We start from the raw sequence: 124993 nt of genomic DNA, 5'->3' as shown, positions 1-124993 counted from the left end.
AGCAATAGCAAAAATCTCCCTGAATTATCAATACTGTTCACAGCAGAAATCCAAAAACACAGCCCCATACCAGGTACCATGAAGAAAATTTACTGTACCCCAACCAAGAGCAGCAGAACATTTAATTTCTTTTTTTAACATTTTAGCTACTTCTAACCATTGTTTTAAAACAGAAAATAGCAGCTAAAGTTTTAAATCAACAATAGAAACTCAAGTAGTTACTGCAGTTCATTATTAGCTTGGAAGAAAACAGAGCAGCGACTATTTCCCTAATTGTCCTTAAAGTCATTATTACATATGCAAGTACAATTTGGTACTCTCCAGAGCCTTTCCCTCATTACACTCTGTGATTCACTAAATTACACGATTGTGATTAGTGCGGCAATGGTGTCCAAGTGGTATCAGGCAACTACAGGGCTCCTTTTGCGGAGGTCAATTTAATTACATTGTGCATGACAGAAACCAGGCCAACTGAGTACTGCCTTTGCCATCAGCAATTGACACCTGAGTGTTAATGAGCTGGTAATTAAGAGTTGGCACAGACAGACACATTTTAGTGTTTGGGACTGGGATTACCATATGCTTCAATGTCTCCGTGCTAAAAACCTGAAGTTATTTATTTTTTTAAAATGTACAGGGTTCTAAAATAAAGGGAAATGATGGCATTTGCAAATGACAAGCAAGAAAACACTTTTAATCAGGACTGAATACTTCCTGTCATAATCTTCTGAGAAATCCCATCCTCCTACTTGTAATCATTTTACCAGAATTTTATTTTTTGTAATGCATGTTGTGTTGGGTTAGTGTGGCTTCGGTAGTGGGGTAGGGGGAGGAGGGGAGGCTGCAGGTGTGGCTTTCTGTGAGAAGCTGCTGGAAGCTTCCTCCATGACCAGCAGAGCCAATGCTACCTGGCCAAAGCTGGGCCAATTAGAAATGGTGGTAACATCTCTGTGATAACAGATTTAAGAAGAAAGGAAAAAAAAAAAAGCTATTGTGCAGCTGTAATTGTGGCCAGGGAAGAGCAGGATGAGAAGATGTGAGAGGAACAGCTCTGCAGACATCAAGGTCAGTGGAGGAGGAGGTGCAGGGACCAGAGCTGGCATTCCTGTGGTGCAGACCATGGTGAGGCAGCTGTGCCCCTGCAGCCCATGGAGATGCACAGGGATGCAGATGCAGACCTGCAGCTTCTGGAGACCCCTGATAACCCATGCTGGAGCAGGCTCCTGGCAAGGACCTGCAGACCCCTGGAGAGATGAGCCCATGCTAGAGCAGGTTTTTTGTCAGACTTGTGACCCTAAGGTGGATCCACACTGGAGAAGGCCATGCCTGAAGGACTGCACCCTGTGGAGGAGTCACTCATATTGCAGCAGTTTGCGGGGATCTATTGCTTGTGGGATGGAATCACACAGGAGAAGTTTGTGGAGAATTGTCTCCTGTGGGAGAGACTCCATTCGGGAGCAGGGGAAGGATTCCTCTCCTTGAGCAGCAGCAGAAACAACATGTGATTAGTTGACCTTAAACTCCCTCCCTGTTCCCTCTGCTCAATTGCAGAGGAGGAAGTAGAGCAGGGAAGGAGGGAGTGGTAGTGGGAAGGTGGTTTTAAGATTTTACTTTTCCTTATGAGGCTCTGATTTTGTTTTTAATAAGTGCAATTAGCATTCTCAATTTGCATCTGTTTTGCCTGGGACAGTATTTGGTGTGTGATCTCCCCCAGTCCTTGTCTCAAACCATGAACCCTTGGTGCACCTCTTCTCCCCTGTCCAGCTGCAGAGAGGAGTGATAGACTGGCTCTGGTGGGCGCCTGGCATTGAGCCAGGGTTAGCCCACTGCACATATTTACCAACACATGCTCACACTGGAACTGCCTACAATCATGTTTTAAAGTTTGTTTATAAGTAAAGCAGCATTGTTATTAATTTCACTACTGCTGTTTGGCCTAGAAAAAATTAATCAGAGCTGAATCTGTGTTGAAAAATCCTTCTTACAATTTAGAAATCAATGCAATATCTTTCTCAAAGGAGAGAAAAATGAAAATTGATTAACATTAACAGACATGCCTCATTTCTTAGAAGCTATAAAAACAGAAGTGTTAGTTGTATTGTACCTGCTTTTTTTTACTGATTTCCCTAAGTTGTTATGGTATCTTTTCCATTTTTAAAATTAAATCTTACATTCCAGTCTCTTCGTAATATAGCTTTATAGAAAAGTCATAAATCTCCACACTTCTAAATATCCAGGATGCAAGTTTTGAATCTTTGGTATCATTCATAGTATTGGTTTTAACTTGTTGTGATATATTTCTTAGCCAAACATTTAGTACCAGGCTCTTCCTGAAAAAACAGAAAGGCATGGGCTTGTCTGTGGTATGTCACTTAGGGAGGGTGGACTGGTTGGCTGCTTTTGCAGAAGGGAGTGGGAGAGCCTAAAGGTAGCTCTGCTGATTTCCCAGTGCCTTTACTCTCCTTTGCAAACAATCTCTACAGACTGTCCAAACTTATGAGGATGAGAGAAGGTGATGGAGGAGTGTGATGCTAAGGAGAGCTGAAAAGTGACTGGTGTGAAGGAGAGTTTGATAATGCTTCTGTAGGAGGTAGGTAAGAAGGAGACTGGAAAACTAGAGAGACGAAAAAGCTATGTGGTAGGGAAACCACCTCTGAAACATAATCCCAGAAACATAATTCCCAAAAAACATAACCCTGTGAAAGTCAGAGAGCTGGAGAAAGACAAGCTGTGTGGTAGGTAAACCACATGTGGAATATAACTCCAGAGAATTGGTACTTCCAGCCCTCGTGATTATGTTGCAAATATTTAAATTTTAATTGCTGATCATATTCCTCAAGTCCTGTGACCCTTTGCAGCTCAACTTTAAAATAATGAATATTTCTATCAGAGAGTTTTTAAGACGAGAATGTAAAACAAGTAAGGTAAATCAAAAACACTCAGATGACTTTTAGCATTTTTGTAAGTTTCATGAGGTTAACTCTTCATGTTCAATGTAAGGAATACTATGAAAAAACAGCCTCTGTGATGCAGCATTGTCGTGGTTTTAAACCAATAACTAAGAAAATTACTTATTTCTTGCTGTGAGATATGGATTAGAACAAGAGTAAAACAGGCATACAACTTAAAAGGGAAAAAAAAAAGAAAGTATATTGACAAACTACAATAATAAGAACACCAGAATAAACTTCCAGAAAAACCTTTTCATCCCCTATCTACCCACTATTCCCTTGTTCACATGACAACAGAGACAAAAACCTTGGAACTTTGATGGTTAAAACAGTCCCAATTCTTGCTACAGTCCTTTCACCAGTCTTTGTAGAGAAACAGAAGTTTCTTCCTGTTAATTTATGGAGTTTCTCTCAAGAAAACTATTTTTGTTATAGTTTTCCATTGCTCTAATGTTAGCTGCTCAGAGCTGCTATTATTAGAGTTCACTCTTCCCATTTTCACATCACTCTGAAGTGTGTATGGGCCATGAGTCTAGAGATAGCATTTTTAAGGATAAGTTATTCAAAGGCAAAAAAAAAAAAGTCTTCTTCATCTGTTTCTGTGAGCTTCACCAGAAAACAGTTTTCTCATTGCCTCTCAAGGCTTTTAATCTCCCAGCACTTCACTATACTATAATTACTCTTTACTCAAATTTACACTTTGAACACTATTCCTCTCTAGATCCTCTATCATGAATTAAAGGAGTTCTTTTCAGGACTTCATTGTCCATCTCCATAGTTTTAACAGGGAGATATTTCAGCTTAATTAAAGCATCTTCTTAATTCTCTACCTCTTCTGAAGCTTCTTTTCTTTCCTGTCACTGGTAGTTTATAAAGTCTCTTTTCATGTTGATCACTCTCTCTCTCTCTCTCTGGATAAAAAGATTAATCCGCAAGTCTCATCTGGGTAATGAAAGAGTTAAAATCTTGCCCAGGCTTTTGTAGATGGTTCAGTGATCTCTGCCGAACAGGAGCTGGAGCCGTCTGCGATAGAAAGTTCCTCATGGCTGCTCTGGAGCGTGTAGTCTCTGCTCCAACCCGCCACAAGTCCAGGGCTTCTCTCTCTCTTCACTGGGCAGTTTCTAGTGAATGTAGTTACAGCAAAACCTGCAGCCGAGCCAGAGATCGGCCTGGCCCGGCCCGGGCCCGAGGAAAACCTTCCCCAGGCCCCCCCATCTCCCGGCCGGGAGACGGGGCAGGCCCAGCCCCATCCCCGCCTGGCCGCATGGCCTGGGCAGGGACGGGAGGCCTGGAGCTCCGCCACCCTCCACAGCCAGAAACAAAGAGAGAACCCAGAGAGCTCTGCTTTTACATTTTAAGGTAGGGTTCACAAGTTGATCCCACTTTTCAATGGCCTAAACTGCTGTCAATTCCCAGCAATGACCGATAATTGGTCAGGAGAAAAGACTCCAAGCACTTCCCAGCAACTCCAACTCCCTTAAAGGTAAAGTAACTCCATGACAAGCATGTATAGCATTTGTGGCTAATTCCTTTGTCTTAATTTTGTTAAATAGTAGTGTGATATGATACTGTTGGCCCAAGCAGAGTTACACCATTCATCATTGGGTTTTACAAGGACCCCAAGCTGGAGCAAGCTTTAAAGCCATGGTTCCCTTGCAGCAGCACAATTTTTTTATGTACTCAGGTACTTAGTGCAGTGGCTTAGACTATTTCCTGGTGGCTTTATGAATCCACAGACTGTTCACATCAGGTGAAAAATATAGTAACTGTACTGAATCTTAGTTGTGGGATTAACTTCTAATTTTTTCTTCAATGGAAGATGTTGCAGTTTTTTCAATGCAGCTGAACCCTCTGTAGGATGTACAGCCTTTTATATGCAGATTGCTATAATTATGCTTTGAAATAGTTTTGAATTCTCAGTGGCTTAAAGGAGAACATGAAAGGGCAAATGGTAGGCAGAGCTGAAAGAAATGGAAGTGGCATGTATGTCCATTTAAAATTAGATGTAAGGATGAACAGCTCTTTGTACAGCCACTCCATCTATTGACAAGTTGAAGGATCTTTGCAGCCACAGAGGAAAACTTGGGTGGCACAGGAACACTGCCTGGGGACAGGTTATAAACTTGTTTTTGTTTTTTTAATACCAAAAATTGAGCTGTGCAGAGTAAGGTGGGAGAAGGAGACCTCCAGGAAAGCTGCAACCCACCAGTAATACTCATGTCCTGAAATACCACATATACACATTTTTGAGCACTTCCAGGGATGGTGATTCCACCACTTCTCTGGCTGTTAAAATTCCTGACCACCATTTCCATGAAGAACTTTTTCCTAATACCCAATCTAAACCTCTCCTGGAGCAACTGGAGGCCATTTCCTCTCGTCCTATAAGCCCTTGTTAAGATGGAGGGTTTTTCCTCCATGACAGGCTGAAAGATATGCAATTTTTCTGCCTGGAGAAGAGAAGACCTTCCAGTACCTAGAGAAACTACAAGTGATGTGGAGATAGACTTTTAAAAGGGTATGTAAGGACAAGGGGGAATGGCCTTAAACTGAAAGAAGATAATTTTAAACTAGCTATTAGGAAGAAATTCTTCTCTGTGATGACGATGAGACACTGCAACAAGTTGCTCAGATAAACTGTGGATGCCCCATCCCTGGAAGTTTCAGCACCAGGGTCAGGGAGCTTGTGGCTGTGGGCTGTGCTTGGGACAAGGCACCGGGAGATCCCTGGAACCCCTGAGCAGCTGTGCTGAGTTGTTGTGAATGAAAGTTTGAGCTCTTTTTTGGTGTGTTGGTGCTCAAAGGCAATGAAAGTTGGTTAGAGAGTGGCAATAGGGAATCTGGGCTAATCAGGTGACACCTGGGCTAGAGCTTCCTGTGCTGAGGAGCTGTGTGTGACATGGCCAGAGCATTGTGCTCATGCACTGCAAAGGCTCCCTGTCCTTACACAAGGCTTAAAAACCCCAAACAACCTCCCAAAAAAACACCAACATGCCTCAGTCAAGGGACTGGTGTAGGCTTGGAGCACTGTAGGATGGTATTTTGGAGTGTTACTGTGGATACATTTCCCTTCAAAGCAGTATGAAATATTGAACTTCAGCTCTGGGGTACTTTTTTGGTTGACAAAAGTCAGCCTCTGTTCTCTGCTTATTGGTATGGCTCTAAAAATACTAAAAATCCAGACATAATAAATGATGAAATAAAGCTGAGCAGAAAATAGCTGCTCTAGAGGTAATATTTCCAGAATCTTGTAGTTCTCTATGCATATTGATAAAAGCCATTTTATTTTTTCAAAGGGTGAAGGAGTAGGGGATTTGCTTCAGCTAAAGACAGTCTGAAATCTAAGAATTTACGAAAGTTGCTCTGCCATGGTTGAGTGGTGACGGTTGCGCACAAGCTTTAGAAATATCCCCCATTTTTGTCCAATATCCACAGAAAGCCGCTGCCTTGATCTATCCAGTTTGAAGACTATAACAGAAAGCTTCATTTTCCTCAAGTACTTGAAAATGGATTGTCTCAGTTCAGAGGTTATAAAGAAACAACGAGAGGACTGAACAATGAGAGGACTGACCTAATGCAATGATCCTCATGCATTAGGAGGATTTGGTTGTGCTATAGCTAGATGTGTTTAAATGGTACTAATATTGAATTGTTTGTGGTTTGGAATGGCTTGGAGATGGAATAGATAATTGTGGTAGTTCTGGATATTTGATAATAGTGTAAATACTTTACAGATATAAAGATTGTTACTCTTGGGTGGATGAACCATTTAGAGCACCTCCCCAAACTTTTTTGACTACATGGCTGTAGAAGGAAAAAATGTATGTATTATAAATTATACATATCCACTACTGTGCTACTATGGACATCATAAAACATACACAAAAATAGAAAGGGTAAAATATATGGTAAAGAAGAAACAGTCTTATTAAAAAAAATATTTTATTTATTTTTTTCTGCACACCAGTGGCTTGTCTTGCACAGTCCCTGGGGGAGAATACACCACACTTCAGGGGCCACTGACTTAGAGCATCTTTACAGCTGACCAAGTACAACAACCAATCTCAGTGTGGTAGAAACAAGTAATGGTTCAATTTGAAGTGCTTTTCTTACTGTATAGTTCATTGTCCTATTTCGAACATGCTCGTTTCCTTCTCCATTTTCTCTGTATTCAAATTATTCACTAGATTATCAGCTCCATAAGGTCATATATTTTAATTCAAATTTACTGGCAGTGAGAACTGAATTTGTCTTGGAAATATATAATGAACTTAGTTCCACCCTTTGCTATGATCATTATCTTGCAACTGCTTCTAGAGTTCAAGTTTTGAAAGGCAAGAGAAGTTTTAATGAAGTTTTTACATTGCAGCAATTCCTGAAATATTGGGTATTTGAAGTTTTTTGAAGGCATCTTGAGATCAAGACCTATTAATTTCTGGGAAACTGGACACAAGTTAGTATATTGAAGTTCAGGCATATGTTCTACTTTCATTTCTTTGCTGCTAGCTGTTCTTCTGCAGTGAAAAAAGTTACAAGAACACCAGTATGAACAATGCATTTTCTTCCCTGTAACCAACAAATTTCTGGCACTGGGAAGAGAGACGGAGCTTAGTGAGAAATATGATTTTTCTGGTAAGTTCTCATATCCTGGAATTACTTGGTTTGTCTTCTGATTTTAGTCAAGTAAATTATTTTTAAAAAGTTTTTCTTGGATTAGCACTTCAGAAAATCCTCATGGAAATGAGAAGGAAATAGGTTGTAGGTTTTCATTATGAAAATAAATTCTTGCTCCCAGCAGATGTGTAGTAGCTTCACTCACTCTGTCAAATGAAAGATGAGTAATTAAAAAGGAGTATTTCCATGTTCTGCAGCTCACTGGTTCTATAGCATCACAAAACGCAGCAGTTGTTGTCAGGGTGTGCTTTAGAGGAGTGAAATCAAAAGGGAAGACAGTGCATGTCCCCTCTAACAGGGTGCAGGGATCCTTCAGCCTAGCTCAGGTATCTCCAGCATGAAATCCTGCCCTCAGTGAGGAGTTTTCCTCTTTGCTCCCCAAAACAGACACAAACCAGTGCTGTGGTTGCTGTTTTACCTCTGGGACCTGAACTAGTGTTTTTGCAGGGCAGTACACTGTGCTGACTATTTTTATTGACCTCTTTGAGACCTTTCAACTGATATGTACAAACTGATGTCTACAGACTGTATGGCTCCTGACAGGTTCTGCTCTGTGGAATAACCACTGCAAAGTCTTTATATAGTATGTAGAGCTTGTTAAAAACTGGATTCCAGAATGGAATTCCTGAACAGCAGACCTCTCCAGTCAACTGACAGGGCATACTGACCGAAAAGAAGATATTCATTACACAGGAAAGCAAGGTTCTGATTTAGACAATTATCATGCAATTATCAGGCATTGAGTTCAGGTGGAATTTCAGGGAACAGGTTTGTTGCTTAGTGTTTGGAATAGTGCAGTCAGGGTGACAAATATATTGGTGATCAGGCCAAGAGGAATGTAATATTAAATGTGTAATATTAAATCGTGGCTGCACAGGAAGGGAAACTATCTGATGTTCTGGAAGCTGCTGCACTCTTGCACATATTTTACTTTCCATGGCAAGGAAAGAGGGAGAAATTACTCCTTTCCTAGTGTTCTCAGGCTGAGGAAGGCTCTGGAAGACAAAATGAAGTAGTCAGCTAATGAGAAAGGCAGCAACTGGAAATTCTGCTTTCAGCAGGGAGCTGCTGGCCAAACCCAGCTGCAGGAGGGGGATACAGACTTTAAAGACCTAAGAGAGGTTTGTCTGATGGCTGCTCAACTTGAGAATGTGCTAAAGCTGTTGGGCTAGTAATCAGGACTCTGAGGGACCCCTACCCATATTTCAGGGATGTGAGTAGAGGGAGAGAGGTGTTTCTCCTACCTCAGCACTTTCTTGTTTTGATAACCCACTGGATTAAATTCTTTTTTTTGCCTTGCAAAAGGATATCTGGGAGCATTCTGCTACAATACTGTTCAAGTCTGTGAGCCTGTTCTCTTGAAAGAGGTATAAAAGGATTCGGCAGCCACCCCTCCAAGTTTTGTTGAGCTCAAATCTTGGTATGATCACAGATTTTGTTTCAACACCCATATTTTTATTTTAACACGGAGAAGAAATTTGATTTGGTGAATGGGAGACTATCTCTTTCAATAGCAAACATGTTTTATGGGAAATTTAAGTTAGAGATACTTAACCATTTACTTTTTGTTATGTAGGTGGTTTTGGGTCTTTTGATGCATAAAAATCTTGGCTTTCTTTATTTAAGAAAAAAGACTACTTTTAAATTGCTTACAAATTTCTCTTTTATTCATAGAGGGTAAGATCTGTGAACTTTTCTGATGGAAATAACCTCACTTAATTTGAAAGAAATTGCATTTCATATTGCTGTCTATAAAGCACCTGGTTATTGTTGTTGCATACAATAAAACTGCTTCTTGTAAATCTTTTTCTGTGAAAATGCCTTTAATCTTGCTGGGGAGAAAATTATTTTCCCTAGTGCCCACTTCTTGCTTACTCTCTGTCTTCCTCACTACATTTGTGAGCTCAGATGTAGGTAAACAAGCATCCTATTGGAAGGTTCAAGACGTGATTTAATGATTGCAGCCCTTATCCATCCTTTTAATTGTTGAGACTACTTTATATTTATATTTTGGGGATGCCACACTGATGGCTGTATGGGCTGATATGCTGAATCTCACTCACCAGTGATGTATTTCTTTGAAAAATCAGCACTTGAGAACTGACTGTGCTGATATGAAGGTAGATGTCAAGATTGAAGCTCTTCATTCCTTGCCCTCTTACAACAAAATATGAACAGCTGGGCTGGTAGGTCTCACTTGCAGGGTAATGTCTCCAACAGGCTCAGTCCCAGGGTTTGCAGATAATTAATTTCATAATACATTATGAAGAAATTTTCTGACGGCAATTAGCCTCAAATGCACCCAAGGATTAAGATGCTGACCTGTAGCTCATGGTATGCTGTTCATCCCTTGAACCTCTTTCCATTTCTTACAGATGCTGCAGGAAAAATGGGAAAAGGCTGGATTTGGATGACTGAAGTGAAACCCTGGCAATTTTACTGTTAGACTGATTTTTGTAGGCAGAAGAAACAGATATGAAACCCTCAAGCTGTCCTTATCCATTCTGATCCTTTCTTACTGTTTTTTAGCAACATTAAACTTAGATCTGAGGTCTGGAATCCCTTTCATCTCTCCTATCCTCATTTGCTTTTGACAAACTATCCTTCCTTTCACTTTGACTTGCAAGACTGGATTATCTTTGACATGAGAGCTGTGTCTCTAGTGAGAGGCAAGAGTGGTGAGGCAGGTTCACACACCCCCAGATTCACAAACCAACCTTTCTCTTAAATTGCAGCTGCATAGATTAACCAGGTACCCACTGCAGACTTGCCCAGAAGCATACAAGGTTATGGAATGCCTACAGCTTGCTCAGCTGCACCCTTTTCTACATTGGGATCAATCAGTTTTGTTGATTTTGCTGTATCAGGAAATAAACTGTGATACTTAAGGATTCAGATCCTTGGCAATAATCATGTGAAAGAATTTACATCCCTTTTCATGTGAGAGTTACGTGATTTATTTAGCATGTTTATTCAACTGTTCTCTGAAGAAATCAGACTAAAATGCTGCTTAATAAATTAGGTTCCATGCTAAGGATTGTACAGCACTCAGAAGAGTAGAGGGGACAGAATTCCAGGTGCTCTTTTGAGCACTCCTCATCACATTGAATCTCAATTCACTTGGAGCCTCAGAACCACTACTTGCTTTTCATCCAGGAAATAAAGACTTCCATGTATCTGTTTTGTCAGTCCCTAGGACAGGCACCTACTCTGTGGCTGCTGGGGGTTAAATCACGGTCTATACCAGACTCCCACCAGGATGGTGGCCTTGTTGGTCTTTGCCCTGATTCTTACCTGTAGGCACTTGTCCTTATTGTCATTGACCTCAAGTTCTACAGTGTCAAGAGCATCCCTAACACACAGGGCCACTCCTCCGCCTCTTTTTCCTCTCCCTCTCCCTCTCCCTCTCCCTCTCCCTCTCCCTCTCCCTCTCCCTCTCCCTCTCCCTCTCCCTCTCCCTCTCCCTCTCCCTCTCCCTCTCCCTCTCCCTCTCCCTCTCTTCTGAAGAGCTTGCAGCCATCCAGTGCAGCACTCCAGCTACTTGAGTCATCCCACCACGTTTCTGTGATGGCAACTACATCCCAGCTTTGCTCTTGCACCATGGCCTCCAGATCTTGTTTGTTACCCATACTGCATGCACTGGTATATATGTACCTCAGCTGGCCTGCTGATTTCACCCCTAACTCAGCTTCCCACCCTTGGGCCTGCTTCCACACAGCCCATGTGCAACCCCTTCCCCCTTCAACCTAGTTTAAAGCCTTCTTAATCAACTCATGGGCTAAAATCCTTTTGTCCTTGTTACGCAAATGGAGCCATCTGATTCTAGCAGGCCTACTCCCAAAAAAATTTCCCCATGATCAAAAAACCCAAAATTCTACTGATGACACCAGCTGTTCTTTGATAGTGTGGGTTCTTCTGGTCCTTTCATGATTCATCCCTGCTACTGAGGGGACTGCGCAGGACACCACCAGTGCTCCTGCTCCAACAACCAATTGACCCAGAGCCCTGAAAAGCATTTTAATTATCCTAGTGTCCTTCTTATCAACCTCAGCACAGCCAGCTAAGAGAGGATAATTGTAACAGGGCTGATTATATTACTTAATTATATTACATAACAACAGAATATTATTATATTAATATTTTATTAATATATTAGTATTAATTATAACAACAATGATATGATTTGATTGACTTGATATGGTATTTATTATATTATAGCTAGGAGAGAGCTGGAAGAAAATTATTAAGTGGGGGAGTCCATTCTACTTCTTCCTGTATTGCTATCAGAAGATAATAAGTAGTATCTGCCTGTGGGTCACTTACATTTCTTAATTCCAGGAGCTAGGAGGACTGGAGAAGCCCATCCAGCAACAGTATGTTTTTGAGTGACCTGATACATTGCTTCTGCTTAGGTTAATGGTGGTAATTTGAAGAGTTAATTATTTCAAATAGGGTTTTTTTTGTTTGTTTGTTTGTTTTTTTGTTGGTTTTTTTTTTATGCTACATAATCTTGTAAAATTATGTTTACAAAGATAAAATATATAAAACTTTTTTTTTAAAAAAAAGTTCTTCACTGTGAATATTCCAGACTGACTTTAAGGGAGATGTGCAGAAATCATGAATGATAACCAGAGGAGTGCTAGAGTCCTTTTCATGAGTTTCATTTCATCTGATGAAAAATTAGAAGATAACACTACTGGTATTTTATCAGCTGGATTATGATTAATGAAAAGTGGAAGGAACTAGACCTTCAGAATACTGCTGCTCTTGGAAGGATTAAAAAAGTGGTAAGCTTCATTCCCTGCAGTTTTGACCCTAGACTGTAACTAACAGTACTTGAAAAATAGCAAACAGAAAGAGAAGAAAGCAACAAGAATAACCTGTGCTATTCAATAAGATCATGTGAACTTTCAGGATGCATTTGCACATATAACAATACAATTTTTAAGGAAAAAAAAAAAAAAAGAAAAAGTCTTATTCACAGTTTATTCTGAACTCTCTAGACATCAGAAGAACCTGATCCTGTATAACATTACTTTGTATATTGAATTTGAAGTTCAGTGTTTAATTTCTGGTATAACTTTGGATTATATAATTACTTTGAAATAAGACTTAGCTGAACATGATTTAAGCTGCATCACTTTTGAGGACCAAAAGAGGTTATATCTCAAAAGTATTAAAGATGTGTAGTGGAGCAAAGAAGGCACTAATGTGCTGAGAACAAATATGTATATATCTGACATTACAGAATTGTTATGGAAGGAGAACTGTTGAGAATTTATTTAAGTAATCATAAAACACTTCCTATTCCAGAAAATGTGCTGGACTGGAAAAAGTTGCCAGCTATTTAATATGACAGAACAAAAATCTAGCTGCTGCTGCTGCTGAAAACAGAAGGTGAAAACACAGAATGGATGGGTGATATTTAATGAACAGTAGCTGTGTATTATTGAACATCAGAAAAGGATCTATATAGCCAGATTAAAGACAGATGACCTTTTTAGAGTTTAGTTAACCTTTTGGTCACTTTTGAGAGTTATCACTTAGGAAGATAAAGGTCAAGCTGGAGCTTGGTCTTCATATATTATCTTTTCCTGTGATGAAAGGTATGCCCCCGTTCTGCTTTCTTAAGGAGCTGTAGGAGGAGTTCAGTTTAACAAGAATAGTGTGTGGAATGCTTTTATGTTTTCTTAATCCTTGTCAAAATGATTTTGAAGAGGGAGTCCTTTTGTAGTAAATGGATGGTCCTTGATCTTTAATCTTTTCAGTGTCTTCCTGTTAGTGTAAAATTTTTTTTGTTGAAGAGATCAATGTTTTATATAAATTGATGCATTACTTCAAAATTACTCAAAGTTTCACTAACTAATCTTTGGTTTTGGATGGGAAGAAAGACAAACTACTGTGCCCATGGATTCCAGAATAAACCTCAGCAATTTTATTACAGTAATCTATGGATTAATGGGTGTACAGCCCCCTGATTAGCCAGCTGTATGTGGACATGGCAAACTGATTTACAGCTACTCCAGAGAAGTCCATGGCTAAGCCTTTATTAGGAAATCTGTCTAACAGTTGCTGATTCTCTGACAGGTTATTGGTTTGCTATCATGTGGGGTTTTTTGGTCTTTTTTTCTGTTGTGCTTGTTTTGTTGGGGGGTTTTTTGTCTTGGTTTCTATTAATACTATTTTTTTTATTTGCATACTATAGTCCAGCATTTATGTAAAATTGCAGGCTTACTTCAGACAGCTGTTTGACTAATTTCAGCATTTAGGTCGCTGATAGAGATGGGCAGAACACTTTCTGAATTTTGTTAGGCTGTTTTCATCTACCCTTTTTAGCTGGCATAGGATCAAAAGGAGGTGAAGTTTTGTATCACAGAGGAAACAGATGCATATATGTCTAGGTATCCAAGTATTTGTCTTGGTGGTTTCTATGGAAGTTGAGTAGTTCTCTGGAGAGTGGACTTGATACACTGGGAAGGAGAACTGTGGGTGAGAGATACTGCAGTTGACACTTCTGCTTTTCCTTCTGCCTCTTATGACAGCAGCAGGTAGTGACAGGAGTTTTGAACACGAAGACAACAAGGCATAGAAAATAAAGAACAGTTCTCTAAGTGCAAATAATGAAGTATCTGGCAATGACCAGTTTTTTGTTTTTTTTTTTTCTGAAACTTTAACATTTGCAGTAATCAAAGAAGTCTTATGCTAACATTATTTTTAGTGTATGTCTTATGGAAAGTTTGAATCGAGTAGGAAAAATAACTCTTCCACCAAGCTTCTTGGAGCACTATGCAGGCTGTGGAATTCTGTTACACAAGAAATGGCCAAGTGAAAGTGTTTCTAGGCCAGCTTTTAGAACCATTAGGGTTGGAAAAGACCTCCAAGGTTATTGAGTCCAAACTCTGATCAAACACCACCTTGTCAGCTAAAGCATAGCACTAAGTGCAACATCTAGCTGTTTCTTGAACACTTCTAGGGGTGGTGACTTTACTTTCTGAGCATCCCATTCCAGGGCTTAACCACCCTTTCCATGAAGAAATTCCTCCTGATGTCCAACCTGAACCTCCCCTGGTGCAGCTTGAGGCCATTTCCTCTTGTCCTATTGCTTGTTACCAGGGAGAAGGGGCTGATTTCCACCTTACAACAACCTCCTCTCAGGGAGTTGTAGAGGACAATAAGGTCTCCCCCAGCCTCCTTTTCTCCAGGCTAAACCACTCATTAAGCTCAGCTGCTCCTCACAGGATTTACGCTCTACATCCTCCACCAGCTCTGGTGCTCTTTGGACCTGCTCCAGCACCTCCATATCCTTCTTTAAGTGCGGGGCCCAGAGCTGGGCATGTCACTGTTGAGACCACACCTCGAATACTGGGTACAGAGGGACAATCACTGCCTTGGTTCTGCTGGCCAGACCATTTTTGATACAAAACAGGATGCCATTGGCCTGCTTGGCCACCTGGGCACACCTGGCTCATGATGACTCTGCTGGGGGATACCTACTTCTTCCACCTTGCCCTGCTATAGAAGAGAGTAAATCTCCTCTTCAGCCTCTTTATCCTATGTGCAATTTTGTAGGTTGCTGCTCTCTCTCTCTCTCCTAGTTTTCAGATAGCAAACTAATCTACTTAATCCCCTTCTAAAGAAGATTTTCCCATATCTTTGATTATCCTCACAACATTCTGCACATTTTCTATTTTTTTGATCTTTCTGAAATGGGATTAGTAGATGCAGTATGGGTTCATAAATGTCTGTGCGGTCTTTAGGAGGAATAGCTTGATGCTTTTTGGTTTACTGTTCCTTTCCTAATAATCTGAAACCTTCTATTCGTCTGTTTTTGAATAGTGAGTTAATTCTAGTATTTTTCTTTAGTGGTAACTCCTCAATTTGTTTTTGTGAGGCAGAAATAATTTTTTTCTCCTCAGTCTTTACACTCATCTTCGTCTTCACTCACCTGCTTAAGGTACTGTCCAGTACATCATCCATTACTATCTGTCACAGTAATCCTCAGCTCTTAAACTATAAACTCTATACCCTATTGTCCTTTCTCTTCATGCATCATCTTCTCTCTGCCTCATCTTGATCACTTGAGTGCACTGAACAGTGAAGAAACATATATATTTCAAGGGCTAACTTAGCAGCTGCTTTGAAAGGGCAATTTACTTTTTTCATTAATAAGTGATCAAAAGATAGGAAACGAAGGGTGGGATCTTCTCTCATCTAATTACAACACAGTTTCTTTACGAGCCTTTAATGAGGATTTGTGACAAAAGCTTCTAGGAAACATGAGTATACTTTATTGACAAGATTATCCCTGTGTTCCATGACCCCTTTGAAGGGCTTCAGCTCGAACTGAGAAGTGATTTCTTATCCTAAACAAATCAGTCTTCTTTCCTTGGTTTCTGTTCATGTCTGCTAATATTATTTTTCTTTTTTTTTTTTTTTTAATGGGTTTTTCTTTTTACTTTGCACACAAGGGATGGATTAAAATTTACTGTTCTTTTGAAACCAGTTTTAAAGATTGTTACATGGCAAACAGACACAACTCCCCTTCTGTATGTGCTCTGCAGGTGACAAGTTACAGGATGCAGTTATTCAGCATCACAGTATTCAGATTCCCCTAGGACCATTTGGATGAACAGCTGAGTGGCTGTCTGTCATTTGTCTTTTATGTACGTTTTGTGAATTTGTTCTAAGATGTTTTCTGCTGATAACTGGGTCAGGTGTTCAGATTCAGCTGTGAAATAACAGTGTTGGCAGCGTAGTGAGAATGTGAGTGAATGCTCTGAGGGCTGTGCTGCAATGGCCTGGTTGCTGTGTTTAACATAATCTCTTCCTGTGTGTATATTAAAATACAGACAATCTTGTAAAGCTTTGGCTAGACTTAAATGGGGACTGCCAAGTCCAGAAAATGAATGAGGTTTCCTACACAGGGCAGGGTTTTCTCCTCTTGGCTGTTAGGCTGGACTGTCTCTGGCTGCTCTGACCGTGTGAAGTGATGTGAACCAACTGGGATAGACATACAGAGTGAACTGGGAGGAGCTGAGAACCTCATGTGCATGCTTGAAGCATATCAATGCACCTTTTGTCCTTTTGTTTATTTTGGTTTAATTTTAATCTGATTCCATGGGCTGGATATCTGCTTGGCAAGAGTATAAGGGGTGCTTTGATTTAGGTTACCCCAAAAGGAACCCAGGGTCCACCCCACTATGCAAACTTAAGAACAGTAAATATGTATGTTAGAAAGCTTTTTTAAAGCATGTTTCAAATATGCTGATCCCTAAATGTTGAAGCAACTGCTGTTCTGATAAATACTGTGTAAGATCTGCTTCAGTCCTTGGCAAGGCAGGACAGACTGACCCTGAGATTAGCTCAGTTGGTTAGAGAATGGTGCTAATAGTGAATGCCAAGATTGTGGGATTGATCCCTGCCTAGGACACTCATGTTAGAGGTAGAGGAGCCCTCTGGGTCCCTTCTAACTCAGTGTTCGGTGACAGTGGAGGAGTTTGAGGAATTTTCCAATAACTGTGTTTCTTCATGTATCTGTTCTTCCGGTGTGTGTGAAAGAATGGCTCAGATTCTGCTTTCCCATGGTACCCAAAGCGGGGTGAAGATTTTTTCACAAAGCTATGGCTGAAGTCTTATTACAGAAAGACCAATAAAAACTGGCTTCCTATAAGAGGAATTGTCCATTATAAAGCTTCTATTAATATGGAGTGATCACAGACTTAATATTGAAACTGCCTAGGCTGAAATTCAAAGATTTGTCCAAGTAAGAGATTCCATAGTGGACATTTATATGTTTTTATTTATAAATTCTGTTGAATGGTGTGTCCTTTTGATTCTACATATTTGCTACTGTGATTTTGGAATATAGTCTGTGCAGGCCTTTTTTAAGAAGTTTTTGTAATGCCATTCAAAGAGACTCCTTTTACTCCTAGAAAATATAAAGTAAGAACAATTCCACTGGTTACATCAGTTCTTTGTTACTTGGCTTTTTTTCTTTGGTTAGAAAAGCAATAAAGTTATGAATCTCTCATAATAATGGAAAGGTCTGGAACAATTTGCATCAACTGTTCTTCAAAATTAGAAAAGAGTAGATGCACATAAATTACGGACTGTTGTGCCAGACTTCAAATTGATGGAAATTAACTTTGACAAGTCTTTAGTTGCACAAAGCAGGATTTACTATGGAAATTTGAGCAGACATTTAAATCCATAGCATGTTTTTGAGGTGCCACTCACACATATTGTTTTATCTTTAAGTGTTTCTTGTTTGAACAAGAATAGGATGTGAAAATATCTCTCACAGTTTTGTCCTAATTCCTGCCTTTAGAGGTCTTTATGCTTTCTTGATTCTCTGTTCTGTATTTTCTGTATTTATTTGATGACACAGGAAAAATAAAGCATTGCTAAACATGTCTAGCCCATAAAATGAGATTGACCTCTTTGTAACTTGAAGTCCAGCACAAAAAGTTATGCAAGTAAGTTGATGGTGACTTTTTCTGGACTGGCAATGAAAACGAATGGGGTACATTCTAAAGTGCTGATGTAGAAGATTACATGAAATAAACAGAACAAAAAAAAAATCCCCAAAGGAATGCATGCTGATAATTGCATATTAAAACCCTGCATAAGTCAATATTTGAAAAGATTTTATAAAATAAAATACTCTGTACTTCATGGCTTGTAGAGATAAGTGCAGCACTTTAAATTGCAGAAATGTAAGCAGAGTTTTTTGTGTAAGATTAAAAAAAAAAAGGCTTCTAATATCTAACGGCCACAAAGGCCTCCTGGCATAACCAGGACACAGCTGGAACAAGTGGTTGAGTTCCATGTGTTGTTGTTTTCCAAACACACTCAACCTCAGAACAGTACATGCTACTGCTTGTGTTGCTGCAGTGTACTCAAGGACTTTTAACTGGATATGTGAATGTGGATATTTGCTAATAAGCTGATAGGTTTATGTCAGGTAAGGAGATTTTCTTGGAGAAAAAGTAATTTTAACTACAAAGGATTGACATAGTACTTGTAATAGTATGCAGTGTTTTCCACACTTCCACAGTACCTTGAAATGGGATTTAAGCACTTCATCAGAAAAGAAGTCTATCTCATTATCTAATTGCATTTTTTGTGTCACTAGCTCTAGTCACATGCAAAGATTCAGAAATAACTTGTTTTAGTAGATATCTGACAGTGCTGGTCTTAACAGATTTTTGTCTATTAATGTTGGTCTGAATTAGGAGTGTCTTTAAATAAAACATCTGGATCTTAATGAATGTTGAGCAGATTGATGCCCTTTATCTATCCTTTGACCTTAATCCTTATAACTCATCGGTGTGTCTAAGCCAGAAATTCACATTAAGTCACTTATTCTGTCTTTCCCTTTTCTTTGGAATTTGAGTGAAATAGGGTAAATAATGTATGATACAATTTTTCCTGTGTAGACAGCTCCTCCCCTCTTCCCCTGACTTTTCACATCATCATTATCAGTTTAACACTTTATTAATAAAAGACAGTCTAGTCTTTCCAAAAGAGAAGATATTATGGAGAATAATGGGAAAGTAGGGTAATGAAACAGTTCTTACTATATTTGTTGGAAATTACATTAATTATGTTGGTGTAAGGCCCTCAAAAACTCACTTGATGGAACTCTTAAAAGGGCTTACAGCTTTTCATGTACTCTGTGTTAGACACATGAGAAATACTGACTGAAAGAAGCAACAAAACTTTACTGGCAAACTTGAGATAATCAGAGAACTTGACAAAGGTTTAGAGGAGCATTCAATCAACATAAAACACTTCAGGAAGCATAAACTTTACCCTGTGCAATTTAACAAACTCCAAGCACATCCAATTTTGAGTTACTGAAAACTCTGAGAAGAGGGAATTAGAAGAAGAAAGACAGAAAATGTACAGAGAAGAACAAATATAGTGATCACTCCTTCCAGCAATTCCAGCAGTGTTCAGCTGAGAGAAATTCCAAGAGCAAGTAGAGTCAAGACATGCGCTTGCCTCATGTTTTGGGTTAAGTACCCTTTGGCCTTCCTGGGCCCTTCCCCCAGGTGGGATTTTGGGTCACCTGGCCACTGGATTGGGGCTCCAGAGGTGGGTGTGGACCCTTTCCTCTGCTGTGCCAGGGATTGGCAGCTACTGCAGGGCTGGGATACAGGATCTGTGGGTGTGGAGCATGGTACTGCCTCACCAGACCTGAGCTGACACTTTACCCCACACATGCACCCAAAATGTTCTGAGATGGCAATCTCCTCCAATCTCTCACAGCTGGACTTGGCAGGAGTAGGGAATAGTTGTTTTCATGAAACTTAGTTTGACTAAAATTATTTTTGAATCAAGGCCATCAAATCTATTACCAAGCTTAACCTTTGAATTGTCGCTATTTGCCAAATAGCAGGTGGGATTTAGGTTAAACTGACTTCTATCAAAGAAGTGTCAGTGTTTATTAAAATTGCTTGGAAAACAAGATTCCCTAAATGTTTTAATTTATTGCTACAAGGATAAGCTTGCCTCAAACATTTTTCTACATGCTGAGAGATACATGGAATACTGCAAAAGAGATCATCAGCTGCCTTATGACAGCAGTTGTTTCATTATCTGGCTCCTGATTCAAGTCTCCCCATGAAGTACTTCACTCAATGCTATTACATCCTACGGTGTTTGCTCAGTGTCACATTCTGACTATGAAAGATGTGATTTGCATAAGCAAAACTTAATTTAAAATTCTCTCTTGCCTAGAGTCTTGGTAAGTGACTTTGCACTTTAAATTCTGACTGCTGTTCCTACCTGAAGATATTGTAGGCCTAAAGCCTGCCAATTCCTGATGTGCTCAGCTGTGATGACTGGCAAGAGCTCTATGGAAGAGCAAGTGCATAAATAAATTTGTCGGCTCCATTGCTGAATCCACGTGTCCGTGAGGATCTCTCTGCAGGAATGAGACTCTGACACTTGAAGCTTCCTTTGCACTTGGAGTGGGAATGGCCAATGGGAAAGGGGGCCAATGCATTTAACATCTCAACATACTACATCTCAGCTGGCAGGCACCTCTTCTTGAGATGGTAGGAATTATAAGAGTGATTTGGTGGTTAATTATAACGATATTAATCAAGAACAGTTCTAAAGATGTAGACAGCCATTTGGACTTTTCAAACATATATTTTTACAAAAGAATCTCAAACCCAAGTCCAGCCACAAACCCGAAGGTGGACACACACTGAGGGCTAGCTCCATACCCTAAGTTTTTTCAATGGCTTCATAGTTTTCATCCTTGAAAAAGAGCAGCTGCCAGTAACTTAGTGTCATACTTCTCATGTCTTCACACACTCCTTTGCTTCCTGTGAATTGTTGCAGATGTAACAAGCTAGATGTGTAGTGTATTTTTGCAGAAATTTAAATAAATTCTGGGTTGCGAGAAGCAAATCCAAGGTCAGACATGTTCCTTCCTAAATTGTACTTTACACATTGCTCATCTAAAGCCAACCTCAGCACTTCTGAAAGTTTAATTCTTTGGTTTTGGAATGGGTAGTCCATGACGCAGCTGGAAATGTATCTTGTTAAGATCTTGTTAGCCTTTTCTTAATCTCTAAAATCATTTTGTAAGACAACAGGATATATCACTGCAGCATGACACTGCAGTTCCTAGGGCCCATGTCTGGGCTGTGTCTAGTGAGTAAATCTGAGATTGCACAGCTTGGGGTCTGCTGTAGACAGAAATTATGAGGGCTTGGATGCCATGTCTCCAGGGCAGATTTCTTTGGGGCAAATCCAAGACCCAGGTATTCTGAATCCACAGGAAAAAGAAGCCATATGGAACTGAATTCGAATCTGACTGCATAAAATGACGCTTCACTCAAACAAGGGAGTTTTTTCATTTCAGGTTCTTCCAGTGATGAGCAGAATTGAATGTTAATGCCATAAATTTCTATAGCTTTCCTTAGTCATTCAAGTCCTGGTTTGTTTTGCCGTGATCTGGGAAGGGTAGAGAAAATATCCCTTGATTAATTTAAAGGTGTCAATAGAAGGGATATGATTTTACCAGGTTGGGAAGTATGCTTACCAAAGCCTTTCCCGTGTCTCCTTTATAAAAGTGCTTTTCTGCATCCAGGTCTCTGGAGATGTGGCTACCTTTTTTGCATTCACAACCCTATTCTTGGTTTTGTTTTTATTTTAAACAAAAAGAAAATCCAATTTGGCTTTTAAAATCCCCCATTAATCACAATAATTTTTTTTTTTGACTGCAATAAGTAGTTCTGTCTGTGGCTGCTAACTGGTGAACCTTGGAGAATCCAAGTGCTGGAATAGTTAACATTCGCCTTCCCACTTCATTCCTGTTGTCAATCTACTCTCCAAGGCATAATGGACAAATGTATGTACTTCATTATACAGTGTGGAGGTTTGTTTTCAATTATCAGTTAAGTTGGCTTCATGTGAGGGAGCTGCAATATGAAATGGCGATTTTCATTTTTCCCCCTCTCCGGTAGGTAGGCAGCAGGGGAGTGTGTGGGAATTCAGGTTTGGCAACTGCAAGCTAAGGGAGTAAGATTTACCAGAGTTTTCCTCTGGGTGCCCTGTTGAGTTAAGGGATGACTGCTGACCATGCTGGCACACAGAGTGCTTGTTCACCTGAGCTGCTGGGGCAACGATCAGCAAACTCATGCGGCTGTGAGGGCTTGTGCAGGAAAGGTTACCTGAATGCATGGAGCTCAGGCTTGGGCAACAAGCACTCGTGTGTGGCACACACTCAAAGCCTTGGGGGTTTTGTGTGATTGTGTACTGCTGCATGTAAAAGTATGCTTATTTGGTGTAAGAGCTTCTCTTCACTGAGATGGCCCTAAGTGTCATACAGGCTTTAAAAGCTGTTGCCTCTTTAAAAGCTGTGCTAGGATTTACCGAAACCTGAGTTGATTTTCCATGCCAAACACTTTTGCAGAATCCCAAACAACACTCATAGGAAGCAAGGGAAAAGCTCAGTTAGTGTGTGGGTTTTTCCCACACTTGTAGCACAATTAAAGGTATGACCCCAAGAGTTCAGTGGTCAGAACTGGACAAGTGTGTGGGCAAAAGCTTTTATCTCACCTGGCTTCTCAGTGTATTACTTATGACAGTGATTTATGTCCCTCCTTTCAATTTCCTAGGAAAAATGAGATGATTGTGGGTGAGTTTATGTTTATGAGTAAAATACAAGATTTACATTTCTACCAAGGTGTGGGCTACAGCAATGCTCACCTGGCTGGATCAGTAGTTGGGGAGGCTGTGTGTTGTTTTTATATCAGTTGCTACAATCTTGCAACATATTACCCATTACCAAAGAATTTATCTGAAAAAAGTAAATAGCTGAGGCAGGGTTCTTATGGTTCATCAGCTGGTTAAATATATCCAAACTGGCATCTAATATCCAAACTTGTATCTAAGCATGAAAGAACACTGGATACAGTCAGGATTTTGGGGACCTGGCAACAGCTCCTGACCTACACACCTCCCCTCCACCTGGTGTGTGTGCAGGTGGAAAAGAAAAAATTCTGATTTTTTCCTGCTAACAGCTTACTTTGAAACTAGTTTTATTTTGTGGCTTCCCAAACAGTGAGGTGAGTAAAGTATATAAGAAACAAATGCAAATTCTGTGCAGTATGGAGGTAGTTCACGTTGGATCTCTAATATACCATAAGATCAGAATACCAAAAACTGAAGCAGTAACATTATGGGCTCTATGGTCTGCTAGAGAGCTTGTTTGGATGGTATAAAAAAACAAACATCTCCATATTCATAATTTTCTGAAGTTTTATTTTAAAGTATCTTTGTATTTCTAAAACAGCATATTTCAAACATTTTCAAACATTTTCAAATTGTTAATTTTTTGTCTTTTAATGGTACTCTGGGTGGTTTTTATACTCTCAAAGATGATAGATGGGAGGGAAAACAGCATCGGTTCATTTATTAAATAAGTTTTTTCAGCCTTGGCACACTTTTTTATTACATGTAACTTTCTTTTGTAACCCTTTTTTCTGGTGATGGAAGGCATGGTGAGGTATAAAAAATACTTGCTGGAAGGTGGACTGTTTCTGGCAATATCTTCTCCAGCCTCACTATGCATCATTCAGTGCCCTAATCTTATCCATCTGAGACTGCTTCAGGCTCTGAAAGACAAAAACATAATGTTGATTAAACCTGAAATCTGTATACAATTAATTATTGGATGTTTGCTTATGCTGGAAATAATTTTGTGCATAGATCTGCATGGCAAATCTTATATCCTTTATTCTTCAATTACTGCTTTACCAAGGTAAGTGTCTGCACTGATTACTCTATATTTGCAGTTGGGATTTTAAAAATTGAACAAGATTTTAAAGAGTAACAACTCTTGAACAAAGAGAATATAAGAATGGAAAATACCTCTTTAGAGAGCAGGACTGCAGTCTGATATATGGCATGCTTCCCAGGGGAGTGAAAGTCATGTCGAGGTTTTGGGCAATATTTTGGGGCTGGTTTGTTCTCTTCTATCAAGAGAGATAGGTTATGTTGTAACCAAAGAGGTAGAATGTGATATATTTTTCACCATGCTGAGAGGCAGGCCAAGTGCCATGAATTGCTTCAGCCTGAATTGCAAAATGCTGCTGTCATGTCAGGGGCCCTATACAGAGAAACGTGGTGTATAATTTTTGCATGTGGCTATGTGGAATAGACTATGAAAGAAGGGAGCTGGGAACAGGTTTTGGTCAGTTGTCCAGTGCATTTATGAGCTAGAGGGTTTTTAGTTACACTGAGTTATTCATGCCAGAGTAGCAAAGCTGTTGTGTGTATTGGATCACAGAGAGGGATTTGAGAACAGCAGAAATGATTAATCCTTGTGTGTTCTAAATTCTTTCCCAAAGAAGATGGGACTCAGTGTAAATGTCAGGAATCAGATCTGGAGAGGGTGACACGGATATTGTGACATGGTATATTGCCTTTCTTTAAACACAACCTTGTGTTTAACAAACTGAGATTTCTCAGTTGAGGCACCTGCGTGTTTGCTGTGCCAGTGGAGAAGCCTGGCGAAGGCTTTTTACCCCAGTCAATGGTTTACAGTGCAACCCAGTCCTCTAGACTGCAAAGCAGTAAGTTCTGCTGTGGGGAAATACTTCCATGCAAATAAACTCTTGAAGGGGAAGAATTGAGATTTTTAATAACTTTTTGCACATTTTAAGATATAACTGTGGCTGCCTGGAGTCACAACTGCAGCAGTTCATTTTTTACTCAGTAACTGGTTTGTTAAAGCAAGTACTGGAGCTGTGGCAATGCTGGGCTCAGTTCTCTTCACCTGAGGCTAGTCAAACCACCACCTCTCAGGAGAATTTTACCTGTGACTTCTGTGAGGTTCATGCTCTGGAGCTATTGTGCTCTAAATGAAATCTGGATTCCTTTGAGATGGCAGAGGTGAGAACGGTTTGAGGCTTCTCCTGGAATATCATAAAGCACTTTTCATTGTGAGAAGGTTTTGTCTTTGGGCTTTGACTGTTAGGAAGTCCTTTCTTTTTTCCACATTATTCCTTGTTTCAATATTTAGAAAGAGAAGAAGCTTCAAAAGGAAAGTTGGAGACTTGGTTTGGTATTTTCTCCTTAGTATGTGGCTTGGCTCCTAGCTCGGCACACGTAGCAATCATTTATTATCAATAACAGTTACTGTTCTGTGTAATGGTCCTATAATTAATTACACTACTTTAACAAATCTTTTTAATTAAGCTTGCTTTTCACATGGTGTAGCAAAACAAAAAAAAGGCCTCTTACTGTGTTGCAGGCTTTGTACTGACTTGTTTGTGTGCTCTTTTGTGGGCAGATCAGAGGCAGCATACAGAATGGTACTGGAGAGACATGATCTTGAACAGATGTTTTGTTAATAGAATTCCTTTGAGATGTGCTTGGCAAGGCTGTGTGACATGTCTTATTGTCCAGCAGGGTTCATGAATGTGCCTCAATGGGCAAATGTGTGTTTATTACATTTTTATGTTTGCCTGACGTAGCGGTTCCAGACAACAGACAGTAACAGAGTGCCTCCAAGGCTATGGCTGTGATGTTCTTCTGGTTTTTAGATATGAGCATTTTTTTGTCCTGTTTCAAGTGAATACAGGGGCCCATGATGTGTGGGAGTTACTTTTTTTTTTCTATTTCTTCTCTGATTTAATTTTAAGTTGCATGTCTGAAGTCAAAGGCACTTGAAATTGCTCCCTCACTTTAACAGCAACTTTATTCAGTAATTCTTCTAACCAGCATACCTTGTTTAGAGCTTGGTAAAAACTGGCCTTACTTGCTTTTTTGAGGTATAGTGCAATATAGAAATAACAAAACTGGTTTTAAACATGTTATACTTAGAATAGTTTAGTATTGGAAAACAGCTGTGTGCAAACTGTTATATTTTAGAGGTCTAAAAGATAAACTGGTCCACTGTTACTACCTTCTTGTAGAAATATGATGGTTGTTAACTTGGGAGATGTAACAACATAAAAATATGCATTTACTATTTTTATCTTGGATTCAAAACAAAAATAGGTGTACATGCTCTACGTGTATGCTTTCAGCACAAATATAAATGAGTCTGACAGAGGTGGAAGCCTGACTGTGTAAAGAAGGATCTTGGCACTCAATGCAGGTTTCCCTTTGGTGCCAGATAAGGAGGAATGAATAACCACAAAAAATTCTCTCTCATCAGAAGAAGATGAGAGAGAATCAGCTGATAGAGGTTCAGCTGTTCCTGTCAGGTAGGCAGGGGCTGGTATGTTTGGTCCTGTTGGCTTTAGAAGGTAGTACATGAGGAGGGAGCAAAGGAAGCTTTATGTTATTCTAAAAGGTACATTATGTAAAAGAAATTAAAAAATAACTCAAGGTGGGATGCAAATTTGCAATGTAGATGTTTAGAAATATTTTTCATGATTTAGTACAGAAAAATCATCACTTAAACATATTTTGATATGACTGTTTATCTGGAAAATATTTTAATGCTCTTAAAGGATAATTTACCTGTCAATTTTGCTACACTTTGGTGTGTTAATTAGTGGCTGTAAGGAAAATACTAAAGCACAAGAGTTGGGCAGGGGGGAGGGCATTAGAAAGTGGTGTGTAAGCTCCAGAAGAAATAGGTTATTTCTGAAAAATTGGAATACTTCAGAATTAGCATATCTTTTACATGTTTGATTCAGTTTCTCAGAGAATGGAATGCAGTCAATCCCGAGTGTCTCTCTCGGGACTGAGTCAAAGTGGGTAGTTGATCAAGGTGGTGCGAAGTATGAAAGTTGCCTTAGCTCAGATGAAGTTAGAACTTTTCACAGTAATGGGGTTTGATATTTTTTTCAAATAAGTCACTGCTATAAGCTCCTGTTTTTGAAAGTCTAATGTAAGCCTCTCTTGAAAGTTTTAATAGCATTTTAGTGCTCCATTTGCACAAGACCTTTTTCTGCCAGTCAAAAATGTTGTGAGTTTGCACACAACAAAAATGTGGTTTGCTCTTCCAAGAGACTGAAGAGTAACCAAGCTCAGATGAATTCCTCTTGTATTACACTGGTAATTCAGGAACTTGGAAGATTGTCTTATTGCATTAACATCTCTGTTTGTCACTCTGCCTTTGGGCAGAGATTTTTTTGTAGGAAGAGCTAGAAAAAGTGGGATTTCTTTAATTTCTTGCTTCCTTCTTTGATGTCTGAGCTTAAGAAAAAAGACTACCTGAAAGGAATTATTTTTTTTGAGGTTTGGAAGCTTCTTCCTCCTTCAAACATTTTGATTTTTGTTGTTCTTCGGAGCATGGTGGGCACCTACAAGAGTTCCACAAGGAGTTCAGAAGAGAACTTGGATTTGTTTTCACTTGCTCCATTTGCCCACCAATGTTGCATCCTTGTGTCCTCCTCCTGCTATATAAATACAGTGCTTCTGACCTGATTCTAAAGCCCCTACTTCTTTCATTTGTTGCGAGATAGGAAGATTAATTATTGTACTTTTCTTTAATAACAGTTTTTCATATGCAAATTTTCACATACAAGTTTATGCTTGATTTATTTTGCTGTTTAAAAAGTCACAGTTTTTTTGTTTTCAGAGAAGAAAATCAAGAAGTCACTTTCATTTCACATGCATGTTTTTATTAAAGAATTGTTGGCAAAAAGACAAAACTAGGCCTTGGAAGAGGTTTGAGCCTCCAGTGACTTAGAGAATCCCACTTCCTCCTCTTCTGCTGCTGTCTGAATCTCTTGCAGTATGGTTTCTTTCTGCAGCCTAGAGCTTGCTGATACTGATACTAGAAATGTTGCTGACTTTTACTTTCTTGGACTGAGCTTTAGTTTTATTACTTATCTGTAACAGATGTGATATGGGCTAAATGATGCCAAAATCCTTTTTTTGATTCTTTTTTTTTTTTTTTTTTTTTTTTTGATTTATCATAGTGCATTTTCTTTGTAGTACAGCTGGAAATTTTCCTTATAAATAATTAAATTTATCTTATATAATAGCTTTCTCAAAATCTTTTAAAATATAAAAATCATATATGCAAACTTTATAAATCATATCTCCTGCTGATTTAGTGATCATTTCTTGAAACATGCCACTAGATTTTAAAATATCTTGATCTGTAAATGTTTTTAATTTATCTCCTTTTTCAGAGTGATCAGTGACCCAAAATCAAGTTCTACTTTCTTTTAGATTGGGCTTCATAAAACACTTATTCCACTCTTCATTTCCTTTTGTTCCCTCAGTTCTTCTCCAAATAAATATTATCAAATGATTCAATAATGTTATCATATGATTTACCTCACCTACAATGCCAATTATGTCAAACATACAATATTTCAAACTTGGACAGATACAGTGATTTTCTTATAATTAGATATATGGACATATTATGGAATGCTTGAAGGAAAGATTTATGAATTTAATGAATTTAATGAATTTAGACTTTAAAAAGCTAATGTCTATACCCCTTCTCTACCTTTATACCCAGTGCTCAACTACTTGCTTTCATCTATTTCCTGGTCTGTTTCTCTCTTGGGATAAGAGTCTTCTCAAAGAAATTTTTTCCCATTTGAAAGAAAAGGTCAAAAGAATCTCCAAATTCTTCTCTTTTCTCTGTAGGTTTGTGTGATACCTCCATATATCAGCAGAAGATACTTGCCAGCTTACTCTGGCAACCTCACTTCTGTTTTTCTTATTTCCACAGACTGGGCACCATTTTGTTGCCTTTGGTCTTATACTGGTAACTCTTAGTCTTCTAATTGAAGTGCCCATAAGAGCTGCTCCTAAGAAGCTCTAGGATAATATCCCTGTTTGTCCAGGCAGGATGCCTCCAGGTATACCTTCTGTAGCTTTTAATTTCCTTCTGTAGACACACCATTCCCAAAATACTTTAAACAATTGATGCAACAATTGAAATATAATTCTGGATATCTTTATATGCCTCTTCATTTATGTCTTCATATTTAATTTAATTATAAATCATTTGTTTGTCAATTTCTGTTTCCCTTGTGTCACCTCTTTGTAACAGCTGCAGACAAGAAAAGGAACAATGCTAGATTAATTAATTTCCTAAAGCTTTTTCTTTTCTTGGATGCTACTTGATATTGACGTGCTCCTTGGCAGTATTAATATTTTCCTTTTCAAGCCTGTATTTCATGCACCGAAAAACCCACCACACAATCCCCTGCTATTTGACTAGAAAATAAAATCCACTGCTTCCAGGGCAGAAATGGATGAGTAAATCTTTTCCAGGGAGATATGGATAAGTAAATCATTTCCAAAGATAAAGCTGAAGGATCCATCGTATGTACTCAGCCTGACTTCTGCTCCATGTGTTTGTCTCCTCAACAACCTTCCTTTACAAACGGCATTGAAGAAGTACAGTACTTGGTATGCTCAGAAAATAATAGATTAGCAAGTGAAAATCAAATTTCTGCATCTGAACAGAGACCTAAATTCTCATGCTTAATTCTTTCAACATGAGCACATCCATCTCCCTGACCTGGGCTTTCAGGAAACTAAAATCCCTTCCATGCATTTGTGATAGAAACTAACTGACCTTGCTAAGAGTCCCTCCACTTCTAAACAGTTTCCTCAGTTTGCCTTTTGTTGCCATCAGAGATTATTTTCTTTCTGTTCTATTGTAATTTTTGCAAACCTGGTGTATTTTTTTCCTCATCACTGAATTTTGCATGAATAGGAATTGGGGCCATTTTTTCAGCTGTACTCAAAGTTGGAAAGAACATCTACATTTACTGAGGAAATTCAACTAACCTCTGGCTGTGAAAATAATGTATATTTTGTATGGGCTGTGTGCATGCTGTTCCTTCATTGCCTATTGCCTGGTGTTGGTAAGTGTCTGATAATTTGTCTTTCTTACACTCTGATGCTTGGGAACTCTTTCCTCTCTAGAACAACTAATGTTTAGACAGTTTAGCTGAAATGCATCCCATTGTCAGCATTAAGACATCACCGGTGAAACGATGGAGTAGCACAGAGAAACACAGCAGATAATCAGACTATCAAGGTTATAATCTGTTCCTTGTGCTCATGGTTACAAGTCAGGGTGGCAGAGGGGAACATTAGGGCTGAGGCATAGGGCACCTGCAGCTATAAACACACAAAGATATGAAAACACTTCAGCATCATTTAGAAAATGGAAAGTGCTGTTATTTCATCTGGTTCATCTCTAATTGTTTTAGCCTTTGGCATGAATAGCCATGCTGCTGAATCAGCAGTAGCAGGGCTGGATCCAGACTGGCTGAGATGGTTTTAGGGGAAATAATACACAAAAGGTGTGTGTACTTTTTAAACTAAAGATTAGACTGAAGTAAGCATACACAAAAAAAACTCATTCTGCCAAAATATGCTAAACACGCAGCAGAGAAGCCTCAAGAAACAATGCAATTCTGTTCTGTTACCAATGCTTGAAGACATGGGTAAATATTTTAAAGGAGGGATATGCCTATTTGAAGTATTTTGAGAAATGTGTGTTTGTGTTGGGGAAGAAAAACAAAAATTTTCTTCTGTTTGTCGGTTGGCATTTTGATTAGATTTAGTGTGGAGTTGAGTTTTCAAAATTATGGTTCTTTATAATTCCTTCTTATACGGCTGATATTTAGTTTCCACTGTGAAGGCATTTTTTCATGTGTGTTCCAGCTCTTACAAACAAGTCAGTTTCACTTTTAATGAAATTTCATGGTAGTTTTCATTGTTGCCGTGAATCAAAGACAAAGTTTACCTTTCACATACAGTAAAGACTTTTTTTCATTTGGTAAGCATGTCCTGTAGCTGTCTTAAGTGAATGTATATTTGAAGTAAATTAAGAATTGAATAGATAGAACTGAAAACTCCACCCCCTCATCTCTATACCCAAGACATACTTCTATTAAAAAGCAGGGAAAAAAACCAGCTCTTTCTCCTTCTGCAATTACTATCAGCTTTAGGGTCTTCTGAGTTGATGCAGGCAGTATAAATACGGTCATACTGGAATTTTCTTTCTCTTATTTCATCAGCAGTATGATCCCAAACAGCATTTCTCAACAGGACAAAGGAAGCATCCTATTGTTTTTGTTGTACAAATCAGAGGACAGGCCAATGTGCAGCCCATAGGTGAAATCAGTAACACTTTTCAGAAGTGGATAAAGTTTGATTTGTTGCTGCAGTCCAATTAAAGTCCAATTAAGTGCATTAAAAACATAGATTTTGTGGTTTAGTTTTTTCAAAACCATACATTCCAGTTGCAGAGAAAATGTTTGTGTCATGAAGCAACAATTTTTAATTCCAAATTTACTTGGAAAAATGTGAATATTTTACTGCCCCCAGACTCTTTTGGTTTTAATATATTCATCTATTTGCATGCATGGATTTGATATAAAAATGTGGGGTGAATTCCATGTTCTCCTTTTGTGGGTGCTGTTCTCAGCTCTCTGCTCTAAATGCAATAATTGTAAGCTAAGTACAGGCAGCCTCGTTAGCAGCACCACAGGCAGCTCTGTACAAAATGTGATTATCATGTACCCATAAAGAAAGCGGGGAGTGTCAAGTATTGCTGTGCTGAGCAAGAGGCTTTATAGGCTCTGAATGATTTGTTTGTTCTTGCATTAGGGTGACTGCACACCCACCTAAAGTGGTGATAGTGTGAAGCTCCATCTGTGCCATTAGATGAAGTGGCATCATTTTAACTCTTTAGCATTAGTTAACTTCATGTGTTGCCCGATCAATGCATCAATGTCTGAGTATCTCCAAGATACTTCACTGTGCCCTTTCTTTGTCAAGACCATCTGCATGAATATTTCAGTCTGTGTAGACAAATGCCAAAAGTGCTAGAGCATTCTACTTAGTCATACAAGACACTTTAAGAGATTTTAAATTGTTATTGTACAAGTTGATGTCACTTTACTCAATGTCAGCAGGTTTGACAGGGTTTGCTCGCTGGTAACGCTTTCTGGAAGTTTTAAAGACTGAAGATCTTAGTAGAGCCAGCCCAACTTCTTATTTTTTATTATTTTTATTGTGTGTAGCTTGTGTGCCTAACAGGCTGGGGTGAAAGAGAAGAATTTGTGCATGTTACAAATGTGTGTTGCCATTATCTGGGGGTTGTGTTCAAATAGTAGTTTTCAGAAAATGAAAAAAAAAAATGAGCAATATAATTTTATTTATGTATGAATGATATTAACTATATTTTAATATATTAGGTTGTCCTCTTTACATGACTGTCAGTTTCTCCAGGCATCCCATTTTAGTGATCTCCTATATTCCTTAGGAAAATTGCAGCTGGTGATACAATTTTCTTGCATGTATGAATGGGTCTGAAATGGGCCACTTTAAATATGGTAACCATGTTTTACTGTTGCTACTCCATTAGGCTCAGCATGTACTAAAATACCCTTTCAAGTAAAGGCTGGTGTTGCTCTGTTTGCAGAGCAGAGAACAAGTGGCATTGAACAATTTCTTGGATAGATTATAATTATTTTACTCATTTCATCTAACCGTTTCTATCCGTGTCTTGAGACAGGAAAGGATGGACTTTCTATTATTTTCTACTCCTGTAGAATTGGAGAGAACATGCAATGCTAGCTCTTTTTTTAGGGATTTGCCTCAAATTCCTTTGAAGCTCTGATAACATTTGCTAGCATTGAAGTGCCTGATCCTGCCCTCTCAGCTTTGGAGGTCCTCCTGCTGCTTTTTCAAGTTCTTGATCAAGGTTGGCTGGAGTGCTTGGCTGGAAACTGACTGATCTGATGGAACAGGTCTTTTTTAATAACTCATTGCTGTTTTTTTCTTGCTGTCCCTTTGGCCATGAGTTGAATGTTCAATTCTAGTCTGTCCCCTTGGGGAAGATTAACAGCTGCTGCTCGTATTTAATAGAACTTACTAGAGCATACAAACTTATTCTGCATTAGGACTCTGAAGAGATTAGGAAAAAATAATTCTGGTTGCTCTTATCCTAAAAATTAAAATAATTCACTTGAGAATTTATTCAAGCTGAAGTACAATGAGAGTAAACACTGTATGTAAAATCAGAATTTCTTATACACTTCTTGGGAAGAAAAAGAGACTTCTAAAGTATTTAATTTAAAGGTTACCATAGTAAGATAAGTAGAAGTAGAAAGAAATCAATCTACTAGATTAGATAATAATGGGCTCTAGGTGTTGGCCTTTGTCACTCTTAGTGTCATAGCAGGCGCTTTGGTAAAGTAATGTTGTTCAACAGCTCTTTGTTCAACACATCACATACTGAGAAGTGGGGAAAAACTTGTTGTTTGTAATAACCTGACCCTGCTGGAAAGGGAAAGCAGAGGTGGGAAACCTACCAGATCTGTGCTGAAAGGACCTGGGGCATTCCCTGCATAGTGATGTTTTATTTAAGTCAGTAGACGATATAAAAAGAGTTTTTCCAGTATTGACAAGTACAAAATAGTACGGTGTGAGATGCTTGGGGAAAATCCTTGGTCTCACAATAAGCAATTCTGTGGTAGAACTGCTGAATTTCCCAAAGCAAAGATTAGGAAGAGGTGCATGGCGTTCCGTTAGCCTGAAGTGTAGTGCTGTGGAGAGAGGTGGTTTTGTACTGATCCTGGTAGCTCTTCCCAATCCATAGCTCATGGCAGTTAGTTTTCCTCCTTATAAAAATTAAAACCTAATTTGGTCTGACATGAGTCACTGAACAGTCCATTAAAAAAAGAAAAAAGTTGTTTTGCTAAGCATTTCTTTGTAGAGAGTGCCAAATAAAGGGGCGGTTTCACAAATGTGCTGCCTGAATGAGACTGGGATAACTCTGTGACTTTTATGGGCATTTTGGAGTACTCAGCACCACAGCTGAACAGAATCAATGATAATGACCTTTCTAGTCCATATTTGGACTTAAATGCATGTGTCCAACACTGAAATAAAATTTTGGATAGTGAGAATATTAGAAACATCATTAAAGTCTGGAAGGGACTCTTTCTCATGAAGTCCTACCGAAAACCGTAGGGTACCCAAAAACCCATACTTGTATTCCTAAGGTGCCCCAAATTTTTGTATAACTGCCTGGTGACTTGGATAAGGTACTGACATAATTTAAAAAAATTTCATCCAGAGAAATGGGTAGGCAGACTGTCCCTCAGAGCCCAAACTTAAACCAGTTAGACCCTCTGAGTAAACCACACTTGATGTGTTAACCAATAAATGACAGTACAATGCTGCTAAAAAACCAACCCAAGCACAGCAAATCTAGAACTATTAATTACTTTTCTACAGACTCCTGGCATCTGCTCATGCACCACATTTTTTCTGAGAAACCTGGATCTTGATGAAATCTGTTGTGCTTATGCCATTGTTTTCACAGGAATTAATTTTATATGGTTGACACAAGTGACAAAAATGCCTGCCAATTTTAATTCACTGGTTTTAAATTATACCCTCTATGTCCCTGTGTGTAAGAAAATTCCACAAAGAGAAGTCATGCTGGTGGGCAGATAGCTGGGGAATCAGAATCTTGATATAAACTTTGTTTGGGTTTGGATATTTTCTTGCTGTCATTAGGACCTCAGTCAATCTGTACTACAAGCCAGCGCATTTCCTTGAGAAATATATACCAAAAAGCAAACAAAATACTCTTCTGTATTAAAGTGTTAGTCAGCATATATCTCTGAAAAAGGCTGCCATAAAGAGTCATATTTGTTGAATTTTAATAGCTCATGCACTGTAAACGCTGAAATTGGATATGTCACTGAAAGCTGCTCTTTGGCAGTTTCAGCTTGCATGACCTGCATTTACTCAGCAGATCACTACAGGTCCTGCTGATCTTCCCCTGACACCACTTGAACAAGACCTTTCTAATGGATACTTCTTTTTTCTTATTTTGCTTGCTGTTCCTCCCCCCACCATGTATTAGGTATTAACACGCTTTCCTTGGAAACTGGAGCATGCATTTCATCCTGCTATTTCCTTCTTCAGCAAATTTATTTTAGTGCCACAGCAAGGGAATGCTATCCTGATCTGCTCAGTGGTCTAATATTCAAATGGGTGATATGCTTGAAGCTGCCATATTGTGCATTGGCAAAAATGAAAAAAGAAAAAAGGGTAAAAAGAGTCTTATTTTTTTGAGATAATTTAGCCCTGAGGGCACTCTGTATCCTGTAGCTGCCCTGGTCTATCAAGGGGAGCTTAGCAGCGAGATATAATCTCAAAATTCAGATAGCAGTGAGTTTCTGATTTTCCAGCTGGCAGAATCCAGGGTGCAGCTCAGGCAGACCATGCTGAGCAGCTCTTTGCCTGCCTCTAACATACACGGTTCAGCTCAGCCTCTTCCATGCAGCTGGAAGTATTCTCTAGTGAGGATGGCATGAAAAGTGTGTGTGTGTGGGGGGGAATGCTGTCTGCTTCAAAGTATGGACTTTTGAAGTGTATGCTTGTGTTTTAAATTTGCATTCAAATCAGTCAGTCATACTTAAAAAGATACACTCATGAAACAGTTTGGCCTAAGAGAGATTTTTATGACATACTATGTGGTAAGAACGGACTGGCATTAGGAAAATGACATCACAGCTAATTTATGGGGTCAAAAAAAAGAAGAGAACTGTGTGAGGAATCTTTGTGCTCTAGGCTTACTTAACGTTGAGCACAGCGAAAGCTGCTGTATGCTTTAGGGTTTATCAGCAGGCCTCTAATGCCATCAATCCTGCTATGATATGCAGAGTAACAGTAAAAAAGCCACAATAGAGGCTTAGCTTTTCTCCTGTGCACTTAACTGTGAACCACATAAGTTTATTTCACTATTATTTCAGACTATATATTGTAGTCTAACAGAATCAGTGAAATGATATTTGGAAGAGCTCTCTGAGAACAGCCAGCAATTTGAGGTCAAAACCCAAGAATGACAACTGATGAGTTAATGTCTGATTTTGATCAGGATTTCTGAAGCAGGATTTCCCCAGAAGGATCACATCTTTGGTTTTTGGGCATAGCTTTTAAGGAAATTGGCTGTAGCATTTGGGAAGGGAACTCCTTCTGTGCTTATACTTGTTCTTAACCAGTGTTCATTATACTGTTCCTCACTAACAGGGGTCTTCTCTAACTTCAGTTTTTAGGATATGTAGTTGTACTGCCTGAAACATTGCTCTTCCCAGCCAGATAAGTACCCTGTCTCTAAAAGAAAGGGCTAGATTTTGACATTGGCTAGATAATTGCAATTATGCTACCTGTATGTACTTGTGCTTTGTAGATTGACCTCTCTCTCCAGTGTCGGAATTTTATTCCAACAATGTCACTTTTGATATGAAAGAAGATATGAGATGCTGAGCTCTGAGCTGGTAGCACAGCAGAGCTTTCAGTAAACATTGGCATGGATTGGCAGTGATTTTGTGATAGTGTTTGGAAGCAAAAGGAGGTTTATATCTCACTTCTAATAGTGAAATGTGTATTATATATGAAATATTTTACTCAGCAACATTCCTTTTGAACATTGGGCTCTTCAGTTTAGGTTTACTTAGAAGGGTGACATGATTTGGTACATATTACTGCTATGACAGTGGAGATGTCACACAGCTGTGTTCTCAAAAGCCAGATCTTTGCTACTGGTTAAATATTCAAAGATGTTACAACAGTTCAGTTCATAAAGCCATAAAGATAATTATGTTGAAGAATGTTCATAACTAACACTTAAAAAGAGATACAATATCTTGGACTGTTTAAGTAAATCAGGGGAATGAAAAACACCACACTGGAAACTTTTTTAACCTTCTCACATTTTTAGTGCAACTACAGTCCTTATAAAGCTGCTTGATTTGGAACCAAATTCATAGAAGCAATTGGCATATATGTGCATATAAATAGGAGTAAATTCATTTAAATGGCTATCTTCCAGCCTATATTTAGCAGTGGATCAAGTGAAGAATGCTCTTTCCATATCCTTTATTTCCTTTGAAACAGTACTCTGCATGACGAGTTCCTCTCTGTAGATTGCTCTGTTAACTTTCTTCCATCTGTATCTTCCTTTAGCCCCAGGCTGTTAAAAATGAGACAGTTTTTGAATGAATAATGCTTATGTGATGACTTTTTTATATGATTAAAGAAAGTGTGGGATGATATTTTGGTACCCTTTTTTTTTTTTTTTTCCAACTTCACTAATGATGATATATAGACTGTAAGGTTTTCTAAGGAAGAAAGAAGGAATAATACTCTTCCTGTTTGATCCTATTCCTTGGTAGGAATCAAGTCCTGTTTTGCCTTTGTTCATTTGGGCTCAAGCTTTTTCTAAAGGTGATAACTGATACCTCCTTTAATATTGATTCAATTGGAGAAAAATATTTTCTGTACTTCTGCTAAATTAAAAGAATCCTATAACTTGAACATGTGGAAAGAAATATCACAAATGTTACTCTCCCTTAATTCCGTATCAGGTTACAATTATTAGCAGTAGTGTTTTGTTGCTGAATGTAAATCAACTATTAATACTGTATTTCAGTAATATAAGCTGTATAGATCTCTGTTGACAGGGTTCATGAGTGTCAACATAAAGAAATAAACATTTCTTCCAAACTACCTGTAGCTCATATTACATTTGGCCTTTCAGTTATCCAAGCAACTAATGATGTGAAAGTTAGTTGTTTAATGGAACAGCCTTTCAAAGGTTTTAATTATTCAAAGGATAATAAAGGCAAGAGTCAGAAGATGTAATGTTAAACAATGGATCCACTTCATATCCCTGACACCCTATGGAGCTATTTTGAAGTTAATGAATCTCTTTGTTTCACCCTTATCTGTCTAAAACAAAAGTAAACAAAACCCATGAGCTACCCTCAAAGAAATGCTTTCATTGACTCTAGCAGAGCTATTGGCATTAGTAAACCTAACAGTGATTTAAAGAATTAGCAGTCTGTTCTCTCAATTTGTGTGCTGTTCAATTAAATGATGAGAAATGGATAGGCATACAGGCAGCCAAAGCTTTAGGTTACTGAATGAGGTATTTTAAAGTAGTTGGAAGCTTTAAGGAGGTTAAAATTTTAAAAAAATCCCCAACAAAACAACAACAAAAAAACAAAACAAAAAAACCTACCACAAAAAAAGCTCCAAAACACCCCAAAAATCAAACCAAAACAAATAAAACCCCTACAACCTACAAAACCAAAAACAACCCCACAAATCACAAGTTTTTTCTGTTCCACTTGGAGAACATCTGGGATGTTCTGTGTCTGGGAAATTAGTCCTCCTCCTTTGTTTAATAGAAGTCCTTATTTACTTTAGATATTCAAGGGAGTACAGAATATAATTTATGGTATTGGTCAAGGTTTAATAAAATAAATACTAAATGGGGAAAGCAAGCAAAGGCTTCAAAACCTTTTAGCTGTTGTGATGGAGTTTTATTATCTATTTCCCCCTTGTTCAAAGTGCTGGGTTTGACTTAACAGAGTCCTCCAGCATTTTGGTGCCGTGTTGCCTGACAAAGCACTTGGGTGATGTAGAACAGATGGAGCTTGGTGCGACCTTCACCTTCCCTTCAGCAAAGCAATCCAGGTGATTTCATTAGGCCACCAGAAACACATCTCAGTGATTGGTCTGAACTTGCTTGTGGTAGCAGCTGAAGTGTGTGCATGCATGTACAGCTGTTCATCAGGCTGGGATCCTGCTGGCAATGTGCCCAGGGCTGGCATTTGTTGCTGGCTGCTGACCCCTGGCCCTGTGTGGTGGCACTGGGGAGGACCTGTGGGTGCCTTTTTTTGGGAGAGCAGCACAAAGTTTGTAGCCTGAGTTAGAATTTATCTGGTGTGTTTGAGAGAAACTCGAAATTAATTTAGGGACTGAGAGGCAATGGTAGAGAGTCATTCAATTTTTAATGAGCAGAAATGATCAGGCACATCACTTTGTTCATCACATTTGCGTGTAGTCTTTTTTTTATACCTATGTCTCTCCCATTCTCTGATTAAGATTTGTGGGCATACAAAGACCTTTAGAATTATGGCTCTGATATGAACTTATTTTCTCATAGCTGTGCTGGGTACTTAGTAAGGTCAGAGAACAGTGAGTTACAGTGACTTCAGCCTTTTAAGGAAACTATTTGCAGTGATCTTTAAAAACAAACAGTTTTCTCTGTGTGAAATGAGTAGGTCTTGATTCAATTGCTGGTAAAGAAATGAAAACATTGCATATCAGATAATGCAGCTGGGATTTTTCCATGTAGTTCACGGTCTCCGTGTTAATCTCAGACATTTAAGGGAGTAATAAAAGGGATTGTTCATTTATTCATTTTCTAAAGACATTTAGTTCACAGTAGATACAGGTACAGATACAACACGAAGAGGCTTTGGTGATATGTCAGCAGAGTTCAGATGTGATTTGCTATACATATTGGACTAACACTAGAAAACTTTCAGAGCAAAGCCTGCATCTATATATTTCTCCTGAGACCAATGGAATATATTTGATGATTTCTTGGAAGAACTGAATTTTTTAACTCTTTCTCTAACATTTTGTGGTGAAATGATTTGGTGTGAATACTGGGGAGGAGGATAATTATTGCAAACCAAAGTAAAAAGTGGTACTAGTTACAGAGGGATCGAAGGATAGCAGTAATGAAAAATAACATTGATGCATCAATAATAAAGTGAATTGTTCTTGCCATGTTTATTGACTTTAGATACAACCTCATAAAAGAAAGCTGTTCATGCAGTGTGATTAAGTGTACGGTTGGTTTAAAACCAAGCTTTGATTTTATGCTGTTATGCTATTTGTTTTATGTTGGGTAGGGCCTTGTGCACTTGTACTTGAAATGTTTGCTTAGAAATAACACAGAAGTGTAATGAATGCCCTTTATTTGTGGTAGTTTTGTATTTTAAAGCCAACTAAGGAATGTCTTTCTTTGTAAAATTGTGTATGTAGTCATATTTGTCTGCCGCTATCTCCCAATTGATGCTGTTGGACCTTTTTGCAGCATGTCATGCAAGCTATTAACATGCACTTCAGTTTATAAACATCCTGGTAATTATGTTTCTGATTTCCTACATCTGTGAAATACAATAAACTAAGACTTTTTGGTTTAAAAATTTAACACCATGTAGGATTATTTGGAAATGAAAGTCACAATCAAAACTGTGTACTCAATGTCTTTTAATCTGCACTGAATAGTCTGGAGTTTTTTACAACTCCCAGCTTTCATCTAGCACTTAAATACTGAGCCCATTCTGGGCTTCTCAACACATTTCCCACTGGTCCTCCACTGCACCTGCTGTGCTGCCATCAGCCATTAATGTTCAGACGAAGCCAACAGCTTGTTAGGACGTGTCTGAGACAATCAGTAGTGCAGATGGCATGTTCTGTCTGCCTCTACCTGTAACATCTGGCAGCAGTCAGATGTGAGAAAGCCCAAATGAGAAGGAGGGAGATAATGTTTTTAAGTTGAATTGAGTAAATTATTTTTCAGACGAATTACTGCAGTTTGCTTGAGGTCATAAAGACAAAGAAAACCAAAAAAACCCATGTGAATGGAGGGCAGAATTAGCTCACTTGGTTGAATTAATTGAATGAATTTATATATTGTGTGGACTTCCAATTCAATTTTTGATAAATTCTGTAAGTTGGTTTAGAGCTAAACAGATCAATGTTTCTGTACCTAGGGAGTTTTCTCCTTAACTATCCCCAAGAATCTATCAAACTACACACTAGGCAGATGGCTTTTTCTATGCTGTTAGTAGCTTTGCTGTTGGTCTTGATGCAGTTTCAAAATGGTTTCTAATTTTATTTGGGATTGTTCAGATCATATTCAAATGGCATTTTTTCTTTCTAAAAGACCTTGGTGTGGCTATGAAGAGCCTGAAAATATAGTGACTTATTTTCCATCTCATCACACAGATAAGAATATTCAAATTTATTTCTTTCTGAATCAAATGCTTTTTTTCCCCTCATACCTTATCCTTCAAAAAACCTTTGTGTGGTAAGATGTAACATAGTGTCTTTCACAAAGCTTGTACCATGTAAAAACTACAGCTTGGTAAATAGTAAGCACGTGTATGCAAAAGCAGAATCTGTGCCACAGAGAACCAATAACCTGCATTATTCTCAGACATCTCAGTTTTGACTGGAGACAATTTTGTATTCTTGATTTTTGTCAGGTAAGAAGGTGGGAGGGTTTGGCTTTTGAGACTGGCTGAGAAATTTGACTGTCTTTTCCTTCCACTCTCCCATTTTTCTTTAGTTCTTAAACTGTCCTGGTCTTGATCCTTGAACACTTTTGCTTGTGCTCTCTCTGGTAGCACTGGGAGGGGGCAGTGAGCTCTGAGCATAGCACTGGATGGGATGGAACATCCCTCTGGCCAACTCGACTCACCTGTCCTGTGTGTGTCCTCAGCTTCCTTCTTACTCCCAGCCTACATGTTGGGGAGAGGAGGGGAAGAGAGGGGGAAATAGAGAAAGCCTTGATGCTTCATAAAATGCTTTGTTTTTTCCCCCCCAGTTTTGTTGTGTCCACTTCATTGTTCAGAAACAGCCACAACAATGTTGTGTTGTCTATACAGTCTTAGCCACAAACTCAAAACACACCACCATGGGCTGTTGTGAAGAAAGTTAATTCTGTTCTGGCAAGATCCAGTATGGATAGGAAACTCTGCCCAAGTTAATTAAAAAATCTTGTATACATTTAACAAGGCACTTTTTCCTCCTATGTAGACAAAAAGTTGTGAATTGCGGAGGAGAGGTGAGTAAGATGTCCACAGTGCAGTGGACACAGTAAAGCTGTACTCCACACCCCACTACATTCCCACTCAGTTTTACTAAACACAAGAGAATTTACTAGGTTTGAAAGTTGGATCATGTCAGTAGATCTTAACATTTGTTGGCCTGCCAAAGAAGGAGGAACAGAATAATATGGCTTTTCATCTACAACAATTTTTGACAGTGCTAATGAGTGCAGAACAAGAAGTGAGGAGGACTGATTTCTGATATCAAAACCAGCTCCTGGGCAAAGATCTCATCCTGTTACTTGCAAAGTCTCTTGGCTTTCAGAATAAATAATACCGACATTTTAGATACCATTTCTTTTTCAGAATCTGTAAAGTAGAAACTTGACAACACCAACATAAAATGTGACACCATTAATCACCCTTAAGTTTTGAAGAGCTACTAGTAGAGAGGCATATTTTGTGTTAGCTTTTATAATATCAAGTTAAGATAAAGAATTGCTTGACAGTCCAATGTCCATTTTTTTTTTTCATGTTTGCAGTTAAGCTTCTAAGACTGTTTTAGAGAATGTAAAGTCATCAGGTAGTTCTTCAGCCCTGTGGTATGAGAAAAGAGTTTTAATTAATGCTTCAGCAATAAAAATGCATCAGTATTCTGTGTCTTTTGCATCCTTAAAATAGTTGTCTTCATTCTCATTTGAGTTGTGATTTTCTGCCTTTTACACATCCTGTTTTCTCCAGAGTAAGAACTAGACTACTTTAGAAACAATGGCAGTCTATCACCTAAAGCAAAACATGCAGATAATTTACGTTTTGAACCGCTGACCTTTTTGCAAGCCTCATTTTCTCTCTCATTGAAAAGTTCCAAAACTGCCTGTTATAACCTTACAGCTGCTAAAAAGGGAAAAGGAAAGTATGTAAAGCAGGGTACCAGGCCTCCTTCTGTCAATAAAGCTGAATAGATTCAGCTATTGTCAGTTAAGTAGATACTAGTGCTATTACACTTACAATCACAATGTTCCTAATCAAAGTCAAGTATTTGCCATTTCTCTGAGTGGAGAAGTTTGACAGCCTCAGTTAAAAGTGATTGAAACAGTAAGGCAACAAGCAGGGTCTTGGAAAGGAGAAATGAAGAAAAAAGGAATCCAAATAAATGGTCACAGTGGCAAATTTGGGGTGTTATTCTTGTTTGTTTGCTTCTATTTCATAAACCATAAACTGTCTCAGACTTGCACAGTGCGGCAACCAAGAAGTGATCCCACCTATGTAACAAATCCTCTCCTTGTCTTCAGCATTCTCACAGGGACCAGGATAGGGGTGAGGAGGAAAAGGCACCTGCCCATGCTATGGATTGACCCATGTCATAAAGGTGAGATGTAGCAAAAGGAATGAAGTCTTGTCATGAAAGCTTAGCAGAGAACAACCTGTTTGTAAGAGCACAGGAGAGGGGTGAGGTAGAGGCTGCTCGGTGGGACAAACACTTGTGAGGTGTGTGTTACTGGTATGTGGTACTGCTGAGTTTCCAGACATAGCTGAGGTAGTCACAGCTCAATGTAGGTATCCACTTTTGAATGTCATAATGCTTTATTAGTTTGTGAGCTTGAAATGTGTTGCTTCAAAATGGCATCTATAAACCCTTCAAAGATGAGTCTGCCTATGTAAAATGGGCATACCTGCCACATCCAGAGGGCACAACTAAAAATCTGCGGGCTGGTTACTGTTCCCTTTTATATTAAATTTAAAAACAAAGATTTCCTCACATAGTTCCTTTTTTCTTTTTTTTTTTTTTTCTTTTCTCTGTGAACTGTAGTCATGTTTTAAAATGAGAAACAGAAATATAATTTGGTTGTGCAGAAAAATACAATATGTGCCAAATGATTGATCACTTTTGGCCTCAGAATCCTCAGGCAACTATTTTGCAGTGCATTTTAGGAGTAGTTTTGAAGACATAAATAGATCATCACAATCTGTGGCAATTAGCAGATAAGAAGAAATAACAATCAGTTCTATATATTGGATATGTAGTAAAGCTGGATTTTAAAACCAAAGAGAACACAAAATTTCCCCTTGCAGCTCGTGATTCAGTCCTTCTGTGCTGGAATGCAGCAGCAGAGAAGCTGATTTGTGGGATACACTTTAATGACGTGTTGTGGTTTAACCCCAACAGTAGCTCAGTCCCATTACTGCTGGCTCATTCTTCTCCAGTAGGAAAGAGTAAAAGTCAGAAAACTTGTGGCTTGAGATGAAAACAGCTTAACAGGTAAACCAAAAGGTGTGCATGCAAGCAAAGCAAAACAAGGAATAAATTTACCCCTTCCCAGGGGTAGGTAGGAGCTCAGCCATCCCAGGAAAGCAGGGCTTCATCACATGTAATGCTGACCTGACCTCTATTCTGAGTGTGATGCCATATGGATCATCATATGGAACATTCCTTGGGTCAGTTGGGATCAGATGTCACCTAAAAACTCCTTGAACACCTCCAGCTTACTCAGTGGTGAGATAAGGAGAGGAAAAGGTCTCGCCTCTGCAATAACAGAAGCGCTGCTGCGTCATTAACTCTGTGCTCAGCACAAACCCAAGACATAGCCCCATAACAACTGCTGTGATGAAAATTAACTCTACCCCAGACAAAACCTGTACTTGATACAGTAGAAGATGTTGTCTTGCCCCTGGTTGGTTATTTATACCTCCCCTCCAAAGGGGTGACACAGTTTATTATGAAATGGTTATTGGTTTATGTTTGACCTTCTTTGGGTTGCAGTGCCACCTGCCCAAGTGAAGATCTAGGCACATTTGTTTACATGATTCTTGAAGGATTCCTCTCTGTGAGAGAAGTTTGGGGGTTATGTGCACCAGATCCATGTAAGCTTTTCTTCTGGCCTAGAGTAGAAAGAATAACACCAACCACCTGGTTCCTGAAGATAAGCTCGATCACAGCAGGATCTTTCAGTTTCAGACCCAAAGAACAACTTCTGCACATGAATTCTTGTCTATTGAGCTATGTTTGCTCATTCTGCTCAGTTTTCTCTACACCCTGCTGTTGCAGTGTGCCTCAGGGGGTACAAAGACAAAACATTGTCCCACCCCAAACCCCTTGTGAAGGGCGGCCCAGGAGTTCTGATTGGGTTTGAGTCCCTGGGGGATTCTCCCTTGCTGTGTTTCTAATGGTTCCTGACCCTGAACTCCACCCTCAAGGGTGGAGACCCTTAAGAGTGCTGTCCCTCAAAAACCCCTGCTGTGCCTCTGTTCGGGGCTCTCTGTTCTGGACCCGAGTTTGTTCCCATGCTGAATAAATGGTTTCATGAACGGGAGCCTGTCTCATTGGTGTTTCATGCTGGTCCCCAGAATCCTGCTGCTTCTCTGGACGAGATCCTGAGGTTGCTCATTGCAGCACCCTGCCTCACTTGGACGTTCATGACTCAGTAGGAACATTTCTGTGCAGGTCTGCCTCTTGCTTAAGAAGCATGATTGTATTATAGATTTCTAAAATAGTTTTAATCTACAAAAGATATGTTTTCATCAAAAGTTTATATGATAGAACAAAAGTCAGGTTTACATAAATACATGGCTCATAGTCATACATAGGAGGTAAATGTTTTTGGTACAGAACCTTTTGCAAATTTCTGTCCCGAAGGTAATTTTAGTGGCATGTGGTAAGGTTACCAGTTTCATCTGTCCTTTGCCAAGTCTGCAAAAACAAACGTCATAAGTTATGAAGTGATGAGTTAGTCATGCATCACTTGGTTACAGTGTCTTATGGGCAGATACCCAGGGGAAAAATAGGCCCCATTTACGGAGCCTCTGGTAGAATACGGTAAAATGCAGCACTGTTCCAGACAGAGGATTTATCCATGCACACTGGGAATTCCAGACTCAGGTCTGTGCTTCTGCCCAGAGGCTGAATGGAAGTGTGGGGTGTGCAGGAGACCTCACTCAACTCTTCTCTTGAGGCATCTCGAGTTCCAGTGTGCGGGTGATGAAGGATGCATGTCACCTCTGGCACCGAGGAACTGTCATGCCATTTGCTATGTGAATATCACTGACTTTGTTTCACATCATTTTTAGTAGGAATTATATTTCCTAAACAGGGTAGTGCTCTCAAGAGGCATAAGCCAGTATGTTATTTTATCCCAAATTCATCATTCTAATGTGATCATGCAGTAAGAAGAAGATGTAGCAGAATTCAAGCATTGAACTTACTGATTGTTTTTGGGTTTTTTTTCCCCTTCAGTAATGAAATGTATAATTAGCATCTTCAAGATGCTAAAGAGAATGTGAGCATGTTAACAACTCCCCAAATGTCAAAATGATTTTGCAGTTGTCATTGGTTGTTCACATTAGGGAAGATGCTTTTTACTACTTGGTAGGTTTCTTACTGTCACAAGATAGAGCAGAAGAATATTGAAGGACATCATTCAAATCTGCAAACCAGCAGGGGTTGATGCTAAAGGCCATAGCTGTCTATAACTGTTAAGAGCATCAATTCATGACAATTGGTGCAAATATTGCTTGCTCTGGTCAAGCTTGTCTAAAAAAACTCTTGTGTATTAGAAGATGATAAAATAAGCTTTAAAAGAAAGCTCTTAATAGTGTTACCAGTCTTCTGAAAGAGAACGTAGAAAATCACATAAATAATCCCTATTATATTAATGGACTTCTTTAGAACAAGAAAAACATTCAGGAAGATCTCAAGGTAGTTCACTTGTTTGACCAAAATCTTATTAAGTTCTAAGGTATGTCTTGATCCAAAGAAGCATAATTAAGAAAAAATAAATCTAAATAATTTGCTTTGTAGAGGTGAACTGTGTTGCAAATATGTTGTTACATAGCAGTTAAATTGTTATTTGAAAAGATTATAGAGATCTATATATAGATCAAAATAAAAGAAGAGATCTGGTATATTTTTAGGATACAATCTTCTGATCATTAGAGTAATCTTAGACATTAGTCATGAGCAAAAATATGTTTTGAATATAATTGAAACAGCATGAGTGCTGATAAAAGATTAAGGTATTGTTGTGTAGCCACAAGAATTACCAATTCATGTATTAACACTAATTTCTTTGCAAGTCTGGAAGATGAATACGTGCAGTAGATAAGAGCAAAAGCTCAGCTGGGTAGAGCGTGGTGTTAATAAGGCAAAGGTTGTGGGTTTGATCCCCGTATGAGCCATTCACTTGAGCCGACTCCAGGACCTTTGTGGTCCCTTCCAACTCTGAGTATTCTGTGATTCTGTGATTCTGATGCATGCTGGCAATCATAGTCAGTTCTCTTAAAAGATATTAAGGTTTTCTTGAATTCTGATGTAGCTGTATCCCCTTGTAATTTCTGGTGTGGTATAGTAGCCTAACAAAGTATATTCCTGTTAAATGAGCCTGTTTAATCTTCTACAAAGGACAGTTAACAGGTATCTTACCTTTAAAAAACCAATAATTTTTAACCATGGAGTTACTACCCAAATGGTACCAAAAATCCTATTACCTTAAGAGAAAAGGAAGAAGAGCAAGGCAGAATAGTTGAGCCTTCTATCAGATGGCATCTAATTTAATCCAGTTGAAGTTGGTCCATGATGATCATGCACTTTTTCCAGAGGATCATCAACATGGCAAAAAAAAAATAAAAATAGAGAGTATTCTGTTTATCTGTTTTATATATCTGATGTTGACACACAAGACACACCCTGTTTCTCATTCCAAAAATTTCTCAGACCTCTCTCAGCCATGGCTGGACCTTGGAAGAATATCTTATAAATGAAGGAAATAAAGCTTTTTGATGTACTAAAACAAGGTTATCCCCCCCTTTCTTTTGGGCTAAATTATTTTCTAGGGAATATGAGGGCATGTTTCTAATACTATAAGCTGGATAATTATGAAGCCTGCAATTTCAGTAGCTTCACTGACTGTAAAAATACTAATGGTGACAGGAACAGTCTGTAAACTGTGAAGTGGTAGCATATATATATATATATTGTTCCTGCTGTTTCAGCTAACAGTTAAAGAGCCTTGGCCCTCAGTGAGCAGGGTGGTGACCTGCACTCCTGAGACAGCCAGAGAAACAAACCTTATTTCTGTATCTGCAGTGAAGCCACTTACATAACCTCCAGTAAAATATTACCTTAAATCCAGTAAGGTATAAATTCATCAATTAAGTCCATAGTGAATAATCTCTAATATTCTCAATTTCTCTACAGATGCAGAATGTGTGTGGGTTGATCAGAGTAACATGTTTGACTTAATCAAAGTATATGCCTTGGTTACTGAATATGTATAATTCCTTGGTAGCTTTCAGTCTGTTCTGTTAATTAATCATCTTGCTAGTTGAAAATTGGTACCTTTTTTAAAATTAAAGCCCTTCATTTTAAAGTTGCAGCTTGTGTACTGGAGTGTTGTCATGACAAAATGCATCTATTAAACTTCCAAATTCTCCTACTATTTTCAAGTGGTCCTTATTTCTAAGGACAAGAGTGATTTTCTACTGTTGAACTTTTAATCAATTCCATAAAACATAAATAATTATGACAGTGCTTACAGGTAGGTCAAGTAAGGATTTTGTGTAAGGAGTTTTATCTATTCCAGTGGAGGCTGGAAGTAACCCTCAATTTTTCTACACTGATTTTTTTTAAATGGCTCCTTCTACCTTATTCTGGGGATGAATCAAAGGGATGCCAGTGGCCTGACTTTGTGTGTTGGGTGATGCTGGAAGTCTGTAGCTGCCCCTTGATACACCCTAATACTTGGGCAGTGTGAGATTGATCCGAGGATTAGCTCTGTGCTGTCCATTTGCTTGAAGCTAATTTCCATTTTCCTGTCAGAGGTTTGACTGGGCATGTTGCAGCCAGCACTGTGAAGACAGAAACTGCTTGAAGTGGAACTAGATGAGCCCAGTAGTCTTTTCCTTAAAGGAAGCTGATATTAGCTCCTTTAGAAATAACCAAAACCCCTCAAGGTCTTTTCCCTGACAACAGGGAAAGAGAGACCCAGGATTTCATTAATTTTTGGAAGACACTTCCTTCTCTTCAAAGTCTAGTCATGCTAATTCTCAGAGTTAAGCACTACTTTTGTTGAACCACATCTTATTATCCATTTATCTGCTGAAATGCTGCACGTGGGGTATGCATGCATGTTATTTAATCCTTGATAGGAAGATAACTCATCCTTAGGTAAGCAATTAGATTTTCACCTGAAAATTACCTTTCATTCAAAATGGATTGGGTGAATGGATTGGTATTTATATTTGAAAAATACAAATGAAACTACTCACAGCATTCAAAATAGATAATATGGATACTAATGTTTTCAGACTTGGAGTGGAGAAATAAGAAAAGCATTTACACACAGAAGTAAAACTGGAAAGATTACTCTCTGTATCTGCATTCCTCTGACCTCCTGAGCTGTCCCCCTGACCAGAGTGCTGGAGTGTATCTCCTAGAGAAAAATTCTTATTGGTAAATTCTAAACTGCTTCAGAAACTCACTTGAGGGCTTCCTTGGGTTCAATTTAAACTCCTTCTTCCTCTGAGGCTTACTGATTTTATGGAAGTGAGAGCTGCTTCAAAGCCCTGACAAATGAAAGACCAGTGAGCTACTTTTGGAGATGCAAACACTGGCATAGCAGCCCAGAGGCCACGGCCAGCAGTCAGATCAGTGCAGTGCATCTTCTGGCCTGCCTGCCTCCACTTAGCACTTTAGTCAGGGCCTGTACCCATGAGTACATTGATGAACATGCAGGGGTGCTCTAAATAGATGATATTAACTGAATGGGATTGTTCCTAGCTCTTGGTTGAGACGAGATGTAGCTGTGGTTTGTAAACTTGAGGATGCCAGGTTTGGAAGGAGTCAATCTCTAAGGGATTTCCCCTCAAAACAACAACGGGAAGGCAATTTTGCCTAAGACCTCACTTAAAAATAAGTAAATGTTTGACACTGAGTAGCAATGCTGAAGTGTTAATAACTTGGAAATGTTGTAAAATAATGTTGTAAAATAATGTCATTACTCTTACCTTGCTTGTAATTTAATTAGTGAGTTTTGATGAGACTTTTTTTCCTAGTAGGTTAAGAGTGTCTTCTAAAAAGACTAAATAGAAAAATTGCTAATATCAACAAAGCTGTATTTTTCTATCATGTCAAAGATAAATTCTCAGTGTTTCCTGGCAAGGACATAAAAGCAAGCAATCAAGCAATTGTCTATATATGAACCATGTGTTTTGGAATGCAGGTGCTATACTGGAAACACTTGAAAAAAAAAGATTATTTTCCATTATAACTGTTCCTATTTTAGCAACTGCTAGTCAACTTGAAGTATGTCCTTGATCCTCTAGTCCTTAAACAATGCACTCTTCTATCTCAGCCAGAAGTACATGTTGGAAAAGAATAGGGATGAAGAAGAATTTGCAGGAAAAATAATTTGACGTTAGCACGGAGGCATGCTGGGGATTGGCAAAGTAGCAATGCTTTTGCTTGGCATTCTATTTTTATTATACATTTCCTTTAATGAAAAGAAGTCAGCAAATATAAATGTTTAAAAATTATTTTAAGATGTAGATGTACGTAATTTAAACTACTTGCAAATAAACTTGTTTAATTTTTTCTCCAGTATATTACTTTGGTTCTAATCACTGAATTCCACATGACTGAGTTCAAAGGAAGATCATGCACCCCTGCTTCTTCCCTAAATTTTAGTTTATTCTTAGTGTACTTCAAAACCTGAACTGCTTAGACACACCATACTTGACCTTTAAAACTACAGTGTCAGGGAAGTCATGACAACTGGACAATTATTTGTCTCAAATGTTTGTATAAACATTAGAAGCCACATATGAGCATTTTGTGAGAATGCTGTAGCTTCACGGGCACGGGATGCTGCTGAAAGCTGCATCTTCATGAATTATTAGGGCTACTGCTTAAGATGTTTGAATATTTTGCCTGTTTTCAGTGGAAGTTGATTCCACTTTTCTTGATGAAGTCTGAAAAGATTTCTTCTATTCTGTTCGGGCTAGAGAATAAACATCTACCCAATTTACCATGTTTGTTCCAAGTACATGTAGTCTGCTCTTACTTCTTCCTTATATTATCCACCACCGTGGTACCAAAGTTTTCCTTAATGATGCTGCATTTCTCAAAAAAAGACCAATGCTCATCATTTTCTGAGCAACGTGTTGTGTAAAGAAAAATGCGTGGTGTGTATGGCAGCAGAGCGATACCTACGGAACAATTTCAAATCCAGCTGTGCTGTGTTTTCTGTGACACGTAACAGCTAGGCTGCAGCCCTCTGAACCACCAGTGAAAACCAGCACCTAACCTGCAGACTCTGGGAATATGTTGGAGCTGGCAGAAAAGTGCCAGGGTAGGTTGGCATACTCATTGTGACAACATAGAGTAACCTCTGCAGAGAGCAAAGAACGGTTTTCTTCCTGTCAGTACAGGAGCAAACCAAGAGGGAAATTAGCGTGCCTAATGCATTAATGCCATGGAAGCCATTTGCTAAGGGGTTTAGACTTTTCTACACACTTGCTAAATCTCAAATGTGTGACTGGAGGGGCCTAGGAAGATGACAGGAGCTAAAGAAAACATAGAAGACTTAAGAAAAAAGAAGCTTAAAAATGAAAAGAGGAATAACAAACTATAAACTATATGAATTCTTTAGTTGTCAGAAGAGTAATTCAGTTTGAATACATCAACAGTTTTGTGCATCTCGTCAGATTAAATGTAAAATGTGTTCCAGGAAGAACTGTCTCCTCCTCCAGTCTTAACCTAATGACTACTGCTTCCTTGAAGAGGCTACCACAGAAGATAAAATACATTGCTGGGTTGCAGTGATAATGCTAATTTTGCTTTAAAGAATTTTAAGGTTGATAAACTGTACCCAGTGGAATAATTTAAACAGAGCACCAAAACAAAATATATTGTTTTAAACTGCCAGAGTTGATTACAATTAAATTTATGTTTCAGTGTTTGGAGAGCTTCTTCAAATTGTTGTCAAAGAAATAATTCTTCTTTGGGTTAATTCATCTTAAATTGTCTCAGATTAGCTCAAAGAAAAAAAAAATAGAATCTCTGCAAATCACTAGTCAAAGTAAAAGAAAAAAAAAAGGATATTTTCTGGCTACAGAGTTTCCTAATGAAGGACTAGGGAACAGCCAGTACTTATGGAGTTACTGTCAATTCTTGAAGTACAGAGAATCCTAATAAGGGTGTGTAAAGTTCCTTTGGTCTCTCAGTGGGCAGCTGTTTCTTACTTTGAAATTTTCTTTGCATGGATGGAACAATCATGGACACTCTTACCACAAATATGTGTTGTGAAGGCTGTGGCACAGTGACAAACACTTGTACTGGAGAGACCTTGGCTTTTGGACACAAATGTGAGTGTGAGGGATGAAATTGAGCCAAGAACAGTTTCTGTAACCTTTTGATAATTCACTGGCTGCCCACCCTCATGAAAGCATTTAGGAAATGTGCATGGACTCTGTCTTAATTTTGAGCTGAAACAAGAATGAAAGATGGAGGAAAAAAATCAAATGCATCTAAATATAGACACCTGAATATGTAATTTAAAAGAGTAGTGACCTTTTTTCACCCATTATACAGTACCCAATGAAAGACCTGCTCATTAACCAGTTTCATTACTGAAGACAAAGATCCTCTGGAGCAGGGTCAAAAATCTGCACTCTGGTCATAATGAAGAGTGGGTAGGAATATGGGAGAGCAATTTATACTTGACTGTGTATGCCATGAGAGATGCTGTCACTTTTGTGTTCCCTTACAAAGGAGAAAAACAAACAAAACCCCACAATGATTCAAACCTAAGAACATTGCACACTAAATCTAGGGAAAAAAAGGAAATAATTCCTTCTGGGTTTGTAAAGTTGAATTAAGGAAATTAGTAATATAGTTTCATTGATTCTGTGAATTTCTAAGCATTCCTTCATTCTAGCCAAGCTCTTAAAATACTTTGTTGTCCTAAATTTAAATAAAGTAGGACAGTTGAAATTGGGAAAGCCAAGCTGTGAGTTACACTAGACATGATGTAAAGCCTTCTGCAGAAATATAGCAAAACAAAAAAATGACATGGTTTTGTGTGTTTCAAAAACAACTACTTCTGTTCTCAGTCTACTCAGCTTTAATTGCTGCACTATCTGTTGCAGAACATAAACTCTTGAGGTGAGTTTTGTTATAAAAGATTTTCCTATCAGTAGGAACAGGCCCCTGTGTTGATGGGGAGTCAGGGGAAGTCAGCTGTTGTCCTGCCTTTTCTCTGGAGATTTATCTCCCACCTCCACAGGGGATGGCAGCTGTGGGCAGAATAAAACTCCACAGAAGGTAACAATCATGGCCATACTTTTGAGTTGATGAAAATCATTAATGTTTTTAAAAATCAAATTGTTTAGAAAGAAAATTCTGGCCCACTTCCTTCAGTAGGTTGCCTTTCACATTTATGGAGTCTTTCCTTATGATGAACAGCAGATGGCTTATCAAGCATATCTTCCCTTAAGCATGAACTGTTTTTGGATTAGGATTCTGATGGCTTGAGGAAGAAACCAGACAAATACACTGACTTTTGGACTTACATGAAGTTTGGTTGAGTCTGCTTGCTCTTTTTGGCTGAATAAGTGGGGAGGGTACATAACCTCTTCTACGCTGAAGTGACAGTCTGTAACTCTGTAAAAGACAATTGTAAATTAAGTACAGAAAATAAATGGAGGAGAAAAAACTAAACCTAAGCCCAAAAAAGCTATAGTTTAAGAATTATTTGGACTACAGCATAAGTTATCTTTGACTCATTGCACTACAAGTGTGACATTGAGATGACCAAATTGTGCAGAGATTTTCCAAGACAGTGTTTAACATCAGTGAGCCAGACTGGAGGAGCAGTGTGAAATCATCTAATGATGCATGACATAAGATTTTGTTTTGTGGGGTATGAAAGCACTGTGTTGATGAATGTCAGAAGTTCAAGGCTTACATGAATTACACAAAAAAGAAGCTTTAGGGCTTTCTCCAAACAAAATTTTGACACAATAGCTGTCCATAGCTCTTTCACTGTGCCACTGAAAGGCTGAATTCTGAAGTCCATTACTCAGGCAAACCACTTCCTGTTCACTAGAATGTGAACCTGGTCCCTACAAAACCAAATCTCCCCTCTCATGCTCATTAATTTAGGCTTGCTAAAATCTGAATAATAGACTCCTTATTTGCCAATTAGCTGAAAATGTTCTGATTACTAAAGACATAACAATTTTTGTGGATATGAGCATTTTTCTCCCATATGAGTGAAGGGAAAATATATGTAAGAAGCTGTGTGGAAAAAAATGTGGGTTTAAATACTTAGAAATTAAATATAAGTATGTATAACTGAGAGCAAAATATGCTTCTGATTAAGTTTGTGCTAATAAATCATCAAATAGCAAAATGTACTGGGTAGGGTGTAACTGCATAAGTGTGCATGTGTATATATACATATATATATACACACATAGCCTTTAGTGTGTATTTCTAGAACCATGCTGCTCTGCAGATCAGATTCTCCACTAGATTGTTATGGTGATATTCAATTGATTTGGATTAAAGGCACCATAAATGTTTGAATTAGGTAATAGGTGACAAATTAGAAATATTTGTGTGTAGGATTTATAGTGTGATGTTAACCCTTAATACAACAGGTTGAATACTGTCCTCTAAGCATAGTTCCAGGGAAAAATGATTCAGACTTATTTCTGAATCATAAGTTTTCTTCTCCCCTTCTCTGTCTTCTCTTAAAGGGCAACATAAAACTAACACTTGCAAAATGGGTCTTTGCAAGGACACTTTTTTCCCACTTCTTTTTAAAAATAAGAACAGTTCCACTGAAAATATTTTCCATAGCCATACTTGGTTACACAATTTTTTTTCTAACTAATTAACTCATTGGAGTTAACTCATTAGAGGTGTAGACACATTCTCATTTATTTCTCTGTAGATGTGCTGCTGACCTGTAGCACTGCTGTTCACCTTTTGCTCTCCTGCCCTGATCAGATGCCAAGAAAGACCAAAGCACGACAGAGCTCTTGTCCCATCAGGCTGTTCTTTTTACTCACATAATTGTGTCCTGCTTGAGAGCTGTCTTTGATTGCCATACCTTGTTCTTAACATCTCCCTGTAATTTGTATCTAGAATGATTCACTATGCGAGGTGTTTTACTTTCTTTGCCTCATAGCACCAGTTAAATCAGTCATATTCTGTATAATACTTTCAGATCACTGATATTTCTCTTGTACATGTAAAAATAACACAAAGTGATCTTAGAAATGTTGATGTTCTCCCTTTCCTGTCAATTTGTCAGTGTCTGATAGAAAACACATCGTTCCAGGTCAGGGTTTTTTTGGTTTTTGGATTTTTTTATTCTCCTTATAAAATAAAGAGGAGGGAAGAAAGAAATTGAAATGATTTTCACTAATTATGTTGACCTTCAAGCCATTCTAAGTGTAGGTTTTTATGTTGTAATTTGTTTTCACCCCTGGGGTGTATAGCGCTCTATCTACATTTACTAAATTTAAGTAGATAGTATTCAAATAATGAGAAATCAGACTTGTTAATCCTGTAGTTCCTTTCAAAAAAGCTCTCTGCCGTTCAGGGAAATTAATGCTACTGCTGGGTCCTGTGCTGGGGGCTTTCCAGCCTCTGCTTCTAAATGGTCCTCTTCCTTCCAGGGGTGTTGAAAGACTTTCTGCTATGAGCTCATCTCTCTGTCGCTGTTCAAAGGGCAAGGATGATGTGTTTTAGAAATTCATGGGTTTCTTGAAGTGTTGAGTCCCTGAGCGTCTTTCAAATGAAAGCACACAGCACTGCATATGCTACCCTAAGCATGTATATTTATTTGACTTTTGTCATTTTGAGACTTTCTAAAATGCTTAGGACTTCCTATGCTTTATAAATAGAAAGTGTGATTTTATGTATGCAAGCTATGCCAGCTATGTCAGTGGTTTGCTTTTGGGAAGATAGTGTGGTTTCTGCTTCTCAATTCAAATTTCTCACAAGGGCAAAGGGATGGAGCAGGGAGAAGGGAAACAATACTGGCATTATCAGACCTTCAAAAAAGGCTAGATTTGGCACGTGTTTAGAATTGTGTATGAGCAAATGTGTATTAATTTGCAAGTACTTTATTTTTGTCTCTGATTCCACACTGCAGAAACTTGGGTATATATAAGGTTTGGGATGATCAATATCCTAATACAATTAGCATACAGGTTTTATCAGTAGAAATCTCAAAAACTGACCTTTTCTTTGTGGTTTTCATTCATTTACTCTTGAGCTTAATGCTTCTATTGTGATTTATTAATCAGAAATGTATTTGTTTTTTAGACATTTTGTTAATAAGTTCACGCTTCCTGCCCCTTATGGCCAGGGTTCATGTTTCAGGAGGATACAGTAGAGCAGAAAGGTTTTGAAGGGAATGTTTAATGTCTTAGTGATTTTTGCAATAGAACCCTGAAGCTCGGTAGCTGAAAGTTGTAGAGGGGATCAAATTCCCGTAGAGGATTGCATAACCTGTTAGACCCTCTGCTGAGAAAGGGCCTGAGGTAGCCTGCCCCTTGCATCTTGCTTACACAGAATCACACTTTTTCCTTCAGGCTAGGCAAGGTAAAAGAGTAGCAGTCCATCTAGTTTTAGTATTAAACGTCTGTATGACAGTGCTTAAGTAATTTTATTTCTCTGGTCGTGCTGTTTCAATATTAATTTTTTCAGGCTTGATGCATTAACCACGAAGCTGCTGAAGCAACTCTCATTGATAGCACTTTCCTCCAGCCAGGACAGCTACGTGCTAGGAGAGGTTTGTGTCCAGATATTCAGAGAAAATGAGAGTGAAGGGGAAAATCAACACTTCTGCCTGCCAGCCTCTAAAAATGAGAAGAGCTACAATTGTTTTTTTTGGGGTGGGTAAGTTGATTTTGTTATGGCCCCTGATTAGCATAATTGTGTAACCACCGTAACACATTCCTGTTAACCGTAAAAGGTTTGCTCAAGGGCTTGAACAAGTACATGTCAAAGTACTTGCACTGCCAACTGGCTTCTCTAGAACAAAAAATCTCTGAAATCTTTGGTTAACTTTGACTGCAGTTGTGCAACTGATTCTGTGGATTTAGTTGTGTGAACTATTCATCCCTAATCTCAGAAAAGTGTATTTTGATGAATAATTTCTAACAGAAGGCAAAAGACAGGAAGCAGGAGTGATATACTTGTCATGTGGAGTGTTTAAAAAACCCAGGGAGACAAAGGAGCTGTCTTGCATTTATTTCACTCCACAGGTTTGCATTAGAACATTCCCAAGGAACTCGGGAAAGTAGTTCAAGAAACGTGTTTGTGCAATGAAGACTGTTACCATAGCTGTTCTGGGGGGGACCCAGCTATTGCTGACTTGTTAAGCGGCTTTTATTCTTCAAAAGACAAAGCTGTGTGGAGTCTTTGAGAGCAGAATCCTAATGAGGCTGCTACGCTTGCTCTTTTTTTTTTTCCTCCTGTCAATCACAAACCTTTGTAACGTGTTGTGATCTATTGAGAGATTCACTTAAAATGTGAAAGATGGATGGGTCAAAGGCAGGGTTCTGGGTGCTCTTCCCAGCTCCTTTGTGGCCTTGTTGCACCAGAAGGTCAAACAGAGGCATTGCCTGGCCCTCTGCTCCTGTCTGTTCCCAAGATTTTATTTCAGAGATGTCTAGGTGGTACCGCACATGTGAGGGATGATGCTGATGATTTGTGTATACAGGAATTCTGATATTGTAGGAAGTTAGCAATAAAAATTAATCTGCAAAATGCATCAAATTAGTCTAGAAAACATTGAGTATGTACATTTATTGCCTGGAGAAATGAGAAATCTGTCATCTCTTTGGCAATGTCAGTTTATCATCCTGATCATAGAGTTGCTATGATTTGCTGACTTGCAAACTGTAGTTACAGATTTTTGTGATTCTCAAGGTAGTCAAAGTACTGTAAAGGCCCTAATTTTTTGGCACATTTGCTGATAGCATCAGGATCTGCAGCGGCTACACAACTGGGAAGTGCTTGTGGTTCAGAGAAAGGTAGGAAGTAAAATATTTACTGATCTTTTCTGTGTAAATAGAGAAAGAATTTCTTAAATTCCTGTGTGTACTTTCTTTTTCCTGAAAGACACGAGACAAATATCCGGGTCTCATGGAATATGTATGGACTATGGCATGCTTTGTTGGATAAATCATCTTTCACTGATACAACCAGAAATCTCAGTCTGCCCATCAGCAACTATCACCAAAACACAGGCTGCAGTAGCCTGGGTGCAGACTAGGTACTAGACAATATTTGTTTTGGTTGGTTCCTGAATCAGGTAGCTACTGTCACAGGTGGTATTTACAACCCTGCTATATTCCTGCAGGCAAATGCATTAAATCTTCTTACTGGTTCAAACATGACAGTTTTTCAAGAGATTTAGAGATCCTCCAATTTTCAAAAATGAGCAGACAAAGTTTGGGATCAAGTAAACTGTAAAAGAGATATTATCCAGAAAGATGCTTAAGTAAATGCTAACACTAAATTTCAAAAAAAGTAACAATCTGATTGTGTTAGTGAAGGAATTTTGACAATAAGTGTCAATAACTGTCCTGGTTCTGGCCAGGACAGGGTTAAATTTTTTGCACTAACTGGGAGGGGACATGGCTAGATCCCAGAGTTTATTCTATATCACTTACATTATTGGCAGGGGAAAGGGACTATTTTCTGTGAAGAAGGGGTTCCTTCTGGTCAAGAAAATGTGATGAAGGGAGCCATTGGTATTGTCTGTTATCAGGGGTTTTTCATGTGTGGACTGTATCTTTTACCCTTTGTCATTAGTAGCGTTGCTGTGACTGCTTTCTTTTCCTTATCCCGTAGCTATTTCCAGTAAATAGTTCTTATCTCAATCCATGTTCTTTGCTTTTGTTCTTCCAGTTCTCTCCATCCTGTCGCAGGGGAGGGGGACAGCGGTGTGAGGAGAATCTCAGTGGGGACACTGAACTGGGGAATGTTGTTCCAAAACCCCAACAGCCTTATTTGGTACCCAGTGATAGGCTTGAAGGGTTTAAGATGACAGATCTGATGGGATGTACCAGACTGAATTTATGTCTGGTAGTGCTGTTTAACCAGTAACAAGCAGGCCCCTGTGCTTGCCGTGGGGTTTGTTTCTGTGATTATCTATCAAAGTCTAGTGCTTGTTAGTGGCTTTTACTCCTTGTTGTGGTGCTGTACTTCTTATCACCTCACTGTATTGTGCCTGGAGATGTTTTGATGACAGCCATGGATGTGCCAGCGCAGGCAGGTGGCCAGGGCATGGCTGCTGTTTCTGTCTTGCTGTGTGGGACAGGCTGGGACTTGGATCTGAATTTGAGTTGAAGGGATTGTGAATTGTGAATGAGTAGACAATGGAGAACATCCACCTGCAGCACATGGAAACTCCATTCCAGATCAGGTGGATGCCTGAAGGAGGGTGTGACCCCATGAGATACCTGTGAGGTAGATTTGCTGGCAGGACTTGCGGGTTCAAGGGCGATGCATGCTGGAGCTGCTCCTGAAGATCTGCAGCCTGTGGGAAGGACCCACGTTAGACAAGCTCAGTCAGGACTGACCCCTGCACCTGGGACACCACCTGCTGGAGCAGGGGAAGTGAAGATTCCCCTCCAGCCCGTGGCAGAGAGCATGGTGAAGCAGCTGTCCCCCTGCAGCCCACAGAAGACTATGATGTGGACTATAACGGGGACCCTTTGTTGCAGCCAGGCCAGGCAAAACAGGAGGAGTTCATTGCAACATGAAACCAGATTAAAATTACCCAAAAGGACCAGGCGTGAAGATTGTAATGAATGTACCTCTAAATTGTTGCAAGCCATGATTTGAGTTGTGTGTTACAGTAATTACTGTAGCAGAAACCACACAAACCTGTGGAGGATAAAAGCCTTGCAAGAAGCAGTTGCAGTGCAGTAGTGACCTGACCAGAGCTGGCTTTGGTGCCCAGTTAACTCCATGTAACCACCTCTCCTGTCCTGACTGACCACCACTACAGAAGCAGCCCAAAGTCATGGACTAATGAATTCAATAGACATTTTGTGGACATTTTGTAGGGATGCTCCACAGATGAAGTGAATGATATGTGTACTGTAGTAGAAAAGGGAAAGGGAGATGGGTGGTGGGCAATGAAGTTGTATTTCCCAGTGTGGGATCTTAGCATGATGTAAATAGTACAGGATAGGGATAGAATGTGCTGGTTTTGGTTGGGGTAGAGTTGATTTCCTTCCCAGTGATTGGTATGGGGATGTGTTTTGGTTTTGTGCTGAACAAGGGATGATAACACAGAGATGTTTTTGTTATTGCTGAGCAGGGCTTACACAGAGCCAAGGCCTTTCCTGCTTTTCGTGCTGCCACACTGGTGAGGAAATTGGGAGTGCCTGGGAGGGTGGGAGGGGACACTGCCAGGACAGGTGACCCCAACTGACCAAAGGGATATTCCAGACCATATGATATCATGCTCAGAATATAGAGTGGGGAGAAGGTGGGGGAAGGCAGGGACATTTGAAATGATGGTTTTGTCTTCCCAAGTCACTGTTACTTGTGATGGAGCCCTGCTCTCCTGGAGATGGCTGAAAACCTGCCTGAAGTGGTGAATTAATGCCTTGTTTTGCTTTGCTTGTGTTTGTGGCCTTTCCCTGTTATCTCAACCCACAAGTTTTCTGGCTTTTGCTATTCCCATTCTCTCCCCAGGATGCAGCTGGTGGGGGAGCGAGTGAGCGCCTGTGTTGGGCTGGGATGAAATCACAACAATAGCTAACATGCACTTGGATGTGTCACTTCTCATTGAAGACTTATGTGAGAAAACTTAACTGGTTTTGTTTTGGAAGTTCATCTGGCATCACAGGTAAAATCCAGCCAACGCACAGAAATTATACAGAGGAAAACAGACTGAACTGCTATCTTAAGAGCATTATGTAGACAATATATTTTAGGTTTCTAGCTAGAGCCTCACATAACCCTACCTTTTATTAAAAAAAAAATCGATTTAAGAGGATTCCACTATATATCTGAAAAGTAGCCTGCATTGCGGAATTTAATAGGATTATGCTATTGATTCCATCTTTACAATGCTAGCTAGTATTTGGTACTTGTGAACTGCAGACTATTATGTGACTGAACACAAGGGAAGAGGGATTAGTTTGTAAAAGAATAAGCAGCTTTCCCTTAAACTGCCCTGAACCAAACATACACCTGTTTTGGTCTGTTTAGTAAATGCCAACTAACAAAACATCAGTGGCAGCACTCCCTAAAAATGGGTATCTTCTTACAGTCACTTACTCAGCCTCCAAGTAGAAGGTAATCAACCCCTTTGTGAAGTCATATCTGTTGCTATAATGCAGCTGTTTACAGTTTCTTCAGAACATTCTACCTGCATGCCTTTAATCAAAGAAAAGCTACTAAAAATTTGTCTGGAAACCCAAGTCGTATATTGATACTAATGTATCTCCTGGCAGTTGAAAGTGCTTTTGGCTATTTTTGAACTTAATGGAATAAATGCCCAATTGAAATATGGTTTCCATAAAAGTGTATTTTCTGGAACGTAACTCTTCTTAACTGAGAAAACTGTTTTATGAACTAAGTCACTTCCTGACATACCAGCATTTTCTGTTTATTATTCTTATATTTAATGACCATGGCCAGTCCTTCATGTTTTCAAAACCTGTTGACCTCTGATGTCTGATACCCTTTGTGATGAAAAGTATCTCTATAGAATGTATTGTGTAAAACTTTGAGAAAATAAATTATGTTTCTAAACGAATTTTATATGAGATCGTCTTCCTCTCTTTCTCCAGTTCCTATTCCCTCTTCTCTGCACTAAAATCTTTGTCTTTGGTACTCAAATATTTTTCTCTATCTTTAGCACTGAAATATTTTTCTCTGTCTTCAGTAGTAAGAGTCTATTAAGCTGTTGCTTTCCTTTAGTTTCCTCTGTTTCTAGAAGGCAGATGGCCAGCTATGAAAACACCAGTACAGCACAGCTACATAGAACTTACTAAGAATGAACACCAGCAAAATACTGAGATCCCAGAAAACAAATTATACATCTCTTGGATAAACTTTGAATTTGCAGTCTTCCCTGACTCAACAGCCTATGCTAAACTGTATCAGAGAAATGGTAATAATGTCATCTTTAGCTTTGAGTTAGGTGACAAGTTAGTTATCTGTGGAACAGTTCTCCTCTCTTTTCAGTTTTGGTTAATAAATAAGGATGTGGAGACAAAGAAACCTTCAATAATTTACACATTAGTCAATCAGCTTTATTTTTCTGAAGGCTGCAGATGATGACTGTTTCAAATCTTCAAGAAATGAGGAAGGAAAGAAAAAGTTTGGTAAGGACATCAAGAGTACAGTAGAACACGTGAAGAGCAAACACCTGCCCGGTAGAACTGTCCGAATTCCAGAGCTGGTGTGCGCTGCTGTCAGTGGGGAATCACTGTTCCACAGAACACAGCTTGCTGACAAGCCATGTGCCTCCAACCTCCCTCAGTCTGTATTTAAACCAGCTTAACACCAACAGAGAGTGTTAGACCTCAGCTATAAGGGAGGTGATCTTCTGTTTAGTTCAGCTTTTCAACAATATCAGTTTCTCTCTTTTTCTCTTTGGCTCTATCATGTCCTCATTCAGAACAGAGTGTGGTAATAGGAGGTGAAAGGAAAAACAAGCCAGTGACCTTTGTAGTTAGCAGGGATTAAAGCTATGTGCAATGTGAGTGTTTCTGTAAATCTTACTGTGGGAATAATTTTTTTTTCTTTTTAACATGGAAACTAAGGTTATTGAGAAGTGTCTAGCTTTTGTGGCACTTTTTTGAGTTAGCATTTAAAATACCTTGAAAATCTGACACTTTACTGAGTATCCTTCTCTGTGGCTGGTCTGTCTGTCCTACATATTGAATATATGTATTAAAAGCAGGTCAGGAAACAGTTGCTTTTGCACAGTAGCAGGAACAGTACCCCAATTGCTTCATGGGGTTTTTTATAATAAATCTGTTTGCCAAATGATACATGTGCAATTAATGCTGATGATTGCTGCTAAATCTAATATGAATTGTAAGCATAAAGCCTCCCATTTATGTTGAGCAAGAGGGAGGCAGTGCCAGGTAATGGCATTCAGTCAATGTTCTCTGTCTCATCAGTCAAGGGAAAGGGTAGAGGGGACAGTGTATCACTGCTAGCTATAAAATATATCTGGAAACAATATGCCTGAGTGCATGGGCTCAGGGAGGACACTGAGAAAACATCATGAAGTGTATCCTGTCCTTTATATGTTTCTGGCAATGAAAGTTGGATTTATTAGCAGTTTGTTGCTACAGTAAAAAGCATTCACAAGATTTACAGCTGAAACAATAGCTGCAGATGTTCAGTTCTCTTGTATTTATTGAAGGTTTTGTTGAGCTCATGGCATCCTTTGAGTAATTGCCATCTGAGGCATATTTTGTAACAAGAACTGTGTCAGAGTTCTATGTCACTGTATTTCATAAAGTTCTACTAGGTCTTTAGGAAAAGGGAGTTCAAAAACATTAACAAAAACAAATGTGTGGGCAAATGGTAAAGGTGATAACTAACTGTCTGCCAGTCAGGATTTATACATTTAGAGATCATCGCCTCAAGTAATGATGGGTTTTGCATTTTACTTAAACAGAGAATAACCATTATCTTGCTGATGTAATGAGTTTCCAGAGTGTGCATTGAAACAGCCCAGAACATTCTCAACCATTTAAAAAGAAGAGAGAGGACTATATTGTAGTCTGAAGTATTTTCCTTTCATAAACAGTAGAGTGAAAAGGTAAAAATGTGTGTAAATCATGGTAATACAATAAAACTGTGTTTATCTCACAAGAATTCTTGCAGTATTTAAGACATGCAGAATTGAGTATCGTAGTGTTTAGCTGAATTTTGCAGAAGTTAGAGTTTAAGGTAACTTTGAGTGTGTCAAATGTGTCTTATACATTATCATTCTATTCATTTTTCCTCCTTTCTTATGGTTTTTGCAACATAATTTAACCCAGAATCTGAAAATTAAGCTAAATGCATCATTTGTACAAGTTTTTTCCATAAATACCCTTTGTGAGGCCACAAAGTCTGGCAGAAGACCAGTTTTACTGTTATTGCACAAGTGTCATTGATTTGTACTTAGTAGGGAATAAAAAGTAGAAAAATGATGTCATTTTGAAACCAAATACTCATATAACATGTATTATAAGAAAAATACTTTCTGTATATATTATTTCAGAACTCTTACTACTTCGTGTGCAGTGAACTTCTATCTTTTTGTAAAAAAATGTCAAATTCAAATTGGCTTGGTTCAGTTTGATTTTTTTGTGTATACCCATTTCAAAGTGCAGACCTTCTGACTTTTCTGATTTTTTCCATGAAGGGAACATGACCCTTAGTGATTTGTATCTTATTAACACATTTGAATTGTGTGCTTAGATCCAAGCCTCTTTCCTTCAGGATCTCTAATGTCTCGTTCTGTCAGCTGCTGCCTGGAGAAAGAGACCAACCCCCACCTGACTCCAGCCACCAAGATGAGCCTGGGCAGAAGGCAGGAAGGTGATTTTAGTTTTTGGAGTATTGCTAACTGCTGAGGGAGCTCCCTGTCCTTTTTCTTCATCTTTCACTGTTCCCCTGTCCTGCTGAGAAGGGCAGTGAGGATGGCTGACTGACAGGCAACGCTAACCCACAACAGATCCATCTATAACTCTGTTTCTAAAAAAACAGCGCCAAACAAGCAACAAAACCCCACACCTCCAAACAAAAAAAGCTGCTACTGAAAATGTAAAAAAAAAATGTAGCAAGAATGATGGCAATCACTTCTATTTCCTTTTCAGAAGGAAATTAAAATGGTGCTGTTTAGAAATGCCAAATAAAATGCCTCCAGCATTTTAAATAAGACTTTAAAATATTACATTAAAATTAGCATTTTTCACGTTTCTTTTCTAAAAAAGAAAACACTGAGACTCAAAATAATTACTATAAATAAAATATTAAAGAGGAATCATTTTTATTGCATTGCCTGCATTAGCAATGTAATAACTTCTTTTGAAGAATGCCATTACCTCTAGTAAATATTTAGTTCCTGTGCTTACACAAATCCAAACTGACTTTATCTGAAATCAGTTGGACAGCCAAAGGCAGTAAACTGTTGATGCACGTGATAAATGGTATGTAATTATTTAGGCATCTTAGTACAAATCCATTTCCAAATAAAGCAAAGAGCACTCAGTTATGGAGATGCTACAAGTCATCATTTGGGGCTGGGTGCAGGAATCACTAACTTCAATCTTGGGCACCAGATGGAATGCAGATGTCTAAATGCAGGAGTTTGGTATTCTTGAAGCTGCTGTTAGGACAGAGAGAGGACATGAGTAATGCCATGACAGCAATTTTCTTTCCTCTCTTTCCCTTCTTTGCACAGACCTCCTTGCATTGTGGAGATGAGTTAAATCATGGAAGACTAATTTAGGAAAGCAGCCAGGTAGCCACAGTCCTGCTGATGCTGGTGTATTCTGCTCTTTGGTTAAAATAAATGAACATCCTTCCCCTGTGACAGAAAATCCTGGGAGCCACTTATCTGGCTAAAGATTTGTTTAAGTTTTCATCTTAAAGGGAAAGGCAAAAGGGAAGAGAGTTTTCTAGTGCAAAGTGCTGAGAGGGTAAGGAAGGATTCTTTCCACCTTTGGAAAAGTGCAGACTGACAGTAGTGGCAGAGCAGATGCATCTCTGTTTAGGAGACAGGAGTGTTGTCCCATGCGTGCAGAACCGGTTTTAACCTAGTGGTTCAGTTTTAATTCGTGCCTCCATCTAGCTTTGCTGTTTTTCTATTTAGAGAGTCAGTGGAACAGTTCTATTACTGTGTTGCTTTTGAAAATGGGAGGAGAAAAATGGACTATAACTATCGTAACAGTCTAAAATTACTTATCTTGATAAATTCTTCCAGTCCTTTACTCAAAATCAAAGCCTTTTCAAACCAGTTACAAGTCACTGTAGCCATATGGGTTAGATCTGGTTATGCTTTGATGGTCTGGAGAAGATTATGTTCAGAGTAGCTTTTGTGTGTTCTTTCACTCTGCCATTTGTGAGTGAATATTCATAGATCATTTCCTTTCAAATATTTACTGGGTTGTCTGTTTTCACATTTCAAGTCTTCATTTGAAATAAGCAAGATAATTTTGAGAAAACATTCTGATTAGAGCCAGAAGCTATAAGTATTTCACTGTTTAATAAAATAGTGCTGCAGGATGTAAATGATTAAATGGAACATGTTTTAGATACTTTAAATGACATAACTTAAAATTACATATTCTTTCACACTGAGAGATGGAACAAAACCTTGATATATTGAAACCCTTATTTTTTGTTTCTTGGTGACTGAAATGATTTCTTTTTTTTTTTCCTCCTTTTTTCTCCAGTGGGATTCTGTAGGAAATGGCCCTCCTTCACTGAAAGCTAAAATACAGGGATTAAGCTGTTAAGAAAAGAGGTAGGTAACTTGGTTTGCAGTTTTATCTTCAGCATATGGACTGATTGTTTAAAGAATGATGCAGTCTCTTTAATTATCTTGAAAGATCATAAAGAAATCATAAGTAATACAGCTGAAAATCTGAGGCATTAGGGTCAGGTAATATGACTTAGGAGTATTGTGAATGCAAGTCAAGTCTCATTGTACTTCCCCTTACTGAAAAGGTCAAGAGTGATTTTTGTTTAAAATTCTGAATGCTTTCTATTTGAATAAAGAAAACAGGAAATTAAAGATATAAAATAAATTATAGTTAATGCAAAACAGTTAAAATGTATGTTTTCCTTCAGTGCTGTAAAAAGGTTTGTGTGGCAAGAACAATATTTTCAGAGTTTATTGCATCTGTATTCAATTTCTGCTGTTTTCCTTTCTGAAATACAAAGCTCAGGCTGCATTACTGTGCTGTGAGAATTTCATCAAAATTGAATGCAGCTATATATTTGCATCTTAGCAGTCTGGGAAGGAGGGTCACACGTTTACAATAAGTACAAAGCACTTTGATGTTCTCTTTTGTCCCTGAGAAGAGGGCAGACTGTGTGAATGGTTTTGATAGCTTTTTCATGACAAGCTTATGTGAAACTAAACTGCAGACCCTGCTTTGAAGCAACAATGAGGGAACATAGATTTCCAGTTAAAAATGAGAAGATGAAATAAGCAAAAATAGAAATATAGGTAGAAAAAAGAAAAAAGTAGATTAAGCAAAGCAGATAAATACATAAATAAGATTAATTTGTGACTTGGGATCCTGGACATTGATTGTGGCTTTCTTATGTTCCTGGGAAATTTTTTTTGAAATGCTACTGAATGAACTCTTTCTGTGTTGGGGTTGCTTTATTTCTTCTTTTTAAATCTGGTGGGCCATTTGCTTTCAAAATCCCAAGCCCAGTCCTGATATTATGTTCCCAGCTGGAGTTTCTATAATAACCTGAGACTATTTCCTCTTGGAATACAAGTACATATGTCGTGGTCATGTTTTGATAATACATCTCTACAACTAATGTTCAGAGGTTATTTGCTGCCCTTACTGTCATCTTGTTTGCAAGATGACAAATGGATAAATTAAATTATATGGATTCTCTGAAATCATATGTGATTTTTCAAGTGGTATTTTGACATTAACTTGTAAAATTACTAGTGGAGATTAATTATAAATTACCACCAAGAATTGTGAAATAGATAATTTGTCCACTAACCGGGAGAAACCTAGAAAAAAATATGTTTTGTTTTTAAAAGAACGGTCTTTTACTAAATTAATCTAGTTAATATCTATTAAATACTGTACAAGGTTTAAAAATATTGTGTGCATAGAAGAGAATGTTGTACATTCCTTACTTAAAATGATATTGGCCATTGAATAGTTTAACAGCAAAAAAAAAGCACACCCTTTCTATCCTAATCTGCTACATTGGAGTCTGGGGGAAAAAAAAAAGAAAAAAAAGAAAAAAAGGTAGAGGTAGATTATAAAGAACAGCTGCTAAATACCTTCACTTTATCTCTCAATTCTTTGAGGGATGGGCAGACAGAACCAGACAGAGAACTGTAAGGTAGTCTTCGGGATATTACAAAGACAATCATAAGACAGATGGCAGCACTTCCCTGCACCTGCCTTAGACAGATGAGCAGCCTTTCTTTGGATTTTTTTTGTATTTATTTAGAGTAAGATGTCTGGAAACTCAATTGTGTTTGACTTTGGCTTTTTAATGCTACTGGTTATAAGACACAGACATTTTGGTAATTTCACTAAGGTCATCAGAATTATGTCCTTGCATCAGCAGAATATGATTTAAATATTTAAACTCCAGAAACTCTTGTTAATCTCTTTTTTAGGTTTTTATTTGCCCAGCACATTGTAGTAATTACACAAATTTTGTATACTGGTGACTTGGAAGAATTATTAATTCATATTTCATAACCTTACCTCTGTTAAGATGAATGGACCCTGGCAGAAGGAGGAAAAGCATAGAATGAATGGATCAGAAAATCTTTGCTGTAACAGTAGTATAGGTAAAAATAAGTAGAATAGAAAGGCAAATGTAGGACTGAAGACATGAGTCAGAATCATGCAAATGAACAGATGCCCTGCAATCAATATAAGAAGAAATGGGTATTTAATTAAACAAACAAACAAAAAAAAGTAGATCCAGCTAAAAATAACATCTGCAAAATTTATTTTGTGGTATCAGAGCAGCAGGTGCAGTTATGTGGCAATAACTTAACTCTGCTTTGAAGGTATCTTGCAAAAGCCAGATTGTGACAGCACTACTTCATCTGTCATGTATCCTGCTCCAAAAGTGGTCCCGTTAGCTTCAGTTGAACTCATGCTATGTTTCTGGTGATTTTAAAGGAAATAGTTGTTGCTGAACAAACTTGAGTATTAGACATGCCAGTTAGAATGGGCAGGACTGAGATCTTGCAGGTCCTCATATTTTTTACTTTCAACATTGCTGTTACTGCCCCACAGAGCAGGGAGAATAATCTTGAACTTCAAAAGATATGCATCTAAACTATTTCCACTATTGGAAAAATGAAACCAGCCAGACTTTCTTAACTGTAGTTCCTGCCACTTCATATCATTTAGGTGAAAAATTTTAGATGTACTTTTTTTTTGTCCCCTCACTAGAAGCTTCAGCCCTTTTCTTGTAAAAATAGAATATATCCAAATGAAAATGAAGGAATTGATCTTCTACACTACTGATGCTGGATGTACTTCCCTGAAATCAACATCAAGACCATGGGAAGCTGTAGAGACTCTTAATTCTGTGGGTTGTTTGTCGAAAGAAGCCCAGTGATGAAGAGTTTTGTCCTTGAGTTTGAAAGGAGGAGAATACAAGTTTAGTGAAGTACTTTCCTCTCCTAAGGAGGGGTATGTGATTTCCCTTTGAGCTCTACAGCAGCATTAGAATGGACCAGTGGTGGAACTGGATTTCAGGTGATGTGTGGTAGATCACAAACCTCTGTTAAATTGTGAGATGGTGAAGCATGCTGGTGGGACTGGCTAACAAAAGGAGTAGAGAAGTGAGCCAAAAGAAGCAGCTGACAGAACGTGTGGCAGTAGCAAACAGGTAAAGCCAGTGTTTGCTGCACTCCTTGCTCCAGAGGATTTTAGAAACACTCTAAAAGCAAGGTCTCACCTTCTTCACTGAGAGGCCCTTGGAACAGTCTCAAACTGCAGTCCCAATAGTAAGAGTTGGAGAATAAAACAAGAAAATGAACTGTAGCAAATCTAAGGTTAGCATACTATTACCTTAGAGTCCTTGGAAAACTAAGAAATTAAGTGACTGAGCGAATGGCTGTGTAGCATGACCTTGCACTAAATCAGCCCTGATTTCAAGGGAATAAAAGGTGGTGACTGCAAATACTGGTTTTATTTGACTTTGTGAAGAAAGCTTATATGATGCAACTAAAAGTCATGCAGAATTACACTGTTCATAAATGCAAAGTAATGAATGCACTTAAGGACAAGTGATATATATGCAATGCTGGTCTTTAATTCAGTTCTCAGCAGTTAGGAAAGGCAGCTCAGAATTATATTAAAAAAAACAGATAAGACCCAGAGCAGGAAAGAACAGAGGTGTGGAAGAGGTGAAGTTCTTAAAAGAAAGATGGAACTGACTCCTCAAATGACAAAAAACTGGTGAGGTGAAATATGATGGAGATTTAAGAAATCATGAGAGTATAGAAAAGGTGAATGGGGAGTGATTGCTCACTGTTTCTGACAATGCTGGTTCTAAAAGGTGCCCAATGCCATTATTCAAGCAGCAGTTCTAAAGTGGAAAAATAATATCCCTCTTCCCCCTTGGGGAGAGGTTAGTCATTTAAACTTATGCTTTCTAGAGGTAGGGAGTCCAAGAGAATAAGAAAAAAAATGGAAAATCCAGTGTCCATTAGCAACTGTAAAACATCTTCCCTAAAATAGATTGTCAGAAGCTTGTACAGTATTGGAGGGAGGGGTCTTTCTCCTGGCAGATATTGCCTGTCACACTTATGTTCTTTTCCTGAACCCCTGTGAGTAACCTGTCGTTGGAGGTCAGGTAACAGGGTAAGTAAGCCTTTGCTCTGATGATGTAGAAGGATTTCTCCATTCATAGATTGTAACTCTACTTTAAAATGTAGGTGTCCTGAAGAAAAAAGTGCAACAAATTTCTTATTCAGGGCAACTTTTAGAGCTGATGGAAAGAAGTTGTTCAAGTCCACTTTGAAGAAAAGGAAGGCCTGGCCTTCAGCAGTATGCATAGATCTAATAGTTTTGGCTCTCTGTTGATATTTTGCTCTGTAAGTGCCTGAATTACTTTGGTAACTGCATATGCTGTGAAACTCTGTGACAAAATGGAGCAAAAGCTGAAATTAAAGCTCTGCAAATTGCCTGGCAAAGGCAGGGACCTTGTTTACTGAGTTTGAATGCTTAGACCTGGCAGCCCTGAGCATCTCTGATCCAGATGAAATTGATTCACAGTGAGCCTGAACCATGCTGGTTATGACAGAGAAACTGGGATCAGTGTGTAAGTGCATCAGCTTTTAAAAGGTACTGCAGCGTTAGGAATAGGCACCAGCTGATCAAAATTCTTCAAACCCAGTGGAGTGCTCCGTCATCTAAATGGTAGCTCAGTGCCCAATGTAATTTGTAGCTTTATCCCTGACTTCTAAATATCTATTTCTCTAATTCTCTCCGTTTAAACCTGTCTCAGCATAAATTGAAAGAAAAAAAAAAATCTCTCAGTGCTGTTACTTTCTTTTCTTGTCTTCAATGGTGATTCAGAATACCTGAACATCAATCAAGTTGATTGCATCCAATCCTTAAATTTCCTAAAAGTTTAAGTTCTGGTAAAGCTGATATCTGAGAAAGATTTTCAAAAATTATCTCTCTGTCAACTCTGTCTTCTGTAGAATGGCTTGTCTGTGAACTTCAAAAGAAGAAACTCTCTTAAATATCTAGTGTTCTCTGCTTGTCAGTGACCTGTTTGCATCTGTGACTACATGTCTGCTGTCACTCTACCCAGCTATATCTGAGAAATGATTTTCCCTGTAGTCTTCCATGCAGCTCCTCCCAATCCTCTGTAATGATTCTATGAGATCATCTGATGGCTCTATTATTATGGTAGGGATTTCACTATTATTAGGCTTGGGATAGCCAAAGATAACTATTAGAATGAAAAGACATTCTCAGTGTTAAAACAGCAGAAAACTGTAGTGGCATCAGGTATATCAAGACTACTACTATCACCTGGATTTGCACTGGCATAAAAAAACTTCTCTTTCTGGTTCTAAAATTTGTTAATGGACTGTAAACACAAGAATTCTAAATTATTCTATTTTCTTTTTTTTTAGAAAATTTTCTCTCTGTGTACAATTCACATGTGTTTAGCTATTGCATACTAATTTTTTAAAACATGTTTATATAAGTGGTCTTAACTTAAGTAAATTGAAGTTTTTCACTTTATTTCACAAAAATCATGTAATTTTCCTCTGAATTCTGTGCTTTGCTGTTACAATAGTTACAAAGCCTATTTTCCTGAACTTATGTGCTAAGTCAGGATTTTGCATAGAAGCCTACAGAATAAAAGTTAAGTACAGCTTTATGCTAACATGCAATTAGTTTGCAGTCTTAATGTTGAGGTAATACTTCAAAAGGAAAAAGTAGAATCAAAGAAAATACCATAATGATGGAAAAACTGAACAGAGTATAATTAATTATATTTTGTTTTGCCTAATGGTACTAAAGACATGTAATATTTCATATATTGGTTCTATTGTTCTCTGGCTTCAACAAGGATGTAACTTTGTAGTAATCTTTAATTTCTTTAATTTACTTTCTGATAGCTATATCAAGATGCCTATGTTTCCTTATTTTCTGAACTAAACAACTAAAGAATATTTTTTAATTGATGGAAGATATACTGAAAAAAAATTATTTAAGTCATTATTATCTACTAATGAAAAACAGGTAAAATACTTGAAATACATGCCTTTTCTAACTAAGGTCTGCTTTTATATAATGATATTTTTTGAAACATATTTCAAATATGTTTCAAAACACATTTCAAAGACATAACAAATTTTTTTCCTTGATGCCTGTTTTGTGTTTTTCAAGTGTGAATTTTTTTTATAAATGACACTGAATAGTTCTTTGAGAAAAACACACTTTATTCATATGTCGGCATTAAAATTATGTAAAGTTCATCCTTAGGATAGCCAGTCTTATTAATTCAGTAATAATAGATGACATAAGTTCTTATTCATCAGAAAAATGGATTTAGATATCTGTCTGTATTCACCAATTCTTCTATTTATTATTCTTTTTTATTCAGTTGAGGAGGAGTAACTTAGACCATCTGAAGCAAACTCTATTAGTATACAGTAAGCAGTACTACTGTTTAAGTTTGGTTTTGGTTTTTTTTGTTTGTTTGTTTTAAAATATTATTTTCTTTATATTTTATTTTTAATATTTATATATTTATATATATATATATATAATATTATTTAAATATTTATATTTTCTTTTCTTTATATTTCTTTATGCTTGCAGAGGCACCCAACAGACCAACAAGTTTAAAGCTGATGTAAATTTTTCTTAGTTTTTCCTCCCATAGTTTCTTCCTTAGGAAGGAGCTGTGGAGCTCTACAAATTAAGTGAGAGCAGAAGTCATGGAAAGCAAGTTTATTTCTTAGGCGGGTGTGAGCTACTAGTGCTGTGGTGGTATATAAACCTGTTCCTTCTTATAAGGAATGCTTTTATCTGTCTGAAGAATTTTTAGAAGCCGGGAGTTGATCAGAGAGGTAGCTGGTGGCCCTCGCAGTTAAGTGTCACTGTTAGGGTGTTTGTGGAGCTTCCCGCTGAGCTGTGCGAAAGTTGTGTGCACCTCTGAAGGTAGGAACTTGTTAACACCTGGCCCTGCTGAATGGTCCCTCACACAGCAAAAGGACAAAGGTTTGTGCACCCCTCCATTGAGGCTGGTGAAAAATCAATTTCCCACTTGTCACACAATGGTCTGTAGCTGTGATATATAGCTGAAAACCTCAGCACAATATCCAGAAGGGGATATTTGTGTCCCCTGATGTCATTCCGGTCGCTAGGAGCAGGTGCCAACGTGTGCAATTGTCCCCACGTCCCTCTTCATCCTTAGCTTGTCCTTTATCTTGACTGGTAAGAGGTTCTCAGGGGCAGGAATACATCCAACATTCCTGACTCCCAGAGAGAGCTCTGGCCAGGAGTGTTTCTCTATGAGGCCTCTGCCAAGCGGGACATCCCCACATTTCCTGCCTTCATGTTCTGCTGTCCCGTCCTGGCCCAGCTCAGGAGGCACTCAGTAGCTCTCAGGGAGGTGAAGAAACACAACCTACTGAGTTTGTGGTAGAAATACTGCCGTGTCCTTCTGTGGTCCATATCCTGACGTGCCTGATCCGTGGAGCATGGAATCTTGCCGCCTTTCCCCGTGTTGTTTGCCATTTTCACATACAGGCATATTATCTACACACATACTTGTGCCCAGGAAGCAGAGAAGGAGAAGAAAGATTACTATATCTGACCAAACTATATTCACATTGAGGATTGTTCTGCTTTAAATAAAATACTTCTCACAGAGGTTGACCTCTGCTTTTAATCTAGAGTTGTTTGTTCATACGTTTCTGTGATCTTGTGATCTTTCAAGAACTTCTACATTTCTTTCCCTTTAGCTAAGAATAAACATTTGTTCTCTTCTTTTAGTAATGATATAGGAAAAAAAATAACATTATATATTTATTAATTTATACTAAATCCTGGATTTATTTTAGGCCTAGGCCTACAAAATGAATCAGGCAGCAGATGTTGCTTTTTTGTCGGTAACTAAAAAGTAGGAGCCAGGGTGAATGACTACAAGAGGTGAAGAGGTAGAATTAACTACAGATTTTATCTGTCTTTCTTCCTACCCCCTCAAGCTATTTCTGTTTGTATGGTCACAGGCCTATAAAAGTGTAATGGAACACTGCCCTGAGCTATAGCATTTCATAGCTATACGTTACATTTGCATTACCAGCTAAGAAGAAATTTTAAAAACTAAAAGATTTAATAGCATGTTACTGAAAGGCAGAGTTTAAAACACAGTGGATATGTTTGTAATCTGTATTTTAAAATAAGCTGACTTGTTTGTACTATGAAGAATCTTCAAATTAATTGAAGAGAATTTTCACTGGAAATATATTAAAATTGTTGGTATGTTCAGTAATTTAGTAACTATATCTACCTCTAAATTCTAATCAATTCTGTAAAATGCTTTTATTATACAAAAGCTTCTAAATACACTTTGTCAAATGAATACATACCTTTTCTTCTAATCTTTTTGTTCTTTTATATATTTTGAACAATGATTATAGTGCATTTAACATAAAAATATATTAGTAATCATTATGCAGTAAATTATGCAGGTTACAGAATTAGAACTGTTCAGGCAGTGGATTTAAACAAAACTCTTTAAGCATGTATTCATTCACCTTTTAAGATTGTATTTAGTCATGGATTATTACTAGCTGAAGCTTTCGTGCATTCTGTTCTTAAGGCCTATAATTTCCTGCTGATGAAGTTAGCAATTAAAATAAAATTCTAAGGTGTTCACAGAGACAGACTGAAGAGTCCATGATAAGAGTATTTGGTCTCTAAGAATAAATTGCTTTCTTTTTCGAATTGTCTACCAAGTAGCTTTGCGATAGTGATTACATCTATAATTCAACTCCTGTAATGAAGGAGCTAATGTATAACTTGTGTGTGTTCTCTCTCTGTGCAGGGACTGTACCCTATAGAAGGACATGGGATAAATGCAAAGGCTGTATCAGAAATGAGCATCTGCTGCTTCATACAGCAAATGAGATTTTTCACAAAGTTTATCAAAAAAATATGCTGCAGAACCCAGCCACAGCAAACATTTTAAATACAAGCAGTGTTTTCCTGCTTCATGTTGTTTGTCTTTAAATCTTCTTCACGGCCATGGGACTGGTCACCTTGCTGATTCACAGGAGAATCTTGTTTCACTTTTTCATTTCAATGCTCTAATTCTTGGGTAAAGTCAGCTGTTATCTCAGGATGTTCTGACTTGCACCTAATCTGTCCAAGTCCTTATGAATATGTGAAACAAGTGGAGGTTCACCTCTGTACTGAGAGAATTTGCTGAAAGGAGGAAGGAGAACCAAACCCTCTGTGTGTTGATGCTATGTGTCATATTTAGCTAATATAAATAATACAGGAGCAGAATTTACTCCTTGATAAAAAGGAAAGATAAAAAAACAATATGAAAACTATACTTGCCTTGAACTTTGGGTCCATGTTCTCCTGTATGGCAAAATAAATTGCACATGTATGACAATTCTAAAGTAAGAAAGGAAATTGTTTTTTATCTATGCTGAAACAAGGTTTGGTTTTTGGTATATGACCATTTTTCAATTACATTTATAACTTTATTTATGGAATTCAATTTTACTAAATTTATTAAATTTTACAAATACATTTTTTACTGGCTGAACTTTTCAATTATTAATGAAAGTGTGGCTGAGGATTATTCAGTGTTGGATGTTAATTTTAGGAGCTTTTTTATTCTGCTGATACATTTTATCATAATGAGACTGTGCTTTATCTTCAAACCACGTCATTTAGGAAGCATTTTGCTGAGGTCATCCTTGCTTTCTTTAAAGACTACTTAAAAACAGTTCTCTTCAAGCATCTGCAGCTTTGCTCCTAGAACACACAACCTCTCTGCTCTGCATTATGTTCATATTGGTAGATTTTCCCATCTGTTCTTCTTGCACAGCTTCCTTATTCCTTTCTTGCCAGGCATATTTAGAAACTACAGGCATTGAAGCCTCAAGCCAGGCTGTGCTGGCTGGTGACCATCTTCCCTGTAAACCTTGAGCTGGCCATGTTTCATTTTGTTTTGTTTATTTTTCTGCTCCATCCTTGATTCCACCACGAGCTTCAGAGGTTGTACTCCTTCTTTCATCATAGTAGCAAAGAAGGAATCCTGCATTAGGCTTTTATCACTGTTTCTGGTTCTTAACTGTGAGCACCTGCCTCATGACTGAGGCTGACAACAATGAAACTGTTTGGATGGAGTCCCAGTGAAATTAAAAAGTGGAAGGTCACATGACCAGATCAGTGAAATGTTTATAATTCTACCTATTCTTAAAAATGACATGAAAAGAGTGCTCCTTCAGATAGTTTGTTGGTGATTTGAAATTTTTATGCCTGTGCAGAGCTTCTAAAAGTTTACTAGAATTTAAGTTTTAGCATCAAAGAAGGAGGAAAAAGTCTCATGTGTTATAGTTATGATAGAGACCCATGATAAAATAAACTGGAATTTAGGAAAAGTGTTGAGGACTTTTCAGAAGTAGAAAATATTTTGTTTTATATAGTATATTTACATTTAGAGTGATACAATAGTAATCCTGTGTGAGAATCAGTCCTTTGCTTGATTTGTGTAGGAATGCTGAGGATTTTGTGCTGAGACATCCTTTACTTGGTAGTTAAAATATGCCAAAATGCTATCTCAAAACTGACTCAACATACAAAGTAGCATTGTAATTTCTGATTTGTTTTATTGCTTAGAAACCTCTGAATATTCCACTCTTTAATGATGGAAAATGTATAGCTCTTTAGGATTTCTTTATCTGAAAGATGCAACTTTTCCAAAAGTTTCAATTACTAAATAAGTGGGTTTTTAAAAATTCTGTTGATTCTGAAGTGAAGATCATTTTTTCTTGAATACATTAATATTCAGGAAAAGATTTACATTTGTGGTAAGTGCTGAGATTGCACACTCTATAATAGGGTTACAAAACTATTTTCTTATGAGCCAAATGCAATTCTATTCATTTGCAAAAATGAAAGCCATTAAATATTTACAAGAAGAGAGAAAATTGAGATTGAAGAACAGCAAGGCAAGTTTTTAAAGGATTTTGGTGGTTGATTCCAATTACAGCTTTCTAATATAAAATCATAATTTGTGTTGCCAATATATGTAAATTAATCAGGATAATTACATTACGATGATTGAAATGTCCTTTTTATTTTGTTGTCAATTGTTTTGGATCCCTGAAAATAAAATTTGTGTGTGTTTCTACAAAACAGAGACAAGTGTAAATGAAAACTGTCTTTTTTGGATCCATAAATTGCTCTCCTGACTGCTACCAGATGTACTAGAAAAACAGTCAATTTCATTCACAAACAGATCATTGGGAAGAGCTGGTTTGCCTTACTTCTAGATTTAAGGAATATCTTGTCTTACGTGCTGCCTGAGAATGACTTCTATTATAAGCAACCCTTCTGTGGTGAATCTGGTGAGTTAAAAAAAAATAAAGTTACTTTTAGTCAAAGTACTCGAAGATTGAGAAATGGAGAAATAAACTGCCTGCATTGGATTGTTGCTGCTCAGATTGGTGTGTTGGGTTTTTTCAACTAAACATTGTTTTCTTCTATCTAAAAGATTAGGAAAAATGCCTCAGATTGATGGAATTGCCTGTATTTTACATGTTATTGAAGGAAGATATCGTTCAAGTAATAGGCAACTTAGAGTACTCTGAATCAAAGGAGATCCACAAAGAGCTTTGAGAGAAAATGTGGAAAATCATGATTTGTGCAATTAAGGAATTTTTTTGTGAAATGCAGTGAGAAGATAAGCTTTCTTCCTTGAAGATGTTTCAGCATAAAAAGAAATTAAGAGGTTTCCTAGAAGCCTCTAAGTGAAGTACCCCACTTCACCCCCCAATATTTATGTGAAGGATATTTATTATATCCATTATTTTTAGATCCTTTAAGTATGGTGAAACAAGGTAAATTTTATGGAGAGAAATGAAAGAAGAGAGATACATCCATATTCTGCCACCTTTATTGGTTTTGAGTATCATGGGGATAAGGGCAATAGACCTTCACGTTATGGTTAATGAAATACATAAAACGGAGTGTTAAAAGGGTAATGCTTTAAAAAAAATCCCCAACCAAACAAAAAAAAAAAAAAGTGTGGTTCTCCAGCTCCTTTCATTTTAAGAGCTGTAATGCCAAGTGGAAAAAAATAAACTCTTCAAAATATTCAGGCTGGAGCTGACAGGGGAAGAAGGTTTTGGGTGAGCTGTTCAGATGACTCAGCAGGCAGCAGGTAGATTCTAGAGAGCAGGTGGAAGCACTGTCCTGTCTGGCCCTGCACTTGGATGCTCTGGAAATCTGTTTCTAACTCCAGAGGAATGGTTTGGTTTGATTAAAAAAAACAAACAAATAAAAATATAAATAAAAATAACAGAGTATAGGTTTAAGTTTGAATTTATTTGTGTTCACAGCCTGTTTAAAATTTCTACAGGAGTGTGATGATATTTACTAATATTTTTGTGTTAAATATTCCATCATTCATGTTTTTCCTTGGCATTGAGCGTATTGAAGTTATTTTTCTTTCATTGCTTCTTTCTTCACCCAAATGGATTAATTGTTATATACTTTATCCATTTGAAGTTGGTTGTCTAGTCGAATTTAAAGATTCTTACTGTCTCTGTGGCTCAGCAGAGGTTGGTATATTATAGTCATGATAGTTCAGTCTGCATTTTGCTGGAAAAAGAGATTGTAGATAATTAATACTGAGTATATCTTCAACTCCAGAAAAAGTGTAGCATTTTCCAGTAGTAGCACTTGCAGATAAAGGAATTCTTATGTGTATAGGATACTGGTTTACACAGAAGCTTGTTACTTTCACAGATGGTTACAATATTGCTGATTTTTTTTCCTGATAATTATTCATGCATGAATTTGTCAAGCATATGTCATGGAGGATGGTTGTTTTTTCATATTTGTGTATTTGTCCTCCATTGCTAAGGAGAACAGAGGATATATGCCTGTGATAGGGAGGCATTTTGCAGTGGAAAAATTCAATTTGCTTGGTATATACATTATGTGATTTATAGCAAGTTTCATGACAAGTATAGCTACTGGCTTGACTGCTGCTTTAAAAAAAATCAGTTCATTAATCAATATTCATTTTTCATACAAAAACATTATTATTTTTAGGCATCTAAAGGCCATGAATACCCAAGAGTCAACACATTATTAAAGTTGTTGAGTGTCACACTCATCCATTTGCTTCAGTTTAAAGGCTGACAAAAAATTTCTTCTGGAATAACTGGATCAGAATTCAATGTGCCTGTTTGCAACAACAGAACACCCTAATGATAAAGTGCAAGACTATGTAATAGAAACGAATGAAGTGTAAAATAAAATAATAGAATAACATGACAAGCTAAATGCTTTCTGCAATGCAGTATACTTGAAAGTAAGTGCATCATGAAAAAAAAAAAAAAGATACTTTCATGTTTCCTAATTTCACATAGGAGATATTTCTGATTTACCATCTACCTCTTTGAACAATATTTTGTTGCTTATCTGGTTTAGCAGATCTCTGGATCCAAAGTAAAGGATTTAGTAGCCATGGTAGCTTCCATGAAATAAATCTTAACTCAAATATGCAACAGTTCAGGACTAAATATTTTGTGTTTTCTCCTTCAATATATTTGCTATATAATTTGCAGTGAATTTCAACAGTTTCAACAGACAGGCTTAATATCACTCTGAAATTTCAACTTGCCAGCTTATTTCAAGCAGTCAGAAGTGCAACATGTATTTTCTGCACTATGCCATGTTGAGAGACAAGCTTAAGTCTGGCAAAGGTGAGACCAAAAAAACACAGTAGGCGAAGGAACAATGAAGGAAATGCTGTGTAAGTTGGAAAAAATCTGTAATCCCAGCTATACTTTACTAGTTTTGAGGTCACTATTCTCTCTTTAAACCCAGTTAAATTGTGGTCAGCCTGCACAATTAGTCTACAATTAAGGAAATGAGGCGATCTTAATAAGTGAACAGACCACTTGCCTTGAAGCTCTTCCACCCTCATTTGTAGAAGACTAGAGTCAGCAGTGGCACTGGCACTGCCTCTTGCAGTTGAAAATTTTGCACTTCTGAACATTTTCAGTCCCACAGCAGGGCAGAGTGAGGTACACGTGCCAGCTGGGGGAGGTTGGCCTGTTTTGGCAGCACTGTGCATCTGACTCTCACAGACAGATCTGAGCTCTGCCAAAGCAGGAGATGTGTCATCTGGAAGGGTGCAGGGGGCAACAAGGAGACTTCAGAACTCCCCTGTACTTCATGTTTGGGATTCTCTGTGAATGAGCAATGAGGAATTCTGATGAAAATTAGTTTTGTTTGCTATCCAGAGCAACTTTCTCATCCCTCTTCCCATCCCTTTGCCCCCTCTGAAATGGCAAACTGTTGGTAACGTTGCATTGTGCCTGGGCCTAAAATAGTGGGGATTCCTTCCCTGATAGCCACAGGTGGTCATCCTGTAAGTCAGAGATTTGATTACCCATATCATTGGCTTAGCTTGCATAGCTGCAAATGCTATTAAATGTAATAAAATTATCCAACCTTTACATCACTGTGCTGTGGGCAAAGGATATTGTTCTCAGCAATCAGCATTTATGTCCAACCATTTAACACTGGTGAAGCTGTGCTAATGGCTTTCTGTGACATTTTTGAAAGGACAGCCATTAGATCAAACGAGCAGATATGTACCTAGAAAAATGTAACATTCAAATATTTGGGAAGAAATGGAATTACCAACTTTGTTCTCAAATTAAATTAGTAAATAAGGCTGTGCAGTTCTTAGTGCAGAAACAGATCTCTGGCTCTTTCTTTTCACAGCTCAATAATTCGCTGCTGTGGACTGAAATTGGAGCTGATGGTGTGATTGGATTTGTAGAATGATATAGTTTGTAAGGCTTCAAATTAATAGAAGAGTGAAATGAAATTGCAAACAGGTAGACAAAATAGGCAAGAAAGGCAATTCATTCCTTTAATTACAAGCAGTATGAAGGAAGAAGAGGGCTTTATGGATGGTATTATGGACCACTCATATTGCCCCTGGCATATGTGATAATTCTACCAGGGCTGGACATCAGCTCCAGGGAAAGGTACAGCAATGATCCTATCATTGTATTGCCCAGAGTCACGCATTATCTGTACTCAGATTTTGCTCTCTCCCTTTGAATAAAAATTGCTTTCTACAATTATGTTTAATATCTGAGGGACATAATGTCCAATCCATGGCCTTTTAAGTGATACTTCTCTTCCTCCCTAAGTAAGCATGGTAAAGACAGTGTGTTGGATCAGAATGCTTGTGTGATGCTGGATGTTTATTCTGGTTATTCTATGTTCCCTAATACCTATATGTTCCCTAAAACCTAATACCCAGTATATGCTTGTCAATTCCTTAATAATTCTTGTATGTTATAGAATAATGTTTTAGATTGAGAAGGGTTTGGTCTTTTCAGTCAGCGCACATAACTGAAATATTTTAAAATACAGAGGGACATAAATAGTGTTCATTACAGAAAAATGTAATTTTACCTATATGAGGCAGTCAGGATTATGATTTGATTTGGAGCCTCATCCTACTTTTATTCATTTGACTTTAACAGAAATCACCTTCTAGTCATTATTTAATCCTGAACACTAGTAGTACTGCTAAGGTCAGCATGTATTCCATAGAAACCAAAGTTAATGCTAGGAGTGAAAGTTCTCAGAAATTACTTTTCAAGTGTTAGCGAAATAAGTGAGGAAAATGATTACCACCATATCAATTTGTAACTTTTAACACACTTAGAATATGTAAATATAAAGCCATAAAATATGGCTGCTAATACCATGACTTCTGAGTATATATGATAATGTAATTGAAAGGTCAAAGAGAAGACCTCTTCTTGTAAATACTTAAATGAGAAATCTTTGCTCATGAATTATTCTTTTTAGGTGAGCAGGAATGGGCATTTCATTAAGTATTGCCCATGGGAATAAGTAGCACAGGATCAGACCTTCAGTACTTCAGTGTACTAAATAGGAACTCTATAATGTCACTCTGATAAATTTTTTAATCAGTTTTTCGTGATGATCTGGTTAGTTCCCAAAGCAACTGGAACAGAAATCTGTCCAGTTCCAAAAGGCAATGTAGATCTGCTTCAATTACTGGGTACTGTACCATCGGTCTTGGTTGTAGTACCAAGCTGAACACTGCAAACCATTGAAAAGCAGCTGATTCATGATCCATGGGAAATGATTCCACCCCAAAGGCTGTTTTAGCATGGAACAATGCTAGTGAAAAATATAAATCTAGTGTCTTAGCTGCTGCTTAGATTTCCATTTATTTTTCTAATGACTCAAGCCTTCCTGTTGGGTATTTAATCCATTTCTAATGTTCTCATGCTGAATTCTTGGCATTTGAATTTACACCTTCTATACACACAAATGACTGGAAGAGTGTTCTGTCTTCTACTGTTTTCCATCTGCGAATCTGTCTTGCTCAGCAACTTTGGTCACATTTTGAAGAGAAGAAGAGTAAGGAAAGTGTGAAGAGTTTGGAGTTTTTCCCCCCCCCCAAATCCTTGGGATTAAGAAAAAAAGCAGAATTCTTTGTTCAGTATCCAGATAGTAGTTTTGTGTTTACTAAATTCTAATGAAAAGTATCAAAATTCATATATTGCTTCAGCTGTATAATGCAAAAATAATTTGAAGATTTTGCTGGCTTTATCCTGAGGTAAGCTATGAAGCTGGATTTTGCTTTCACTTGTGTAGATACAGTATTACAGAAACTCAGTCTAAATCTCCTGTTAAAAAATGACTGTGAATGATCAGATTTATATTTCAGATTTCTGGAGCAATTAACCCTGGGCTTCTTAGGAAAGGCAGTAATTAACCCTTCTCTTTTCAGTCTGGTTCCATAATCTTTATCTTGTCTGTGTTAAAATATTTGTGGGCTAATTGCATGGATCACCTTCAAATGTGTAAAGGCCTGGTCTCAAAGTTGTGAAACAGAGCATGTGGTATTTTACTACTTGGTTAATATTTGTGCATAAATATTTTCCGTTTCAATTATTGTGCTAAAGTTAGATCTACATTCAGAGGATAACCCTGAATTTCACAGCTATTATCGAGTTTTATTTAGACAGGGGAGTCAGAACATTGGAAACTTTATGCTATCTGTTGACTACTCATATGCAAACAAAACAAATCTTCAGAGAGAACTGGAGATTACAGGAAATGTAGCACACTGGCTTGTAGTACATGCACACTACAATACACTCCTTGTAAAGTGGAGGTAGATATATACAGCATATATTTGGGGATGGGGGAAGAGATTATTCCACTGCTGGTTTGTGCTGGTGTCCTCTGAGTTGCCACAACAACATTATCACCCTGGATGTGAGAGCAGGAGGACACTTAGAATATATCTGAAAACCATGGAAAATCAAAATGTCTGTTTGGGATGGCTTGTTTGGTATCACTTTATCCATTACCAGCTGTAGAGCTCCAGTTCTTGCTCAGCAAGTTTATTTAATAGAGGCTTGAGGTACTACTTTTCCTTGAAATAGGCACACAGGAGAAATTGAACAGCTTTCTCAGAGGGTTAAAAACCAAACTTTACTGGCGCACTTTAGAAAATCAGAAATTTGGAAGACTTAAGACAAAACATTCAATCAGCATTAACCATTTCACTGAACTTCAACTTAGCAAACTCTACCCATCCAATTTTCAAGTACCATACTTCAAGAAGAAAAAATGAGGCATAGAAAAGAAGAGAAAGAAAGAAAAGAAAGTGAGAAAAGCAAGATATAGCTACTGCCTCTTAGATCCCAGCACAATCTCAATGGCCATAAAATCCAAGAACAAGAGGGATGTGACCATGTGTGCCTCAGGGCAATGATTTTTATCTGCTCTGGCCTCCTGTGGACCCTCCCTCCCTCTGAGTGGGTCTTCTGGTCATCCAGCTGTTCTGGGGCTAGACAGGGGATCCAGGGGTGGGCTGTGGGGCACTGCTTCCAGTGTGCCAGTGACTGAAACAGTTCTGGGCTGGACTACAGACTCCAAGGTGGGGTGTTGTGGAGCAGTACATTGTCCTGTTGCTGCAGAATTTGCCCTGTCCCCTACTACACACACACTTCAGTTGTTTTCTCCAGACTCTCATAGCAACTGTTTGTGTCACTAATGCTGATATCTCTCTCTCCTCCTGCAAAGGAAGCATGAAGACTCTTTTAGTTTCAAATTGTGCAAAATGGCTGTTTGTCTGACTTAAAAACTTTCTTTATAGTGATAGCCAACATTTCAGCATATTTGACCTCATTTTTCTTCACTGAAGAGCTGGTAACTTAAAAATTTGAACTCTTTCACCATCAGTTTTGTACATGGAATTAAAGAAAGCAGGATAGTTAGACACAGCATCTTGTACTAAATGTGTGTCTGCATCCTCTGATGGCACCATATGAGATTTAAAAAATCACTAACTTGGGTGTGTATTTCCACTATGGATGAAGAGCAGCATTCTTTCTAGCATACATATAAGAAAAATTATATTTATGAACCACAACCCTAAGCTTGTAAATTACAGTCAGTACCGATTCCTTAATGAACAACATTTAACTTCTTGTGTTTTGTCTTAATTTTGCTGAAAGAATAGATTGCCTTGGTGCCCTTCTCAGTAGAGTGCACAGAAAGTAGCTTCCTATGGGAGGTAGCTGCAAAAACTTGTGTGGGGAGAAAGGGAACATTCCCACTTGTTTGTTGCATTGTTCTTTTATTTTCACAAATTTAAAGTTATCCATGGTTAATTTTTCCCCCCCTAAGAGCTTGAGCATATTGATTTGAGACATCAGAGGAAACTCCCCTGTTGGTACTAGTGTGATTTCATTTCCAGGCTGGTACTCCATGCCACCAAAGAGAACCTACTCAGAACAGGGAGGTTTTCTGAGTGCTGCAGCTTCTGGAGGTCCTAGATCAAGGAGGAATTTTGGAGGAAAAAAGAATATTGAAAATGGGCCTGAGTTCAAGAGGTTCAGGAATCACTGGACACACTCCCAGCAGATCTATGAGGAATCAGCTGGGCTATAGTGGAAACATCAGAATGGATAACTTTTTTTTATTCTAGCTTAATGCATTTTAGGATCTGTTTGATGTAACATGGAAGTAACATTCAAATGTTATATAAGGGATACATGAAAAGTGTTCAGGGAAAACAAAAATATCATGACTTTATTTAAGTGTTTTTCCCAGTACCTCCTGAAGTTCACAAAGGACCAACAGAGCACTCTGCCAGGAAAGAGAGTCCACAATACAGTGTTACTCTGTTTAAAACTCTGATGTTTCAATAAGAATCTCTTTTTTTAAAGGTTCCATACTTCTGAGCCCTTAATGATTATTGAATCATTAGTCTAATGTATCCCCAGGGTCTTGTTGCAGAAAATTACTAATAAAACACTCACTTCCCACAATTTCAATTGTTCAGTAAGTAGTTCCTTACTTGCAAAAAACTTCTATAAATTTGCCCTAACTGCAATTGTTATGCATTGTTTCATTGTCAGAAACAATGGTATCCAAATCTAAAAGATGTCACGTAGGGGAATGTAAAGACTATTAATAGTCAATTTGTAGCCTTTCACCTAAATTCAGTATTTTTCTAGAAGGATGCTTGATTTTTTTTTTCCCTGTGTTTAAACATTACCACTTAAAGAACATCTTTCCTTAACTCTTGTCTGCAGATTGTGTAAATCTAAGTAATGTGATGCTTCAGACAGGTCTGATGATCAGTGAATTATACTGGCACTTATCAGTCCTGAAATTAATTCTCTTTAGAGCAATTTCAGGTTCTTGGTGAATATAGGCAAACACTTGTGCATCGAAGTTCATGCATTTGCAAAGTTCCTTGGAACCCCATTTAGGAAGTTGAATAGCTTGTCTGCCTGTAGATGATGTCATCAGAACAGCAAATTTTGCTCCAAATTTTATCTTCAATTTTGTTTTGAAAGGTCTTTGTAATCTTGGTTTGATAAAAGTAGAAATAAGCACTGCTAAAATGACAAAAATTGATACAAATAATCTGGTAATCTGGACTGGAGAATGCGGAACTACACTCAAATCTGATGTGCAAATTATCTCATTTTTTTTCCCTACATGATCCAGTGGTCTGCACTTTATCAGTACCCTATACACAATCCCAAAAATACATACAATTTTATCATTTCATCAAAAAGGGTGTAAAGTCAAGTACTTAGTTTTTAGGAAGTGCTACAATTAAGACATGCCACTAGAAGTTATCAATTTTACATAGGCAAAAGGCTGCTACTTCATTACAAACCCATGTTTATGAAGTTTTCCAGTGAACAGCAAAGAGAAACCAGAATATCAAATGCCTGTTAGTAGGTATGTATCAATTAATTTGGAGAAGGAAAAATAAAAAAAAGAAGTGTTAAAATAAAAGCAATATGGTCTGCCATATTTTTCTATCAAGAACCATCAGGTCATCCTTCAGGACAGCTTGAGTAAAAAGTAGGTGTGATTTGTGCATGTCTGTCTCATCCAGAAATACTAGAAAGTTTTGTCTTCAAATCAAAGAATTAGCCACAAACCTAGAAATGTATCAAGAAAATACAGAAAGAAAAAAAAGAAGATAGGAATGAAAAAATGGCTCAAACTAGGTGTTTTTAACTTTGGGTTGTGCTTTTCTGGCCATTCTTGGCTTTCCTTTGGGAGTGAAAACTTGCATGTAAAAGGTCAGGGGTTTCATTTGTTGAGATCAGTGGTAGGCTGTCCACTCACTTCAGTAAACAGTGAAACATGTCTCAGATTTCCACAGCTGATAATGGCGTAAAAATAGGCTTGCTCTCTCAGACTGCAGGAAATAGAAAATACCTTGGTCAAAGCATCACCCTGTCACAAAACAACAACAACAACAACAACAAAACAAACAAAAACCAAAAAATATCCCCAAAAAACCCACAACACCAAAACACAAAACTAATTATAGAACAGCAGAAGAGGTTCCTTGGAGATAGTTAGTGTTTATCTTAGAGCAGAGATGAAGAAATCTGAAGTTAATTCCGGTTGGTCGGTAGCGGGGAGGAACAGCCGTGACATGAACAGTACAGTCTGTGCTCTACATGCGATGAGCGTGTTTCTCACAAGTCAGCTTGCTCGTTGTGCTGCTGCTGCTAATGAAACCAGGAGTGCTTTGTGACAGCAATATGCTGCAATTCTTATTCTTTCTGGTTGCAGAAGAGAGGATAGCATTTCACACTGGGTGCCAATCCTTAGCCTGGGATGATGTGAAGAGCTGCAGGGACGTGCAGAGCAGTTCTGAGGCAGGAAAATATCTAGCCCAATTTACAGCATAAAGGTATGTGTAAGTGCACAGATTTCCACCAAACACTGGCATGTAATATTCTTTAATATTGAGATTCATTTTCAACTCATAAATTTGGCCTACATTCTAGCCACAGTCAATATTCACATCTTGAATCAAGAATTTGTGATGGACAAAAAATAAACTGATACTATTTCTTAAAACACTAGTCAGGGCTGTATATGAGAATAATATTGCACTGGTACTTGCCAAGCTGTAAGATCCATTTAAAGTGCATTTGGTACGGGACTACATGTATGCCAAGTAACCAAATCATAATTTTATTCTTACGCTGAAATATTTAGCTTTTGCTTATTATAAGTCTGTGGAAGTTTTGGGAAGGACCCCTTTACAGACAGTAAAGTGTGGTTTCAATCTTTGTTTTGTGGTTTCCTTAGCCTAAAAAGAATTCAAAATGAAAATACACAGTTCCTTTTCATAAATGCAAAAACATAACAATTACATAGCCAATTATTTAGTAAAGATTAGGCTTTAAAAAAAAATCTTTTGTCATATAGTTTGTCAAAGAAGCTGTAAGATGAAATATGATCAAGAGCATTCATAATTTGAAACCTACTGAATGTTGAATGCTTTGATTTATAATTGATGCTTTAGATACATTATAAGTGTGAAAACTTCAGATAACTATGGTAGTTTGCACACAGACATAAAGGATTGTGCACTAAAAGCTCTATTTTAATGGACCTGATCCTGTCAAAATATCAGCAAGAAAGAACTAATGCTGCTAAATACTGAATTCTATTTCACTCTACTAATGAAATACTCTGAGGATAACAGAGCCTCTTCACAAAGAAGAAGCTTCACAGTTTTTTCTAGAGAAGTCTAGTTGTGTTTCATAATTAAACAATCAATACCATGCCTTAGAGGTCTGTGATAAAGTAGATCCCATTCTATCAGTCAGGATACCCCTGCCAACTTGGTGACAATAACTGCTTAATGGGCATATGACAGAGAAATTTGGGGGTGAGTATAGTAAGAGTCCTGGTGTTTGTGCCAGTATTTCACTTTTTCTTATATTTAGGGCATTAAAGCTGAAATATGCTTGTCCTCAAATGGAACATGAACAGTTCAGTCAGAGAGGTAGGTTAATATCTGAGAACAAAGGGTACCAGAGGGAATTGAAACTTTGATGGAATGGGGAAATGGGACCACTGGTGCACCTATCACGGGTCAGCTGGGAAGTGAAGCCTCCCAGTAGCAAGGCATTGAAAAGATCTAAGGAGCTGTGCATAAAAATGCAGCAGATTCATCAGCACAACATGTGTTTCAGAGAGAGAACTGCAGGCATAACTAAGGCAGTTCAAGAGGCCAGGCTGGTCCTCATTGCTGAAAACTCCAAATCCAGTGCAAAGCACTAATTAGTAGTAAGCTTGGCATGGCATTCTGCAGTCTGTGTTTTTGAAGGTTTCCTCAAAACTTATTATATTCAAAGGATGGAAAAGCTTCAATAAAAAAACCCCCAAAAATAAAAAAAAAAAAATAAAATCCAGCATTTTATTTTTAGCTTAGTTTAAAACTCAGCCTTTTAAAACGTTACTGAAAATGAAGAGCAGATTTCTAATAAAAGAGCTAATTTTTATTAAAATTATTGTGTCAGCAGAACACTTCATCCTCAACAGACAGAAATGAATTAGTAGTTCACAGATATTTATTTTAAGTTTCCAATAAATACTTGGCAAATATTCAATAATGTTCATTAAATACATAAATGGAAAAATTAAAAATAAAGATTTTCCCCTTGTGATTTATTATGTAGTGTTTTTGAAAAGCAAAGTCGAAGAAAGAAGTTGCTATCTGGCAGAAAAAGTACTACAGAAATGTTAATTAAATTGTATAGTCATAAGCAAGCTAGTGAGCAAGAAAAAAGCTCCCCTGCTTAGAACTAGAAGCCATATTTACTCTGGCTGGATGCTTAAAGACGTGAAAAGACTCTTTTGGATACTAAAGTGAAATTTAAATAAAGCACATGGAGCCGTCTTGCTAGGCACTTTTCTTTTTGAAGTGACCAAATGTGGGAAACTAATTAGGAGGTCTTTCATAATTGAGAAGTTGGAAACAAGCACGGGGAGGCTTTTTCAGGCACATCTGTAGCACAGTTACATTATGGAGTGATTACAGAAAAGGTGAGGTGGTGCACAAGGAGGAGACAATGGGGAACCTCCCTGGACTGTGCCTGAGCTGCTTCCCCTTGTGCAGAAGCTGCCCCGTAAGGACTCGGGGGGAAGCAGTGGGGCTCTGCAGCCAGCCCTCCTTGCTGGAGAGTTATCAGGTGGTCCTTGGTCAAGGGGATCCTCAGTGCTTCAAGCGCATGAGGCTCCTGAACTCCCAGCACCTATGGCTGGGGTTAAAGCCACAAGCCTTTTGCTTTTGTGCTTGAACAATGATTTGCCTCTTTTGTTTTGTTCTACATAACCCTGGATGTTGAATGCTGTCCTTATTCTGTGAGTAACGCCTTGAATATAGGTTTGAAAGGACATATGAAAATTTTAGGTCTGTCTTAAAAAAACCCAAAACTCTATCCACACAGAAAACCCCCACCCAAACCACACATGAAGCAAAAACAAAACCAAGAAAAAAAACCAGACCGAAATTTTGATTTCTGTAGCTCATGATAAAATTACATATCTCTTTTTAAAGTGCATTCCCATCAGTGTAATGAGAGTGTATTTCTCAATACAACTGCAACACCCCTCAGTCCCAATTTGCTTAATTTAATATAGCTTTTAAGTAGCACTGAGCTTTACTTTAGGGGAAAAAGCCAAAAATCAAAAACCAAACCCTCTCTTTATATTGTACCTCAAAATGGTTATTTACTTTAAACTGTTATATTAAAAGGGCTCCTCAGAAGGGTATTCATCTGCTTCTGGACACCTGGTTAACATTAAGAACAGTTTACCAGAGTTTTGTTTGGGGATACAGAGCTTACTCTGAGAATTTAATCAAATATTTTGCCAGCCTTATATGGGTAGTTCAGCTACGCACACAAATGTTCCTCAGCAGGATTATGGTAGTTCTCTCTAAGAAGGTACATAGCTTTATTTTTTACATCACAGGGTTTTGTAGCACTTTTTAATAATAAATATTCCTCCTCTCTGAAGGTGTTGCTTTGTACAGCTAGAGCTTTCAGATCAGCATCATTTCTTGGCAGTGATTGCTAGTGCTGTGCTTTTAATAAAAACAGTATCAGAGGATCATGTTCTGAAGCATGTTTTGTAAAGTGAAAGGGTATAGGCATATTCTGCACAGGCTCTTGTTTTGTAAAACTTGACATTTGTAGAAGTTATTTGAATAGTTTGAATGAGCTTACTGATCCATTCACAAGGACTTCTTGTCTCATCTAATGTGAGGGATACGTTTGACAAATCTGATGGGAAATAAGTTGCAACCTAAAGAAACTAGTGGGTTTTTGTTGGGTTTTTTGGTTGTTGGCTTTTTTTCCTGTGATGAACTGAGGGACTGAGTAGCACTGTTCTTGCTCATTTCAGAAAATAAGAATTTTCTTATTCTGTTAGATAAGAAAAGAAGGGCTCAAATTTTATTTTACTTGTTTCTGAAAGTAACAAAAAATTTAATATTTTATAATTTTAAATTTTATACATAGAATTGGCGACACTTTCAGCCACAATATTCCCAAAATTGCAGCCATGGGTAAAGCTGGGTATTGGTGGCAGAGTATGCAGTGGCAGACTTCTCTTGTCATAGTGATTCCTTGTAAAAGGAAGATTTGGTGGATATTTTGTTTGGCAGAAGGAATTTGGTTTATTTGTTTGGGTTTTTGTTTGGTTTTGGTTTTTTGGTTTTTTTTTTGTTAGGTTGTTTGTTGGTTCGTTGGGGGTTTTTTTGTTGCTTTTTTGTTTGCTTGTTTGGGGTTTTTTTGGTGGTTTTGTTTGTTTTCTTTGTATTTTTTATTTGTTTTTTTAGTCATAAAAATATTAGCTCCCTAACAACTTCCAAATTCTTTTAATGTAGACAGTGGGCAATGTCCAGTTAACTGGCACATGCATTTCATGTGGTTTCTAGAGCTTATTTTCTCCTTTCTTCCCATCACCCAGGTATATATTGCAGAATTCTTTGTATAAATAACAAATAACAATTTTCAGTGAGGGATGGGAAGGAAGAGAGGAGAGAGAACCATATGTTTTGTAGGCAGTCTGAATGTCTTGTAAAGTTGTCTAGTTGGGATTGAACTGCATTATTGCTGCAAAAACTGAAGGACACAGGGTCATAGGTGCTGAGCTGAACTGAATGCAAGTGAACAGATATAGATACATCCAACACCATGACACAAAGATGACACTATTTTTTTTTTTTTTTATAAATACAAAGCAAAGCAGAGCTGATCAAGTATCACAAGTGACACATAAAATGAAATAAAGAGTATAAAGGCATCTCAAAACATCTGTAGAAGACTTTAGAAATTTTCTGTGATAATTTCAAACACTACTTGTTTTTGTTTTTTTACGATTTTTTATGATTCTCTGTAAAGAGAATAAAATTATATGTACTTTTAACCATCTCATTTTAAATAAACAGGTAAAATCCATACTAGAGCTGATTCTGGTGTGGATAGCCATAATCAAAATATATACAGCTAAGGTAAATTTTAAAAAATGTGAACTCACTGTTTATTTTCATTTTCTAGTGTAGCTTTATCATTTCACTGTGTTACTTAAACTGTTCTTATTTTCTTTAACTGCATCATTCCTCTAAACTTGCTTTAGGCTTGGCTGCTTCTGATTATTCATGACTTCCTCAAATATTCTACATTTTTAAGAGATGCCGCTAATGTTTGTTCCTTTATTTTCCAGGGAGTTGAAGGTATTTTGAGAAATTGTCTAGATGAAACCTAAATGTCAGCTTCTCTGCAGCAGTTAAGTACCAAGTTCAGTGGGAGTTAAGTCACTTAGAGAAGACAGAAATACCTTTGGAAATAAGGCCTTAAGTGCCTTTTCCTATCTCAAGGAAAAAAAGAGACAAAGGCTTCTGTTATTTGTGCTTCATAAACACAGATGTACTTTCAGTACAGTAATTGCAAGCCTATAGAGCTTGTCAGAATTTTGTTTGCATTTGTAGCACAAAACCCTAATATATCTCTTTCACAAGTAATCATAGTCAATAAACCCCTGAATCATGTGTGCTGTGCTCCAGGTGATTTCTATGTGGATTGTTATTTTCTTGTGCTTGTGGGTGTAAATGTGGTTGGGGGCAAAAGGGATCTTTTCCCATTCTGACCCTGCTGCATTGGGTAGTGGTGATAGAGAGATCTTCAGGGGAATTGTAGGGTAACCACAGCAAGGAAGGCTTGGGTCACTAGCATGTGGCCATTTGCCTTTTTTCTTCCCCTGTCTCCTTTTTGGAGACCTTTTGTACTTGTTTTTGTACTCTCTGTGGCAAAAAGACCACAGACCCTTTATTTGTAGTGAAAGCTCTTCTGGCTCGAGTCAATCCTTAGTTGTCACAGTGTCTTAACCCAGCAGCACCTTGATCCCGAGTATGACATTAAGCTTTCTCTCCTGAAAAAAATTGCAAAGGTCTAATGTGGCACAATCCTGCACCGGTTGTACTTAGCCCTTGCCACTGCAGAACAAATGGAATAAATACCACTGAGCATGGCTGTAGGCTGTCCTGCAGATTCCAGCAATACAGCATTCGGTTTTGACACCATTCCTCTCTAAATGGATGAAGTGACAACAAATATCTTCAAAGCAGTTTGCTTTAAGTTCACTTCTTTCTGTTGAGTTTTAGGAGAGTGCCAAGAGGGGATATTGCAATCTACCTCTTGGGATTAATATGTTATAGCACATCTGTCTGCCTAATGCAGAGGAATCTCTGGTAATGTCAAGTGCCTGACACTTCAAAGGCAGCTAGAAATCACCCGTTGAGATATTTATAGAGTCCTCCTATAGGGAAATGTCTTAATGTCTCCAGATCAGTAACTGCCTTAGATCTGAAGCAGGACAAGTAATTCTGTTTTTATTATCCATTCCAGTGCTTCATTAGATTTTGTGGTTTTTTTGTTTTTGTTTTGTTTTTTTTTCTGATTGGTCACATGAAATGTCACTACTTGTAGGTAAGTTGACTCAGTGTCACAGCCAGCAGAGAAAAGTGTAAGAGAAGGAGAGAAACAGACAAGCAGGGGAGAGCAAAGTGGGTCCCCTGCAGGGCAGGAGCAAGGTGCCTCTGCCTGGTCTCAGTGCAGAACACCTCAAAGTTCAGTTGTGTCATTGAGTTGTACCTGGGTGCCCAGACACAATCCAGGCAATCAGAGATTTTGGCATGCTGCTTTTCCAAACATATCCAGGTGGGAGCAGAGTTGTGCACTGCCAGGCAGGATTGAGTGACTCGACATATTCAAAGTTTGTAGTACTCTGCTCCATGCTGGGGGAGTGTTTTGGAAATAGGAGGCATTCTCAGGGGCCTGGTGGGTGCTGTCTTGTCAAACTGCTTCAAAGAACAGGGAGAGTACGTAAAGTTCACAAAGGAAAAAAGACAAAACTGGGGGGGTTTGACTATGAAGTGGTCTATGCAGCACCAGGTATGCTGGTATCAGATGGGCCTCACTTTTTCTCACTAGAAGTATGAGACCTTGCTCAGGAACTAGTGGGTCTCATTGGCACAGCTTTAACCTAGATGTGAAGAGGAAGCAGGACAGTATCAGGCTTGTCCCTGGGAAGCTGTATGATGAGAGTGTCTTGATTTAAGACAATTTATGGGGCAGACACTGCCATTTGAGTTACCTCCCCTTTGAGCTTTAACCACTACCTTTCACCAATCAGGAGAGATGTACATGAGAAGACATTGGTAAAAAAAAAAAAAAAGTTTACTAGAAAAAAACCCCAAAACAACCAGCAAACATAAAAATAACAGCAATAACCAGCAGATACAAAGGTGCTGAATCCTGTGGCCTCCCAAGGAACAAAGGAAATAAAATGGTGGGGAGGCCCCTCCCCACCACTGCACCTTCCGTGTACGACTGTGTGGTCCAAGGGACAAAGAAAAGGTGGTGAGATAATCCCCCTTCTCTTGATATATGGAGAAAGAAAACAAGGAGGAAAAAACCCAACACAGCAACAGAAGCTCCATTATTACAAAAAGCTCCCTCTTTCCCCAAAAAACAACCAGCAGGGAACCAGCACATAGTGAAAGCAAACCTGGAGACCAAAACCAGTCAAATGTCTCTCAAGCCGTTCACGTCACCCATCAGGGTTTCTCCTGACAGTAGCAGCTCTGTCAACAATGGCAAATGGCACTCAGGGTCTGGGGCAGTGGTGAACCTGTGGTGTCAATCTCTCTGTCTTTTCTGTCAGGCCAGACACTGGTTGGTGCTGGCACTGCAGTTCCAAATCATTGGTGCATTGCAGGAGGGGAAGGAGTGGCCCCATGGAGCACTGAAAACAGCAGCTCCCAACCCCACAGGCCTGGTGGTGGCAGTGGCCACTGTAGAGAGGCATTTGTGAAATTTGCCCTGAAGCACTTTAAGACTGCAAAATGCTGTTTCTTGGAGACCTAATCCAGGCAAAGAGCTTGGAAATAAACAAAATAAGGACTCTGTCTTAAAATGTCTCAGCTTCCTGGTGAGAATGAATCCTTAAAAAGACCCAGCCTTCCTGCCTCCATGGTTCCCTTTTTGGCCCCCAGGTCCTAAAGGGACAGTAACAGTCTTGGGCATATGATATAGCACACATATGGAATACAATACACTTTTTTTTTTTTGAGTTACCCAGAACAGAGGGTCAAGGGTTAGGGGTACAGGCTGTTAGGAAGGGCTCCCTTCTGCTGACTCTAAAATGTGCTGGCCACACTGGAGCACGCTTGTGGTCTTATGGAGACAAGCCAGGAGACTCCTGAGGCAATAAACAGCAGGGAAACACCAGAGAATTATCTCAGAGGTATTAAGGGGTGCTCCTGTAGGAAGGTGACATGGCCAACAGCCCAGCTGAGGTGCTTTTACACCAGTGCACACAGCAAGAGCAACACACTGGAAGAGATGAAAGCACCACTGGAAAGCTACAACCAGTTACCATTAGTGAAATCTGGTGAGATGAATCCCATGACTGGAGTGTGACTATCAACAGCTGCAGGCAGTTCAGAAGAGACAGGGGAGGAAGGAGAGGCAGAGGACTTGCTCTCTGTATCAAGAAGGCACCAAGATTAAGTGTGGAGAATTGACTAAAGAACAGCCACAAGGAGGTCGAAAGCTTCTGGTAGGAATCAGAGAGCCTGGAAACAAAGGACCTTGTGGCTGACTACAGGCCCCTGACCAAGGGAGGCATTTGACCAAGCCCTCTTTCTCAGCTGCAGGAAGAATTGTGCTTGCAGGCTCTTGTCCTGCTGGGAGTCTTCAGCCACCCTGACATCTCCTGGAAGTAGCAGGGTGAGCTGTAGGCAATCCAGGAGACTCCTGGAATGCATGGAGGGTAGCCTCTTGAGCCCCACCAGAGGGGAGGGGGTCCTAGGTCTGTTGGTCACCATTGCGAGTTAATTTGGGACACAGGGACTGGAGGCAGCCTGGGCTGCAGTGATCAGGCATCGGTGGTGCTTGCAGCCCTGAGGGATATGGGTCAGATGAGCTGTAAAGTTAGGCTTCTGAGCTTTAATACTGCAGACTTCAGCTCTACAGTCAGTGGGGCTCCCTGGGAGCCGGCAGAATCTCTAAGGAGGTGTTCCATGAAGGACAAGAGCTACCGATTCCCAGAAACAAGAAACTGGTCAAGGAATGGGGGACATTGGCATGGCTGAGTAGGGACAGGCTGGTCAAAGTGAAGGGAAAGAAGAAAATGAACAGAGAGTTGAAGCTGGCACAGGTGACCTGGGAAGAGTACAGAGACAAAGCACAGTTGTGTAGGGAGGGGGTGAGGGAGGCCAAGACAAAGGTGGAACTGAACCTGGCAAGACACACCCCATTAAGGCCAGGCTAGAGGTCATTTCCAGCACTGGTTTCTCTGCTTAATTGCACATTTTGCTGTGGGTTTTAGACGAGGCCAACAGGCAAGCAAGGTGGGAGTCTGATTAGTTTGGGACTAAGCCACACACCAATCACCAATCTAACATAACAAGGCAAAAGCACCCCTAAAGCTGTGGTTGAATTTTACACCGTGTGCCTTGTGTTTCCCTCTCACAGTGACGCAGCATGGTTTCTATGCAGCTGTGAGAAGTCTCTGCTTTGGAGCTGTGCCAGTCCTGCTGCAGCACAGTTTTGGGGAATTAAAGCCCATGTGCATCCCTCTATCCAGATGTCCTTTTGCTGTACTTACACTGAAAATGTAGGAGATGCAATCAAAGTTTGTCTCTCTGCTGATGAAGATTTAGCACAATATCAACATTTATTCTAGCAATTGAGTGCTCGGTGGGCATTTTAAATTATCTTTGCAAAAAGAAGATGATGCTGAGATTGCCATGGCTGGAAAAACTGAGGATAATTCTGGATTTGTGTTTGTACCAATTCAGAATGATCTACCAGTTGTGCAGTGTAGTTCAGGTGCATTTTCTTTGAGGGTCTACACACACCTGTGATTGCTGCAGATCTCCTCATTTTCTTTTGGTCTAGCACCAGAAGGTGGTACAGTGGTAGTAGTAGTAGTGATATCACCTGTAAGAAGAATACTTTGGGTTGCATGTGTTTTTTTAACTGAATCATGCTACTTTCACGGTCTACAATTTGCCCTTAGTCCAAAGGTTGTTCATCATCCACCCTGAACCCTTATTTTTATCTTGTGTTTTTGGGCCAAGAAAAGACCAAATTAATGATGATTTTCTCTTCTGTACATGAATATAATTATATATATATATATATATATATATGTATGTATGTATGTATATATATATATATATATATATGTATGTATGTATATGTATGTATTTTATAACAAAAATTAAAAAAATAAATTTGTTCTAATAGTTCCTAAAATTGCACATTCAAATACTATTCTTTTTAATCTGGATTAGCTAATGCAAAATAAAAAAAAAATAAGTTTTTTTTGTGTTTAGGACAAGACACAAATAATTACAACCTAGGTAAATTTAGAAAATAAACAGTCTTCCCACCAATGAGCTCCCAACGTGGTGCTTGGACTGGAGTTCATGTGAAGGAGTAGCAGCTTTTCTTTACTTACTCATAGGCCAGTGCCTATATTCAGACAAAATCTCTCTGTGTGAGAGGTAAGGAGTACAGAACCTTTATTTTGCTATTTAGATGTCCTGGATTACATTCTTCTTTAAGGAGAAAGGCTTGTAAGCTTTATTCCTATCATTGCCTGCTGAGCTTTTAGCTTTCAGGTCTCAGTTACTTGCTGTTCTGTACACTTGCATCAATTCTGTAAGCTTGCATCATTGATGCTATTCATTAATTTGTCTTTCAATGAATCTAGCTGCCCTGTTGTCTCATCTCAGGCTTTGTACCATGTTTTATGGCTGAGATGAAAGCATCAGATTGGAGATAACCCTAATTTTAGGAGTGTCATCATTAATCCATTTTTCCTTTTTAGCTTTGTTTGTCTAAAACCTGCAATTAGACATCCTTGCTAAGGAAAAAAAAAGTATTTATTTCTAAAAAAAGAGCTTCAAAATTAAATTTATCTTTTTGTGATCCACTTTGTCACTTTGAAATAAATTTCTTGGTCTTTATCAATACAGATTTTTCCCAATGAATTAGTTGCTGTCATCTTTGTTTTCTTGGAAAGAACCTGGGTTTCCAGTTTGGTGGTGCATGGATGTCTGATTGAGCAGTGGTGTTTTGAAAGATCTTACAGAGCATCATTTTTGGTAGACTTGGACACTAATGTCTTACCATACTAAATTTTAAGTTACCTTTAGTTAAAGCAGTGAACTGGGAAAAGCATGGTTGAAACTCACTTCCCTTGGAGAAAAAATCTATGGCCTGTTTAGGTGTATCAATATACAATTAGATAAATTAATATTTCTATATGCTGGCACTGCTTCATTCAAGCTAAACAATAATATTACATTTTATCCTTCTTTAATGCCTCAGCTATCTGTGGTTAATTTATAAGTGGTTCAATGAGACACAGGTTGTATGCTGAGATGACTAGACAAAACACTGACAATTCTAAAGACACCTTTGAAGTGAAAGTGTAGGTGTTTCTCTTGTCTTATGAGACTGATTCCTCCTATTTAAACTAAAAATCTCACTTTAGATGAAGGACAAGCATATGTTTTGGTTAAATCACTGTAATACCACTGAAAAAAATTACTCACTTTAGGGTATTCTTGAATATATAAATGCAAATAAGGCAGGCCAAAGCAACGATTTTAATGCCAGCATGTTTTTTTTTTTTTGAGTTAAACAAAGCAAGAGCACATGTAGGTGCTTATAGTGGTGATACACTGCAATGGGTTAGTAATGAGACTTTTGTAAAGTACTAATGTTCATGTTTTCCTGAACTAGAGTCAACAAAGGTGTAAACATTAGTGTCTACACACAGCTCCATTACAAAATATGCTGATTTTCCCTGTCTGATCTGCCTCCTGCTGAGTTAAAGAGGAAGCTTTAAGGTCAGCATACAAAAATCCTCATGCATGATACATTTATTAATGTCTTTATTGCTAAAATCTACCTACATTTCTTAATCCTTTTGGTTGGCAGAAAGTATCCTGAATAAAACTCTTCTCCCTTTCTGTCTAATAGAAACAAATTCTGAGGTTCTCTTGTTTAACAACTGTGCAACCTCTTGCATCAAGATTAAACACTTTGTTTTGTCCCCAGGCAGTTGTATATTTATTACTCTTGAGGCAGTGCTATTTGAAATAAATGGAATTGAAAGATCCTGAGAAATGGTTTCTGAAACATATATATTGAGTTATTCTCTCCTATGTGAGCAGAAAATGGTTCTGATGCTTCTCCCTGCACCCTTGCAAAGGAAAATAGCTGATATAAAAATATCACATGACGGGGTGGTGAAAAGGTAAGCATTTTTATCCTCAGTCGCTGAGGCTTTTTGCTGCTTATTGTCCTGAAAATAATTAGGTTATCTTTATGAAATGTATTACTATTCACTACAGATAACATAGGTAAGGGCATAATAAAGGACAAAATAAAAGATAAAAGGAAAAAGTCTCTCCTTTTCTGCCTCAAAAGGTACAATATGAAAACAAAATAATAATCCATGGCTTGGAAATAGTCTTAAAAACTTCTCAAGATTCAGATATATTTTGGGCTGGTGACAGGGCTTATCTCTTCTCCCTGATCAAAATAATAAATGCTCACCAAGAGAAAAAGTTCTTTTATGTTATAAGGAAAACAATTTCCATGTAGCTTTTGTGTGTGTGTGTAAGCATATTCATAAAATATGGATTAGCAGCTCTAGGTATTCAGCTAAGTAAATATTCATAAAATAAAGGTGAAATTGATATGCATTTCCCAATAGAGAGTAATAAGCATATTTTGATTTCTTAGTAAAACATCAAACTAAGGGGAGAGAAAGCTCTTTCTTTTGCCTGGACATGTTTTATTCCTCATTCTCATTGTGTTGATCCTGCTGGCAAAGATTTCCTGACATTCTGAATATACAGTATTGCTAATATTGTTAAATGTAGAAGAACCAGGTCTATTGCTTAAAACATAAAATAAAAAGACATTTTGGATTTTTTTTTTTTCTTTGATTCTAGCTTTTGTCTTTGGGGTACATTAAAGTTGCATATTTGAGTCCTTTTATATATATATATATATATATATGAGATTTTTTTTTACTAAAATCTTATATTCTCATAAATATAGGTACTGGAGCCTTGTTAGCAATATGTGCTAACTATTGGAAGACTCAATAGATATGTGCTGTTCTTGTAGGTATTTCTGATGGCTTTCTTTGCAGTACACATGATCATTTAAAGTAACAGAATGGAACTGTTTTTGTGATGCCTTGAGAGGCTACCTGGAAAAGAGGTTAGACAGTGTTAAAGGGACAAAGTAGGTATTTATTAAAGAGGCCTTCAAAAGATTCACCTTGGGCAGTACAAGAGCCTGGCCAAGGCTACACCCAAGATGGACGACACACGTTTTCACACTTTTATAAATTTTGGTCCATTTACATATTGGGGTTAATTGTCCAATTACAGCTTCAGGTTATGAAGTTCCATCCTCCCAGTTTGCTCTCCTCAATTTGCTGTTGTTTTTACTTTTTGGGCCTGAAGTTGCAACGGTGTCCTTGGTTCTCAGGCTAGAAAAGGATTGTTTTGTCTAACTAAACTGCAAAGGGAAATTGCTAACACTTTACGTGAAGTTCAGAGTTATATACTAATGCAGTTCAGAATCTGGAAAATATGAAAGGTAAAACTTAAGGCATCCTTTGAATAAACTGAAAATTAAATGGATATTCTAAAGCTCTACCTGAGAGATCTCTAGAACAGCTCTATTTCATGCATACTGTTGAATCAGGGAAAAATTACATGTTGGTGTGCAAACAGGAAAAAGTTTAAAAAAAAATAAAATCCTCAAAGTAAAACAGAATACAAATAGGTTTTTCTGCTATTGATTTTATTTAATGTCTAAAGAGTTAGCTTAGGTTCCTGTTTTTCAGAAATAAAATGTTTCAAACCCAAAACTGAAGAATATGTCTTCCTAGAATTAGTATATGTTATAAAATAGGTTTGGAATGTGTCATGTTCTTTACCTGAATTTCTGTTAATATTGATTCTTTCTTTCAGTTGGGCCTAGTCTGTAAAAACTATTTCACCCACTTCTTCTGTTTTCCTCTTTTGCTTGGGTCAGTTGGGTCAATTCTCTTTCCAGGCGAGGGAGATGGACTCATATGTGCATGTACAGGGCAGAGGGCTAACATCCTCCTTACTCTCTGCTGTTGTGGTGTTTTGTTCTTTCAACACAAACAGCACATTCCAATAGCAGCCATACTTTGGACAGTCAGGAAATATGAGGTCTTAGTTCTACTTGTTTTATGGACTTTGTTGATTTATGCATTTATTAATGCACAGGCTTTGTGTGTTCAGTAGAGTCATTTCAGTGTGTTCATTGCCAAGAAGGAAAATAAAAACAAAACTGTCTTTGGCAACTGGCATGGAGCTGGGGTGAGCCAGTAAATAAATGTTATGCATTTAAAAGAGTTTGTTGTTTGTTTTTGTTTTTATTTTAGAGCTGTTAGAGGAAAGATGAACATTGTCATATAGTTTGATTTATTTTTTTTCTAAATTGCACCATCGTCTGCATGCCACTGATCATTTTCACATACTCAATAAATTAGAACCGTCATAACTGATGGCAGCAATCTCCACTAACAAAGCTTGTTGATACCTGCTTGTTCAAGTCTATTATTTAAAATAATTCCTTTGGCTTTGTCAATGTTTACATAGGCCAAAATCTTTAATGTTGATTTAAGGTTATCTCTGTGTTCCATAACTGAATACAGAATATTTTTATTGATTTCTTAGCCACACTCTTCCACTTTACTATCCATAAATGAATTTTGATTCATAAAAGAAAAACCCTGGGAGTCAAATGTCAGCTATCATCCAATATATTGCTTTCTGCTGCAAGTAAAATAGTCTGCATCTCATCTTGAAAATATAATGCATGTAAGTCTTCTCTGAAAGAATTTCAATAAAATATTGATGTAAGCACTTTTTTAAATTTTGTTTGATAAGGTATTTTGAAGCTATGGACAACAGCACAAAACAAAGCCTGGAGTCATCTCGTTTTGTATTTTGTATTTTTTTGAGTTTTTCCACAAAAGGTGGATGTTTTATTTGTGTTAAAGAAAAAGATCTGTGGTGGAAAATACTCTGTGGTATTGTCTTGAGTGATCTGTCTTAGTAGATTTTGTGCTGGGAGTTATGATCAAGCCTAGCAAAGCCTAATAAAAAACAAAACAAGTACTGTATACTCTCCTCTGGATATCATATTTGTTACTTATATCACATTTAGGTGCCCTGCTTTTAAAGAATGTGTTTCTACACAATGCTTTTAATTTTTTCCTCCTAAGTGTGTAGCTTAGTAATATGTGTTATTAGAATGTTTTGTTTTGTTTAAAGACAAGCTTGTCATTCCATGAACAATCTAACCTGATTTTCTCTTCATACTTCACAGCCAGACAGACAAAGAAAGGCAGCTCATAAGAAATCTGATGCCAGATTTCTTATGAGCTGGAAAATTTGGACATCATAGAAGCTAGAAAAATGCCACCTTCTAGGACTCATACACTTGGAAAAAGATGTATTGCAATTGATGTGTTTTTTTTTTTTTGTGGTTGTTTTTTAGTTGTCTTTTATTTTTTACAGAAGTCCGGATAACTGACATCTGTAACTCTCCCCTTTTCCAGTAATGAAGTCACTCTATCATAGAAGGCCTCTGAGTTGGTCAGGCAGGGCTTGCCCTCAGTGAAGCCATGCTGGATGTCCTGAATGACCTCCCTGCCCTCCATGTGCCTTATTAGAGCTTTTAGGAGGTTCTGTTCTGTGATCTTCCCAGGCCCAGATGTGAGGCTGGCAGGTCAGAGGTTCCCAGCATCCTTCTTTCTACCTTTTTTTAAAAATGGGTGCAGTGCTTCTCCTTTTCCTGTGACCTGGGACCTCACCTGATGGAAATCAGGTGACTGCACTTCATTCTTTTAATTCTTTTGCAGAAAGCAAAGGCAAATTGTGTGATTTTTGTGGAACAAACTAAAGAAATGGTGATCACTAGCATTGCAGTGAATATCAAATGAATATATAATACAGAACATTAGGAAACAATTAGAAAAAGTGTCTAGACATTATTAATTCATGCACTACTCATTGTACCAACATTGATCATGTGAAAGTGTGGTGTTAGTTACGTTTTAATCATTCAGTGTTGAAGAAGAACTAATTATTTTCGAATAGCGATGGGAAAGATCCAGTTTTATAAAAAAATCATGGAATGTCTAATTTACTCCCACAGCGTTTTAATAGGGAAACATATGGTTGCCATTATTTGTAGTACAATGGAGGATATCACAGCCATTGTTCATGTTTCAACTCTTATAAAGAAGGTACATAGTGTTAACTATGGGTTGGATGTGCTGTGCTGTGTGCCTCGTTCCTCACTCATCTAGAACAGGGCTTGACCAGACTGAGCATTAGGTCCCTTCCAGCCAATCCACTTGGATTTCTTCAGTGCTTCAGAAAAGTCTGGGGAATGAGAGCAGCAGCTAGCTTTCTTCATGGACTTGGGGTCACTGAGGGATGCCTGCAATGGATACAACTGGACAGTCAAGGGAGTACGACTGGGTGTGTCCATCTCCCTGCTGCCCTTTTCCTCCACTGGAGAAAGCATTTAGGGGCTTCCAGACCCCTCTGGAGAAAGAAGTTGCACGTATCTCCTTGGAAAATCATCTCTGATCTTGCACAACTCTATGCCTGAGAGGAAAATGGAAAGTTTGGTGCCTCCTTCGTAAAAATGTTTCTTGGGTTGAGGCTTTATGCAGATGCTCAGAGAAGATGTTCAGGGATTTAGAGCCTGGTGGAATGGTTGTGAATTAGAGAAGCAGATCCTGACATACTTCATGGTCAAGATGCCAAACTCCAAGCCTATTTGTATGTTTTGTATGTGATAATCCTTGGTTTTTGTTCTCCTTTCTTCCCTTCTCTAGGTAAAGTACCTCATAAATGCTTCCAAATGGAGAGGTGGATCTCCAGGGACTTCTCTGCTACCCAAATGCAGTTCTGTGAGCTTTTCTTCCTGGAGTGATATCCTCATGGGAGAGGGCTTGGTGGGCTTGCTTTGAAAATTGCATGTGTCTTGCTCTTATTTCTGTATCTTGCCATAACTCATGGTTTAGGAGACCTCAGATGAGTTGTAATGATGGAACCAAGGACATCTGGGTGATGAGAATCAGTGAGTTAAATCTGGAATGATTTAAGCCATAATTTCACTTTTAGTGAATAGTTCTTGGGAAAAGCTTAAGAAAGTGGGTTTTTATCAGTGTAAACAAAGCCTGCTTTGTAGCTTATTTGCTTTATACTTTGTCTATTTTGCATGTTTGAGGAAGGCAAAGATCTACCTACAAACTATATTACATACAGTTAGTATTGTATCAGGTTTACTTTGGTATATCATCTTCTTTGAAACCTCTGAGTTTGGTGTATTTATGTTATTTGGGGACAAAAATAACACATATTTTCTGTGAGTGGATTGGGTGGTTTGAATTCACAGAAAAAGCAACATGTTCTTGTTTCAGTATTGGACTCCAAGTGGATGCTTTTTATTATATTATGTGCCTTAGTTTTATATAGTATTGATGAAATTGAAAGTCAGTGACCTGACAAAAACAAAATAATACAGCATGAAAATTGCTACCATGATTTCATGCTGTGTTAATGCAAGGATGTCATTCCTGCTTCAGAATAATAACAGTGTTTTGCTTCTGAACTTACAGCATATCTCACTCCCTCTCTTCCTCTGCCCACCCCTCCTTTTCCTTTTAAACAGAGTTGATGCCACAATGAAATTCTTTTTAATCACATCTCTTGGTTGTTAGTGAGTAACCACTACAAAGGTAATTTTTTTGTAGCAGAGAGTGAAATCTCTGCATTGCATAAGCATATGCAGAAATGCAGAAAGAATCAGGTTTAACAGTCACTATAACATGGCTAATTGTAGAATCTGGGAATTTTTTTAGTCTTTCTTCCTCAATGAGCCATCACTCAGGCTGTGTGGCAGCACTCTTTGAATTCCCACAGGGCACTGCTTGTCTTGGAATATGCAGAAGTGATATTCTCTCTCTGTTCTCAACAACTCCTATTCTCCTAAAGGTGCCAGAAAAGATTTGAGGAAAGACACTAAATTCTGATTAACATACTCACTGAGCTTGCAACAATGTGATCAGGTTTCATATTTTACCTGATTATAGAGACCTCTTTATTGAACCTTCCTGTCTTGCCAATAATGGTAGACCCTACAAATTAAACATTCTAAGTTTTTTACATGAAAGGTAAGGAGGTACTTGGAAAATTCCAATGTGGGAAGAGTGACTTGGAGGTGCCAGATTCCTGTTCAGACTGCAGTCATAAAGACTTATCTGCCCACAGAGGGAGGGAGCAAATGCCAAGTCTCAAGTTAAGGGACAGCACCAGCTCCACTTTGTTTTGGCTGTCCCTCTGTTCCTCCACTGCTTGCAGAGGAGGGTGGGCCTGGCTGTTTATGTGTGTAGAGAATGAAATAGCTATCTCTCCTGTACGTCATGGAGGAGATGGAAAGGGAACAGGAAGAAAGAGCACCGTGCCCTCTCCTCAAACTCTGCCTCAAGAATAGAGGTCAACTTAAAAAACCAAACAGACCTGTCCCCCTTCCCCAACCCAAGAAACAGTTTATTTCATTCACAGCAGGGAGCTGAAGGGCTGATGATACAAAAGTCTCTCTGCGTGTTTACTTGCTTTGCAGTTAAAGCATTCGGCCCCAATACTTGAGGTCTGAACAGGTTCAGAATCTCTTCTCACTTACAAGGAGTTTCCTTGACCTTGGTTATTTTAGGCAGAAAATAATTTATGATTCAGTGAGCCAGAGAGAAAATACATGTGAACATGAGGCTTAGTGGTTTGTATTCACCTGAGGGCTCCAGTTTCCATGCTAAGGACAGACTCAGCTCTAATGTCAGCTTTTGACACAGAGATTTGAAGTTCTCTTCCCAGCTAAGGTGGTTCATATGCTGCAGAATTCTCCAGTTTAGCATTGTCCTCCATAACTTCATTGCCTCCATGAGGAGAATGGGGAATGTCCTGATGGGTATGGTAACCTGTCACCCTGAAAATCAGGCCTTTGATATTGTTTTCATAATTTCTTGCCACTTTCCCAGGAAAGTAACTATAAGCATAAGTGTTTATACATTCCATTAAAGGTAGGCCTTTTGATGGACGTCTCTCATGGCCAGTGTGGATGGGAAGGTGGTAACCTGACTATCCAACCCCTGGTCATGTTTGGAAACCTATAAATACTGAAAGAACAAATAAACTTTTCTTCTTATTTCATCACACTTCAAGCTGTGTCTGTATGAATCATTTCATGTCTGACAGTGACAGTAACCCACCTCTTTAAAGACAGACAGGAATAAGGGGTTGAGTTCTGCGACCATAGGAAATAATCCAATCAGCCTGGAAGAGTGTTTTGAGCTGTTTTGTAGGGTCAAATAAGAGGTACCTCATCCTGAAGCTTAGTTAAAAAAAAAAAAGGACAATCTCTCCTTTATTTTGAAAGAGGTGATATTGGTCACTTCTTACTTAAGACAGAAGTTTTTTGTGAACATCTTTTCACAAAAAAAAATTATTCTGGATGCTTCTTATTAATAAACTCAAGTGGTCCTTTGCTGAGCAGGCTACTTTGGCTCATCAGCTGAATTATCATTTTGTCATGGTCTCTTAGAATGATTTTCAGAATTTTCAAACTCTATCAGATAGTACTAGGACAAATATAAAATAGGTGATAAAGGGAAAAAAAAAAAGTCTCCTTCCAAAAGATAATTTTTATTTGCTGAATTAATTTTATTTTGGAACTGAGTGTTTGAAATCCATCACTAGCTCCTGCTTGCCTTTCAGCCTGCCTGAAGCTCTCCGTGCTTTGTCTTGCTAATAAAGTGTTGTGTGGCTCAGTTTTGTGTTTGTTTCCTAAACTGCTCTTCCCTGTTGCCACTGTTTTTTTCTGGTTGTTTGCAGTTTTAGCATCTCTTGTTTGTTCTCCTCCCCTGCTGCCTTTCCAATTCTTGCAGCCCTCTGGGGTTTTGCCGTGAACTGCCCATCTGATGGGTTTCCTGCTGACTTGACTTGATTGCTGGAGCTGTAGCATTAGTGGCACAGAACTCTGGAGCACCATTCCTGGGTTCCATGCTGCCTGGTGGGCAGGCCAGGTGCTCCAGCCACCCATCTCCAGTCCCTGATCTAGCTCTGAGACTAGCTGGTACCAGCCAGACTGGATAAAAGGAATTTTTTTGTCTGTTCTTTCATTTTTACAGTTGTATGCCAAAGGATTCTCCAAGTGTGGTTATTTAGTTATTTGGATTTTGCTGCTACAGCAGCATAGGAGATTGCTGTAACTTAATGAAGAAGTTCTAGCCTAAGTACAGGAATGTCATGTGAGGACCTTGATTGCTTTGTGTTTTTTACTTAGCGCAATGAGGGGGGAATTTGTTTTGGTTTTTTTTTAAGGATTTTTTGGGGTTTTTTTTGGTGAACTTTTTTTTTTCCACCACAGATAGAATATTTTCAATGAATATGATCTCTTTATAATTACTTCTTATGAAAACCAGATTTTTATTACCAATGAAAGCATGAGGCAAAAAAAAGAGGTATAAAGTTTAGCATCATTTATGATAGAATTTAAATTTACCATAAAAGTAAACAATTTGATTTGCATAAATTGATTTAAAATCTTTATGGAGTTATTTATTCAATCTTGCATCTTCTTCAGTCTTTCAAGAGTTTTTTTGGGTTTTTTATAGTATTAGGATACATACAGGATGGCAATCAACACAGGGATGGAGACAAAAGTAAAAAATGTGTTTTATATAATATCCTTGCTAATACATTTAATCAGTATAGTTACTGTTATCAAAAATTTTGTTTTACAGATTTGTAGAACTGCCCACCTGCTGTATGAAGAAAAAATAATTGTATCCAACTAAACAGTGAAAAAAGAGTATGAAGAAGGGGATGGAGCAAAAAAGAATGATAAATAGAGTGACTGAAGTTATTATACCAGAACATATGTGCTTTGATTTTTATAATTACTTTTCATCATGGGAGTGGTCTTTTTCAGAGCTTACGGAATTTTGAAAATGTTTTAATGGAATTTATTTGGGAGGATTTTTTAGTTATCAAGAGGCAAGGGGAGACCATAAAGGTGACATGGTGAGCAGAGGAAGAGGGAGATTTGGAAGAGGGTGCAGGAGGAAGGTGGGGTGGGAGTGAGAGCAGGACTGCTGGGGCTCTGCCAAAAGCAAAAAGGGAAAACCACAGAGAGAAGAGCGGTCATAGTAGCAGTGCCAGGTTTCAGTTTGGGTTTCCTCTTGTGGGGAGAGTTTCTCTGCAGAGAAGGGACTCTCCCAAAGATATTTTACTAGCTAAACACAGGACAAATGACTTTGTGTAAAGGAATGTTAAAATGCAAGGTGATAATGTGTCATGATTGACATGACAGAGCTGCTGGATGCATCCCTCTTCCCCCACCAAGTCTTGTTCACACCTCCCCAGTTTCTGAGAAATCAAACCTACACCGAAGTGAAGATTTCAGACTCTGTGGCTGGATCATTTTTGATTTCTTGCTGAGACGAGTTTTCTTCCTGATGTTTTAAAATTCTTCCGCAGTTAGAAGAGAATAATACCTTTTCTAATGCCAGATTAAATGCTAATAAAATGTCACATATAAAACCAGGTGGTTTTAAAACCAGGGGGTTTCACGGGAACTGTAAAGCACACAGCTGGTTCCAAACAGAAGTGGTGATATTCTGATTTTGTTTATATCTGTATAATTTAAGTTCAAATACAAGAATGGGTGGTATTCAAGCACATTGTGAATGCAAAGGGTCAACCTCACATTTGGGAGAACAAGTTCAAATAAAAACAATATTTGTATTATAAATGAGCTTAATTTGTCATTGAAACAATATTTCTTCAAATGTGGTGGTTATTTGTTGTTGGAACCCTAAATTGCATCTGTATATGCTCCTAGAATAAACAGGAATTAAACCAGCATATTTTGGTTTGATGCAGAATTCCTCAGATCTTAGGTGAATTCTATAGATGCTATCAGGCTAGATGAACATATTTGCTCTTTCTGTCTTTTTAATTCCCGAAGGCACACTGTGCAACAGCTTTACAAGTCAGTTGTAGCAATTACATGAGGCCATTGGTCCCTAAGTCAAGCAGAGGCTGCCCTCACACTCCTCCTGCGGGCAGGTGGAAAGCTGGGATCATCTGCCATGTGGTGCCACGGATGCAAAGTAAACTTGTCTGTGTAGGCCCACATCAGCTGCCAGGTAAACTGTCTGCACAGCCAGGGGTAGGGTTTTGTTTCACAGGTGGTGTGTTGCTTTAGGGGCGATTTCAAGCTGTGCTTTCCAAGGATACGCATCAGCGGTTGTCCAAAAGCCTTCCGCAGATCCACACTGATCTGCCACAGTACGTACCACCTCCTTGTGGTCTCCCTGTGGATAGGAACTGCTTTGCTGCTTTTCTTGCTTCCTCTTATTAAAAATGATGTGTTCAGAGAAGATTAATCCAGAAACCATCCGTGTCTTCTGCAGAAACAGGAATGCCAATTTTGACCAGTTACTGGCACAGGATTTAAACAGCAAGCAGAAAATTCTTCCTACTTATGATCAGGAAGGTAGCTAGCAATAATTTTTTGTAGGTGCAGGCTGGTCACAGCGAATGGCAAAGTAGTAAATCTTCTCCAGGTATTTATGATTTGCTTTAGGTTGCAGAAAATTCCACAATTCTACTTCTTTATTGCACACCTCGCTCCTGCTAGTTGCTGTACAATTACTGAATTAGAAAGTCAGGTGAAATTATAAAACAGTGCAAAGTAGGTGTTTCTTCATGGATGCATTTGCTTTATTGTTGGGATACATATATAGTGATACAATGCTTTGTGACACTCATGAATACTTTTATGAAAATAAAAACAGAAAATATTTTTCTCCAATTTATTCCTATTTAGGAATTAGGGAAACTAAGATTCCTTCTCTTTTAATTATACTTTACAGAGAAACTGTAATCTCTTAATCTCTATGAGGCCTCTCCCTGTTAGTTTACCCATTGGCACTGGCTGTCATGGAGCCTGTGGAGCCTGCAGTTGGTATTCTGCAGCTCAGAGGGGTGTGCTCAGAAAGAAAAGGCCAAATTTTGCCTACATATGTACAACTCGCTTTGACTCCAGGGCAGGCGATTTGCACTTGGGCTACACAATAAATTGATTTGTCAGTTCAGTGACCGACTTAAAAATAAATAAATTAAAATGGTTCCGGCTGACAAGGAACAGATCTCTCTTTACTCCTCCCCACTTCTTTGCCCAGATAGTCAAAGCTAGATGCTTTTTTCAAACAACAACAGCAACAAAATAATTCCCAGACATTTTGTATAAAAGCAAAAGCTAGATTTTCAGGACAATATAGATGCTATCACAAAATAGGTTCTGCAGTTTTCTTATGTATATTGGATCAGAAACAGTGCAAATCTCGACTGATTTTAAGGAGATACACTTTCCCCCCTCCCCTCCCAATTATCTTAAAAGAAAATGTCCTGATTATGGAGTTATATGTTATTACAAAATGCTGTACTTTTCTGCTGGAACATCTCCACCATGTATTAAATGCTTAAGCATCTCTTTTGGTCAGCAGCACAAAAAGTAACTCTACAGCCTGCTGCTAAGAACATTCTGGGGATTCCCAGGTTACTGTATTAATGAATCCAAGTGCTCAATAAAAAGAAATGATAGACTGAGGAGGCATTAGCCCTCAGCTCTTCATTATTTTGTGTCTAAGGTATTTTCCTAAATGCTTGGTTTGGTACAGAGAGAGATTAGATTTGAATTTGAGCCTCTGATATCATGTTCTAATTGTTGGGCTGCAAAGCCAGAAAGCTCCTTTTTTGGCAAAATATCGTGAAACTAAGAATTGTTGAAATATTGTGGGAAAATAATAAGTAGCCACTTTGACATAAGCAGATCACTGTCTACAACTACCTGAAAGGAGCCTGTGGTGAGGTGGAGGTTGGTCTCTTCTCCCAGGTGACAAGTGATACAAAGAGCTGAAACAGCCTTGCACTGCACTGGAGAGGTTTAGATTGGATAGTAATAAAAATGTCTTCACTGAAAGGCTTGTCAGACATTGGAACAAGCTGCCAAAAGAAGTAGTTGAGTCAGCAACACTGTAGGCTTTTAAAAGACATGTAGATGTGGCACCTGGGGACGTGGTTTGGTGGAAGTGCTTTGCTGTGTTGGCTAACAGTTGGACTCGGTCTTACAGATGTTTTCAAACCAAAAATTTCAGTGTTTGTATGAACAAATCACTGGGACTCTTGTTTCTTTTGAATTATTTGGTGGGAGTTACTCTGTGTGGACTTGCCTTGATTTTCCATTTCCTTGAGTTTGGAAAGAAGACATACAGCTTCCAGTCTGAGTTTAATACATCTGAAATGGTGAAACTTTTCTTGGTCATGAAAAAGGCATTATCTTGCCTTGTTATAAGTTTAGCATGGTGATATTTTAATTTTTGCAGAATTCTTTACTACAGTTACGTATCCAGGAGATATTTTCCCTTTTAAATGCAGTAAGAGGAGACAGTATGTCTCTGAAAGTAATACTCTCATAAAAAATTGTGAAAATTAGCTCCAGAAAATATTATTGAATCTAAGATTCATAAGTAAAACCATTGGTTTTATATGGAGTCATTGTTCTGTTTGTCCATTCTTTTGTTGAGACAAGGTAGTGCAAAATCTTACCTGCCTGGTCTGGAATAATGATTTGAAGTCAGTGGACAAGTTGTCATGACTTCAGTCTCCTTTTGAGATCCCCTCTGACCATTTCTCAGGCACTTTTAGTGCCTAGATGGTATTTTTAAGTAGCTTCTGAACCGTGCCGTTTAACATTGACATTTCACTCAGTTTAAACAGTCTTTTGTGTGACAGTTAATTTAAACCTTGTGGTTCTGCTCTAGCATAATTTTTCCATCCTCTTCAGGTGGGCAGACTCTTACCTGAAGCCACAAACAAACCACTTGCTTACACTTGCTGAAGAAATCTGGCTATAAGACCTCAAATAATTTATCTGCTTGAATTTTTCCAGAATTTGCATAACCAATGGCCTTGAAAGACAGTGGTGCAGGGAGAAGCATCATTGGGAATGTTCAGCTCCTCATGATGGAGGTAGCGCTTCATTTTGTGAGCCTGTGGTGCCAGGCACTGGATTTTTGCACAGTGTCCTGAGATGGCTCTGTCTGCTTGCAGTGTGTGAATACCAGCTCAAGAGTGCTTGTAAGGGCTTCCTCTTTGGGCTGGCTTGGCTCTGTAGGTCCCAACTCCTTTTCATCCCTGCAGGAAGGTTCAGGGAACAAGAAACTTAGGGAAGCATTTCAGAACAGAACTCCAAGCAGCTTGTGACTGTACCCCAAAACTGTGTGTTTATGGGCACACAGGTTAAATTTTTCTCATTCTTTGAGCAGGAGAGTGGAAGAAAGCTAGTTGGCTTTTTAAAAATAAAATGATTTTTTAAATATACTGTCTGTCTGAGTCATGCAAAATCTCAGTGATTCCCCACTGTGAATAGCGTTGCCTAAAAATTACCTTAAATGTTCAATTATTTGGTATTCCAATTCTGTCTCAAATTTTTAAGAAATGTACTTTATTCCTGTAACTATATTCCGTCCTATACTTGGTAGGCTTTTTTTTCTCTTTGTCTATACACCTATTTGCAAATGCTCAGTAGACTAATTAATGTTTCTGAAGGTTTAACCTTGTCTTATACAGTAGATCCTGAGACTTGCCATGGTGCTAGCCCAGTAGGCTGCAGGAAAGGGTTCCAGAAAATATTGTGTAATATTGCCAAACAGGCTTTTGCTCTTGAAATTACTCATCCCACAGAGCTTAGGTCAATCTTAGTGTGACAGGGGAGATTTAACCCTGTGGGAAGGTGTATTCATCATGTGGTTTTGAAAGAAATTTTATTACCTGAGTCTAAAGGAAACTGTGCTGTTTATATTTTACTTAATTGTTCTTTAATTTGTGAAAAAACCTGTATTTTTCATTAATTGCCAAGCAAAAAACAAGTTATACACTTTGCTTATAACTGAGCATACTGGAATGGTTCTGCATCAGCAAAGAATATTCCCCTGTTTTTGTGTAAAGGAAATATGTTTCTGAAATAATTGCAAAAATGTTAGAGAAACCCTCCCACCCTAGTTATTTCAAATGAGATGCATGACAATTACAGCAGCTTAGGTCAGCCAGATCCTGTTCTCCTTGATGCCATGATGTGATGCCATCAAACAGTGCTAGCTTCTGGTGCTGTACCTTTTGTTTGATAAAATGAAAAACATTTATAATGCCATTAATATTACCTCATAGAACTATTGCTAGTTCTTTTCCTTGAGATTTTGCACCCTAGCTCTGGAATACTTATCATTTTCTCATAAGAGCCTCTAATTCCCTTCTATTCCTGTTACGTATTTTTGCCAAAGCCACCAGGTGGCCTGGACCTGGCCCACAGCAGAACTCACACAGCCCACACTGGCTGGCAATGGACAGAGAGGGGCAGATCTTCACTGGATTTGCAGTACTCAAAAATAATAGAGGGCAGCATAATTTATATTTTTAGGTTTTTTAATTGTCCAGATAGTGGATGATGTCATTACCCTGTATTTGGGCCAAATACACAGTGTATACACATTCAAGAGCAAAGATTTGTGCCAAAATTACACCCTTGCCTATAGCCTCAAAAATAAAGAGCTACATCAAAATGAAAAAAAAATAAAACAACCCAACAACAACAACAACAAAAAAAAGGAAGAAAGAAATCCTCTTTTGTTGTATAATAGTGAAGAGATGTATCAAAATCCATAAATTAGGCACAAGTTTAAATCCACATATAATTTCAATTATACACATCTGTTTCTCCTTAGGAAGAATGAAGTGAGGTCAACAACTAAACATTTTACAGCCATCAAGATTCTGGGATGCTTTTTAAGCTTTTTAAGCTATATACATATGTGATTTGTAAGAAACCTATTTATATGTAAAATTTCTCATTTGAACATTCATTCCTTTTATTATGCAAACGTAAAATTTTTTGGAAGCTACAGGCTTCGAAGTGAAGTGAATAAGTGAATGCACATATTTCAGCCCAGTGTTATTGCTCTAATTTTTTTTTCATTTTAACCCCCTGATGTTTCTCTTATCATGAAGAAAAATATCTGTTTAACTTTCAGATCTGCAGATAGTAGGGAATAGATGGGGCCTAGATTTTACTTCAGAAAAGTAGGTAAAAGGTTTCTGAGTTCTTTGACAAAAATAAAAATGAAAGCCTTGATGGAGGTTTTTGAGAGAAGATGGGAAAAGGAGGAACGTTATGTGCTGGGACTCAAGGTAGATTTTTAAAATCTTTGAGTTATATGTAATTTCATGTATTTGAGTGGCTCTTCCCTCTCTTACTCAGTACCACTCACAGCCCTGAACAGAGCCCAGTTCACTCAGCTGTGACAGTCTCGTGACCCTGGTGATGTCGTATAGAATATCATTTTACCAGTAATGTTAATAAAGTTGATGACTTTACTGATAAGGTTTTTAGTAAAACAAAATAAAATGGAAGTACTTTTTACATTCATCCTAAATGTACGATATAATGTATTGACCCTCTTGAGCCTGCAGCCTTTTTGAATTCCTCAAATATTAAGAAGTGAGCAAAGACTTAAGTAAGCTTGCTCAACAATAAATCAAACAAGAAAGCAGAATCTCTTGGAATACATAATCATAAAACCTCCATGCATAAAATAAAAAGAAAAATACTGACCTAAATTGTTAATAACAGGAAAAGTCTGTTAATACCTGTTGTATAAACCCCTAATCTTTACAGTTGTTAAGAGAAACTGGAGTGCATGCATAAAAAACCTCTCTTCACAGCAATGCTGTTATCCACATCAATCAAGATAATCCCACAGTAAAACCTTGCTAAAGAGGAAAAGTGGCATGTTTGGATAATGTCAATGATTAGAAAACATGTCCCAGAAAATGCCATGCAAAACAAGTTTAAATATTAATGCACACTTTCCTAGCCCTTTTCAAACTGAGAGTCTCAAATTATTTACGTAGACCTCAAGGGCTGAACTCTGATTTCAATTCCAGATGTGAAACAAACAGAAGTTTCTGTGTATTTGAAAGCAAAGTACAGTTTTGTGCCATAAAACTTCACAGCTGTTTTTTCACAAAATATGAATTCTTTGTCTGCACAAGGGTAAATCGAGTCACAGAGCAGGAACATGATTGATTGAATGTGAACACAGTGAACCACAGCATATAACAAACCTTTCTATCTCTTACTGCCACTTCCTCCTTCATGGCTCAAGGAAACATGCTGCTGGTTCAAATTCATTCTGTCTTAGACTGACAATGTATTTGATCATAGCTCATCAAAGAAGCCAATTTCGTTCTTTAGACCACACTATAAATTAAGTGCCTGGAAGATTTTCATAGGGTGTATAGTATGTTCTGGAGAAATCATAGAATAAGACAGAATTACACACTAAACCTCTGTGAACAATCATGTCCTTATTTTCTGCTCTAGATTGATGGTAATTGAATATGATTTGCACTTGCAGGTTGGCACTCATGGACTGCTAATCACTTGGGAAAATACAACACATTGTGCTCTCAAGTGTTGTTCTGCTCTTGTTTTTTAGGGCAATCAAAGAATTGGCTCTCCCCATGTGTTTATGAGGAAGGTGGTAATAAAAAATATGGAAGTGAAACAGAATTAGTTCAGCTAATTTTAGATGGTCAGAGTTTAAAAGTTTGGATTTTAGCTGGTTCTTGTGCTTTCACAAGACTGGAGTATATTGTCTTATGTCTTTTTTCTCTCCACAAACTTAGCAAGGAACTTCTTATGCAGACTCAGATAACTATGTTGTAGCTATCCAAAGTCAGTGAGATGGATCTCACCTAAAGTTGAATTGAACAAGTCACCTTTCTGCAGAGCTTTGTAAAATCAGAGCTCTTTGAACTTTCTGGAGCAGTGCAGGAGCCAAAGCCTACAGAAACCAACAGGCTGGGGAGAAACAGAAAGTAAAGCATGAATATATAGTAGAAGTAATGTTAGCACTAACATATAAAAAATTCATAAAAGTCTGTGTTTCAATAAGAAGGTGGTTAGGTTTGTAAATGGAACCCATCAATATTATAATTGTTGGGTGAGAAGGCTCACAAACTCAGAGCAGAATTCATCATTCAACAAGTTCAATTCAGCTACATGAAATGCTGTGTGGCTTTAAGGATACTGCTGGAAACCTGGATGATCAGCTGGGTAGTCTTACCAACTAATCAAGAAAGTGTGAGGAAGTATCCCATGCTAAAGCACATCTTTTTTAAAGGGCTGCCTGCAAAGTCCTCATGTAGGAAAGGACTTGGGTTGGGTTTTTTTTTAGGTTTTAATTTTTAAAGTAGAAGAAATATGTTATCTCTGACCTCTTTTCTGGGGAGGAAAAAAAGACATTAATAAATTACTTTATAATAATTTAAAATAAAAACAAGTAAGATATTATTTGGTACAGGAATAAGCATCCTACCTGTAGAATTTATAAACTGGGATTAAGTAGTTTAATTGTTTTAATTTTAAAAACCCAACACAACTGTGAGCAAAAATTTATAGGGCACCTTAAGCCCAAAACAGAGGAAAATATGATTCTGAGCAGTGGACTGCTCTCACTTTGTGGTTCACTCTCTTTATGTTAAACATTTATGAATAGCATGTGCTTGACCTAGATGGTTGCAGAAGTATGTAGGAGCCCCATATCTTCAAGAACATCCAAAATCTGGAGTTTTGTGTAGGCTTATGCTGATAAATTATAACCTCTTCTTAGAAGGGGGAGTGGACATGGAAGGTAAATCCCATGGCAGGTGAATGCCTTGTCCCATACATTGCATAGCCTTGTTGTTTTGGGCATTTTTAAACTGATGTTGGCAACGAGCAGTGCCAGGGCATGTTTACTGGCCCTCGGGCCACCAGGTGGCATCTGGCCATGCTAGTAAACACTCCCAGCATCCAAAGGTGGAGGGACTGCATCCAAAATGCCCGTGGGGAATACAGTTGACCTAGTGCGCTGCACTGCAGATGGTGCTGCCCAAGGAGTGCCAGGTCTCTGCACCAAAGGTGTGACAAAAGCAAATTTAACGGTTTAATAACTGCAGAGAGAGAAATTCTTGTGGGTAGGAATGTTTTTCCCTCCTGAGTTTACTGGAATAGCTATAGTGCTGGCGAACTAGGATTTCTGACAGTATACACAGAAAGTTCCTTTAGGGAACTAAGCACTTATGAAATGAGAAAAAATTTTTTTATTTGAGTGTCACTGTTTCTGAATCACAGTAATTATCAGTTGTGATGATTAATGCCTGGTGTAAAGGTGAGGTAGATTATTATGAGTAATGGAAGTATTTACTAGAGATGGATGTTACCAAATATATGAGGATTTATTTCTTCTCAGGAAAAAGAAGACACAAAATGCACAAAAAGGAGGGTCACAGGGAAATCAATAAAAATATGTCACTGCAAAAGTGACAGTGAACAATTTACTTAGGAAAGAACAGAACCCACCTCTCTGTTTTCAAGGAATAGGTCTAAAACAAGCATGAGGGAATATTTTTTCATAAAGTTGTAATTAAATTTTAGAACTTGGTTCCAGATGAATGGTGGACAGGCAGTTCAGGAAATCCTTAGCCTTCTGACTGCCAAAAGCAGTGATGTTTGCTAAGCAGGACCAGTGTGTCCTTACCTTGTTTCTCCTGTGTCCCTTAAGCATCAGCCACAGGCTGCAGTAGGAGGCAGGATTTAGCCATTTCATTCTAACCCAGCATGACTGTTTCTATTTTCTGTAGCCCAGATCACGTGTGTGGAGAGGATGAAAAGGAACGGGCAGCATTTGTTGACAGCATTTTATTCTTTTCCTTTATCACTCGCTTGTCAGAAGTTCTGAGATGGTTTTAGAACTCAGCAGAGCAAAAGAAGCATTGCAAGAGGCATTGGAGGGGAAGTTATGACTCTAAAGCATTTGTTTGCCTCATTATGCTAATTTCTCCATTATCTCTGGGGTAGTGCAGCATCTTGATCCAGGTGAATTTACATTCGGCTTTTAATTCCATTGTTCGTGGTTCTCACTCTGTAAAACTGGGATGCTGTCATGAGAAGTGGTGGTGGCAAATACACCAATTCTGAGATTCTCAGCTTGTATTGCAATAAAGACCGTCAAATTCTCCATAGCACGAGGTTTTAGGTACAGTGCCATAATAAGTTATCAGGGAATAAATCATGCAGTCCAGCTGGGGACTAAACCATGCAGTCCAACATTTATACACCCAGGCAGCAAAAGCAAAGGTCTTGAGGTTCATACCTGAGTAAGTGCAGCAGGACTGCTGCTGCTGACACAGCGAGGCTTTGGAACTCGTACATACATCACTGCAAACCATGGATATTTGTCACCTCTGTGCTTTTGGGCACTCTAATTTTCACTCCGGAACATGTGAGATGTCTGAGGGTAGAAATCTCATCCTTCAGCTTTCCCAATTATAAAGTAAAAATAATTCTTGCCGAATGCTGTGGTTGTTTCAGTTACCTTGAGATTTATAGCTCAAATGTGTCAAAAAAGCACAAAAACGTTTCCATGTTCAGTAGATACAGCATATAGGAGCTGTACATTGGTGCACAGATAGTTAAAAGAAAAACTGTTGTTTTGAGCAAATGCATGTGCAATTGCTGTTGACAACTGCCATTATCCTGCGAGGCCCAAGTATTGCCAAATTATTAAACTAATTACAGATATTAAACTTAATATCAGTCTTCGAACCCTCTGTTGCCTTTTTTTCTTCCTTTGAAGGCTTTTTATTATTTTTTTATTACTGTGGATACCTATAAAAATTTTAATTTGAATAATTTAGAAATTTGCATTTAATTTTATTATATTTCTTTTCATGTTACTTCAGTGTTGTCTTTGGGCTTTTAATTGATTTTTTTTGTTATTGTCAAACTCTTTGAAACTTCTGAAATGAACCGCATGAAAAGAATAAGTAATGACCCAGTCTTAAGAGAAAATAAGCAATGTTTTATTAAAGAGACTATTTCACAGAATTAAATCCTGTGATTTTAGTATTTTTTGAGCAATTACAATAGCGTCTGTAGCAGGTCTTATGGAAGTAACATATCTGCATCTATAGAGCAGGCGTAGAAAATGCTGCAAATACATGCCTTTGATCTAAATGACAGAAATAAATTTGCTAGGGACACGGTAGCATTAAGCATGTTTAAAATGACCCATATTGCTTGAAGTGCAGGTAGACTATTTCTCCTTTTGATCAGGCCATTTGATTTACAGTATAAATAAAATTAAGTTATATGCATAATACATGTAATATAATTTGGCACATTAACTCTTACAGATGGAGGTTAATATTTTATCTATCCCCTATTTTTTTCCTGTTCTGCAGTTAAATTTATCACGAGTCTGCAGGCATGACTTGCTGTTACACATGGACACGAACAATTAAGTTTTCAGTCAGAAGTACAGTGAGAGACTCTGATCCAGCTGCACTCACTAAGCCTTTTGGTAGCTGCATTGATAAGGCACGAAGAAGTTCATGTGCAAGAAATCTGAAGTGGAGGTGCAAATCTTGTGCTTGGCTGGTATTTTGTTATCTAGGAATAAGTTGATCCTGAGTGGCATCAGAGCAGCTTTGCTCTCAGTGTTTCTGTTTCTTTTAAAACTATCCTAATCTTTTGGGTACATATCATTATAAGGAACTCAAATTCGTTAATGTTGCGATTCAAGTTACCATTTCCTAAGGTTTTAAGCAATTTTTCAGAAACTCTTCATTAATATTCAAAGCTTTTTGAAAAAGTCATAGACTTGTGCCTAACATTCAGTAAGAAACATTTTTGTTGCTTTTTATAGATCTGGAAGTTGGAGATGTGCTTTCTAGTTTAAAGCTGTCGTAAATGCCTTAAATCATTATGATAAAAATAGAATATTGAAAATACCATCAAACTGGTGTTTGGGTTTTTTTCCACATATCCAAAGGCTCTTTGATTCTAAAATAAATTGCATATAAAGTAATGAAATAATCAGTAATTTTTTTCAGTTAATCATTAAGCTACTGTAATTGATTTTGAGCACAACATACTGCTATGTGTACTCCTTGTTTGAATAGTACAAGGGTTGGTCATCTAGGTTTCTACAGAGCTATACTATTTTAAATTCCCTTGAGAAAGGAGGCAGACTAAATCTGACTGTTGTCAGACTGTTGAGTGAAATCTAACATGTTTAAAGAAGATGCTTCCATTGGTTGACCTTCCAGTTGGTAACTTCTGAGCTACTTCTTACCTATTGAGATACACAGCATGCAGAGCTCCCACCCAACACTGTCAGATTATGGAGCTTTCCTTTTTTCCATTTTATCAGAGCGCTCATGATACTTTGGGCTTGAGCTTAAGTGCATGTGTTAGAAGTAGTCAGGCGTTTTCTGTAGCCTGCAGGACCTGGATGCTACCCCAGGGGATAATTCAGGACAGGAATCTCTTGTGACCAACTGTCTAAAGAGCCTTCTGAGTCCAACTGTATCCTTGACTAAATGGCTGTGTTAGGTTGCATTCAGGAAATTATTCCTCCAGTAATTCCAGTGCTAAGGAGGCTGTGGGGCTGCAGGGCTGTTACTGTTCTCCACCTCCTTGACACCTCGTGTGTGTGCAGGGTGTGTTTGTGCTTATGTCTAGGCACAGTGTTAAATTTTGTACACTTGCCAAGTTAGAGATTTGCACTCAAGTTAAAGAGGATACAGGCTTTTTTGGAACAATTGTGAGTATACTCACTAGCCTAGTGAAGTCATGAAAGTATGTTTAGGGGACGGGGACTGCAGCAGTCTCAATGCGAGTTTGTTGTGAGGATATTTTTAATTATTTTTCGATTAACAATATACAGACCCCCCCAAAAAACCCAAAAAAACCCCAAAACTAATACTGGAGATACAAAACTGTGTTGCTGAAAGAATTACCAGAGTGATTCAGGAAGAGATGCTTGTATAAGACTTGATTTGTAATTATGGATCATAAGATCCTGTCTGTACTCAGTTCTTAAATACATAATTCATGAGTAAAGCCTGAGTAAGTTTTTCAGCCAATAAAAACAATAGTGAAATTGGATTTTATGGGATTACAAGCACAATAAATTTGATGAACAGTTATAGCTTTTCAGTCTTTTTCTCCTTAAATAGGAGAGAGAGAAAGAAGTTCTTATAACCTAAAAAGTCAAGTAGTTGTATTTCCACTTGAGAGCTTTTATGGGAAGATGCAGTTAGACACAAATCGTAGAATAAGCAAAACTTAGGTGAGATTTAATTTAATAGACATGATAATCTGAAATCTCATTGTGTTTAAACAACAGAAGCCAATGAAGAAAAGCTCCTAAAAACTTGAGGCAAAATTTTCAAGCAAATTCTTCATTGTGAAACAGCATGGGAAATTTTGCCTCGAATTGGTTGGAAGAACTTCCATACTTCCATATTATCAATTTTTGAGTACACATCAGTGTTCAAAACAGCTCAGTTCTTGCTCAAAGTTGATTGTATGTTGCATGAATGCTACAGAAAGATAAAATTATGACAATAAATGGGCTCTGCCACTGATTAATTTTTAAAAATAGTGGATATAAAGTTTACTGCTTGTTCAGAAAAGCCTCTGTTATGAGATTAGTCAAAGCTATATCAAGTGCAGTGATGACAACTCCCTTAATGATCAAGAAACTTTACAGTGAGCTGGGAAGAAGGATGTGGGGTAGTGAAGCACAGATGAATGAAAAACTTGGAAAAAAAGTATTGAAATTCACCAGCATTTTTCTTAGCGTTTTCCTACAAGTATGGAATGTAAAAAAAAAATAAATTATTTCACAAGCTAAAATACTGATTAGCCCAGCCAAAAATTAAGTGATTAAAACTGTGCTTTACAATCTCAAATCAATAACTCACTTGTCAAAAATAATTTGAAAAATGCAAATCTCACTTGAATTTTTTCTGAAAGAATCAAAAGAAAAGAGGAAAGTTCGGGAGAATGGAAAGCAATAGGTGAGTCTCTATTCATATTTGAGTCTGGAGGGTTTGAATATTTCTTGAATGTCTTCAGAAGTCTTTTGAAAAGCTTCAGATGTCAAAATGGAAACACCTGAAGGCCTATTACCAAAATAATAGCCTCCACAGTCTGTGAACTTGGATAAAGAGAAATGACTCATCTCCAATGATAGGGGACTGATGGATTCCACTGGCAGACAGTGACTTGTGTGACATGACTAGATAATAAGGGCTTTTATAAACTCCTTTGCCTATTTAAGGGCCTAAAAATGGATTTTGAATCACAGGCCAAGATCAGGCACCCAGAGATGGATTCCTTGCTATTTTTAAGAACTCTTGAGACTGCAACTACGGATGGTATCTATGCACACTCTTCACTTAAGTGGTAAAATATTCTGTCCTCTTTAGTGTACAAGGGAGTAGCTATTCCTGTAATTTTTAATGTAAGCTTAGAAAATGTAACCGACAGTGATAACCTCAGTGAACCATCCTGGAGACTACACGTATTCATTAAATAATAATCATTCTTTGTAGTGCATTAGCACAAGGAACCTTAGCAATGGACAATGAAGCTGTTCTGCCAGTTAGTAAAAAAATCTCCCCTGGCAGAAAGACCTTCCAATTTAAATTCTCAATGTGACACAACAGTTGGATGCAGAAGATGATAGAGCAGGTAAAATGCTATAGGGTCTTTCTGGTAGTATTTCATATTTAACTCCTAGCATAGAAATCTTCAAGAGAATTCTACAGATTTTGAAGTGTGAGAATGTGATTAAAAGGTATGCGCTCATGGATTTCAAAGAGAAATTCAGCCTGTTGGATTCATTGTATTCATGTGAGACCAAGTAAAATATCAAGCTCTTTTGTAATAACTGAATAAATATTTTATTTGGAATAATTAGAATATTGTTTTACAAACATTAAAAGGCTCACTAAAAGCTATGTCATTTATTATTATCGTTAAAAATATTGGTATTAGATCTTTGGAATAATTACAAACAGAAGTTCTTCATAAGATAAATGGGTAGGATTAAAAATAAGCACATACAAAGCTATTCATCAATTAAATAAATCAGCCCATGCTATGAAAACTCCATTGAAAGATACCTTAGAGATTTAGTTAATATCAAGGCATTACTTATTACAGGAATGTTGATTGTTTGGACACGATGAGAAGGAAATCTTAGAAGTGTTGTCTAGATAAGATTAGAGGCTTATATTCTCCTTAAAATACAGGTGAAGTAGTGTGGGCACCAAGACACTGTGATCTTTTTTTTAGAGTGATTCTGATATACCTGTGCAAAAAGCCAGATTATTCTGTATAATAGCATACAGACATAGGATGGAATCACATCTCTTATCTGTTATATTCTCCTGACAGCACACTCACCCCCAAAAAACCTTCCAAACCTACCATCTGTTAGTCTTCAAATGTTTCATACAGGCTATTTCTTACCTAAAAATCTGGTGTCCTTGGAGAGCAGAGATGCAGGACTTTTTTGCCAGGAGTATCAGAAATCAGGAGGTCCAGCTGTAGGCACTGATGTCCTGCAGTCTCCCAGTCATCAGAGACCAAGTCAGCTTTGAGAAAAGGATACAAAATGTCTGAGTTTGTGCATTGTAGAGCTTGAAAAGGTCAACACATACTATTAGCCTGGGTGGTTGGGCAATGCCAGACCGACCAGGCAGCATTTATCACCTTCAGCAGTACTGTGTCTCGTCAATGATCAATGTATCAGCCCTCTCAAATATGCTGGGGGTACTGGTGCTGCGGTGAGACCACCTAACAGAGAGATGAGAGAAACGGTAGCTTGGGAGGAGCCAAGGGCCACCTCCAGCTTACCTGCACAGTGTGACACCCACACTGGGTCCTCTCTGTCCCCCAACTCTTCACAGCTGCTATCCTTTCTCCCATTGTGTCCCAGCCTCCAGTTTTCTGTGGACTGTGTGAAGGAGTCTCACTGAGACCCTCTTGGCACATAGTCTGCAGAGAAATTTCAGAGAACAAACTTCCTTTGCTGATCAGCCTGTGAGGAGTGTTACCCATTCATCTGAGATGGAAACCAGCTCTCTTACCTGAGCAAACAGAACACTAAGCTGGAAAGTCAGAGAGCTTACTTTGCTGTGGCAGGTTACCCTCATTATCACTGCAGGGTTAGTAAATTATAAATAACTACCCATTAGGAGAGGAAAATTCATACTTAAACACAAGCTCTGTTATTTCTGCTGGGCTTGCTATTATTTTATTATTTCTAATCCTGTAAACAATAATATTTCAAAAGTAAGATATGTTCATAGTGCATGTAACTTCACAAAGCAGCATCTTCTGCTACAAATAAATAGTGGTATACGAGCAATTCCAGCTCTTCAAATCTGAGTATGTACCCACTGCACGCAGTCTCTAAACTGAAAGAGACCAAAATTTAAGTTGGAAATGCGTCACTTCCCCGTATCCACTCTCCATCTCATTTCTAACAGGAATGAAAAACAGCTGGATAGTGTGAAAGGCCTGTGGTATGCGTGTTGCAGGGAGCAGAGTTGTGGGGACTGCTGATGGAGCTTTGCTCCCTGCAGTGTATGCCCTGGAAAAGTGTCTTCCCTGAAGTATGTTTTCATTGAAAGGTCTGCTGAGTCACCTATATATGCCTAAATATGGATATAAATAGAAAATC

At 38.1% G+C, this 124993-nt stretch overlaps 1 protein-coding gene and 3 long non-coding RNA genes across 4 annotated transcripts in view; 2 read left to right on the top strand and 2 right to left on the bottom strand.

The window, feature by feature from the left end:
• Positions 1-3404: 3404 nt before the first annotated feature.
• LOC147653262 (uncharacterized) lies at positions 3405-61553 on the top strand. Its single transcript, XM_086890418.1, has 3 exons — positions 3405-4310; positions 43045-43121; positions 60480-61553. The coding sequence occupies exons 1-3, from the start codon at positions 3901-3903 to the stop codon at positions 60503-60505; spliced, it is 513 nt and encodes a 170-aa protein (XP_086746544.1). The 5' UTR covers positions 3405-3900; the 3' UTR covers positions 60506-61553.
• LOC147653263 (uncharacterized) lies at positions 45264-51319 on the bottom strand. Its single transcript, XR_015287248.1, has 4 exons — positions 50955-51319; positions 49751-49824; positions 47234-47332; positions 45264-45440 (listed from the first exon to the last, which is right to left on the bottom strand). It is a non-coding gene; the product is annotated as an uncharacterized LOC147653263 (long non-coding RNA).
• A 2665-nt stretch (positions 61554-64218) lies between the features above and the next one.
• Positions 64219-77396, top strand: LOC147653261 (uncharacterized). The gene is made up of 3 exons (XR_015287247.1): positions 64219-64340; positions 66200-66270; positions 75063-77396. It is a non-coding gene; the product is annotated as an uncharacterized LOC147653261 (long non-coding RNA).
• A 43021-nt stretch (positions 77397-120417) lies between these two features.
• The window catches only part of LOC147653260 (uncharacterized), a 13889-nt gene continuing 9313 nt past the window's right edge, over positions 120418-124993 (bottom strand). Inside the window, exons 3-4 of the long non-coding RNA XR_015287246.1 lie at positions 124165-124305; positions 120418-123902 (exon numbers count right to left, since the gene is read on the bottom strand). This is a non-coding gene — a long non-coding RNA (uncharacterized LOC147653260). The remainder of the gene's footprint in view (positions 123903-124164; positions 124306-124993) is intronic.

This window comes from Cyanistes caeruleus, chromosome 5 (genome assembly GCF_971803275.1).
Source record: "Cyanistes caeruleus chromosome 5, bCyaCae1.hap1.1, whole genome shotgun sequence".
NCBI classification, from domain to species: domain Eukaryota; kingdom Metazoa; phylum Chordata; class Aves; order Passeriformes; family Paridae; genus Cyanistes; species Cyanistes caeruleus.
Note: the sequence above shows the minus strand (reverse complement) of the source record. Positions and strands in the feature narration are given on the sequence as shown.

What these genes read in the sequence shown, in the direction of transcription:
- LOC147653262 (XM_086890418.1), top strand. Translation starts at nt 3,901, where the DNA reads ATGAAAGAGTTAAAATCTTGCCCAGGCTTTTGTAGATGGTTCAGTGAT. An exon ending in CTCTGCTTTTACATTTTAAG is followed by an intron (nt 4,311 to 43,044) that starts GTAGGGTTCACA and finishes CCTTGTCTTCAG; the next exon opens with CATTCTCACAGGGACCAGGA. An exon ending in GATTGACCCATGTCATAAAG is followed by an intron (nt 43,122 to 60,479) that starts GTGAGATGTAGC and finishes TTCTCTCCCCAG; the next exon opens with GATGCAGCTGGTGGGGGAGC.